General features: G+C 36.9%; 8 protein-coding genes across 16 annotated transcripts in view; 4 read left to right on the top strand and 4 right to left on the bottom strand.

Moving 5' to 3' along the window:
* Positions 1-14,068: 14,068 nt before the first annotated feature.
* On the top strand, positions 14,069-22,887 carry VCAM1 (vascular cell adhesion molecule 1). Of its 2 annotated transcripts, XM_035537233.2 has the most exons (7): positions 14,069-14,237; positions 14,934-15,212; positions 15,928-16,245; positions 17,021-17,293; positions 18,705-18,971; positions 19,629-19,895; positions 20,486-22,887. In XM_035537233.2, the coding sequence occupies exons 1-7, from the start codon at positions 14,174-14,176 to the stop codon at positions 20,644-20,646; spliced, it is 1,629 nt and encodes a 542-aa protein (XP_035393126.1). In that variant the 5' UTR covers positions 14,069-14,173; the 3' UTR covers positions 20,647-22,887. The 2 variants fall into 2 exon arrangements, with proteins under 2 accessions (XP_035393126.1, XP_035393125.1); XM_035537232.2 differs by lacking the exon at positions 14,069-14,237 and having other exon boundaries at positions 14,768-15,212.
* A 20,327-nt stretch (positions 22,888-43,214) lies between these two features.
* Positions 43,215-53,165, bottom strand: RTCA (RNA 3'-terminal phosphate cyclase). Its single transcript, XM_035537230.2, has 11 exons — positions 52,565-53,165; positions 52,355-52,455; positions 50,098-50,241; positions 48,562-48,685; positions 48,026-48,084; positions 47,370-47,511; positions 46,055-46,179; positions 45,873-45,931; positions 45,157-45,251; positions 44,240-44,344; positions 43,215-43,881 (listed from the first exon to the last, which is right to left on the bottom strand). Exons 1-11 carry the CDS (start codon positions 52,607-52,609, stop codon positions 43,783-43,785), a joined length of 1,098 nt encoding a protein of 365 aa, XP_035393123.1. The 5' UTR covers positions 52,610-53,165; the 3' UTR covers positions 43,215-43,782.
* A 67-nt stretch (positions 53,166-53,232) lies between these two features.
* On the top strand, positions 53,233-65,964 carry DBT (dihydrolipoamide branched chain transacylase E2). 4 transcript variants are annotated; one of them, XM_050712170.1, is made up of 12 exons: positions 53,271-53,334; positions 56,230-56,294; positions 57,207-57,330; positions 57,488-57,563; positions 58,449-58,630; positions 59,073-59,200; positions 60,342-60,585; positions 61,034-61,200; positions 62,237-62,314; positions 63,917-64,108; positions 64,289-64,360; positions 65,327-65,964. In XM_050712170.1, the coding sequence occupies exons 6-12, from the start codon at positions 59,111-59,113 to the stop codon at positions 65,492-65,494; spliced, it is 1,011 nt and encodes a 336-aa protein (XP_050568127.1). In that variant the 5' UTR covers positions 53,271-53,334; positions 56,230-56,294; positions 57,207-57,330; positions 57,488-57,563; positions 58,449-58,630; positions 59,073-59,110; the 3' UTR covers positions 65,495-65,964. The 4 variants fall into 4 exon arrangements, with proteins under 4 accessions (XP_035393118.1, XP_050568127.1, XP_050568126.1 ...); XM_050712169.1 differs by lacking the exon at positions 53,271-53,334 and adding an exon at positions 54,991-55,551; XM_035537225.2 differs by lacking the exon at positions 56,230-56,294 and having other exon boundaries at positions 53,233-53,334.
* Positions 65,965-70,660: 4,696 nt separating this feature from the next.
* LRRC39 (leucine rich repeat containing 39) lies at positions 70,661-76,359 on the top strand. Its single transcript, XM_035537231.2, has 7 exons — positions 70,661-70,934; positions 71,852-71,957; positions 73,019-73,175; positions 73,710-73,846; positions 74,279-74,424; positions 74,794-74,946; positions 76,171-76,359. Exons 1-7 carry the CDS (start codon positions 70,822-70,824, stop codon positions 76,346-76,348), a joined length of 990 nt encoding a protein of 329 aa, XP_035393124.1. The 5' UTR covers positions 70,661-70,821; the 3' UTR covers positions 76,349-76,359.
* Positions 76,360-77,172: 813 nt separating this feature from the next.
* On the bottom strand, positions 77,173-84,481 carry TRMT13 (tRNA methyltransferase 13 homolog). 2 transcript variants are annotated; one of them, XM_035537228.2, is made up of 11 exons: positions 84,349-84,481; positions 83,897-83,943; positions 83,621-83,687; positions 82,816-82,878; positions 82,648-82,717; positions 82,160-82,266; positions 81,094-81,261; positions 80,370-80,442; positions 79,419-79,493; positions 78,134-78,530; positions 77,173-77,828 (listed from the first exon to the last, which is right to left on the bottom strand). In XM_035537228.2, the coding sequence occupies exons 1-11, from the start codon at positions 84,466-84,468 to the stop codon at positions 77,654-77,656; spliced, it is 1,362 nt and encodes a 453-aa protein (XP_035393121.1). In that variant the 5' UTR covers positions 84,469-84,481; the 3' UTR covers positions 77,173-77,653. The 2 variants fall into 2 exon arrangements, with proteins under 2 accessions (XP_035393121.1, XP_035393122.1); XM_035537229.2 differs by lacking the exon at positions 82,816-82,878.
* A 34-nt stretch (positions 84,482-84,515) lies between these two features.
* Positions 84,516-98,480, top strand: SASS6 (SAS-6 centriolar assembly protein). 2 transcript variants are annotated; one of them, XM_035537224.2, is made up of 17 exons: positions 84,516-84,626; positions 85,827-85,887; positions 87,721-87,800; positions 88,881-88,985; positions 90,256-90,427; positions 91,356-91,433; positions 92,396-92,515; positions 92,601-92,792; positions 93,016-93,210; positions 93,606-93,695; positions 93,778-93,957; positions 94,581-94,662; positions 95,173-95,282; positions 96,070-96,192; positions 96,477-96,568; positions 97,020-97,111; positions 97,218-98,480. In XM_035537224.2, the coding sequence occupies exons 1-17, from the start codon at positions 84,559-84,561 to the stop codon at positions 97,301-97,303; spliced, it is 1,926 nt and encodes a 641-aa protein (XP_035393117.1). In that variant the 5' UTR covers positions 84,516-84,558; the 3' UTR covers positions 97,304-98,480. The 2 variants fall into 2 exon arrangements, with proteins under 2 accessions (XP_035393117.1, XP_050568124.1); XM_050712167.1 differs by lacking the exon at positions 85,827-85,887 and having other exon boundaries at positions 84,542-84,626; positions 97,218-97,363.
* Positions 98,481-99,175: 695 nt separating this feature from the next.
* On the bottom strand, positions 99,176-113,191 carry MFSD14A (major facilitator superfamily domain containing 14A). Its single transcript, XM_035537226.2, has 12 exons — positions 112,953-113,191; positions 108,264-108,359; positions 106,537-106,599; positions 105,823-105,950; positions 104,694-104,808; positions 104,196-104,414; positions 103,769-103,882; positions 103,223-103,294; positions 102,664-102,776; positions 102,443-102,540; positions 101,694-101,857; positions 99,176-100,543 (listed from the first exon to the last, which is right to left on the bottom strand). Exons 1-12 carry the CDS (start codon positions 113,037-113,039, stop codon positions 100,337-100,339), a joined length of 1,476 nt encoding a protein of 491 aa, XP_035393119.1. The 5' UTR covers positions 113,040-113,191; the 3' UTR covers positions 99,176-100,336.
* A 3,580-nt stretch (positions 113,192-116,771) lies between these two features.
* The window catches only part of SLC35A3 (solute carrier family 35 member A3), a 23,168-nt gene continuing 18,043 nt past the window's right edge, over positions 116,772-121,896 (bottom strand). For 2 of the 3 annotated variants that reach the window (XM_035537223.2, XM_035537222.2), the window contains exon 8: positions 116,772-121,039. In XM_035537223.2, coding sequence (XP_035393116.1) covers positions 120,949-121,039 — 91 coding nt within the window. In that variant the 3' untranslated portion in view covers positions 116,772-120,948. The remainder of the gene's footprint in view (positions 121,040-121,896) is intronic. The other variant, XM_035537221.2, reaches the window with a different exon arrangement.

The following is a 121,896-nucleotide window of genomic DNA, read 5'->3' as shown; positions in this document are numbered from 1 at the left end:
TGAGAAGACAGGTCCTTAATTTGGGTAAGTTCATATCAGGTTCTGATCTGGCATGTACTCAATGGTCAGTTTGCACAGAATTCACAGCTGTATGAAAGCTTAATTTCAGTGATTGAAAAGATTTACAAACAGGGCATAGGGGCTGTAATAAAGTGAACTACATGAAGGTGAGGCCTTTTCAGCATTGGTAGCTGAAGTTTTGAAAAACTAGCAAACTGGTTCAAGGTAGGGACTCCTACAGCATCTGCTGTTCTTTAACAAAATTTTCTAAAACACCTACGTTTCTGTAACTGTCATATGGACGTTTGGAGTTCTTTATTTTTCTCCCCTTTGCTTGCTCAGTATTTTAAGCTTCTGCTGATGTCATCATCAAACTGGCTCTTAACCATTTTTCAAATAGATACCGAAATATAACAAAAACTTGGAAATTACATTTAGCAAACTTTGGAAAAAAGGTTGCATAGCAGAAGGAGGAATTTAGTTGCACTTCTATCACAGAGTCAATTCTTAGTACAGCCAGTACAAGGCAAGACTGACTTAAGAAAGAGATGAAAAATTTTTGGTCCTAAACGCTGTACTGAAACCCAAGTCTAAAATGGCTCTGCATCTGGGAACTGGCTGTATGTTAGCTTTATGTATATCCATACCCCATAATTGCAAAGGAATGCAGAAACAATCTCATTGTGAAAGTAGCTTTACAGTAAGTTGACTTGCCCCTAAATGTAACACTCTTCTCTCCTAACTAAAGAAATTCTTAGAAACTGCTCCATTCCACATGCAATGGCCTAGTATGACATTGAAAACTATAAGGTCTTGCAACTTACATAAATGTTACCTTTTTTTTTTTTTAATGTGTAATACGTGTGCTATATATTTTACTAAAACCTGTCTTTCTTGTTGTGTTTTATATGAAACAGCTCAACATGAATTGCCTAGAATTCATCTAGGGACACAGCATAAGCTACATTGCATGTACTTACAGCTCTCCCAAATATTGCTCTCCATACCAGAGGAAAATGCCATTTTCCACTACTGTTGCTCCAATTGTATTTGGCCTGGAAGATTTTTATTCAATAAGGGATCCACAGTAGGGTTGACTAGAGTAGCATCATTTGTGAACTAGGAGTGCAAACTGTAGCAGCCTAATGCTGCATAGTAGTAGTTAGTTTCTAATGGTCCTAACAAAATTTCTTCTTTTGAAAGACATTTTAAATTTTATTTAGTTGGGTTTTATTGTTTCAAATAAAATGCCTTACCTCCCAGTTCTCCCTAAATGGCTGCATATAAAAAATATTGGAGGGAAAGTTCCAGTGACCTATTGCATTGTTCTAACATTATTTTTCCGAGCAAAGGCTGCTTGTCTTGGCAATCATTCACAATTTTGAAGTCCTTCCAAAGGAAGATAAGGCTTCATCCTCTTTCAATTGGTCCAAAAAAAAAAAATTCAATGACTAGTGCTAATCCTTGCCAATAACTTTCTGAAGTTATTGCAAATAAATAACTTGCACTGCCTGATTAGTGGCAAGATTTACAGGGCCAATGTGAAGAAAAACTCATGAATGTTTGTATAGCCAAATCACTCTGGTCACATATTTCTCTTTAGAGAAGCAAAGACAAAAATGGTAGTATGACTCAGTTCTCATTCAGGCATATAATAAAGGCAATTATCTCCATTTTTTTTTATTACTGATTACTATGTTATTAACTCTGATGCTCTGCTACGTAACTACTTGATGGGTGTTTATAAAAATGTGACGAGAATGTGAACTCACAAAATGTATAATAATAATATAATGAATAGAATGTATTACACAGGAAGTAAAAAAAGGGATGTTGAAGGCAATTGTGTACCTACCTCAGAGAGACAAATTGTGGTCCTGCAGGTGAACACACAACAGTTAAGTCAAAATCAAAACAAGTTATGCATGACTTTTTGTAACTGAAAATGTTTTCCAAATTTTTTAAAGGAAACTGAAATTGAGACAGTTACCTATTTGCTTTTATATGGAGCTTACATACCCTGTAGTGGATACAGTTCTGAAGACTGACATAATTCAACTTGTGCGTATGTTGGTTCAGCATTTTAGATGTCTAGAAGGATTGCAATAATACTTGGAATGTTGTGTTGCTCTTCTTTCCCTTTAATATTTCAGTTATGTCTTTAACTTTCCTGTGTAGTTCATTCACAGTGAGTATTTTCCATCACAGCTTGAATAGAGGCACACATTTCCACCAAGCTCATAAGACAGTCACGTAGGAGTTTCCATTGGAAACAGCAGTGCATGGGCTGCACTTGTAAACAGAGGTACAACCTGGTGATACTGACATTCACCAGTAAAGTGAGAAAAATGTTTATAAATGATCTTACAGTTCAGTAACTCTGAGATAATTTCAAATATAAGTTCCTTGTCTTATGAAGAATTGGACCAAGAAGTTTATTGTCATAGTGAGTTGAGTTTCTCTTTTTCCTGTATAATCTCTAAATACTGAAGAGATAAATGCAGATATAGCACTACTTGTAGCACTAGGAAACAAATTATTTATACTTTATGTAGCTTTACTTAAAGATAATTTATAAGAGGCATTTTTGCTAGAAATTTGCAGTATGCACATAAATCAATGAGTAAAAACTTACTACAAAAGCAATGGTAATACAAGAAGATAAATGTATATTCTTTTGTATATTTTTTTTAGTACGTGTATCAATAATAATTTACTATGTCAGTATATCTGTATATATCTAACAAAATGCAGAACAATTTTAAAATATTAGTACAGGCCATAAAGTTTTGTATTGTAAGGAGTTTTAAACTCTAACTGGGAAAGAATATAATTTAAAAGGAACATAACAGGTGGGATCAAACTGCAGGTATAAACTCCTAAATGTAAGTTGGGGATTTTTTTTGCAGTGTAGGAGTCTATATGGTCTATATGTGAACTCTCATAGTTACTCAAATTTGGTAAAACTGGTCTAAATCCTACAGCTAAATGGAATGTATGTAAACCTTAGGATTTTTTTTCCCTTTCTTTCTGCCTTTCTAGAACTTGATTAAAGGTCAAATATTAATCTCACAACCTAAACACAGGCAAATCCAACATTATAAATATCACAGCATAGGTGAAAAGAGGAAGATTAATTTTCTTATCTGAAGAGTAGCATGCATTGTGCCTTGATAAATGAGCGTTCATCTCATTTCCAGTCAAGTGCTTTGCATTTCCTTGAATTAAATAGGCTTTGATTTCAGGTAATGATACTCTCTGATTATATGATACATTTTAGTTGGGAAACTTTCAGGAAGCTTCTTGTTTTTTCCAAAGATAAAATGCTAGATCCTTTTACAAATTTATATGCTCCAATATTTAACACTTTTCATATGTATTGTTCATTCTGTATGGGTTCTGACTCTTTTTTTCATTTTGTGTTTTTTTAATTGCTGAAGAAACAACATTTGCAATAAAATAAGACAACCCAAAGAAGAAAATCATATCTCTAGTAAGGGGGAATACTATTCTGTTCAAATAAGGAAATTACTTAAAGAACTGCAAGATAAACTTGGCCTGTTATGTGCAGTCCTCATCTTCCACTGAAGTATGCACTGTTGATTATTGCTGTATGATAGACAGTGGACCAATCGTAAATGCTGCTGATGTGGCAAACAGTCTGTTTCTCAGGCAATTTTGCCAGAGTACTGTATAGTCTTGCACTTCTGTCCTGAGAGCTATGGGTCTCTCTGTCCAGGTGGCCAACTTTGTCAGGGCAATAAATTGATGTTCTTCTCTGTCCCAGAGGAAGTGTGGAGGAGGGAAAATGGTCTTCCTTCCAAAGGATATTTGCCTTTGCCATAGTGATAGAAAAAGCTGATGAATAAATCAACCAGGAAAAAAAAAGGGGTCAGAAAACTTATGGCAAAGGAAAAAACAATGAGAATATTGTATATGTCAGGACTCTGGTTGCCATTTCATAAACAAACTTCTTCCTATTTTTGTGTATTTTACTTGGATATCCTGTTTCTTTCTTTATCCACTATGTGACATTTAGATTTCAAAAAGGGCTGAATCCATAGAAAGGTTTTGCATATGATATATTTGGAGAAGGTGGAGTTTCTTCTACTAAAATTCAGAAATGTTTGAAAAGTAATAATAGATGCTACTGAAATGGTACATGCCATTTTTTCTCTCAAGAAAGAATGGAAAGAAACGCATCAGGGAAAAAAAACAGTGGTTCTTACAATGTATTAGGGACTTACTATTTCCTTCTTGTATTTTGAAATCAATTTTAACATGCATTTCCACATTGTGTTGCAAAGCCAGTTTTCACATTTTGGATAATGATGTTCTTTGTGACAGAGTTTGCAAACTTTTGTACCACAGCAAAGACTGCCTTCTGAAGTGCAGCTGTGCTTCATACTTGAGCCTTGGTCTGAGTTGCCTATCATTACAGAAAGTTCCCTGTAAAGTACTTACGAATCTTGTTCCTCTCGACTTCAGTTAAACCTATTGTGGGCAGTGAAATTGCATAGTTTTTTAGACTTTCCAGTTTCTAGTGGTAGTAAATAAGATGCTCTCAATTTTAAGAAATCAGTTAGTAAGACATTATAGAGCTGAAGCGGACAATGCAAAGTCTAGTAGTTTCTCTAGAAAATGCTTTGAGTTCATTGGTTTTTAGATTAGGTCAGAATGAAGACTCAAGTAAGAAGGTGATGAGCTTAACTTTGGGAAAACTTAATTTCAGAGGTGGATGGCAACAGGCAGCTTTATAGCAGCATGTAGTGCAAAGTCAGCAGGTGGTGAAACTGCTACCCAGAAGAAGCAGCAGCTTCTTTGAAGTTGGAAGACAGCAACAATTGTTTTTCAAAGCAAAAGTTTGGCAGTTTGTGTGCAAAATTGAGATGCTCAGAAGAGGTCATTTGATGAAGCTTAGTAGCATCCAAAATTCAGCAATGATTGAGACTGTTTTGTAGTTGCATGGAGAATAAAAGAGACAAATAAAAGAGTCAATGGAGTTCCATTTCCAGATTTCTTAGACATTTATCAAATTTGTTTCTATGTGTTAATAGGATTTTATTATATTGAATTATACTCCCCAAACTGCATACTAGATGCACAGAAACCATCTCTCTGAGTCCTTATGTAATCAAATGTATCACTTGTGATTCCCCTGTTCTTAGGCTTTTGCCTTTTCATCTGCTTTTGACGTGGATCCTGGAAATTTTATGAAGAAGTTAATGACAGTATCTGACATTCATGCTTACATTGAGCAGTAAATTTCTCAGAGAAGAGCCTGTGTAATTTATCTCTATGTAAAGCACTATTCTTCACTGTCAGGGTGGTAGATTGCATTCCTCTTTAACAGCGAGATTTTAAAGCTGCCTTGGGTTCCTGGGCACTTGCTCCATATTTGTTATGGAAGCACAAAGCTGCTCTCACTTTTACTGAACAGTGCTGTGTGTTGTAAACAGAGATGTGACAATGCAGGCTATACTCGCTTTCATTCCAGGCTCTTGAAATGCCATGCACTTGACAGAGCTCTCTGAATAATCTAGGCATTTCTCTTTTGAAAGACAACAAGCAGTTAAAGCCCAGATAAAGCTGGAAGTTCTCTATCATGTTTCAGGTCGGGCTTCCATAGTTTATCAGCTTCAGTGACCTTAAAGAGTAGCTATGAACCTGATATAGATTGGTGATAATGAGATTACCAAGAAATTACAGATGACTTCTTGCTTGGTTTTATGTACTATTTCTTCTAATTAGGTCCTTCCAGGATTTCCAGTTATTCACAATGGTTTGTCTTATAGTTATGTGCCAGAAAGTGCTATTTCCAGTCATATCCAGTAGATAATTACATCAGTGAAAGCACTGAACTTGATTGACTGAGTTTTGGTCACCTGAAAAAGGGTTGGAAGGGTAAAGTGAATCTTAAATGGCTAATTATACAATACAAATCCTGGTAAAAATATGTGAATACCATAGTACGAAATATGTTTATTAAAACATCAATATTTATAAGGAAGAGTAAGAAAATCAAATATCAAGGTAAGTTTATAGGTAATTAGAAAAAAATACATATCTTTAAAAAAAATATTATGCAAAAATGATAATTAATTCGTATCTACCATAACCTGCAGATCTAGTCTAAATTAATAATTTTTATACTGTGTTGTCTACTCCTTTTAATAACTAAGAAAGCAATATTGGCACTTGTATTAAGATATTAATACGATGATCTAGTAGCTACTGGTAAATTGTTCAGATTAATTCAGTAATTGCTCTTTTCCTGGGTAGTTATGTATTTTTAAAGACGCTGCTTAGTTTTCTACCTTGTGATAAATTTATGTTCATTCTTGTAATCATTTGTATATATGTACATATATCTATATACTATCTATCTATCTGTGTATATATACATGTATCTACGTACTTTAGATTCGACCTGAAAAATTGTCCTCCTTTACATTAAATCTGCAAATCTTCTAGTCACCTTGCTTAATAAATTTTATGAATTCCAGTTGGCAGGATAAAAGGAATTTTTTTTTTCTAAAATTGTTAGTAATCCTAAATTACGTGCAAACTGTATTTTCTGAACTCATAAGCTATGGCAAGATCCATGGGCTGACCTTAGAGGTAGAATGAATGTCTCTTCATACCACAAAATTCAATATAGTCATGACACAAGACACCTGAGCAATGCACAAGAAAAAAAAAGTCAGCAGCTGGATCATGGCATGACAGTGGGTAAATCAGTGTAATAAAATGTCAGCTAAAGGGTGATAGTTGTATATCAAATAATTTATTATCAATAATACAGAACTACTAGAGAGTATTTATTTTCAGTGTAAGATAGTTGTGTTGTATTAATTCAAATAGTTTAGGAAACTAAGCATTATATAATTTGCTCAAAATCTTAGTGAATTAACCCTTGAACGTGGCCCTGGAAATTCTTGTGCCCTGATGGTCTTACGAATACCAAGTCACCTTGCTGCTTGATGTCTTGAATACAGGCAGACATTACATAGGTGCCTAATTTCAAGATCATGAGCCTACCAGAAGTTAAAAGGATTTGGTCCTCAATCCAGGAGGGGATTCAACACTGCATATGTAACACTTTGATGTCTTACTTATCTTTTAGTAATTGGGCTGCATAGAAACGTTTTATGTTTCCTATTAGGATATTCCAACTTTCAGTTGAAAGCCCTTGCATTAGCTGCTTGGTCCTCTCTGACCCAGTCAGTAGTGTTTGTTTTTTTTTTTTTTTATCAGTTAGAGAACTTTTTCCAGAAAAACACATAGGTGGAGCATTTATCTGGAGCTCAACTATTGGGAGAGAGGTACTACTGTCTGTTCCTCATGCTGTAGAGTTGGTTATAGTCAGAAATGAAGTCAATGGAGACAAAATATATCCAACTAAAAAGGTTATTTGTTCCTAATGAATCAGTATTCACATGCAATTCTGGGAAATTTCAGGAGGCATCCTTAGTTAAGAAGCATGGGAATGTCAAAAGTCAGACATTTCTCAAGGTAATTCAGCACAGAGCTTTATCCTGCCTGACAGCAGTTTCAAATGTGTGTCACATTTCTTAAGTCGCCTTTCTTATCGCTAAAGAGTAACGTGGTCTGTGATAGGTGACACAACGTTGAAAGTCATTCTTGCTCAATTGTCTATCTCGGACAACAAGGATTTTGGCTTTGATGTTGTGCCAAGTAATTGTTTTGGAAGGGGAAGTAAATCCCAGGAACTCCCATCTTTCTTACCCTTGCTTGTCTGGAAAAAATTAATTGCTGGTGTTTTTTATTACTTTGCTAATCCTACATTAGCATATTCCTTCCATGAAAGTGTTAATAAGGCGAGTAGCTAGGATGATAGTTAACTCTGGGTGGTGGGGAAGAAAACAGTGTAAGTCATAAAACAGCATATTGTTGGTTTAGGATAGAGCACATTCAAGAACAAAAAGAAAAGATGCCAGATCCTTAATGGACATGGCAGCTGGCTTTAAGTGTCACTTTGTTAGTGTATGTACATACAGCCACATATTTTGCTGCTGCAAAATGCTCTCTCTTGGATGTTTGGCATTTTGGCTTGATGGAAGTGAAAATCTGTTTTTTTCTTGTTTCTAATTGGAAGGTTGTTTACTATAGAACTTCCAGCCCACCTACAGAGACGGAGAAGTGGCAATATCTAGATCAAAAAAGACTTCCATATGTGCCAGTTAAAAATAAATAAATTGAGCATTCCCCATAATCCTTTCCCATGTGGAAGGTTTGAAAATGATGATTCTTGAATCATGCAATGTCTTTGTGATATCTATATAATACTTATATCTGTTAGTGAGGTGGTCCACTTTGGGACTACAAAGGTAACATTTATATAACAGTGCAGCAAAAATAACATCTATACAGCTGAATACAGCTCTTCGGAGTAAGAACTATCATAAGAGAATAAAGAATATAGTCTGTGATAGACAAGTTTCAGGATAGATAATCGGTTAGTAGTGGTGCAGCTGTCAGTAGTCTGTCTAGGGAGAGTCAAAGTTCTTCATTTGTTTCTGATGTGTCTATTTGACTTCTGATCCACCTGGAATGATCTGTTACAGAACTTGCTCTCATCATTACCCTTTTTCTTTCTGGCTGTGTAGGGACATACTTGTCCTCATGACTGAAGGACAGAAACGAGACGGGAAGTAGGGAAGTGACTGATCTCCATTTTCCCGTAGTCCAGTATCTACAAGTGCCTTGGAGAGGAGCTGCTGGCAATTAATAATGGAGGTTGGTTGAAAGTGTTCCTCTACCCTCTTCTTGATTGATTTAATATAATGATGTGAAATGCTGGCCTTAATGATGTACACAACAGATTTACTGGTATTGGGATTTCACATGGGGTGTTGGGAGAATTAAGTAACTCAGTTGTATTCATTAAATGTTTTGGTTTACTTTATCTTACCATATCGCAGGTCCTAGCCAGTGTCTGCACTTTTACCCAAATTCCGCTTTATTTCTTTACTCTGACCATTTTGAATTAGTTTTGTCTGAAAAGTTGCAATTCAGTGAGAACAAATGACTTGGATGTATCTCAGTATATTTAGCTCAAAATAGGTCTGAGCTTCAACAGTCACAAAAATATTTTGAAAACTCCAAGGGTGTATTTGAATTTGGTTCTTGATATATACTGGAGTGTATTTCAAAAGGGAAACTTTTTTTTTTTTTTAACATATGTCTTCGTGAAGATGATTGGTGTTCAGTTAACCAAACTGATTAAGTTTTACTTACAGTACTTTGCTTAATATTTTAAGGAATGTGTGGGTTTAGAGGTTAGCCAACAGTTTCACTTCCAGCCCTGCTGGATCTAAAAAAATTTTTTTTTTTTTTTTTTTTCAGAAATAAGATTTGGGATTTCCACAGCTTGTCTTTTTGCCAGCAACAACTGAGTAAGAAAAAAAGTAGGGACTTTTCTTTTTAGTAGCTGCTATTTATTTGATGATGAACTTTTTGTTTCTTCTGTGAAGTGAAACAGACAACGCCTCTGAATAGAATAAGATATTAGCTATTTTGTAGTCTATGCAAATTATAACACACTTGTGTTTTTATGTTATCTGATATTTTTTGTGTATTTTGGGTGACTTTAGTTGCTGTGCAGTTAAACTAACCAAACAGGAAGTGTCATAGCTGGTGAGCTGGTGCCTGAGAAAGATAACGAAGGAAATAGATGCATATGTTTTAGTTGCTGTTGGTGCTTTTTAATATACAGTATTTCAGAAATTCCAGAAAAGGTAAAGAAGCAGATGATAAATCTTTAAGTTGTTTCTTTTTTACCTTTTTTCAATAGATGACAAGTTAGATGTGGAGTACAACTGTAAGGTGTGATGTGGGTTACAGGGTAAGGCGTTGGTGTTCTTTTTGTAACTAGGAACAAAGTTACAATTCCTGAAACAGGCACAATCCTTTAAATAGATCTGCAAGTAGATCCCATCCTTCTCATCCAGAGATGAAAATTATGGGGAGTCAGTGATGTTCTCCTCCCCGTCTTGGGGTTATACTGAAGTTGTACTATTGCCAGGTGACAAGAAAGAAGGTGAAGGGAGTTAAGGAAATCAAAGGGTCAGGAAAGTACTGGGAACCAAAAAGCCAGTAGGCACTGAGGAAGGAAAAACGGTATATAACCAATATAACAGTCTATTGAGGTTACTGAAGACTGAGAGGCTGAGGCTACCATATTATTACCTGCTGTATAGGTCAGCAGTATTCATACGTGTCCTCCAGGTTCATGTTTTTTCAGTTACTTGATCAAGATATTGAAGATGCTTAGTAATAAATATGCTTGCATATGTTTCTGTGTTGGGGCCATATATAGAAGTTATTATTCCAGCAGTATGTATTTTTTAGTAGAAATCCCAAACGGTGGCTCTAGATGCAGATATTGTGCTGAAGCAGTATGTAGTATTTTTATTAACCGGCACGGGAAACAGAAAGTGAAATCAGGCCAGTTTCCTTCTAACTTTTTTTTTTTAAATCCCCTATGCCAAAAGAGAAGGATTAACCCTCTTGACTGTAAATCACAAAATCAGTGGTGAAGGTTTTAGGAGACCAGATTCAGCATTACCCTTAGCCTTTCAGCTTTCCCCTAACAGCCTCCTTCACACAGTTCAGGACATCAGAAATGCAGAAAGAGGGTTTGAAATGTTGGATAACTAGCTTCCTGCATAATGCACATTTTGTTCATTATTATATGTTAATTCATTTAAGGCATCGAGAACTTGTGATCTCTCTTTGTCTAGAGGAAATTAAGTGAAGTTTGTTTCTAGCTATTTAACATGGTTGTAGAAGTATGAATTAAAGCAAATACTTAGAAAAGTTCTGACATGGCTTTCTTATCCTACGTTCCAGAAGAAGTCATAAGTAAGTTTCGGTTTCCTGAAGGACATTTGTTTTTTCTGATGCCAGGCCAAAAATGATGTGTTCAGTATTTCCAAACTGCCTTTTGAGACACACATTTGTTTTATCTTGGTTTGTCCACCAAAGCCTGAGAAAAGTCTCTTTTGATTACTAGATGTATTGGGGAAACATGTATTTACATCCCAGTGCTTAATTCTTTCAATCTTTTGTGTCTTTAGTAATATTATTATTATTATTATTTTAATACTGGTTACATTCCAGTGTTCATTATGCTCTGTGTGTCTGAATTTCTTCCAGTTGATCCTATAATGCTTGTGAATCTAGATGCATCCTCTTTTTTTTATCACCAGCATCCTCCTCTGTGCCATTTGAAATGCTAGATTGTCTGAACTCTTGTCAACCCCTAAAACTTGTCAGCTGCTTTCTGTCTGTTTTCAGACAGAACAGCCAGTTCTGAAAATAAGCAAACTGGATATCCACTTTCCTATTTGCAGGTTGATGTTGAGGATAGCAGAGACAACAATAAAGTACATTTTAAGAAATGTCTGAATTTCTTGGCAGATCTAGAATCTGAATATGTATTGGCTCATCTTGCTCTTACCTATTCTGTCTGATTAAATTTGATCACTCAGTATAGTAGTCCCTCTGGTAAGGATCCAACTCCAGTAAAGCTAATGGCAGCTGTCCAGTTTAATTTAGCGGGAGCCATATCAGAGTTATTTCCTATTCTGAGTTATCTGATGAAGGGTTTGATTACAGTTTTTCCAGCATGCGGATATGGCCTTCTATGTTTATATCTCCTTGTGTCTAGAAACCTATTTCCCAGAAATAGGGAAATTTTGCCTTTTTTCCCTCAGCTTAGACTATGATTATTTAAGCAATCAAAACAAAATTTTCATCTCTTATTTCTCTCTGGCTGTGATTAAAAAGTATTTATTTGCAACTTAAGTTGGAGAATATAGTTCCCACTTTTTTCTCTGTTCAGATTTTTGTTTACAGGATTTGATAAACAGTACTTCCAGAACAGTCCGTTTCTTGCATTTTCTGAGACTTATGAGAATTTTTATTTGTCTTCCTCCTCCTCCTCTAATAAAAATGATAACTATGATAATAAAATAACGCATTATAGGAGAATCCACTGTGACAGTTTTAGCTTTAGTGAGTTTTGTTTGGGCATTCCTAGCTGCTTCATATTTCCCTGTTTATTGTCTTCTAGGTAATTCTTGGGTTCTTTTGTTTATTGTTATTACTGAGTATTGTTATTGCTATTAATTATTACTGGTTTGAAGACATATTTTCTGACATTACAATTTTAACTTCCCACAATCATTACATCCCTTTTATATTTGAGTTCATGAAGAGTGAATAAAGGGGGAAAAAAAGTCCGATGCTTCTTACTTTGCCTCGTGTAAGACCTTCGACAGAGTCATGAATGTAGTTATTACATTGTGCTGTGGTGTTTCTATAGAATCATAGAATGGCTTGGGTTGGAAGGGACCTTAAAGATCATCTAACGCCAACCCCCCTGCCGTAGGCAGGGATGCCACCCACTAGATCAGGTAGGCCAAGGCCCCATCCAGCCTGGCCTTAAACACCTCCAGGGACGGGGCATCCACAACTTCTCTTTGCAACATGTTCCAGAGCCTCACTACCCTTACAGTGAAGAATTTCCTCCTTATATCTAGTCTAAATCTATCTTCTTTAAGTTTAAGACCATTCCCCCTTGTCCTATCATTATATACCCAAGTAGCTTTTCCAGTCTGGCTATACCTTGACAAAGATATAAATGTGGTGGAAACTATAGTCAGAGAAAAATCATTAAAAAAATAATAATCTGAAGAAGACATCATGCCTGTAGGCCAGCAGGAGCCTTACGTCTTCCAGTACTAACCTCACCTGAATATGAGATTTTAGAGCTAGAGTTAGGTTAATGACCATAAAATCTGCATGGCTCAAAAAGTATTAGGTTGATGTAGGGCAAATGTTTTAGCAATTAAATTTCTTTAGCATTGACAGCATTATTTCTTCAGCCTTCATTTTTCCAATTTATCACTCATTTACTAAATAGCTGAATCTATGTCCCTTATAAAATATGCTTCATGATGACAATATTTTATAGACATCAAATAGTCAAATTTTTGCATACTAAATGATTTGTCAGAAACATTTTAAAAACATGTATGTTTTACATAGAATTTCTTGCTGCTTTTGTTTAGTGATTCATGTTTGAAGAATATGAACTACCCAGGTTGTTGAGATTTGGAAACCTTTATCCATTCTTTGCACTCATAGCATTTCCTAATTTAGAATTAAATGCAGAAAATGTAATTTTATTTCTTTCCTAATATTGTCTCTTTATTAGCCAGGAGTAGTAGTCCTCAGAAATAGTCTTTGTTCCCAACTGCATTTGTATATCCATTGGACACCTAACACTGAAGATAATCCTTGAGCTGTATATTTTCAACTTCTGTACTTCAGTTATACATAAATGGGACATGAGAGACCCGAGAGGCATATCAGTAATGTAATACAGACCAGTAGCATCTTGAAAGAGGGACATTTTAGGGACATTGTTAAAGTAGAATTTAGAAAATGAGTTCATTCAGTTTGTCTGAACATGATGATCTTAATTCAAGCTGAGCAAGTTAGATCTGCAGACTTCTGATAGCTGGCTGACTTCATTTTTAGGGATCAAAAATACTTAGTAACATGAGTAGCATCGCCTCTGGGAGTGGTAGTAGTTTTCAAAAGAAATACCGAGCTAAGTAAAATTATTAATCAAACAGTTGTTTTCTCCAGTTGACTCAGCTTTGACTCTCAAGTTTTCTCCAATGACTCAGTCCTATAAAAATGTTTGCTCTGAAAACAAACCTGAATAACTTCTCCATCTCAGATATAGTTCCATTCTTTACATGTAATTACCCACATCCATTCATTTTATCAGTCGTATGCAGGATCAGATCTTGACTTTTTTTTTTTTAAAGTGTTCTAGGAACTTCATTACAAGTGTTAATATTTATTTTCCTGAGCTTTAAGTTTTGCATTTAAAAAAGCAGCAGAGGGCGCTGAGACCGCTGGCAGCCCTGCATGGATCTCTTCCTCCCTACCCTGGATTTCCCCATCATGGGATTTCCCGCTCTGCTTCAAGAAGAGCCTTTATAAAGAGCTCGCTGCAGCTATTATCATAAACAGTTGCAGAGCAGCAGGCTCTCACTGTGCTTCTTCACAGGAAATAAAGCGAGGCTTTTGAACTCTTTTTTTTTTTTTTGCCTAATAACAACAATTACAGATGTTAAAAAAGATGGGAAGAATAAACCAAGCTGTGCTAATTATTTTGTATGTGTTAATAACTGGTAAGTTGGGAAGGTTTGTTTTCTTTATTTGCTTTCAATTTTGTTAATTGTAAACTGACCTACAATTTACTGTTTTATTGTTATTATCTCTTTGTTCGGTTTGCTTTTACATTCCAGTGAATGCAACTGTCAATTAAGTAGGTCTTTCAAAATGTCAGTAAGTTTATTTTTGGCATTTATTTTGAGCTGTTCTTTGCTCTACAATGACTCTTATTGAATTTGGCTAAGAGACAGTCTTGGAGACAACTGCAGTACATCACTGTATGTCTGTTTTTTACTGTCATCCCTGACAGTATCAGTCAAGCTTGCTACTAAATGCCTGTTGAAAGCAATTCTGCAGTTGTCCTTGCTATCTTATTTACCATCCATCCCCACAAATGTTACAAAGGTTTAGAACTAGATCCACCTGGTAGAAAAGTTATATTTTACCAATGCATTTATTTTCATTGACCACATTGGTTTTATGCATTTTTTTATTCATCAGAACTGTCTGTTAGGATCATCTGAATCTGTGTTAACTGTGACGAAAACAGTGATTTTTATGGGGTATTTTGGAAATGTAAACCATTGTATCATCTGTTAGTTTAACCTCAACACAATTGTAAACTTGTAAAATAATGAGCTCATGTCACAGTAGAAGAGGGGAAATAAATGTTGAGAATGCTACTGAGTTTACGTATGTTCTCCCTATTGTAGTTAAAGCTTTTGAAATGGAGATTCTACCTGCTAACAGAGTTGTTGTACAGATTGGAGAAATGCTCGTAGTCACATGCAATACTACTGGCTGTGCATCACCAAGTTTTTCATGGAGAACCCAAATGGACCACCCCCTTGGAGGAACAGTGAACAATTACAGGACGTACTCTACCTTGACTATGAATCCAGTTAGTGTTGAGAATTCTCATGATTATCTGTGTACTGTCTTCTGCAGTGGAAAAGAGAAAAAGGAGAAGAGTATCAAAGTTGAACTTTACTGTAAGTAAAAACTACTTTTACTTAGGTAGTACTCATTCATTTAAAAAAAAAAGATGAATTGTTCTTAGACGTTGCAGTTGGTATTTAACTGATAATGATAGAATAAGGAGTCTGATAAAGCTCAACATATGTTTCCTTGTAAAGATTCCTCTGTCTGTTCAGGATGTTCTCAGCCCCTTTCTGCTTAGCTTTCTATCCCGAAAATTGTATGTATTGGTCTTATTTATTCTTATTGTTGGTAATACTTGAAAGCCAGAGCATAGACTCCCCAACACATTTATAGTGCTGGACCAAAACAAAAACAAAATAAAACAAGAAAAAAAAAACAGCGTGGTTGAGATGGGAAACCTATGGGAAACCTACAAGTGCAGAACACCTAATCAAAATCTTTGCAGTTTGCAGAGGGATGATCCAGATGTCTAAACTTGTCAGATGCCTCTGTTTATCTAGGTAGCAATACCACTGCCTAGGTGTCTTGTTGGATTTTATTAAGTCATCTGTATATTTCAACAACTGTATGAATGTATTACCTGTTAGTGTGTCAACTGCTTATAAAAGACCTGTATGTTTTCAAGGTATGTTTTGTAATAGAGTTGATATAAGGTCGTGTTCTGAACACATCTAAACTCAAGGTGTGTGATGTCTGGATCTTGCTCTTATGTTGACTCTAGTGCCAATCTCAAGTAGACTAAAGAAATGTGTTTTGTTTGTACAGCTTTCCCCAATGATCCTGTCATTGAGATCAGCCCATCATTAGTTGCTGGAGAACCAGCCACTGTCATCTGTAAAATTCCTGAAGTGTATCCTTCTGATCACCTGGAAGTACTCTTAATGAAAGAGGGACATACTCTTCATGAGAAAAATTTCTTTGAAGACGACAGCACAAATACAGAAACAAAAACTGTGACATACTCATTTAACCCCACAACTGAAGATATTGGGAAAGAGATTACTTGTGTGGCCAAATTACCAATTGCTAACATGGACTTTGAGCCCAAAGAAAGAGTAACTTCTCTGAAACTGAATGCAAACTGTAAGTGTTTTTATATTAGGGCTTTCATACCAAATACTGTTTAATGTTATGGCTCATGAAATAGATTTATGAAGTTTGTGCTATAAATCATTAATAATCTGCACTTCTTTGTATTTATATAGTCTATTTTCTAGGATCTATGTTAAACTGTAGCAACTGTATTGCAAAAATATCAAAGCTAGGATATGCCTTTTATTTCTTAAACATTATCTCTGAGCACAGTCTTTTAACATCTTTGTGGAACAGATGATGGTTTCATGTTTAAAGGCCAGGACATAGAAATTTAATGTTTTTATTCAGTAATGGTCATTGAGAAGCTTGTGCATATTGCCTTAAGCACCTGCTGTTGTTCATGACAGAAGTTAATCTGTCCTGTGGTAACTCATCTGTCACTCTCATATCTTGGGCCCTGGTGCTCAGTCAGAAAGTTGAAGACCAGAAGAAAAATGACAGTATGCAGAAAAACAATTATTTTTAAAATTGCCATGGTATGCTTAGCAATTTCAGGTTTATAGCCTTAAACAACAGGGAGACAAATGTAAGAGTAAACAAAAACCAAGCTATTGGTACATATTGTGTTTAGCTTAGCTTTCAAAACTGCAAACTAAATGTCTTATCAAGTCTGGCAAAAGTGCTCCACTACATTAATGCTATCCACATTATTCATTTTTCCTCTGTATTGTATGCAACGCACCTCTAGAGAAGCTGCTGTTAAAGATGTACATATCATTCTTCAATAACATGCTGACCTTGTCTTTCTTCTGTTTTCTTTCAGTTGGTCCACAAAATACTATCATTACTGTATCTCCAAGCAACTTGCCAGTGGAAGGCAACCCTCTAAAACTCACTTGTGTGACTGAGAGTAATCCACCAGCACAAGTAGTTTGGAGAAAACATCTGGCTGATGGAAACATTGAGCATTTTATAGAAAACAATGTCCTTTCTATTCCTCATGCTCGTTTCACTGACTCAGGACTGTACATCTGTGAAGTAATTAATCTTTTAACTAATAAAACAGAAAAAGCAACAGTCGACATTGTTATACAAGGTACAAGTCTACTTGAATTTAATTCAGTAACCAGTCTATGTATTGGGTTGGAGGGTGCTGAAACACTGATATATAGGAAATTAAGAAGCTTTCCTTATTATGTATTCAGGATTTAACTTACAATTTACTAATGTTCTTTATGGCTATGCTTTGCATTTCTATGCTTAATTTTCAACTAATTCTCTAAGGCTGTACATACATACCTCTGTATGTTTACTGCAATGCAACGCTCAAAGTGATAAAAGAATCTGAAGAACTGGTGTTTTGGGGGATACTTATTTCCTTGAAATGCTAGTGTCTGTAGCAATTTCACAGCGACATCTCAGTCTCCTTTGGACAGGTGGTTTTAGTGATTAGTAAATTTAGTGGTCATTTAATAGTAAAACTACTTTGGACTATATTTTGTTGTTGTCGTTGTTCTAATTATTGTGCTGCTACTGTTTGGGTAGAGCCAAATGTTTCAGATGGAATCTGAGACCAAAACCAAAATGAGGAAATACTTGAGTGAGCAGTTCTTGATTTCATAAAAACCTTCTCTATCTTTAGTACTACTTTTGCCTTATGCAGAATTAACATAACTAATGATATTTAAGTGGTTGAGAATAAATTGCAGACACATTCCACATTAAGTGTCACTTCACTTTTTCCATACTTATTTTCTGCTGCACATTGGTAGTCTTTCATTTACAGATGTCACAGATGGAAGAAGGAGAATTCTTGCTGTAAGGCTCCATGCCTACACTGTCAGTGTCTACACTATTCCTTAAAATAATCTTGTGAGGAAGGTTACTCTCAGCAGAACATTGTATGGAAACATTTTTTCCTACTTGAACTGTTGTAGAAGACTCAATGCAGAGTTCTACAATATTTGTAGCACCTGCGTGACAAGAAAAAATGGAGACAAAAGGTGGCCCCAACACCACTGTCATTTAGGTATCTTTAAATAATTAAGGGTGAAATCTGCCTTAGTACAGATAGCTTATATGAAATTCTTCATGTCAGTTGAGTTTTCATCACTCCTTTTAATTGGCAAACATGCATGAGACAAAGAACCTATGCAGAGAAGTGCCTGTGTTTTCCACCAAATAATTCTTGGTATAGGATCCAATTACCTGCATACAAAAGATTCAAAGAGAAAATACAAGCTAAATTTTTTCTGTGGAGGAGACTACAGTGAACCTTTTGGCTTTCCTTTGAGCTACAACTTTGTATACTGTTCTTCCAACTGCCATTTAAGCTATGCCAAATGCTGACTCCTCAACCAATATGCAATGATTGCAGTTTCATTTCAGTAGTAAGTGGATTTCTCTACTTAAGCCCTGCTGCTGCTGTTTATTACATGGCAACGAAGTATTGTATAGGGGTCATTTCTGGCACTAATCCATCTCTTTTCCTTATTCTCTACTTGTAGCGCCACCAAAAAATACAACACTTTCAATTTTCCCTTCAAGTGTGGTGAAGCAAGGAGAAAGTGTTACCATCTCTTGCACATCTGCAGATGTTCCAGCTGTTCAGATTACCCTAAGGAAGAAAATAGGTGATGTGATCACAACCCTTGAAACAGAAGATGGCAAATACACCATAGACAAGGCTCAGCTAAAGGATGCAGGAATATATGAATGCATATCCATTAACAAACTCGGAAAGCAGTCTCAGCACATAGTACTTGATGTCAAAGGTCAGCTAAAATAACTACTGTATAGAGTTAATATTTGGTTTAGATGGATGGAATGACGATGTCTTTAAAAAGCTGAGATGAGTTGCACAGGTTCTTGACATAAGTGGTAGGGTATTAGTGGTGATGAAAACTTCTGTCCAGATTTGCAGAGCACAAAATATTTGCTTATTCAAAATATTTCATATTTCCACTTCCCCCCTGACTTTGAAAACAAGATATAAAATTGTGGAAGCTGGTGAAAAGCTGTTATTTTAGGACTCTTTCCTTTGCCTTTTGTACTTCTTTTTTATTGAAAGAGGACCTCTGGGTCTATTGGTCTGTGTCCTTTCATGAACTCAAATGAATACACAGTGAATTTAAAACAAGAGAAGAAGAAAAGGCTCCATATAATGTAAAGATACACAGAATACCCCCATCAAAATGTTCTTTCTGTCAACTGCTGTTGGATGCAGTATGTGTGGGGTAGCCAGTGACAGAGTAGTGTCTGTCTAATATTATAAAGCTATGTGCTTGAAGATTGTAGTGAATTCATCAGCTGGATTAGTACTTTTCATATACAAGCCGCTGATACTTCATGAGTTTTGGTGGTTTTTTTTTGCTTCTGTTTATTTAATTTAATTTAATTTAATTTAATTTTCACATTGTGTTTCTTTTCAGTTCCTCCTCAAAATATTACCGTGTTAGTATATCCATCAGAAAATGTTAAAGAAGGAGAAAATGTCACTATTACATGTAGCACATACAGTAACCCACCGTCACAGATGGTCCTGAAAAAAGTTCACCAAGAGAGAGAAATTATTCTACCATCAGTGAATGGAACCTTTACGCTCTACAATGTCACCAAAAAAGATACAGGCAAATATTTGCTTGATGTTTTCAATGAGGTTGGAAACAATATCAAAGTGATAGAGATAGCTGTTGTAGGTAGGTCAATGTATTACCTTAAACTTATTTTGTTTGCACCTTCCAATGAATTTTGTGTCCAGGTGAGCAAAACTAGTTCACAGCTAGTTTTCACAGCTGATATTTCACAAAAATACTGCAGTTAACATTAATTAATAAATAAAAAGAAATAACAGAACAGCCTCTTTTCAGCATGGATGTTGTCTCTGCTACCTGAGTTGGCACAGTAGCTTTAAGGATAGGGCCAGAAAAAGGTGGATTCTAGCTCCATTTCTGTCACCTGCATGAACAATACGTGATGTTCTTCTTGTATTCTTTATGAACTCCATGGTAATCTTTATTGTAGATTATATCAGATGGGTTTGAACATGCATAGTATACTGAAGACCAAGATACCCGCCAAGAATTAGAGTAGTACTATGGAGTAAGAAAAAACTAAAGAAAACTAAAGAAAAAAAAAAAAAGGAAAAGGTTTTGAAATGTGCTTTGTGCATGAAAACAGAAAATGTGTTCCGATTAAGGTCATTAATAGCTCTGCTTTTAGTTATACATCTATATCCATTTGAATCAGGTTTTACACAACTTTTTTTTCCTTTTGTCTCCATTTTCAGGAAAATTGGAAAAAAGAGATCAAATGATGCCACTGATTATTGCATTCTCTTGCACAACAGCAATAGCGATACCTGTGGTTGCAATTTTGATCTACGTGTCAAGAAAAGCAAAGATAAATGGATCCTACAGTCTTGTTGAAGCACTGAGGCTGAAAGTGTGATTGTGTGAATATAAGTCTAAGTAGTTCATAATAAGCAATGTTATTTATTGTTGTGACTGGCCCTATTCCTCTACATTTGGTAACAAACAAGTGACTTAAGAACACTATCATGTGATAGTAAATGGAAATTTTTTCAAGTCTTGTTAAGTATTTCAGTATTTAAATGAAAGGGAAGGCTAGCATCCTGTCCTAGGAATAGATAAAACACTTCCGTGTCAAAGCAGGCTGAACAGAGTTCCTTGGAGAACTAGGTTTGTACATAGTGTATAAATTGTGTTATAAATATGCTCAACTGAATATCAGTTTGCAAAATTGCAGTCTCTGCAACTGTACATAGAAGTTGTTAATTCAGAAATACAAATCAGCATTACTTGAGCTGATCAGATGATAATATTTTATTTTGTATTATTCTACAGAGTGAATGTTTTTAGTATAATCTTTCTGCTTGTGGTAATGTCTGGAAAATGTTCTCTTTTCTCTTATTTTACCATAAACTCTGTACCTCCAAAGAAGTTACACAATCACTGGGCCGTGCACTTCTAATTATTTTAAATTAATTTATGATCTGAAGACTCATTTGTGAAATATTCTATTTTAGTTAGTGAATACATTATTATGAATATTATTCAGAAAGTGGCTGAGATTATGTTAGTTTTAGGACAGCTGAGAAGTTTAGGTAGGATTCAGTCATTCACAAATTAATGGTAGTATTCTGTTGTTTCCTGAGGAACCAAATCAGACCCTTTATTTAGAGTATAAACTACCATTAACTATACTTTACAGATTTTTACTACAAGATAATACTATCGCTGGGTTTCTTTTAGATTCCTCTAGTAATTCTTGCTTAATATTATGTCAGAATACCTGCTTACCATATCCCCTTTGCTAATGCTTATTTTTTGGAGAGCAGAATGGTTTATACTTGGAAATCAGCTGCTGTAAATTTATTAGCTGAAAATGTAGCTACTTTCTATCTGTGGACTTCATCTGATATATGCAAATTTAGAGAGTGTAGGTTAGCGTTATTGAGGGAGAACTTGTGCAGTTCTCGGGCATGTTCCTGTGGAAGGAACGAGTGAAAACTGCTGTCATTAGCAATATCAGGTTGTGTCAGGGGAAGCTCTCTCTGTAAAGGCACAAGCAACTCTGAGTGTTACGTAACTGAGGAGAGGCAAAATCTATGCAACTTCAGCCACGGTGGTTGAGTTGGTTACTGGAGCAATACCCTTCCCGGGCTGCTCACTGTGGAAAATCAGATTACTTGCCTGACAGATTTCCTTTCAATAGACAGCCTGTGCCTGTGTGTTTCACCCTGGCTAGTGCCCCTTTTCACCACATGCTCTCTCCAGTGCTAGGAAAATGGATATGAAAATAGTGGGCCCTCTGTGCACAGGCAAAGATGAGAGGGAACGAGAGGTGGAATTTAATGGTATTCTCCCTTACATCTCTTCTCCTGGGCAGCAATGCTGCTTTGACTCATTAGGTCAGTGATGTTCAGCACTGAAGGCAAAGTTGTGGGAGGTACAAAGCGAGGTTAAGCATGCAGGTGCTGAGGTATTGGAGCGCATTTAGTCCCAGCAGCCCTGAGCCAGTGTGTTAGGCACAAGAAGGTGGGCCTGGCTCCTCCAAACACACTCACATATGCCAAATCAGACAGATACGTGAAAGGAATTTCTTTATATTATTTACCATTCTTTACAAATGCTGACAGCTGCCTCCAACAGCAGTACAAATGCAGATGTCTCTTGGGAGCTAGCTGCAGGATGAGGTGGGGTACAGATCTCTCATGTCTTCTTCATAACATGTTCTGCACTGTTTTGTGCACAGTAAATCAGTTCATGCAGGGTCCTATGCTTATTTACAGTTGGAATGGGAGATTTGGAAAGTGGGGGTGTAGCAGAAAAATGGGAGAGCAGTGTGGACTTGGCTTGGAGGAATGTGAGCGTGCAGTAGGAGGGCGAAGAAAAGACTGAAGACAGAGGAGGAGGAGAGCTTTGACAAGCCCATGACATAAATTTCTCGGAGGTGGTGCCAGGCAGATTTATTCAGAATAATGTCAGGCCTGTCTCTGTGCTGGCTTGTGAGCAAACCAGAAAGTATTTTTCAACTGTGTGAAACTTCAGTGCACACACATTTTGTCTACTGAGTACAGTTCTGGCCTCTGTATTGCAATAAGGATGTAGCACATTTAGAAGATAAAAAGTAAAGAAACTAAAGTGATTAAGAGGATGGAGGACCTAGAAAAAAAAAAAAAAGGAAAAATTAAAATGTATGGAACTTTTCAGTTTGGAGAGGGAATTCTGAAGGAGGAAGAGATATGAGTGAAGTTTTCAAAATTGTGAAGGTAGTTGATAACAAACAACAGATGCAGAACTGTTGTTGGCTAAATCATGCAATGCCAGAACTGCAGGGCACTCAAGCAAGGGGTAGACCAGATTAACACAAATAATAGAAGGTACTTCTCACAGCAAGAGGTAAAAAAAAGTAGAAGCTGCTGCTGCAGGAGGAAGAGAGTATCAATTGGCACAAAAGGGGAAAGGAAAAAATAATGGACTAAATGTCCATAAACAAATACTAAAGGGAATAGGCAGAATTTTTTCAGGGAATATACTGCAGAAAGTGGCCAGGTTTGCATACTGTCCCAGAACAGTCTCTCACTGCTGGAGACATACTGCTGTAGTGGTCACACCTGGTAAGGTATTTCTTGCCTTCTTAGGCCTTTTCTGAATGGGCTTGGGTGAGGCTTGCTTGGAGAAGGGGCATAGCAGTTTCTGTGCCGTTTTTCCCTCTTCTGTAGTCCCTTAGAAGGAATAAAAAGAGGTAAGATGAGTGGGAGAGAAATGCAAGTCATCTTGCAACAGCACTTAGGTGCTTGTATATTTTTTCCTGGAAATTCCCTTCAGGTTCCCAGTATATACAAGCACCTAAGTGCTGTTGCAAGATGACTTGCATTTCTCTCCCACTCATCTTACCTCTTTCCTTGTGTACTCTGAGCAAGAATTTATCCAAGAAATACTGTGGGGCAATGCTATATGTCGATGCTAAAATGAGTATAAATTTTAGAAAGTGATTACAAAATCTCACTCGCCACAGCTAGTTTGAAACATGTTCCTCCTTAAAATGTAAAGCTCAAACAGAAGAAGTTTTTAACCTTTTAAAAACTTTTTTGAGAATGCTTTCAAATGATTTTGTAGGTATACTGAAAGGAACAGTTAATAAATCCCATTAGAGAAGTGCTAGTTCAGTTTGTCTGGCCTTTTATGCCTTTCCTCTCACAAGATAATTGTATCCTGTAATCAAGCTGTCTCTCATCTCTTTGATAAACTAGAGCTGTTTGAGCTGTTGTAAGCCTACCTTTGTCTATAAGGCATTTTCTACAGTGCATAAATAAACCATGTGGTCTTTTCTAAATCCCTTCCAGTACTTCAAAATATGATGTAAGGTGTCAACAAAAGAACTGTATATGATGCTCCAGTACTGTTGCTGCTTTTACGAGAGGTGATTTTGTTTCTTTATTCCTAATGTGTGCAGCCCTGATTACATAAACAGTCTTTTTTAAATTAACTTTATATATATATATTTTTTTGTTGTTTTGTTGTTGTTAGAGAATCACTGTGGAAACTTGTTCAATTCCTTATTCCCATTACAGTTTCTCAGTCCTTTATAGGATAGGGTCCCTCAGAAGTGTTCTGAGGCACAAATGCCTCATAAGTTAAATTACATACCTTAAATACAAATTTTCTGTTGTAGCCTACATTCCATAAAACCATCCTGACTGACACTAATTATGTTTCTAATCCTTTAATCCCTGTATCATCTTTTGTATTATTTAAATCTTTGTCATAACAACCAGTCTGAATTTTACCGTGACCATTCAGCTGACCAGTAAAAAAGCTGACACTTTTTGAACCTATATTCAGTTTCAAAGCTGCTTTGCATTTAAAAAAAGAAATGAGAGAAGCAGATGTATGAGGAAACTACCTCTCTTTTTTTGTTGTCTGTGTGCAGCCCAACTGCCTTTAAACATCACAGTCTTTGGGGTCCACATGCTATATATCCTGCCACCAGAATGATGAGGTTTTGCTAACAGATATATCAAAATGTTTGTAAAAAGAGTAATGTGCTTTTCTGTTAGCTACCAGGCATCTTAGTAAAAATTTGTTGTTCTGAGTAACTGGGTAGCTACCAGGTAACAAAGCAGGGAATCCGCTGTAAGTCCCTCTGCCCTTTCCACCTGTGTAGTTCTTTTGATGCTGTTGAAGTGCACAAAATGGTCAAATTGAGATACAGGGGCATGAAGTCTTCTTTGCTAACTCTGTTCTTTGTTCCTCTCAGTGAGTCTGATATGTCTGTGATTTGTTGTGAGTGAAACAAGGGGAACGGTTTTTTTGGTTGGCTGAAAATTTACATGTACAAGGACACCTTTTGCTTTTTGCGAAGTGAAGAAGTTCAAATATTTAAATCCTAAGATTTGTGCCAGGACTAACTGAAGATTTACTAAAAATAAATAAATAGAAGATAGGTCACAAGGTCTGTGAGTCTAGAGGAGTTTGAACTCTGTACTTAACGTGACTTTACAACTTGACTTGGGGGCAACAATGACATCTTTTTTTCCTTGAAATAATGAAATGTATACAAGTATGTCATAATTGAACCAGAAAGGAGCATATGAGGAAACCAGAATGACTTTATTGTTCTTTGCTGCATTTAATTGTAAAAATCAGAATGTTATGACCTAATGGATTTTTCTCTTAAATATTTTCCCTTTTGTTTGAATGAGAGGCAGATATGGGACATATGCTGTCAGCAGCTGAAAAAAACGGTGCCATAGAAGCTGAATGAATCCATGTTCCCAACACAGATGTCATGTCTTGAACACTCCTACACATACAGATAGATGTATTTTATGTTGTTCTTCCATATCTTTTAAGGGCTGAGAGACAGAGTGGTGGAGACTTTATTAATTTTACCTGTGATGTAACTTTGTGACATTGATACCTGTTAAGCCACAGAGCCTTTTCACTGCACCTAGTCGAACCTAGTAGATTAAACTAACTTTTTACATTCCCATGCACTTCAGTATGCATGAAAACAAAACAAATCATAGCACTAGATCATTTAGCACTGCTTCTAACATGCAGCTGAAGGGAGAACTTCAGGAAATGGGCTTGGGGTATTTACTGGCGCCATATCTTAACCTCCAACTAATGGGCTTAACCACAAAATTTTACCACAGATTATGCTTTGGTTTCCCTTCTTCAATATCAGAAATACAAATAAAATAAATAGAGATAAAACATGACTGCCTGCAGTTTTTAAAATTATATTAAAAAAATTAAAATTCAGGAACATTTTGTCCCTCTCTACCTATCCAAGCATCATAGCAGTAGATGATGGCATGATTCTTCCCTGTTGAATAATTCATTTGGACACTCTTATCTGAAAAGCATGTAGAAATAAACATTTTACGGAGATAATTTAGTTTTTGTAGATAAGCTCTGGGAAAAAGGAAAGAAAACCTTCTCAGATACAAACTACAGCTCTGGCGCCACTTTGTTGTTGAGCCTTTTGTTCTAGTCAAGATGGCCTTTGTGCTGATAACAGAGTAGGGATAGAGCAGATAGCAAGACTTTGTTCATATTATTTAAAGAACATTACTTCTTTTGAGAAATTGTGACAATGTTGGCATAAATAACTCTTTCCAAGTTGTCTGAGTTGAAGTAAAAATCAAGAACATGGCAAAATTGTGCTTCACTTGCCTTGTTTACCAGCTCAAAAAGTGGTATAGCTGTAGAAGCAGCTAAAAAAATGTATAGGATACAGGAGAATTTATTTCCACATCTAAATAATAGGCTGAAAATTCTATGTTCAAAATGAAGTTGTACTGAAATATCCTGCTTATTAGATCTATAACATTACTGAGATAACTTAATTCTTCTTTGTTTCATTCCCTGTTTTGTAGCAAGTATCTGCAGCGACAAGAAACTGAAGAACATGCTCTACGAGTAGTATGCATGTATGAATATTCCTTTTTCTTTCCTGTGTCTAGCTCACTGTTAATTCAATAGATGGGGGCTGTATAAATCTCTAAGATTTTAGCTTCTTTAGATGTGGGGAAAAAATAGTAAAAACTGTTGTGGTTCTTATTAGCAAAGCACTCCTGATGCAGAGATGAGAGACGACTGAATTAGATTATCATTGATGCATCTGTTCAGTCTTGGGCATGATTGAATGGCAAAGTGAGATGGGTACTGGCTCACCCCCAAGGTTTCTGCAGTCTTTTAAGTGGGCTCACATAATTTTGGAGCCTGAACTAGGAAAGGAGATAGCAATATAGAAAAGACTTCTCTAGAAAGAGACAGTTAAAGGGAGATGGAGATGCATAAGAATGACTCTGATGGAGAGCATAAGAATGACCATGCTAGTAGGTCAGACCAAATTTTTAACTAGCAGTAGATGAAAGTTAATGCCTGAAAAATGCTGTGGGAAATCAAAGCATATAGTAACACCTTCTCCAAATGCACTTCCAGCCTCCAACCATTCTGAAGCTCGGTGGCTTTCTGAGTCAGAGTTTGCTTCTCTGTGTTTAAGTAACTTGCAATTAATTTGTTTTCAGTTTGTTTTGTCACTTGAAATTATGTAAATTCCTAGCATCCACAACACCCTTGTTTGCAAGGGAGTAAGCACCACTTTGCTGAGTTTGATATCCAGTGGTGGTATTTCAGAGAGGTTTTGGAGTTTCTACTTTATACTATTTTGGTTTGTAATCTTCTCAAAATGGAAGAAAGCAAGAGAAAGTTTGAGCAATCTTTCAACAATGAGCTACCTAGATTTCTAGATAATGTCTTGGACATGAGAGAATGTAGCATGAAGAATGCTACACGTTACTGCTGCAAGCTGTCAACAGCAGGAAGGTGGGATTTGACAGTGATCCCACAAAGTATAGCTGGAGGACTAAATGTGCAAACTCTATTAGGGAGTAATTTTGCATGCGGTCTGTATTGTATTTAATGCAGTACAAGTGAGTAGTGAGCATTACTTTTGCATTTGAAGATATTTAATATCTTCTTAGATATTTATTTCTTTTTTTTATTTATTTTATTTTATTTTTATTTTATTTTATTTTTTTTATTTATTTATTTCTTAGATATTTATAATATCCACTTAGATATTTAACATTCAAATTATTTTTTAAGGCAAATGTGAGCACATTGCATAGTTACTTTTAAAAATTAGGTCAAGTATTTTCTATAAAATTAGGTTGGAGGAAAACCTGAATTTTCTTTTTTTTTTTTTTTGAATAGGGTAGTCAGGCTACTGACATAATAGTATTTTTATTATGAGCTTATATTTGACTCAGAGTAGAATGTTAAAAACTTATTTTAAAAAGTGTTTTCTTACTGTATCTCTGTGAAGTAAAAATTGAAGTTATTTAATTGGAATAGCATTGCAGACTAAACACTAAAAAAATGCTGATCTTTAAGGTCTAGCTTGGCCACTTTTTAGACTGGTTTGAATGGCATGTCCATTCACAAAATCGATTTTCACCTAGCAAAGTTGAAAAGAACTATTTTCCAGAAGGTGTAAATTACTTTAGAATATTGCTCCTTTTTGAGACCTGGGCCTTTCCAAGGAACTGAAATCAAGGTAAAGGAAGATAGTTCTGAGGTGGTGGAAGTTCTCTTTTTGAGTGATTCAAGTACTGAAGATGAGAGTAGATTTTGGGTTTGCTGCAGAAAGATTGTTTGAGTCCAGTTTTGTCTGTTTGAAATGAAATGGGGTAGCTGTGACAATTGTGTTCAGGGCTGGCAGGAGCAAGACTAGCCACCACACCTTCTCTTGTTCATTGCAAACAAGATGAAAGCCTTTACCATGCTTTTTACAACCTTGGGATTTTTTTTTTTTATTGTACGTTATTTGGGTTCTAATGTTTTAAGTACTTAGAAACCTTGACCAGAGATTAAAAAAAAGCCTCCATTGTTAAATGTCCTAGATGGTAAAATAAGAGTTAAAATAAAACAGGCTAGAGGGTAGTAAGGAAACAGATGAGAAAGAAATATTATGGAGCTTACCGAATTGGTAGAACATTTTAAAAATCTCATTTTATAAAAGATTGTTTGCATAGGTATTGTTTCCACCATTAATGACAAAAACTTAATAACGAAAACTTCATTTCAAGGTAGCACTTTGTGAGATTTATCAAAATGAATATGTGAAGCCATAAACCAACAGCATGAAGCAAAGATGAAATAAGAGCTTCTTTTGTTGATGCCTGTGAAGACTGTGTAATCAGAGCTCAAGTCTATGACACTTGAAAAGAAAAGGTGTCAATTTTGAGCTGCAAAATTAATATCCTTGCCTTTAGTTAAAAGATGAATACCTCTTTTTAGTTGTATCTTTCCTGCAGTTGAAATGTCAAGCACAGACATCTGGAAAGCGTGTGGTTTGAATATACATTTTAAGAAGATACATCCTGGGGCTCCTGTTTTTTTATGGGAAGAGAGAGAAGTCTGCAGTCTAGATAAAAGGAATGTATTATAGGGAATCTTCTAGGTCAGCCTGAGATTATATCCCAGTACAAGAGTCATATACAGAAGCACCTTAAATTTCATATAATATGTTTGATCGATATGTTTCTTGATAATTTTATGCAAGTTCTGCAGTAGGATTTCCTAACTTTAAAGAGGTCACGATTAGATTGAATTAAATCATGGACTTTTTGGAGAATATACTGACTACAGGTTTAAAAGCCAAAGTATGAGAAACTTTGTGGCTAGTGTAAGATTACTTTTCCATCCTATTTAATCTATTTTGCGATTTAAAGTTTGTAATCTGCAGGTATGTTTAAACACCATTGTCAGATAGATTAAAAAATCCATCTTAGAAGGGCAAAGTATATTTCTGGTCTGGTTGTAGTCTTTCGGTATCCCCCTACTTACCAGGGGTTAGAGAGAACACAGTCCGTTCTCAGAGGTGTACAGTAATAAGAAAAGAAATTACATACAAAGATGCAACAAGGGAAGTTCTAGTTGTGTGTGAGCAACAAATTGCTTATGGCAAGGGTGGTTCAGCACTCAGAACAAGTTACTCAGTGGCTGTATAAATTCTGTCCTTGAGGATTTTTGCAATTCAACTAGAAAAGACCCTGAGTAACCTAATCTCACTTCAAAGTTAGCCTTGCTTTGAACAGGACAATGGACTTGATGATCTCCTGTGGTCATCCCAGTTTAAATTCTTCTGTAACATGGTGTTACAGAGCCTTCCTTGAGTTACTGTTGCTTGTTTCATAAGGAACAATGTAATTGCCATACAGGATAAAATAAAAAATACTCAAACAGTTCTTTGGTAATAAGCAGCAACCAATGCTTCACAAGAGGATGTAAAAAACACCCCTGAAGACAGATTTAGGAACAGCTGCATCTGCAGTATTGAGTTGTGGTTTTTTTGCTTTTTTTTTTTCCCTCTGATATAAATTGCTTAGATTTAAGTCTGCAGGCATAAGACTTGGTCTCTCTTCCAAATCACTGACATTAGTCATAAGTCTAAATTTCCAGTCATTTTATGACTCTTGCTGAAGTACTGTCCTAAATTGCTTCCTGTGGATAAGAGTAGCATAGTTTAATTACACGCTTTCGAAGAAGTATTTCCTTTGAATTGTTTAAAATGTCTCCTTTGTCCCCTTGTTTTTGAATTACTATACACAGAGACAAAAGTTGGTCATCAGCTGTTTTTCTACTGTTCATTAATGTGTGCAATTCTGTCTTACGTCTTTTCTCAATGGAAAAAAAATCGCCAAAATATCACTCTTAAGTGTTTGTGTCTAGAAATGCTTTTCATATGTCAATAATCTTTGTAACCCTCTCCAAAACTTCTAGAGCAGCATCACCTTTCATACTTGGTGATCAATCTGGTACTTACCATTCCAAATGAAGCCCCATCATTTTGTTACCTTGAGCAAATAATAATGTTTTTGTATTATTCTGCATCTCATTCCTTGCAGATCCTAGTATTTTGGAATACAGTGGTCTGAGGTCAGCAAAGTCCAGCTGATACCAAAAGAGGTTATTTCATACTTAAAATTCCCATTCACCTATGGTAGGTAAAAGGAGAGTTAGCTACTTACTGAATACGAATTTCTCATCCAGTCAATCCTTTTTTTTTTTTTTTTTTTTTCCTGCTGGGCTAACTTCTGACTGGGTCAGGTCCTGCACCCAACTTGCCATAGGGTCTTACTCATATCTAGTCTATAGCAACCAAACTAGTGGTAGTGATGATGATCAACATGATGACAGAGCCATCTCTCCCACGCTTGCATCAGTTCTCAGTCTCTGTGAAACCAATTACCTTGACAGCTGACCTTTTTTTAACCTTATATGCACACTCAGCAGAGATCTTTACTGAGCTTAGAAAAGTGATTGTTAATTGACTACTTATAAAATGGACGGTAGACTTAAAGTGGATTGAATAAACTCATCTAAATAGTCATTGTTCAGCATCTCACCAGCAAAAATTTCCTGTAGGAAATCAAAGGCAGTTAGCTTCTCTCTACGTTTTTGATATTTCTGAAGCATGTCCTGTGTTTTCCAAGTAAGTTGACTGAAAAATATTTTCCATTTCCCTGAACTTTTTAAATGTATTTGATAACCACATTTAGGACTTCCTTTATAGTATCCTTGATTGAAAAGTGTATTTAAGTGAAAAGAGATGAAGGTTGTCTTAATGTTCTCTTAAATGTAAAGACCTGCACTGTAGAAATAAATGAGTCTTGTTGGAGATTATGCAGGACAGAGGATTCAACCTTTACAAAGGAAGATGTGATGATGGGCTATATTTCTCCTACCTTTGCCCTGTAGTGCTCTGCAGCCATATCCCTTTCCTTTTTAGAATGTTGCCAATAGCATTTAGGATCAGCTATCCTTAAATCACTAATATTATCAGAAGTCAATTAAAATATGTGTTTCTCACTATGGAAAATTATAAGAACTTTTGGTATGGGGGAAGGCCAACATATTTTGTTTTTACTGAATAAGCATTGAGTAAAATGTAGAAGTTTTCACTTCTAATACAAATACATTAGTACTGATACAAATACATTAGTACTGATACTAATACATTAGTATTAGATACTAATGGATTAGATTAGTACTAATACATTAGTGTTAGATATACAAAACACCTCTTCTGCTTCTTTTCTGTTTGAAAGTTCTCACATGTATATCTGTTCTGGATTATCTGTTTTATAATCACACCAGTCGCATCCCAGGTTCAGCCCTGAACTCCAGTATGTGCTTCCCTGTACTACCGAGATACCAGTTGTTGAATGTCTTCCACTTCAGTGATGTTGTTAGCCAAGGGATGGATTGGATGGAGTGGTAGGACGTTGGGTGCACAAGACAAACCCAGGACTATGAGTTGCATCAGGATGGTGAGAAACATCAGATGTTTACTGCCCCTGGAGAAACCCTGCAGTCTGGAGCCAGGTGCTTTCCCCAAGGAACTTGGTGAGCAGATCTAAAACTGTAGATGAAGTTGCTCTCTGAGTTCCTTCCAGCAGTTTTGCTGTACAAGTGATACATATCGATATGTCAGCAGCTTCCCAGCATTGTTTTGAAACAGCAAGTTGGTTAAGAACACATGTTATTCCTGTCATCCTGTACTCACCCACTTGCTTAACAACAAAAAAGAAAACAAAAAACTTCTTGTCAAAACCCATGAGTCAAGAACATAAATCTACAAACTGCTGCTGTTTGTCTTCCTACTGTCTTCTTGTAAAGAAATTGCTTAGGAAATATTTTTTCAGAGATATCTAAGGTCAGCTGTTTTTGATATTATTATATATGTGTAATATCAAAATTTATAATTTCAGTCAATGATTATTTTTTTTTGAAAAACATCTTGATAGTTTGAACTGACAGCCATCCTCAGAGCTATTTAATACCCTGACTTAAATTTGGTGAGTTTGTCACCACTGCCAACATTATTATTGTTTGCTTCTAAGATTGAAGGGGGAAGTAATGTCTCTATTTTCATGCAGTAGCAAAGCTGTGCCAGAGTGGTTTTTAAGCTGTTAATTACTAAAATCCATAAAGTGTTTAGGCAAATCCGGTACTGCGAAAAGCCTATTAAAAACATCTTTACTACACTTTTCATTATGCCATTATGATGGCTTTTTGGATAGTAGAAGACATTATTTTAAATACTACTACTATCTGTAATTTATTAAATTTTTTGATGGATCTTTAATTTAACTTTGTTAACAAATTTGTCTCCTTTCTGGATAGTTGAATTGCAGTAGTATAGACAAGATAAGAAGTAACTGGGTAAGTTGATCCCTAATCTTTTTGCAGCAGACATAACTGATCCCAAAGGCTAAGATCTGTTTTGTTAGTCTTGAAAAATTACCATGACACTCACATGAAGTGATGATGTGAGACTGAAAATCATGTTAACAAAACATGAAGCTTTTTAAATGTGTAAGTAATTTAAATGCACTTCAGTAAGACTATTTGCAAACAGAAAACAGTTTTTAAGTGTTTTCAGGACTCTGACCCAACCCTGTTCCATATGCAAGATGTGTGACTATAGCTGTATGGGTACTTGCAGAATGTTGTGGAGAAGAGACAAGGTAGCAGCTTGTGAGGCAGTGGAAAGGGTGGTCATGAAAGTGCCAGGAGTCATGGAGCACAGTGACATAGCTTCTCAGAAGCTTTCCAGAAGGAGCGGTTTCTCTGCAAAGATTTTCCTCTTCATTTGTGGATAGAATCAAAAAACTTCCCACAAGGCTGCAGTTGATACAAACTTCAGACCCCAGGCTCATAAATGAAAATTGTTTCTGAATTACTCTGGTCCTGATTCCTTGCTGCATTCCTATTTGCAAAGAGGCATTAAATGTGTCCTTTGGGCTTGTGATAATGCTATAACAGAACAGCTGTGGTACAGCACACAAGCTGGGTGCTATTTTTTTTTTCCAGAAGAATTTCCAAAATTACACAAACTGTGAAAAATATATGAGGCACTTTGGGACTTTTGAGAGATCTGTTAGTATGAAAACAAGATGTTTATTTAGTTCTATATTACAGTGATTTAAAATATCATTACCATCAGTGATGTGGGGAAGTCTTTCAAATGATTATAAACTTTACAATCATTACTAAATAGTAAGAGCAGTCAAGCAGTACAACTAGGAACTGAGAACCAGGGATCCTGAAACCTACTTTTTGATTGTCTTTTCTAGTACACCTTTTAACAATTCAATTCACTTATCTTTCTTTTCTATATCCTGCCTTGTAACACCACATTATCTTTTGGGCATATAGTGAGGTTTAATTCATGTAAAACACTTTTTAGCCATTGTTAGGAGAAGAATGCTGGGGCAGAAGAGTGCTCTTGCTCATATGCTGATAGTTTGAGTGCAGGGTAGATAAATCATACATAGGAGTAAAATGCTGGGAAAGAGAGTTTTCTGGACGTTCAGAAAGTTTGATTAAGTGTTTTTTTTTGTTGTTTTGTTTTTTTTTGTGGATTATGCATATCATGGTTTAATTGAAAGACAGACTTACATTTATGTGGGAAAAGCCAGTCTTGTCCTTTTCCTGGATCATCCACCTACACATTAACTCTCACTTTGTCTAATTTGGTTGAGCCAAGGGCTCTCCAGGAGAAGTGACAAGCATAGGGATAGCCTGGCTCACGTGAAGATCTTACCCCACTAGGCTTTGTGTGTGCAGCTGCCTTCACGAACTCAAGCACAGCTACAGTGTTATACATGTGAGCATAATTTCCTTCAGTTTTATGTGGTTTAAATAACTTGCTTGATGCAAAACAAAACAAACCAACAAAAAACTCTGTCAGAGGATGTCTTTTTCCTCAGTACCTGGAGAAATAAAATGAAATCCCCTGTTGCAATATTTCTTTAATTTCATAAGATATCTTGAACCAGTATTTGCTGAAGCTCCTTCTGCAAGCATAGGCTAGTGCTGTATTCCTGGGAATATCTCTCAGTAGAAGCGAGCCTCGGTCCCCTTAAACAATAGGAGGGCCTTGCAAAGATGTCCTTGAATGCTTTCTGCAACCCCAATTGTTGTAGTTTGCAGGAAGTAAAATGGTTTTGCAAGAACCAAGGCTAGCTGGAGCCAGACTGTACTTCTAATTCTGTAGTTTAACAATACTGTGATATTGTAATGCTTCTGTAAGATAAAATAGAAAGACAAAAGGATTGGAAGTAAAAAACATGACACTTTTTAAAATTTGATCCTACTTGTCATAAGTGCTTAGTTCTACTGCAACTGAGTCTGCAAGCTGGAGATGCTGTTAGTCTGCAGCGCAGAGCCAGTGATAAAAAGAGAGTGAACAGTGACTAGGAGAGAGAATAAAAGGCAAAAGAAAGGATTACATCAATAGGGTGAGATTGTGTAATTTAAATCTGCTGTGTTTCAGGATTTTTGTAATATGTCACAAGAAAATTGTGCATTTTCTGCTGAGTTTTCCTTATTCTCTTCTGCTGAATTTTGACCTTATTTATCTTATCCACACTACTTACATGTCCAGGGGAGTAGTGACTCCTGGAAACAGCCTGCTAGGATTTACTGGAAATTGAACTTTGTGTAGTCATGTGGTGGGAGAAGGAGCTTTGGAGCAATAGTTGGATTTCATTGCCTGGCTCTGAGGCCCAAATTCCTGGGGAGTGGGAGGTCTGGGTTTGACCCTAAGGCTCACTGTGCAGCCTGTGAGTTGTGGAGCAGGAAACCACCCAAAATGTTGCTAATTGCGGCCAAGACCTAAGTGCCAGGGAGCAATACCTAGGTATGTACAAAAGCCAGTTCCTCCCACAGGTCTGTAGGGATGTCTGTCCACCCATTTGTGAGCTTGTAGTCTGACAGACAGTCAACCTTTTCATCAGAAGGACAGAGGGAGTCACTTAAAAATCAGGACAAGAGGTGGTAGGGTTTCCTTCTTTTCACAATGTGTGAGTTAGTATCATCCAGGAATTAAGAGATTCATGTTTAATTTCTTCCTCTGCCAAAAAGGATTTAAATAGATTTCCCTCCAAATTTCAGTAACTACTATTAACTACTATTTAATAGTCTGTGGGAAAGAGGCTCTCCTCTCTTCCTGCATAATAACAGGAGCAGCATGGTCATTCACATGGAAAAAGGTTTCATGGGTTCTGTTTCAGCATCATTAAATTATCACTGGATAAAACAGCGTATGTTTTATACATCTAAATTCTGTCTAAATGTGGGCTTAAGCTTGGCTGTTGATTGAGTGGCAAAGCATTTGAATTGTGCTTATTTTACAGAGAACATATTAAATAATAAACAGGATACAGAAATCTGGCTTGCAGTCAGAGGACATAAATCTTTTGGTCCTGGAGGTCACCATCTTCTAAGACGGAAGTGAACAAATGTGCCTAAAAGCACAGTTTCAAAATTATTTGTGCTGACTGGCCAAAATGTGTTAAAAGCAAGCTAGTTCAAAATCATATCAACCTTTCTTTCTGACAGTGATTATCAATAATTTGGGTATTTTAATTGATCTCTGAAAATGCAAAAATTTATATATTTCTGATGATATAAAGTATTCTTATTTAGTATATGACTTTTTGAGCTATATTAACCCATTCTTAACATTCTATTTCATTATTGTTTATCGTATCTGTTTTCAGCCATATAGGTTTTACAGCTGTTTAAAAAAAAAAGGCAAAGAAAATTTAAAGATATTGAAGATGTCGGCATAGCCAGAAGTAAAATGGTAGTGTCAGCATTTTCATACTTCGTAGGTTCTAGGCCTGAGCTTGAGAGGAGCTGGTCACACTGCAGCAATTGTAAACTTCAGTGGCAGTGCAAGCAGCTACTTCTGAAAATGAGATTTGGTACAGATAAGTAAGTATGCTTTACTTTTCCTATGCTGCTGAAGGATATACATTTACAAATCAGTTAGTTGCTTTTAAAAATTTTGTTTCAGTAGTACATCAAGTTTGAAAGTTTTGCTCCAGCTGTAATTAATAAGGTGAAGGAAACTGGCACATTTGAATGATTTCATCAATTAGCCTCATAGCTCTTTTCTTAGACTTCCAGCAAAAGCAGCATCTTAGACTGATTTTTTTTAAATTGTTCATTTTTAGAAGTAAAAAAAAAAAAAAGTTCAGAAAAGTACAGAAGTATGAATAATTTTTAGAGATTTTTACATTTTGGAACTGGAAAAGAAGTGATACTAGTAAGAGTGTTTAAGTTGAGAAGACAATTGTGTGTAGCAAAATCATTGGAAAAGTTGAGTAGCTGAAGTTTAAAGTTCAGAGATACGTTGTTGGGGGTAATAAAAAGATGAAAGGTTTGGATAAAAAGATGGAAGGCCACAGATTTGTAGGGCTTTATGGAATGTAATTACTTTTTAGCTCTTATTTTGAGCTGATGTGGTTCAGCTTAACTCAAAGAGGCTTCCTGTACAGTCTTACATCTGATAATTTGATTATGAAAATGAACTCTCCCACTTGGAAGAGAATGCTAGAAATCTTGTTCTGATAAGAGATATTTATACAGCACAACCAAATCACTTAAACATAAAGGGGCCATGTGCTTATCCTCATTTCTAATGACAAGCTCACTGTAGCTATCTAAGTTGTCAGCACACGTTGGTATTCCCTGTTCAGTAGGGGGCCAGTGCTTTCCAGTGCTACTTCAGAGTAACTTCTTTGACTTATTTGGATATTCTGTGAATTTAATAGCTATAAATTGAGAATCTGTCTTTACATTCCGATCTTAAAATGGTACTGACAGAGGACCTAACTTTTGACTTATCCTTAATTGGGGAGAAAGGCAAAATCTAGTGAATCTTTAGAGATGAGTCTGGGGAAGAGAGGATCACCTGTTGTAAAAAGTAAAATAAGTGGTAAATTTGAGTAGCTGAAAGGTAGGTGAGTGGGCATAATTCATTTGCTGTGAAGTGCTCACTGGCAAGCTGTTACAGCAAGGTATAATTCAAAATCAAAGTAGTCTGTGGCTACGTTTTGAGGGGATGATGCTAGAATAAAAGTGAAGGAGATGCTGTGTAAACTCACTGCTCACTCTCCATTCTTTCTGTGCCAAATGCTATAATCTGACAATCTTTTCCATTTAAGTTTATAGACCAAATTCCATCTTCAGTTATATTGACATAAATTCCCTTAGTCATAGTTTTGTTGTATTTATAAGCCTAAGTTTGCTGTTGTGTTACAATAAGAAAGTCTTGATAACTGTTTCTAAAACACACTGAAATTTATTTTAGTCTGCAATACTTTTGTGTATAAGGGTGCAGTCTGATAAAAAGTGAATGCTTTATTCTTCACCTTTTTTTTTTTGATGGAATATAATACTAATGTAGGAAAGAAGACTGGGATCAAAACCTGGCTTTATTCAAGTGCTACAAGCATTACTGGTGAGAAAACATACAATCTACTAGCTCATTCCTATGTTACAGGATTTGTATAAACTTCAGGTCAACTGGAGATGTATAAACTAAAACAGTGCAGTGTGTGTAAAATTCTCTGTTTCTGTGTGGAAAAATCATTAAGCGCTTTCACAAATTTTCACAAATTTTACACAGGAACTATTCTTCAGTAAGTGGAAGTCTTAGGTGACTAAATAAGTGTATTTGGAAGGAGGGAAGGAGAAATAATTCTAGATATTTTCTGGTCTAATAAAATGTGTGTTTTTTCTTTGTTCTATTTGTTTGTTTTTAATGGACTTTGGAACACTTGCATGATATGGCAGAAAATTTGTCTAAAGTTTCACCCTAGAATACTTGTCTGTGAAGAAAAAGGTTCAGTTATTATTTGAAAGTAGGATTTTCAAATCAGAAGTCCTTGTCCTAGTACATATCCTATTGTTGTGGCATTATGGTATTGGATTTGGAAAGCATTGGGCAGAAAGAATCCCGGGCAGAAGAAAGGCTGCAAAACTCCTAAGAGGCAGCTGGGTGGTACAAAAACTTGAAATCACGCAGCTTGTAGTGTGAGCTTCTCCGTATTAGTACTCCAGAAGGGCTTTTAGCTTTTATGTGGGCTTATCAGTAGGTTTCCTAAGCCTTGAACTTTGGTCCTAAATGTACTAATAAATCTAGGATTAAAGAAAAAAATCTGGTTCTGCTTAATTTTACACAGGACTGTGTTCATCATTATTTTACCTCTGCCTTTGCAGACTTTTCTGTAGTCAAATATTAGGGAAGCAGTAACAATGCTTTTCAGTTGATCTATCTTACTTGATTTTTTGATACTAATAGATAGTTCCTATTATCTCTAATAACCAACAGAATGAACTTCTGTGTTTGCATTGGCTTGTTTTTAATTCAAAAACATGTAGCTCTAATTCTGTTTTTTCCTTTGTAAATAATTTCACTTGGCATTTTTTTCTATATGCACCTGTATTTGATATAGTGCTTTATTGAACCTATAACTCCTTTTAGCAATGTCCATTGTAAATAAGCTCTGCTGGAATATTATTTTAGAAAATTCTTCTGTACTGTGTTCAGATGATCATTAGTTTCCAGATAGGGCACTCAAGATCGTAGGACAATTCGGTGGGAAGGGCTGTGGGAAGGCTTTGGTCCAACCTGCTGCTCAGCTCAGGGTCAGCCATGAGCTCAGACCAGGTTGCTCAGGGCTTTATCTCACCTGTGTCTCTCTGGTTTCAGCTTACCCTGCTCTCTCTCACCCACTGCGAAGTGCCTGGCTCTGTCTCCCCTGTAACCAACTTGTAGGATTGCTACCAACCACTGACAGGTTGCTGGTAGGTGTCACCCTTATGCCATCCTTTCTGCAGGCTGAGCAAGTCCCCTCCCCTCATCCTCTCCTCACAGTGCTCCAGCCCCTGACCACCTTAACTGTTGGTGTCTTTCTTGTTTGGAGCGGCCTGAAACTGAATGCAGAATTTTCGACAAGGTCTAGAAAACAGTAAATATTTAACTAATATTTTAGTGAACAGACTGAGATGCATGAGCTCAGAAGAGCAACAGTTACTAGCTGAAGTAGATTTAAGGACGTGAGAGGACAAGGCTAAAAGATGCTCTTTTTGAGAGTAATCAGAACCAGGGTGCAGTATTTTCTGAGGAGCTTTTTGTATCTGGCTACATATAATGCCTGTATTATTAGTCTTGAGACTTCAGTCCCCGCATATCTCAGTGCAGTGGCTTTCTCTGATCATTGCATCCATTTAAACACTATTCACTTTCATGGAAATACACTACAGACACACAGGTTGAGAGGATTAATCCTGTTTCCTTGGCATATAGAACTTGTGAGTCACTGCCACTACTTGTTTGAGCAGTATTAAATGTAAGCATCTTAGTTGTATCTATACACCCACACTGAAGTTTTTATATAAGATTTTAATGTGCCTGATTAACATAAGAAAACCCAGTGCATATTTGTAGAGCAGGTGCAAGCGATGTCTCATCTCTTCCTGAACAAAAGGTTAATACATTCCCACAAGTGACTTAATCCAGCCTTAACACTAAAAATGATATGATTGTAAATTGATATAAATGAGAGTTAAAAGCTTCGAGTAGCGCACTGTAATTATTAGTTAATATTCAAAAGGGCAGGAAGTTTTTTTTAAAAAAAGAATTTACGCCACTAACTAGAAACAACTGATTTACACACAGCATTCATTTTAAGACTTTATGCTGTAAAATTTAAGCTTAAGTATATACAGCATGTACAATGCAGAAGTGTGCAACAAGAACTGCAGCATGTGTTTTGATTTTTAAATTTAAAATGTAGGTGAATTGAATGTAAATGTAAACCTTGTAACCTTGATTTTGTTCATCTTTATCAAATATATTGTCATTTATATGCATTTGTAGTCCTGTCTAGAAGACAGGATTTGCATTTCAGTTTTTTAATGGCAATTTATTTGTCTACATTTTGTTCCATTTTGTTTGTTTTTATTATTATTATTATCCTTAGAAACAAAACCTGCGTATTTTGATTCTTTTTTTCCAAAAGAAAATTTTAGCTAGGTAGATCTAATTTCAGAACTAGAAATTCTAATGTGAGATAGCTGTCTCAAGGTTTTGCAGTTCTTTATTTTGCTGCAATTATTCCAAGACAGTCTTGGGCATTTGTGAATGTGGGAAAAATTCTGGCTGCACTGCAGACATCTCCAATGTGCAAACAGACAGTTTTTCAGAAGCGAAGAAAAGCTGTGAAAAAGTATTCCAGCCAGCCTTTGAGACCAGATATAAAATCATGCTCAAGCTCATCCCACTTTTCATGCATAATGCAATATGTATATGTGCACAAATATATTGAAGCCTGCCTAAATCTGAAAGATTTAGCTGTACTTTTATGCATAAGGTTTTCTTAACATGACAGGAGCTAGGTATGTTGATTTGTTTATTTTTAAGCTATATTGGCATTAACATCTAAGTGTGCTTACAGTCCACAAATAATCAATTAGGCAAGAGAGCAGATCTTCCATATTTGATTGCTAAAGTAAAGTAGTGATTGTAGAGCAAGAAGGCTAAGTGTATAAGGCACTCACTAGAGATTTTAAAAGCTAAAGGCAAAGCATTAATTCCTGGATTGTAATTTATAAAGATGTGCACTGTGTCGGCTTATTTTGAATAATACTACAAAGAATGACAATTCTACTCTCTCTCTAAACATAATTTCTACAAAGGTTTCAATTTCATAATAAATAATTTTAATTGCCTGTAGTCTGCGCAAGTTGTTTGATTGGATATTGGTAAAAAGGTATTACATTATACAGAATCCAGTTATTGAACTTCAAAGGTAATAAAAAGGAATATTTGTAGGTTACGAACAGCTTTTGATATGCTTTTCTGTATTAAGTAACTGTCTGTAATTAATTTTTGGCTTTAACTTCTTAGGTTTTAGGGCTTGATTGAAGTTTCCTCTTTCTCAGCTGCCAGAGTAACCTGAGGATTCCCCACATAACCAGAAATCTTCTAAGGTAGAACTGATTATGTTGTTATTTTCGGCCACATTTTCTTCTGAAAGAATTAGTGAAGAACTAATTGCTGTGCACACCTTCCTAATATGTTTCCTGTAACATAAAGTAACTTCAATTTAAAGAAACATTTCGTCAGCTTAAGAAACAAAACAAAACGAACAATCCTTTGGCATATTCACATTAAATGCCAGCTCTGAGTGCAGTTAAGCTCTGCTGACAAGTTGCCCACAAAGGCTGTAGCACCTCCATCTTTGAAAATTTCCAAAACTTGACTCAACAATCAAACTTTTTGAGACTAATATAATCTAATCTAACTTTTAAAGACTAATCTAATCTAACTTTTAAATTAGTGGTGCTTTGATCAGGATGTTGAATTATGTTACACCCAGCCCTCCCTTCAGTGGGAATCTCTCCAGTAGAAGGATAATTAGTTAAGTACATTACATTTTTGAATTGGGGAAGTAGGCAAACAAAACAAGCACAGAAAACACACACAAGCACAGAAAACAACTCCTTGGGAGCTTTTTTTTCAAGTTTTCTTTTTTAAATACATTCTAAGTTCTTCCAAAAGGAAACACTGAAAATCATGAGCAGCAGCAAATAGTGATCGAGAGGGACGCTTTTATTAAATAAAGAATTTAGAGTATCAGTGTTACAGACATAATTCAGTGGGTATCTGCTGCCCCCTTCAGACTACTCCCAGTATTAAAGAAAAACAAATTTTTAAATCAGAAATTAATAGCATTCCATTCTTTTGCACTAGTTTTTGCTGGGGAGTGGGAACGAACCCTAAGAATAAATACATTTTTAAGTAGATAGCTGGTGAAATTTTTTTTATATCAGCAGTAGATTTTTTTTATTTTAATGAGTAAGACAAACCATACTTCAAGTTACTACTTCAGCTGCTAGGTTCGATACTCACAGTGGAAAAAAAGATCTTGGACTTGGAAAAAATCTGTGGACTAGGATGTGGGAAAACTGGAAATTAATTAAAGCTTCTAGAGTGTGTTTATACATTTTTGGTTAAGTCATTCCAATTCTGTGATTCAGTTCTTCATGTGCAAAACACATGATGCCTCATCTCTTTTTAAATCTTCCTTTTAATTCAGAGTAAGATTTGGTAGCAAGATCAAGACCAGATTGGCAGAAATTCTTTCTTACCTGCTCCCCAGACAGGGGATAACACGACTGGGTTTTCTATGCCTAAATACACTTGTATGTCCACTGCTCAGTGTATGCACGTGTATACATTTGTGTGTATATATATGTATTCAACAGCTCTCTAATCTCAGCTGAAATTAAGTACTCCCAATAAGAAGAAACAACAGCTTTGTGCAAATGTAGACCCATTACTCTTAGCTAAAAAGGACAGATGTAGATAGAAAAACTGATCGTACAATTACTGTTTTCTATTTGGGATGTAACATCATACATTTTCTAAGCTTGTCTGAGAAGATTTTTATAAAACTGATAAAAAGAGAAGATTTAAAATAAGATTATTATATGCATTGAGTGTTCTTACTCTACTGAGGGAAAGAAATTACATTTCTGAACACTTACTTTATATCAATCTCCTATTAACACAACTTGCTGAGGTGATAGCAAAAATAAATACCAGACTTTTGTTTGGTGCTATTGCTTTTTTTATTTCCTCATACATGATTTAAGCAAAATAGTTAAGGAAGAACAGAGATACAGATTTGATGGTACACTTCATTCCACAATCCTCATAACATAAGGATCCCAAAGAATAAAACCTACATGTTTTAAAGTGGAAAGAATGTATCATCTAGGTATTTTTTTCCCAAAACTGAAACAGTTATTTTCTGCTTTGGTGAATCTGAATTCTTAGAGCTTCTAATTGATGCTCTTGGATGCCCAAGTACATACACTGTATTCTGTTTGCTGTTCTGTCTGTACTCATTTTGCTGATAATAGAAAAATAAAAAGTAAAAAAAAAAAAAAAAAGTGAAGTTTCCATTTTTCGTATCACAGATTCTCAGCACACCAAGGGAAAACTTGATATCATCCTTGAAGTTATATCAAATCAATTAGATGTGACAGAAGGTTCCTCCTGTTCACATGCATATTAGACATCTATTGAAATGTAGTGCAATGCATCACTGAGGTATGTTGAGTTTGCTTTGCTTTTGCTAGCTTGCTTTTTTTTTGTTGTTGTTTTTTAACCCTATAAGTTTGAGTTTATCATCCCCATTCCTTGGCACTCAATGATGTAGGTATCTTTACTGGGATCTTCCTCTTCTGATTTTGTCACAGTAAATTTGGCCTAAAACAGGATTAGAAATATACATCACAAATTCATTTATATGCAAGTTTAAATCTTCAATACCTGATGTCCAGTAATTTATACATATTACAAATTTTACCGATTTCATTACAAATATTAAAATAAAGGTGGTAGAAGTATCTAACCATTCTAAAGGCATTAAACTCTAAAGTATGTTTAATTTCTACTGGCAAACTCCCACATAAATATTGTAACAGTTATTTTATCAGTGCTTATCCTCAATGACAAAATTCAGTTCACAGTGCCTGCAAAAAACAGCGTGAATCTACAAAACTGCACCCTTCTTAGTTACTGGAATGCAACTGAGAGGATAAAATTCCTGAAGTTTTGGACTCACCTTTGTTAGCTGTTCTGCAAAGTGTATAGCAGTTTGCGTATGAAGTGTAATTGGTCCACTTTTCACTCTAGACACCCCCTTTGCTAGTGCCATAAAAATGATCAGCTGAAAAGGGGGGAGAAAGGTCATTATTTAATAACTCTTCAGATCCTAGGAACTTACTGATTTAAAAAAAAAAAAAAAAAGAAACAAAAACATCCATGATGTCTGGAAGTGTAAAAACATTGTCTGCCAAATGTCATAAAAGTTCATGCTGCTGAGTGCTAAGAGTGATCCAAAGCTCAAGAATCTTGGAATTTACTAATGTGATGCCTGATTACAGAAGGGCTGCTACTTTTCCCCAGTCAAGTTTGCCACTAGAATTTGTGTTATTACATTTTACTTTGCTCCTCATTCCCCAGGCTTCCCCAAAGTCATGTCAGACTCTAGATTACAAGACTACCTTTGGGTGGAGAGAAAAACTCAGAAAAGGTTTTTAATTATAACACTTCATGATGACATATTCACCAGACAGACAGGAATACATCCTAGATAATCTGTTCTCCAATAACTTTAACCAGGAAGCTACTTTTACGCCTATACATGGAGTACCAAATAGAAGCGAATTACTACTTCATATTTTATACCTACTATTTAACGATGTGTGCAAAGCCAAAAGCATCTGTGGTTCCTAAGAACTGTATGTAATATGCTAATTCTACTGATGTGAACCAGTACTGATGTGTACCACACCTGGAAACTTCTCAAGACTGATTATCAATTCATTATTTAAAGCCATGCCTTCTTCTGGAGATACAATCCAACTTTGAAATCTACTTGCCATTCTTTCACTGTTCAGATTTACATTATTTAAAAGTAATACATACATAAACGTTCTTGCTACATCACTTTCATGTAGACACAAATGGGAGCCTTACTTGGTCTTGTAAAGAATCATCCACAGCTCCACCATGTTTAAGATTCTTCAGCAGTATCTCAGCTGCTTCAATGCCAACCTTGTCAGAATTTTTTCCTAACAGAGAAATGTAAGAAGTTAGGATGCTGCCAATTATTTTTAACACGTAAAAAATAGAGAAAACAAACAAGCAAACAATTAACAACTTTTTAAACCTTATTTCCATGCTCTTGCCCCAAATGTCTTCTTGAAAAAACTCCTGTCTTATGATGACATATTCCATATTCCATAAGCAGTGGGAAGCACATAGCCCCACTTACAGTCAGAAAAACATTTTATTCAAACCATTTAGATCAAAAGCACATCTATTCCTTTTAATCTAGTACACATCTAGATTCAATGCTGAACAAAATCTTCACAGGTAAACCATAGAGCCTGTATGTAAAGTCCAGAAGCATTTTCAACTTAGTGATCCTTAACAATCCATTCTGATAAAAGGTGAATTTAATAATTTTGTAATTTTTGTTGCTATGTAAAAGCAGTTTAGAAATACAAAGTGCAATATTTTATTTACTGAGTTTCAAATCTGTTCATTTCCTCTATCCCTATTAGTAAATAACATCCACTTAAAAATGCAACACTCAAAGCATTAAATCTTTGAACAGATTATACTTTGGATTTCTACTTAAGAGTATATTAAGTTGATTCTGAAAGAGGTATATTCCATACAACTCTTACCTCTCTTGCCAAGTGACGACCCAGCTAACAAACAACCTGTTGATGTCTCTGCAACAATGCTGAGCAGAAAAAGTATTAAGAACAAAATCACTCACATTACACTTTATCAGACAATTAATCAAGATCTAGCTAATTGACCAGCAAGGTTACAGGCATCAATAGAAAGTTTAGGCTTGTCTTACATTATTCCACTTCCGGTCCCAAAGGCTTGATCATCAGGTTCTCGAACAGGCTGAATGTTAATGTAAAGATCTCTGATTTCTTTTCTGATGCATCTCACTGCTGCTGCTGACATGTCTTTTGCCAGCTAACAAGATAAGAGGTAGAAACATTAATTAATTAATGATGTAACTTTAGCAATAGATAAGGCTCATTAGCCTAATTATCAGTGGATTCTTTAATAAGGCTAAGTTATTAACTAGAAAACTAAATGATTGTTATAAAACCCCTACAAGCAAGCACTGAAGATCATCTCTTCTGAGAATGTTCCCATAAACTCTGAACAAATGACAGATTGTAGGGAGATTCCATATATAACATATAATAATAAAGAATATCAAAGCTCCAATAGCAATAGGAATTCCAATAATTCTTCTCCTTACATATGGAGAAAGATTTCACTTCAGTCTTAATCAAGAACTCAAAGACCTTACTGAAACCTTTAGTCTAAAGTGAAAAAACTCAAGACCTTAGACTGTAAAAAATAAAACAAAAACCCAACAATTATTATGTACAGGATATACTCTGTAAGACAGAGTATATAAAATAACAATTTTAAATCAAAGGCATGTGGGGGCAGATGAAGCTTATCCTATCCTCATAGGGTTGGAGATTTTAAGACCAAACTCAGCACTCCACAGCTCTTCAAAAACTAACTCAGTTTCTCCTCTCCCTTCCTCTTCTGCTTCCTAGCCTGTATGTGAGAAGGAGCTGAGGCGATCCCAACACTCATTCTCTGTAAACAGAGGTAGGATAGAAATAACGGAAAGAAGGAGGGATAAAGGGGCAAATTTATCTGTTTTTTTTTTTTTTTAATTTTTGGCTAACTTAACTTGTTCTGTCTAATCCCAGTAACAATGGTTGAAAAGTCCGATTTTGTCTGACTTCTGTCTATTACAGTGCACCATAGTTTAGCCATGAATCTATGAAAAACAGCCATTATTTCAGATTTCACATAACTCACAGAAACATGAACGGTACATAGATATGATACCCCTCAATACATACTAAATATTTTGAATAGTTACATGAAGGATATCACAGACACTGTTCTTATTTCCTATTTTACCTGGTACCATATCCCTGTGCAATAACCACATTTTAGAAATGTCCAAAATTCTGTTTTATGGCCTGAATAATGCAATCCATTTAACACAAGTACTTGGCTTATATGTGACTGCAGAGCACAGGAACAGTAGAGGTGTGCTAGAGAGATTACATGCAATTTTATATAGATTTATGAAGTTGGATACCACCACAGCTATTACTAGCACTCACTTTTATAGGCAGTGCTCCAGCAACAAACGCTCTTCCATATATCTTTGTCACGGTGCCACGTTCTGTTAAGTTTATTGCACTCAACTCTTTGACTGGTGACATCTGGACTACAACTTCACCACCTCCCTGAGGATAGTAGCCCCTATTTACAAACAGGAATCAGATATAATTAAATGTAAAGATCACAGGGAAACCCAGAAAATAACCATAAGGCTCTTAGTATATTCTGTGATACATTCACATGTTCTCTGTTACTATACATATCAATTCTGTCGGTGTACCTAAGAAATCTTTATCATACAAGAATATTCTCCAATAGCATTACCTCAAAATCTTATTAACTGCCTAACACTAACTTAACTGGCACCTCAGAAAAAACTCAGTAATGGACTGACTGTTCAGCATGCACTTCCCTCAGGTGTTAGTTAACTGGAAACATTAAAACAGCAGCTGAAGGCTCAGCAATGAAAAAAAAAAGACAGGGAAGAACTATATAACATTCATCATACAGTGATGGTCCACACAGGGGCAGCTAATACAGTTCAGTTAATGTACGATAAATTCATCCCTTAGATTGATTCAGAGCACCTTGTGTGTGCCTCCATGCTCACAGACTGCTGTAAGGACTGCTTCTGCCACATGACACTGTAACTCACCTCTTTTTTATGTCACAATTAAATGTGAAATTGAACTTTTCAACTATTGGCTTGAAAACCTGAAAACAAGCATATATAAAAACACACAGTGAATCTATTTTGAATTTATCATTTCCCACTATTTTATTCAGTCTTTAAAAAAAAAAAGTTCAAAACAAAAATTTCAATTCCATTATAAAAAGATAGGCAGTCTCATCCATACAGCTTATCTGAGGTTCCCTATATTTTATTCTGAATAACGCTTTGTGTTAAAGGATTCTTTTTTGAGAAGAGAAAGAGAACAAATAACAATTCACAGAGCTTCTAGAATAAAGAATGTATCTTAAGTGAAATTTGCTTTAGTAATTATAAGCAAACAGACAAGTCATTATTTCAGGGACTTCCACGAAGCACTGGTTGCTGTATACATATGGTACACAAGTAGTGTAATATTCCCATGCTTAATTCCGTAATTACAAATAAACTTGCAAAAGAGCAACAGAAGTACAATAGTTATATTACATATATAGGCATGAGTTGAAGGAATTTTTCCCTACCATGACTGTGTAGTCTATCTGAGGAGCCATCTCAGCATTGGTCCCACCTTTAAAATGAAGTTCTGATGGGGAAGCAGCAAAGAGCACACAGGGCATTGCTACCTGCATCAGTAGACATACGCTCCTAAAAGCAATTATAAGATACTCAAATATCATGCGGTCACAATCTGTGTAGAATCACTACACATCAAGGGCAAATGACTTTACAGAGCATAAGTAAGTATTTGATTTTGAACGTTATCTATAAAGCAAACTTATTACTCTTTAAAAAAAATGCTAATTAAAACTTCATGGTCTTGGCAAGCCTAAACATACAAACTTCTGTTTCACAGTAATTGTACCTTTAATATTCCTGTTTGAAATAAAAGTAATGTATGCTTCCTTAGTATACTGATGGTCCTGTGAAAACTGTAGGGTTAGACAGCAGATGGTATAAGCAGGAAAGGTTTATGCAGCAATTTTAGCATTTTAATATTTAATTAATAATAAAATACATAAAAACCTACAAAATTGCTTAGAAGCTGTTCAACATCTCATACAAGAAAATTCAGGGGCATAGAAAATATGCTTTGAGATACACAATTCCCCTATTACTGAATCCCTCCACATTTCATAGATAATAATAAACCTCAGAATAGTTTTCCCAAAAGTTTGCTTAGCAAAGTGAAACAGTTATGTCATGGGTGTTTCATGTTTGTGAACTATACTTTTTTTTTTTTTTGGGGGGGGGATGACACACACTTGTGTTTAATTTTATTAATCCTTCTGCATTGTTGCCTACTCAAGCCTTTCTGTGTTACGTTTAAGTAAAAGACGTAAAAGACATCAGCTTAGTTGTTTATACTATCGCAATTCAGAAACATATTTCTCTTATGGGAAACCTTAACTTATGCCTACCCTAGCTTACGCTTTCAAGTTCACAGCTAAACCCATTCTACTTTTTTGCAACAGATTCCTAGAACAAAGGATTCAACACAGCAAAAAACAAAATGGAAGAAACACAGGGACAAAAAACAGCGGATTGAATATGCCCCACGTTCAAAAAGACTAGTATACTGCACCACCATGTGCATAAGTACAACCTTAAAATTGACTTTATTATATAAAGAGGATTAATTCAATATTTCATTGTATAATCAATAAATTAATACATTAATCAATGTACTAATTCAACATCAGACGTAATACTTTTGCAATTTAATATACTGTACGCATTTGTGAGATACCTATCTAATTTGATGCATTGACCTAATATTTCATGTACTAATGGAAGACAATTTTTTAAGTGCATGGGCAGCTTTTTTTTTAACATTCATCAAATGTTCAACTTATAATTTATATGTAATTATATACTTTATTAATATATATCCTGCTTACATAGCAGGTTCTTTGCTCACACATAGCAGACAGCACAGATTATACCTCATTAGCCATGTATTAATGTTCTTTTCTCACGTCTTTTGTGACAATTTTAAAGTTACCAAAAGCAGTTAAGAGCAGTTGCTTGTCAATCATTATCCATGTACAAAGACATACCCTGCTGTTTTGGTATCTGCTATGTGGGTTCCACCTTTGATCTTCCCAGGAGTGAAGGTTATTTCTGTTGAACCAATTTCTCCACCCTCCAGCTTCCCTTCACATAAATCTCGAACGATCTCCAATCCAGACAGATGCTGAGGTCTTAAAGTCATAATACTAAGTTAAAGATCCATTCAAGTAGACTACATAGTCATGTTACATTAAAAAAAAATACTAAACATCAACTAATACATCAATCAACATCAATTGCAGATTTAAAACAAGGATTAGAAATTCAGTCTGGTTCCTACATTTCTCCTGAGTTCAGAGGAGCTAAAGGAGCTTTCTGATCATTCTGAAATTCGTAGGATCCTGGTGTGTTTTCCAATAGAAAGGGTCAAGACAGACAAATGAGATGCAACAGTCACTTTCCTAATGTGATAAATGACAAAAATGTAATGGGATAATGCTGCCAAGTTGTATAATGATAGCAATACTGAACTGGAGCCAAAGCCGGTTAACTGTTCCCAGAGCCATAAAAGAGCTAACAGTTCAGTGCATCTCTCCTGCTGTGCTTGCATTTCCATTTGTTTGTGTAGTTTACATAGAAGAGAAAATAAATAAATAAATAAATCTATTTTTTGTTTAGTTACATTTTGAAGATGTCACTAAGAACTTGAGCTATGATTTTATTCAGTAGCCTCCAACTTTCTCTGGGCTACAGGCTGTTAAGACAGTAAAGCTCATTATTACAGAATCACAGAATTGAAGGGGTTGGAAGGGACCTCAAAAGATCATCGGGTCCAACCTCCCCTACCAAAGCAGGTTCCTTAGAGCAGGCTGCCAAGGTAGGTGTCCAGATGGGCCTTGAATATCTCCAGAGGAGACTCCACAACCTCCCTGGGCAGCCTGTTCCAGTGCTCCGTCACCCTCACTGTGAAGAAGTTCTTTCACATGTTGGTGCGGAACTTCCTGTGCTCTATCTTGTGGCCATTACCCCTTGTCCTGTCCCCACAAACCACTGAAAAGAGGTTGGCCAAATCCCTCTGTCTCCCACACCTCAGGTATTTTTTATACACATTGATGAGATCCCCTCTCAGTCTTCTTTTCTCCAGGCTGAACAGACCCAGGTCTCTCAGCCTTTCTTCATAGGGAAGATGCTCCAGGCCCCATATCATCTTTGTGGCCCTCCGCTAGACTATTAATTGACTGTCAAGCCCATCTTAATATATGAATTTCCTTCCATGAGAACCATTGGGAAATACAGCAAAACTCACTGTATACCATTCTATAGACTACTTTCAAGGCAGTTATAGAACAGTAGCACAGATAAGCAAGACTGTTTCAGTAAGCCTAAATTAACTACCTCAAAGCTCATCTCTCTCCTGGATATGTTTAAAGCCCAATAATCTTTAAAAAAAAAAAAGGCTGAAAAACTACATATATATAAAAATGCTAAGGGATCAGTTTCCCTTAGTTGTAATTAAAACTCATCCTAAATAAACGATGACTCTGACCTCTGTGTTTGTCTTACAAATGTGATGTCAGTCAAGAAGGGTGTCACAAATTATCTGAGTTCATGAAGGAGCACAATTCTAGGCAGAATACTGCCATTTATTAAATCAAGATGAGAAATGCAAGTAACGCGTCTTTGACGTTTCTGGTAGCTTTCAAAATAAAAATGACTACTCTGGGACATACAGATAGCATACAAACTGTTTTGTATAGAATATACACTATACAAAATGTTTTATATGGTATATATACTATATACTCAGTGATTAATGTCTCACTGAGGCATTATATGATCTTAATTATATTTTGTTTCACACCACGCAGGCTACTTCACCTTTGAAAATATTTTTCAGGCACTTTTAAGGCTGTGCAGCCTGACAGGTGGAGACAGAGGGAGTGTCCTCACCTTTCCTGGCAGCAAGCCAGAGCCAGGGAGAGGAAACTGCCCTGAGGAAGGAGAGGGCAAAAAAGAAAGTGTATCCCAGGTCTGCCTGCTTTGATAGGCCTTCTTGACGTTCTAGCTTTTCTCCGCACTTGGTCCTTCCACGTCAGTGAGCCACAGGCAAGACTTTCTGCTTTAAAAAGGCTGCTTAAAACACCGCTAATATGTGATTTTTGCCCTTGGAAGCGTTTCGGTGTGCCGCCAAGGCTGTGCCCCCGTTCCCGGAAGAGGGCCTCGCCCCCGCCTGAAAGCGCCCAGGGACCGGCGCGGCCCTCCCGGCGCAGTCCCGGGGGTGCTGGCGTGCGGCGAGGCCGTTACCTGAGGCCGGGCTGGCTCCTCCCGGCGCGGATCCGGCGCACCCTCAGCGGCAGGCCCAGCAGGCAGCTCAGAGCCGTGGACACGCGCAGGATCTGCCCGCCCTGCAGGGGGAACGGCGCTCGTCAGCCGCTGCGGCTCCCGGCCCCGCTGCCCGCGGGCGAGGCGAGGCGAGCGGAGCCCAGCACAGCCCAGCCCGGCGCGGATGCTCACCCCCTCCATGATCCCGCCGTCTATCTCCACCCTGTCCCCATCCATGGCTGGCAGCGAGCAGAGGCGCCGAGGGGACCCGGAGTGAGCCCCGAGGACGGCGAGACCCCGGCGAAGCAACGCCCCCAGACCGGTACCGCGCTGTCAGATGCCGGTGCCAGTGTCAGGCAGCGGTGCTGGAGCAGGCGCAGAGAACGCCGGCGGGGGCGGCACCGCGTCGTGAAAAGCCGCCGCCGGGTCCCAGCGCCCGGGTGGCCGCGTAGCGGGCGGGGCAGTGCCCTCCTACCCGCCGCAGCCACCCCGTTCCTTCCCGTCCTGTCCCGGAGCCAGAGCGGCGACGGATCAGGCCGGGGAGCGGCCGGACTTCCCGCCGTGCGGCTTGTCTCAGTGTTGGGATCGTTACAGGCACGCGGACGCGCACACACACACGGGGCCCCTCTCGGAAGTTTATTACAGCGTACCGGCAGCGGCCGGACCCTTGGCGCTGCCCCTCGCCCCGCCAACGGCTGTACCCCGAGAGTTCTGGGGGCGCTGGGTCCGGGTGTCGCCGTGCCGTTCCCTCACGGACCGAGGCCCCGGCCTCTGGCCCCTGGCTCCGGCCCCACCGCCACCGCCCCGCTGCCGGCCCCGCCGCCCGGTTGGCTGCGGCTCGCGTGGCTGCGCGCGGGTTGGCTGCCGGGTGGGAGGTGTGCGGGGCGGCGGCCGGTGCCTCCCGGGCTAAGATGGCGGCCGTGACCGCGCTGCGGAGCAGCTGTAGAAACGCGGGGCGCCTGGTAAGGGAAGGGTTGGGGGGCGCCGCGTAGCCGCCGTAGCGCGCGGGCAGCGTGCGGCGTCTCCGCCTCAGCGCTTCTCCTCAGGCGGCAGCGAGCGAGACCTGCGCGGCTGAGCCTGGGTGCGAAGGCGACGCGCTCGGGGACTGGCGCCTCCCCTTAGCCCCCTCTGCCTCAGGGGCTCCTCGCGCTCCTGCGCCTCAGTGCCTGCTGCGAAAGGGACCCGTGTCCCCCGCGGCAGGCCACTGACAGCCTTCTGGCACTTGTCGGTCGTCTGACTCGCTGCGTTGCATCCCATCTTTCTACCTGTGCATCGATCCCTTTGTATAGCGCGTCTGTGCACCCAGGCGAAGTATAGGTGTGCAGAAGGGAGAAACGTGCATTTCTGTCAGTCACAAGAGCCCTGATATTTGTAAATTAAGTAGTTCGGGCACCACACTTCAAGAACTGCATCCGGTTGGTTTCTTTCTAGGATGCTTACAATCACTTGAGGATATACCATTGTGAAGACATTACTTCTGTAGTTATCTAGTTTTAGGTTACATATAACTTATTTTACTGATCAAATAATTTTGGAAATAGCAGCCTCTTTTCAGTTTTATTCCTAGCCAAACCAAAGTCTTAAATCCAGAAGGAGATTCTGATGAGATGAAAGTGTTCATCTAAGCAATGTGCATGCTGAACCATAGATCTCAGAATTGGCTATTTATAGCGTGTTTCTTGCAAGCATGATTTAATTTTTGCTAGATGTTGATTCTTCTTGTGACAATGTACTGTGAAACAACGCTAACGTCCAAGAAAAAAAAAAAAAGATGCTTATTACAATTTTGAAGTGTTATGTTTGAATTTTTTTTCTTTTTTTTTTTCAGTTGTCAAGGGGAAGAAAGACAGGTTGTGGTGGTTTGTGGAGGCTGTAAGTTGTGAGGAAGAAAAGAAAGGAGCCTGGCATTCTTGGGTTAAATGGTGGAGAAATAACAGTTAGCTAGAGGCTGGGCATGGTGCCAATTGTTAAGGCAAGGAATAATGTCTGTCTGGAATATGCTGGTAAGGGTGTTGGTTTAGTGTGTAGGTAACTTTATACTTGGAAATACAGAAGATGTATGCAAAACAAATCCCAGATAATTAAATGGTCAATAAAAATGACTCAATAGGACAGCAAGTCAAAAGAGTTCCATAGAGGAACTTTAATATGAAATCGTTGCCTTTGAGCACAACATACTCAATATGACTTTGAAATTGAGTGTTACTTCATCAGGTAATCTGTTACCTGCGTGCTGTATTAACAACGTTTTGTTCTGAAGCCAGCAGTAGATTTTTAGGATCTGTGGTGGTTTAGAAAAGCACAGTAGGCTTCTTAAGGAAACAGTGCAAATTGAACTAAACAGGGGCAAGACAGTTCTTCCCCAAATAGCATTGTGTGTTGCCTTGGTTCAAGCCACAAGTCTCAGGTCACCCACAAAACAGTGGCTGATACCTCCTCAATATCAGTGGGAGACTGGAGCAGGCTATTGGTCCCTTCTTCTGACGGTAACTCTGCTCCTTGAAAAGATGCCCAGGAGAGTATTGCCTTTAAGTTGTCATACAGCATGATAGTGGTGACATAAACATAACTGCTAGTACTTTGCTACTTGGGATTTTTTATTATTATTTTATTTTTCCAGATACCAAGATACATGGGTTGTTTAACTTTTTTGACATTTAGTAGTTGCATGAATATGTATGGGTATGTGATGAATGTTAGAACTAATCTTGTCTTTTATATGCTCTTATTATTTCCTTACTTTGCATTATGCAGCAAGTAGTATTATGATGATTAAATACTGAATACAAGCACGGTCTTTTTATTTTATGGTATAAAATTGTTTACCTTGTTAGAAAGGAATACTGTTCTATGAAGAGATTGGATACTGTATTATTGCTTTAACATGCTAGCATGCCAACTTTTTACTAGATAATGTGCAAAACCTGCAAACCAAAATAATTAAGTTCTTTGAAATGCAGCAATTTTGAATTATTCCTACAGATATAATTTGAAACAGCATTGAAACTTTTCTGTTACAAAACCAGTCTGTTTTTTGGCAGTGACATTACTAATTCACTACCTGCTTGGTAGTAACTACCTGGTTACCAAATGCCAAAATCACATTGGAAGCATTATGAAACTTCACACTTAAGAGATAGTTCAGAGATTTGATGTGCTCCTTGTGATCATCTTCACAGGTAAATACTGAATGATTACCATGTAGGTTTATATAAAGAGAAAAGTTTTATAGTAAGTTTGGGACAAAAAGATCTTGTTGGACAAAAAAAAATGTAACCATGGACTCAAGTGGACAGACATACAAGATTAAAAATAGGACCAAATAGGTTCCTGAAGACAGATTATATACCGATTTTTTGAATTGAATTAAAATTTTAAATGTGTTCATGCAATAGGATTTGTCATCATTTACAATTACCATTTGACTTTTTTTTTTTTTTTCAGGGAGAATTATTTGGAGAACTAACAAAAAGGGTTTACTGTTTGTTCATGATAGGAGTTGAAAAAAAAATACTCTAGATCAGTAGATGCAATCTTAGTAGCAGGCAGATGCAAAGTAACTCAATGTGACTTTGTTGTGTCCTTTAATGGAGTTTGTATTTTATAAATATTTGTTCCTAGAAGATGATATTAAATGTAACTTGCAGTGCTAGATCAAATAGTATAGAAAACATACATTGTCAATTCAGAATTGTACAGATTTGGGGGTAATCAATATTGTAAATATGTAATATATACATCAAATAGTTCAATGGTTTGGGGGGTTGGGAGGGCAATTAGGAAGTTTAATATGCTCTATATTATTTGAAAGGATATTTAAAAAAAAAAAAAAAGTTAAAATGAACTTTCCCATACAGGTGTCCTGTTTTCTGGCTCATCTAAGAAGATAATTTCTAAATTTTACAGTTGTGAGCTACTTGAGGTACATTGTAGCACCTGATTTTTTTTAATCTCTAAATTAATTAGAGATAAAATTTATCCATAGATACTATTTTTATAAATTTTGCAGAACCCAAGACAACATAACACCAGAATTAGATTTAAGAAATGTTACTAAATAAGAAAGGGTCTGAACTAACTTCTGTTGAGATTAATGATAAAATGCCTGTTTATGTCAATATAAGTGCTACTGGCTTTGCTTTTGACCAAAATCATGACTGATTACATGGTGCTTTAAAGCAGACAGTTTTCCATAAATAACTTTTCAGAAAATTCTTTTGACCCTTTAAGTTGATTTCTGGATAAATATAATTGCAATTGAGATTTATTTGAAGATGTTTGTCTCCTATACAATAACGGAAAAAAAAAGGGCAACTGTTTGTGCCCTCTGGTGTGAATTTCCTTTCCAATTTGTACTTCTGATCACCTTTTGATTGGAATAAGAACCAACAAAGAATAATATGCTGATTTTTTCCCACAGTCTAGGGGGCCTTTCCAGCATTCGTTCTGCATGAGAATGTTCCAAATGGCTGATGTTTTTGCTATTATGTATGCTTTTTTGTGTGTATCCTGATGAAACTAATTGTTTAGAGAGACTATAGCAACTATGAATCTCTTCAGGTCTTGTCATGATTTTTGTTAACTGATTATGTTACCGTGGCTTTAATCTCTCCATGTGTTGTGTTAGTAAAAGAAGTTAAAGACATTGCAAAGCTTATGCTAATTTAATGGTTATTATACATTCAGTACTTATTTGGTATAATTGTGTTTTCATAAGAATTTCTCTATATAAATTACAGTTAAACTGTTTTGTTACTGCTGGTGCATCAAGATTATTAAATGAGCTCTGCCTCCTCAGTCTAATATTTTAACACTTAAGACTTTTTTCCCTCAGGTTTGTGCTCACCACGTTAGATCGTGCAGCAGCATTCGCTTTGTAAAATCAAAATATGTGTGCGTGTTTGACAAATCTGCCTTCAAGTTTAGTCATCAACAGCGATTATTCAGAACATCTGCTGGTAATCTTTTTCATAATAAAATTATTTTATTTTGCTATTTTATGAATGTTATGTTAGAGACTTGTGTTTACTGGTATATAGACCATTTCTAATGCATTCAGATCATTCTGTCTTATATTTAATATTAAACGTGCTGTTTTTCTTTGTCTGTTTTAAGTTTCGTGTGGCCAAATTGTCCAGTTTAAGCTTTCTGATATTGGAGAAGGGATTACGGAGGTGACTGTGAAAGAATGGTAAGCTAAGCTTTCTTAGAAATAAACTAAGAAATCAGCAAGTAGTTTGAGTATTATTGATAATTATCAAGAATTCAGTTATTTACCTGACAGTGTTTTCTGGGTTGCTAGTGAAGTTTTTCAAGTCTTGTTTTCCTTGCATACAGTAAGCTTTACATTTTGTTTATTTGTAATCTGCTTTATTTGAAAACGGGAAAGGTGGAGGGAGTGGGGTGCCCTAACTGCACCTGTTCATAGGCTTTTCTTTAGTGTTTTCAGGGTGCAGGAGGTCTTGGCTGTACTTTAGAAAAGCTTACAACTCTAGAGAATCCACATAAATTTATCTTCTACCCCTTCTTCATTCAATTTAACAAAATATTTGAACATTTAAATCGTTGCTAGAAAGCCAGTGATGATTGGATTAAGCAAAAACAAAGTGTCCAGCGGAGGGAGCAAGGCAGTGTTAGAATGCCTCCCTCTTTGTACACATAGATGCAATATCTCTGTGTAGGAGACAGTTTCCCACTTCTAGATTCTGTTCTGAAACTGATGATACACTGATCCTGACAACTTGAAACAGACTTCTTTAGCTTCAAACCAAGCTAGGCTTATTCTTATTTTTACATGGTTTATAATCTGCCAAAAAAACTCTACTTAGCTAAAGTAATAGTAAAAATTGTATATGTGGTGATATTCTGAAACATTGTGTCAGTGCTCAAAAACCTTTTTTTGTGTGACATCTGGCAAAAGGTATATAGCAAATGTATCCAGTATGTATGATTTGTCATCTTATCTGGAATGCATTTCATGTTGTGGACAAATACGTAACTGAATTTAGCAAAAGAATACACAAAGTAGATTTTAACAGTTATTATGTTTTATATTAACATGTGTCTTTTCTTTTAGGTATATAAAAGAAGGTGATAGTGTTTCTCAGTTTGATAGCATTTGTGAAGTACAAAGCGATAAAGCTTCTGTTACTATTACTAGTCGTTATGATGGCATCATTAGGAAACTCCATTACAACTTAGATGAAATTGCTTATGTTGGAAAACCATTAGTGGACATTGAAATTGATGCTTCAAAAGGTATTGCAAGCAGTTTTTTCTATTGCATATTTTGTTGTCATAAACCATCAGATTGACAGGGGAGTTTACTTTTTCCTCCTGAAAATGTTAAATGTGAAATTGACTTTTTCTTCTGTAAAGTCAAGAAGATTAAGTGGAAAACATTGTGATATTGTGTTAGAATTTAAAACTTCAAAGGCCAGTTACTTCCTATTGAAAATTTAGCTCAAGCAGCAGTCTTTAGCACTGATGTGTTCCCTTCCCCAGTATCTCATGTGAGGGATAGGTAATACTTCCTTTGTTTTGTTTTGTTTTGTTTTGTTTTTTTTCAGTAAGAAATTTGGGACAGTTATCACTGTCCATTTAACTTTTTCTTAAGTTAGAAAATTTAAATCAAGTTCTCAAATTTATCAAATTCTTATAGAATAGTCTAATAAAGTTATTTTTTTCGTTCTATTTTCAGGTGTTGCCCCAGAAGAAGATGTTGTTGAAACACCTGCTATGTCTCACGAAGAACACACGCACCAAGAGATAAAAGGTCACAAAACATTAGCAACGCCTGCAGTTCGTCGTCTTGCTATGGAAAACAATGTAAGTTTGCTGAATCTCATCTGGCCACATTTTATCCCTCTTTTATAAACAAGTTTGACTGACTGAGAGGATATTGATTAGAGGAAAGTACAGTGAGAAATGACTTATTTGCAAATTTATTTCAAGTGTGTAAAAAATGTTGTAGTGATGGAGAGAATAATGCTTTCTGATGATTATGGTGCATAGGAAAAGAATTACTGGGCTTAAAATGAAGCTAGGGTGCTCTAGGGTAGAGGTTTTAGAAAACCTTTTTAGAGGGAAAAAGAATGAAGTAGCAGAATGGATTTCTGGGACAAAGGAGGGAAGAGAGAAAAATCAGTTCTCAGCTTTAGCTAGTTTGTTCTGTTCTCCAGATTTATGTAAGAGCAGGGGATGGACTAGATGATCCTTTCAGGACTTTTCTAATTCTTTTTATTTTTTTGGTGAATCTATGAATATTCCACTGTTTTTGAAAGCTTGTTTAATTTTTTTCCTAAAAATGCACCACAATAGAGAGAGAAATTTAAGTGACAACTAATTTTCTTCAAACTAATATTTTACCACTGATCATGTAATAAAGAGGTAAGTAGCATTTGTCCCTCCTTAAGTATGAAGTTAGATACCTCATGGGGCCTTTTAGATGATCTGAACAAAGTTGAGTACCTAGTAAATTAATGAAAGTGTCACCTGCCTGCTGCAGAGACAGACATATTCTTAGGGATCGTGGGTAAAATGCTACTAAGTTGTAGTTAGAATTAAGGCTTTATTATTTCACAGAATTTTGTAATTAGCATAGCACAGAATATTATAAGTAGTGTAGTTTATGGTTACTTAGCTTTTGTTCTAATTAGGTGGAGGTGTCCTTGACCACCAGAAAATCGTGTGTTTTGCTGTATAGCGGCATGTCCGGTCCAAATCCTGCCTAGGACTCGTAGCTGCTTGATTTTATAGGCAATGCTTTGTGTCCTGTTTTGCCTCCCTGTTCTGTGATGGGGTCACCATATCCTGTTTGGTCAGGTGCACAGAACCTACAAGATGCTGGAAGGGAGGGAAATTGTAGGTATGTTGGATTAATACTTGGAATAATTAACTGTTTCTCACGATATTGAATATTTTTATATCTCCGTAAAGCAAGTGTCATAGCTTGTTATGTACTTTTCAGATTAAATTGAGTGAAGTTGTTGGAACAGGGAAAGATAACAGAATCCTTAAGGAAGACATACTCAATTATTTGGCCAAACAAACGGGAGCTATTCTACCTCCCTCACCAAAGGCTGAAATTATCCCACCATTGCCAAAATCAGAGACAGTGCCAGCTGCTCCAAAGGACAAAGCACGCAAAATTCCTGTACCTGTTTCCAGACCGATTGTGTTTTCAGGAAAAGATAAAACTGAACCTATAACAGGTAATTCATGAAATATGAAGTCTTGACATAATGTTCACAGTAGACTACCAGTAAAAGTTACTCAATGAACATTTATGAAATAATTGTTCATGTTTTGGTTGGATGGATTTGGGTTGCAAATTAGAGAGAGAAAAAAAAAAAGATTTCTGGTTGCTTTTCAGGCAGTATTGGCTTGTAGAGCAAATATGCAGAAATAGTGCAGATTACTGTACTGCAATACTATGATTTCAAAAATATACAGAGGAGAGAGATGCAGTAATATGATCTGAAATAATAAAGTTGTAAAAATTGAGCTGTATGCGCTGAATAACTGTTGGCCCTAAGGTGGACTTTACTCTGTGCTTTTTTTTAAGTTTAGTAATTTTAGAATAAACAAATAATTGGAATTTCACCATAACTTCCCAGAAGTTAATTTTCTTGGAGTAAGAAGTCAGTGAATATTTTCCAGGTTTTCACAAGGCAATGGTAAAGACTATGAGTGCAGCTTTGAAGATCCCTCACTTTGGTTATTGTGATGAGATTGACTTGACTCAGCTTGTTCAGTTGCGAGAAGAGATGAAACCTTTAGCACAAATTCGTGGAATTAAGCTTTCATTTATGCCCTTCTTCATAAAGGTGAGACAACCGGTAGAGGACTATATGAAGTACTAATGCTGTTTTTTGCCAAAATCTTCTGATCAATTATTGTTGTAGGTTGGAGCACCTCTCTATCACTTTTCTTGTGATCTGTGATTTTTCAGGTATCAGCTTTTCTTGTTTATTGAACTGCTCATCAATTTAGTGTTGGAATTGTAGCCAGGGTTAGATAATACCATGGAAATTATTTGAAACAGTAATGGAGAAAGATAAAGCAGACAAAGCATTACTTAGGAAAGGGGTAAGCATCACTGGGTATTTAAATTAAACAAAACAAATTTAGCAAACTATTGGTATTTTTAGTGAGCTCCATTAAAATTAACCTCACATGTGAAATACAATTTAATTTTGGTTTGGTTTGGTGTCTGTTGTTGGTAATGAATCCCTCAGGTGAATGAGTATGTCTCTTCTGTTGTTCAGGTGAATTGAGTCTGTGTCCTCTCTTGTTCAGGAGACCGGGCACTTGTACTCATTTAGTTGTCATGTTTCATTTCCAACTGTTGTCACCACTGAAGGCTGAATGCATAGTTTAGTCTAAAACTTATGATAATGCTATTTCAACTGGAGTGTTAAATAAGCTCTTAATCTTCTCGCTCTTTTTAGGCAGCATTAATATTCCCTGAAATAATAATCATCTAAGTGGGGAGTTTAGAATGACACTGCTGAGAAATCTTGTAACTTTTTTCTTGGGCTATTTGATTTGAATTCTTGAACAGGAAATAACAAATGCTGATTCAATTTCAATTATGTTTCATAAAGGGATTATTATCTCTTATATGTCTGTCTCATCTATCTTTGTTTTCTGGAAGTTTTTCTTCTGTTTTCCTAGTCATGACGAAACATCAACACACAAAGAGCTTAGGAGAGTTGAAGCCACGTTTTATTGCACTGAGAACCAAATTGTTATCAATCTAAATTGTCAATCTAAATTGTCTTTCACCATTCCTTGCTTTCCATGCACCTCTCTGAGATATAAAGTATAGCAATCTATCTATTTTTTGTTTATATTTAACAGGCAGCTTCTCTAGGACTATTGCAGTATCCCATTCTTAATGCTTCTTTGGATGAAAGCTGTCAAAACGTCACATATAAGGTTTGTAAACTACTGATAAAATTGTGAGCAGAAAATCCAAGCTAACAGCTAATGAGGACTTTTCAAAACATCTGAGCTATGTGTAATAACTTGCACTAAAATTGTAGTGTGTACTGTCTCTGGCTAGGATGGAGTTAACTTTCCCCACAGCTGTGCTCTGTGCTTGTAGCTGGGACAGCACCGTTATCGCACTGATGTTTTGTCCATTGCTGAGCAGTGCTGGCACAGCATTAAGACCGTCTCCCTAGCCTACTGGCTGTGGGTGGGCAAGAGGTGGGGAGAGGACGTGGCCAGGGCAGCAGACCCAAACCAGCCAAGGGGTGATGCCGTGATGTCACGCTCAGCAATAAAATCTGCAAAAGGGGAAGGAGAAGGGGGGACTCCTGTTAAGAGAACATCTGTCCTCCTGACACACCGCTACACGTATTGAGGCCCCGCTTAAGACGTGTCTGAACATCACTTGTTGATGGGAAGTAGAAAATAATTTTTTCTCTTTCTTTGCTTCCATGAACCTTTTGCTTTTTTTTTTTTTTTCTTAAATTATCCTTATCTCAACCTGTGAGTCTTTTTTTCTTTCCATCATACTTTCTTCCTTTCCTCTCCTTTTGAGGAGAGGGAGTGAAAGATTGGTTGTGGTGGAGGTTAACTGTCCATTGGTGTGAAACCACCAATTGGTGTTGTGGTGGAAAATAATTTGAGGATCTAGATTCTGTCTAAGATTGGATTTGATTCAGTATACATCTAATTTCTGTGGTTTGTTTAATGTTACTTTTAAAGTTACTTTTACTTCTTTATTTGGGTTTGTTCTCAAAAATACATATTAGCATAATGATTTCCTAGTTTTTACCTGAAGATGGACCAAGCAATTCCAATGAGAACATCTAAAATCCAGAGACAGTAATTTTTAGTAATGACACAATTGTCCTACTGTTCTGACTCTCAACCCTTACGTATTAAAATCATATTTTAAGATAAATTTAATAAAACATTTAATTTTCATACAAAGCACTGGCGGGATACTTCTGGAAAACAAGTGCCTGTTTTCTAAAGTGCTGTATATAATACACATAATGGTAAAAGCTCCTATTGTGCTGTTTTATCAGACTCTCATAGATGACTCCTTACATATTTCTTCTACAAAATGAAAGACAACTCACTTTACTTTTTTTTTTCTTTTTTACTGTTTTTCATATTATAGAGTTCTATAGTGTTATAGTGTTCTCTTCTAAACTGATAGTCATTTTAGGATGATTGTATGGGTAACAAAACATGAAATATTTTCAGTGCAAAATTGATTCCTGATTTTGTATTTCCTGGAGGTGAAATTCCCATGAAAATCAGTTTGGACTTACTTTGCAGATGTGAAAAGCTAATTCTTCAAAATTTACGTCCACTCCTCCACTCAAAATAGTATAGAGGAGCTGCTTAATGCAGAGAGAGCTTCCTTGGTTAAAAACATGTATATAATATTTTATCGTGTGTGTGTATATATATTATTGCCAATATATATAATTTTGAAAGCATCCTTCAAGTGTTTTTTGTGTACAATACATGTTATGTTGACTGCTTATGTTAATGTCCAGTTAATGAAACTTATTGTAGGCTTCACACAACATTGGAGTTGCTATGGACACAGAACAAGGTTTAATTGTCCCAAATGTGAAAAATGTTCAAGTCTGCAGTGTCTTTGAGATTGCTTCTGAGTTAAATCGCCTCCAAGCCTTGGGTTCTGCTGGCCAACTGGGAACAAATGACCTCACTGGGGGAACATTCACCCTTTCAAATATTGGCACAGTAAGTACCAGAAAAATGAGAACGTAATCTGAAAACTGCTTCTGAAATTAATACTCTAATAAAAGTTTAATATGCAAAGAATAAAATGATTAACAATTCATTCTAGAAACAATCAACCTTTTCAAATAAATTATATAATTATTCTTTAACTGATAATATCTCTAGCATTTTCTTTTTTAGATTGGTGGCACTTATGCCAAACCAGTAATACTACCTCCTGAAGTAGCTATTGGAGCACTTGGAAAGATACAGGTATATTAACTTAGTGATGTGAGTGTTTAATTCTAGTGAACTAAGGTCATATTCAATGATAATGTTCTGATATATATATATATATATATATATATGTATATATATAAACATACATGCGTGCACACATATATATATTGTGTGTGTGTATATATATATATACACACAAAAACATGACCTCTTTCTGTTATATGAATGCATAGCTTGTGATTTGAAAAGTTTTGTGGTAATTTTAGATGGCTGGGCAGAGATGCCAAATGTTTAAATAGAAGTCTTTTATGCCAAAAATTCAGATGTATTTTCTAGAATTCTGTTATATTCACTCACATATGTATTTAATCTCCTAGTTATTAGTAGATATCATACATTATATTTCTTATAAGTTTTGCAACATGGCAATAGCACTCTTGCTATGATCAAGGAGAGAACTTGAGACTAAAAAAGTATTCTAATAATGCTTAGCATAATGATCCAGATGGCTGAATCTATACAGAACTCTGTATGGTTAACGCAACTTCTTATTTTCTGAATTTGGGGATTTAAATTTTTAATGTAGACACTTGAGATCAATACTGACTTAATATTAACTAGATTTACTTTTCATATGTTCTTTCTATGATCCTTTTGTTTAGGGAATGCTTTAGGGACACTGTCATTTTGAATGCTAGCAGTGAAAGAAACTATTCAGGAGGGAGCTTTTGAGTCAAGAAAAGTTTTCACTACTTCATTATTTCCAGGATGGTGGAAAGAGGATACAGCTCTTTCTTATATAGGTTCACAATATATTCTTATCTGCAGCACAAAGAATGATGGAAGCTCTTTCATTTCTGAATGGCACTACTGTTATCTGTCTGCCTAATTTAGTAAAATGTTTGGATTTAGATTAACAAATTAACAATAAAAATACAGATTTGTTAATTAAAATATTTCATATTTCTACTTTATTTTATTCCTTTCTCTGATTTTTAGATTCTTCCTCGGTTTAATGGAAAAGGTGAAGTATTTAAAGCACAGATAATGAATGTGAGCTGGTCAGCTGATCACCGCATTATTGATGGAGCTACAATGGCCCGATTTTCTAACTTGTGGAAATCTTATTTGGAGAACCCTGCTTCAATGCTGCTAGACCTTAAATAAAGGAAACCATGGCTAGAATATGCCTCTAAAATTTTCATATTAGACTGAAGAATTACAAAAGCTGGCTCTACTAGCACATGCCCTTTGCTACTTACATTATATAATAATTTTATGTGGTTAAAAGTTCTCAACAGCTTAAATCAGTCTATCAATTAATTGTTACTTCTTTTAATTAGTAGTGCTGTAATTTCTTCTACAGCCAGCTATCAATAGGTCATGGCGTGACTTCTGAATGTGGTGATGGATTGTCTTTGTTTTGCCTTTTGTAATACATATGGTCATGAGGCTGGTCTAAATGAATCACTGATCTACGTCTGCAGTATTTTTAAACTGATTAACCCGTTTTGAAGGGAAAAGCTCGCAGTTGTTCTTTGTTGGAAACATAAATTTATTTTAAAAGGTAATATCCAAATTCCCAAAAGAAGTTATGCAAAAATCAAACACAAATAAAATGCCTATTATGCTTCTGCTGTAAGATGTCCAGAGAGCTTTTTGTTATTTAACAAAGTTAACCTCTCAAAACTTTTGGTACTCTACTCCTGGCATTATATGCACAGGTACCCTTTATCAAATGATAAAGGGAAGAGGGCACATTTATTCAAATGCTTACTGACAACATTTAATGATAACTATCGGGGCCTTAAAACTGTCTAGAATATACTGTATTTTTGTAGGCTGTAAGTAGTTGCAATCCTTAAATTCCTTCCAGTTATTTTTGTTTCTTATAGAAAGCATGTCTGTTTAAAAAAAAAAAAAAAAAAAGAGGATCTTACTATTTATTCTGTGGTTAGATAAGCCTGACAATAAGCAGACTGCGTTCTAAAAGTTTTCACCATCTTGTGTTATTGATGTTCAGGTACTAGAATCTGACAGATTACTCTAATACAACAAAGAATTAGTATTAAAAAAAATACTATGTGGGATAACGGAGATCCAAGGCAAGTAATTAACGGGTTCAAGTTAATACCTTCAGAACAGACAATAGTAATGTTTCTTTAAGGTAAACTAAACAGATGGTAAGGATTATAGTGGTTATTTAACAGGAAATACAAAGAAAATGGTTGGATATAAATGCCTTCTAGAAATGTAAGCTGAAAACAAACAGGACAGTTACATGGCCTTAAAAATTAATATGCAAATCGGACATTTTCTCCTTTCTTTAGATATATCAAAAACTGTCTCTACAGGAGCATTCTCCAAAATAGTAGACCAAAGTAGTCTAATGTATTTAGCTGTGAAGATGCAAGACACAAGCTACCAGAGGTAGAATCTCTGTTACCCTTGATGCTGAGACTGAGCAAGAGGAAAGCTGGTAATGTAGGTGGAGGGTATACATGTAAGGTGTTATTTATATTTTTATTGTGGTATAAGGGTCTTTTATATAAGTCATTTCTTGAAAAGTTTGACTAATATGTTGTGCTTATCACTTATTTCATTTTTATCAGATTTATTTATTCCTAATAAATTTTTTTAAAGCCACAAAGAATTGTAGTAATACTGTTTTTATTTGTGAATTTCATGCAAGCAATCCTATACAGGTGGCTCATTCTTCTATTTCTTCTTATCTTAGAGAACCTACTGCACTTGAGACTACTAAAAGAACGCAGCGGAATGGCTGTTCTCCTACAAGTATATTGTTGTGGTAAGGGTCTAGTCTGAACAGTGTATTTTTTTAGTGTTATGGTCATGCAAAAAATGAATTGGGACAACAAAAGTGTACAATAGAAAGTGATAAAGTGATTTTGAAATGTTTCGTAGAAGACTTTTGTTCACAGGAGAAATGTGAAATTTCTTAAAACTTCAGTAAAAGGGAAGGGTTTTTTAGTCTAACTCTAATTATCCACCTCTTTCAAGGAAGAAGAAATTAAGTAGTTAGACTTTAAGTTATGATTTTTTGTATTAAAAAAATAAAAATACTCTGAGGATTGAACATATACTAAAACTGAAAGAAGAAATACCTATTACCAAAGAAGCTGTTGAATCATTTTTGCTTTTGCATAACTTCTGCCCCAGCTCCCTCAAAAACAAACACACACAAAATTATGAAAAATACACATTTGAAGACTGAAAGTTAAAACAGCATCTTTTTTACATAGGCATTAGCATTCAGGTAGTTTGTGATGGTCTGGAGAGGGTTTACCCCCGCCTTTTTTTTTTTTTCTTATAAAGTTCTATGTTGTAACAGTAGAATCTAAATACTTTAAGAAAGCCTAATAATGACTGAAAATTCTTTCTACTGAAAGAGGATTACAACCAAATGATTGACATTTGTTAAGTTTCATCTTTGCATTTTATACCCTTATCTGCAATATGGGTTAGAATGATCCAGTTTTCTGACTTCTATCTCAAATAGTGATCTATAATTTTATTAAACAATGTAAGAGTAAAACAAGTAATTGCCATTTTGAATTGAAAACTTGCTTGCTTATTTTTCATGATGGAGCATAACAAGTATGTTGTTCTTTTTGTTCACAATTAGTAATTTTTGTTAATCTCATAAACAATGTATGGGAGTCTAGTAATTTTCAGCAAACTGGGGAGACATGAAGAGTGGTGAATGCTTGGGGGTTTTGCAGAAGTGCCTCATATGATACCTTCTATTCTCAGCATAGGTTAAAATTAGAACTAGACTGACGTTGCATTGGAGCCTGCGTGAGAGTTCCAAATGGTTTTGGTAGTACAGACAAGATTTGTAACTTATCTATTCTCTTGTGCAGAAAGCAATGAGTCATGGAAAATCTTTGAAAGCACCACATCTTTGAGGTAAGTTGTTCTTAAATTTGTTCACATGATTGGAGGTGAAGTTTTGGGGAGATCAGATTACATAGGAGGAACTTGAGGTTGTTTTACAGCCACACTTGTGAATTCCCATCTGAATTGTCAGTGACAATGTGATTATTATGTTTGTGGTCCATTTTTTGGTCAGGAAAATGAAACATAAAAGAACTAAAAGCTTTTGATAATCCTGTTATATAATTAAACATCCTTGAAAACAGAATCGTATACATATACATCGTATACATTTCATGGTTTTAAGGCAATACCTATTGAATTTTCCACTACAAATGAGAGTTGCCAAGTGTAAGATTGCAATAAAAATAAGTATTGATTGTATAGCCTGATACAGGGTTTAGTATGCATGAACAAATACGTCTTTTGAGACTGGAACCCTTATGTCTCTTTTCTGCACAACACACTTAAAAAGATTTCTAGTTTTCTACCTGAAAATGCATATAGTTCAGAAAATCAGATATGATGGATCAGGTAAATTGCTTAATCCCAATAGAAATCTAGCCCTGAAGAATATGGCAATTTAAATTGAAACTACTAATCAGAGCAAAAAGCTTCATACAGTGTTTTAGTCACTAGTGTTGCATATTTGCATGAGGAATGGGAAAGGTAATTTCTATGAGGACCACTGAAAGAGAAGTTAATCTTTCAAAATATAGCACGTAAATGTGATCACGTTTATGCAGAAGAGAGAAAAAGGAAAGAATCCTCTCTTTTAAAGGGAAAAAGGGATTGAATCCCTAAAAAGGGATTGAATTCCTAATTGAGTACCAGGGTGCATTGTGACACATTGTGGGACACTGTTTGCATCACCTGTCAAATTCTGCCAATTTTCCTTAACAGAGAACAGTTAAGAATCCTCAATATGAAAGTGTTGGACTAGATTCTTCTTTATGCAAGCTTTATAATATGATTGTATGCTGTCTTTATAACAGAAAGTAATCCTGACAATTTAAAATTATTATTATTTGCCTGGCTATACCTTGTTGATTAATTGATCTCAGTATAATCAGGCTTTACAAATACCTATGGTAGCAAAAGACACTGTAAACATGAAGCAGAATGATTATGTGTTTGAACACAGAAATGATCACTAAATGACTGTAGTCTATCCATGCAATGTAAAATTACAATAGAGTAAACATGATGGTAAAGAATGTTCTGAAAGACAGACCTGCCGCAATTATTGTTAAGGAAATATTTGCATGAAAAGACTTGACATTCCACTTTCATTATATCCACCTACTTGTTAGGAAGAAAGTTTTCCTCGCCTTTTCAGTTTGAATGGATATGTAAACATTTTTGTTACTTAGCTCCTGCAAATATTATTAAAAAGTTGAAATAGAGCAATCAGATTGCCAGCATTCAGAGTACAGGTATGTACACTGCTACTTGTACAAAGTTTAACCCTCCAAGCTCTCCTTGGTATGATTATCACTGCTTCGGTTACTTCTAAAAACAAACAAACAAAAAACTTTCCCCAAATCATTACAATATTGACAATAAGAATATTTTTCAGAGGGATGCACCTGTTGGGATGATTGAGTATCCTACTTTGCTGCTCTTCAGAAAATTATGTATTAATTATCTCTCTAAGGAAAAGATGACTTCAAAACATTAGCTTTATTTATTTATAAATTGGGATCCTGATACTCAGGAGGGCCACAAGAAGATTAAGAGAGGGGTGTGAAGAACTTAAAAAGCCTTAAAAGGTAATGTATTACTAACTCTAAAATATAATATGAGAGTATATATGAGAATATGAGAGAAACTGTTAAGAAAATTAAGCATGCTAATTTATTTCCAGCAACATTTCAGTTACTCTGAAGTGCAAAACTCCTTTAATTCCAAATATTTATACCTGCCAGGATGCAGCTACCATTAACTGCCTAAAATTGCAGGGAACAGTTTCATTTCTTCCTGGGAAAGGAATGAATATTTATATCTGCATTTAATAATTATGGTTGTTCGTAGTCTACAATTGTAAGATGTAAGAAACTGAAAGAAATAGTTCTTCACTGATGAAGAATGCAGAAGAGATTGCAAAAACATACTTCACAGGGGTACCTTTTGGGAAAAAAAAAGTTCAAAATGGTGCTTTCAACAGTTAGTATTTACCTTGATTCCCAAACTGAAGGTTTAAATTCCTTATGCTTTCTAATTTATTTGTTGTCATTATTTATTGTAGTTATAAACATCTTTGAATGATACTTCTACTATGGTTTAATGATCTCCAGTGGTAAATTCCCCAGGTCATTGTACAATGATTTTGTTGAAAACTGATTTATGAAACTGATCACCTTTTTTTTTTTTTACTATAAAATTTAACTAGGTACAATTATTTTGTAGAGAGAAAGCAATTGGTAAAATCTGTCAACTTAAATACATTAACTATGCCTAATGATGTAATTGAGTAGGTATGGCAATACTTTAGTTTTCATGCCACTCTTCCCATCTGGTAGCTGTTACATACGTTGATGAATTGAGCCTGAAATTACAGTCAGATTCCCGTGGCTGAACCTGAACATGTAAGAATCATGACTGAAACTGCAGTTTGTATTGGATCATTCTCTGCTGTGAAGACACTTTGGGAAGTAAGAATACACAAGATAAATGAAGAATTACAGAAAGAAAAGGAATTCAGACAGAGGTCTGCAGGAAGGTAGGTAAATTGCAGATAGCTTGTGAAAAACTAAACCATAAGGTACGCTGCAGTAGACTGTAACTAGTCTTTTCAAACTCATCCAGTCCAATTCTTTAGCCCTTACTCCAGCAGAATTCCCACTGGTTCAAATCTGGCAATATGTTCGTCAAGCGAAGAATTGTGTTCTAAGATAAAAAATATTAGCATATACTAAATCCACTAAATACAGATATTAAAATTCTCTCCTGTATGGATTACTCTACCCAGTGGAGTAATTTAATTTGCTATGCTTTATCCTCAATGGAGGAATTAACAGGGTCACTTAGTTTTCTGTGTGGCCAGCAATTTAACGAAATTTGAAGAAATTAGCGGTTTTGAAACCCTTCCTTATTTGTCAAATGTGTTTTGAAATGGAATTACAAATTCAAAAGTTACTAATGAAAAATAAAAGCAGAAAGAAAGAATTAGCTTAATTCTCATAATTCTTATTCAAGTCCCCTTCAGAGACCAAGCTAAAAGAATGCTTAGCTGATTGACCTTGTCTGGTTGCACTTAGTTCAGGTTGAATGGAAGGCTTTCTGTCCCAAGAGGTTGTTTCAAAATTGGAACTGTAATTTCACATGCCTTTATATTCTTTTGCCCTGATGCAATATGATGAAACTGAATGCAGTTTTGTTTTCCTTCTGACTGTAAATTTGAAGAACTGTGTTGAGCTGCAAATGAATAAAATTCCTATAAATTACCCCAGACAAACATTACTTCATGTTGTTGTCTTCCCTTAATTGATAGTATAACTAGCATCCAGAGGTAATATTGTTTGTCACCCAAAAATAGTTACTGTTTCTTTGTTGTTCCAGAAAATAGAATGGGTAGTAATTATTGCCAGTATTGAGAAATACTGAAAGAGTTTCTTTCTGTTGTAGGCTACTGCTTGTCTGGGAGGAGAGAGCGGCTTTAGCAAAGCTCAAAGAAAAAATAATTAATGAAGATGGAAGAGCAATTTTAAGGATAGAAGAAGAAGAATGGAAGGTAGTGTTAATAGGTATTAACATTGCTTGGGCTGAATGACTGATGCATTAGAAAACTACTATTTACATCTTTACACTCACAGCTGTACTATTTTTATTCTATGAAGCGCTCATGTGGTGCTTTGCTAACAGTGAATTGAGGTGCACTGTTGTGAGACTGTAAGCTGACTTTTTTAGTCCTGAGTATTAAGCATTACTCTGCAAAAATACAGCCCAAAAGGCTTTCCTCCATTAGAAGAGATTTACATTGCAAATTATGAGTTTAATTAGGCAAATTCTCATTTTGTTAATGTACCAAAACTACTGAAATATATCAAGGAAAAAAACCCCTGTGTTTAGGTGCATGATAAGATTTCTTACTGTTAGTTACTTTTTCTAAAAGAGAAAATGAGTAAGTTAGATTCCCAGAATAGTTTATTGTTTCTAGTGTATGTGGAGAAGTGCTAACTGTAGAATCAACAACTGAATGGAGTCTAACCACCTTCTAAGCTGCAGGGCTGGTAGCTTCACCAACACAGAAATGCAGATGCTGGTCTCTGTGAAGTGAATGAGACCATGCTGGGCCAATGAGAGTAACAGCCCCACCCAGAAATACTCTGGGGGTCCATAGGTTAGTGTAAGGAAGCTCTGTTCTTTAAGAACAAATAACATACAAGCACTGCAGTTTTCCTATCCCTCCGCTCTTCTGCTCTCAGCTGCTCACTGTTTCTCTTGACAGAACAAGAAATATAGTTTAGATCACCACTGAAGTGCAAAAAGCAATTTAGAGCAGTTTCGTCTTCAGTTATAAAGCCTGAAGCTTTTCAAGTAGTGACAGTAGTGCAGATATCTAAATGCTGGGAGCAAACAGTGGGCAGGTTAAAACAACGATTAGAATGACACACATTTTTGGAACTATTTTTCTGGATCCTACAGTATAGCTCAAGAACAAGGAAGACATTTGTTTATTATAATGATAATACAAAGTGTTAATATTTCAAATAACTAACCACCACCTTCTACCTAATCCTGTATTATTGTGTATTAAGCCGAATTTCTTCTGGTCTCTATTTCTTGTCTTAGACATTACCTTCATGTTTATTGAAACTACTCCATCTCCAGGAATGGCAGCTTCACAGAACTAGCTTGCAGAAAATTCCTCAGTTCATTGGAAGATTTCACAATCTTGTTGTTCTGGATCTATCCCGGAATTCGATAGAAAGTATACCTAAAGAAATTGGTGAGCTGTGCTTTCTTTTATTTTAAACTGTTTTTCTAAGAAAATTAATTTTGTTCAAACATGCCGTTTTTGTGCATTTTGCCTCACTAGCATTCTAACTGGGTAGATAGAAAACATGATTTAAATTTGGCAGTGAGACAGAGATCTTAAAGCCATTGAGTCCCTACAAAAAAATAAAAGGCCAGATAAAAAAGATTTATCTTTATGAAAGCTCTCTGTTGGGGGGGGGGGGAGGGGAAGAGCTTGTAAGCACAGCAGTTATTAGACATAAGAGAAAAGTGATACTGAAAAACATGCTATAAGTTCTGAGCTCACAGCATGAGTTGCCCGTGTTTGTAAGTTTTCGGGCTTTTTTGAAGTATTCAACTAGAGTTCTGTACTAGTGTCCTGAAGTTCTTGAATTTCAATGATTTTTTTTCTAGTGAGAACACAAAGCGCTTATATAAAAATATTAGGATAACAAAAAAGTTAATGTTGTATTTCAAATCTGATAAAATGTTGATGTTCATTCTTTCTCATTTGTGCTCTCTGCAGGCCAGCTGACTAGCCTCCAAGAGCTGCTTCTCAGTTACAATAGAATAAAGTCAGTTCCTAAAGAAATAAGTAATTGCATCAGCCTGGAAAGATTGGAACTGGCTGTCAACAGGAATATCTGTGATCTCCCTTCTCAGGTTTTGAGATACTGTTCTATTGTTCTATTTTTTTTTTTTGGTAATGTGTATTTTGAATTTATTCAAAACCTATTCTCATTAGAAGTTGCACTCCATGTTTTCATGTTTTCAGATTTATTTTGATATTCTGATTTCATAAATACTCCACAGAAACACACATGACCAGTATTCTCACAGGACTAGTCAAACTGAAGTCACATGAGAAGGATATATATATATACACACCTGAGTAGTTGCAGGAGCCAATCTGTTTTTGTCCAGAGTACTGTAGTTGTTAAGGCATATCAGCTAATGCAACTCAAAAACCATTATTTGTTTACAAACTCTGAAATATGTTTTAATGTATTTTAAATTTTCTTTTTTCTTAGTCATGATTACATCACTGCTGTAATGGAACATGTATGCTAGCATTAAATCTCTCTTCCTTTTCAGTTAAGTGAATTAAAGAAGCTTTCACACATAGATTTGTGCATGAATCAGTTTACTACCCTCCCTTCAGCTCTTCTCAACATGCCAAATCTAGAGTGGTTAGATATGGGGGGAAATAAACTCCAGGAGCTTCCTGATGCAATTGACAGGTAAGTACAATTCAAAGATCACATCTTAGTCTGAATTCTGCTGCACTGAAATTCTAATGGTTTAATTTGTCAAAAGATTATGTTAATATTAACCTCAAAGCAAACTTAAGATTTATCAGCCCTAATGCATTTTTGATAAATTGGAATAATCAATTCAATAAACAAGTAATAAATTCGCTATCAGTTATCAAGTTAAATGTTTCTTGCCAATGAATTTTTTCTTTGAGATTTTAGTATTCTTTATGTGAGTCCTTCATGTGACTGACTGAATGAATAATTCATTCATGATTCTTAAGATGAATCAATTACTTTGTATTAATGGTTAATTTTCTAAATCTTGACTGATTGTGCAAATACCTACTTTGACAGAATGGAAAATCTCCATACCTTATGGCTCCAAAGGAATGAAATAAACGCTTTGCCAGAAACCATTGGTAATATGAAAAATCTTAGTACTCTTGTTCTTAGCAACAACAAACTTAAGGATATTCCTGCTTGTATGAAGCACATGACAAATCTGAGGTAAGAAAAAGCTGCATAAATATAAATAAAAATGCTAGCAGGTAAGTTTTTAAGGCTTCCCTTAAGTTGTGTATCATTTAAAGAACATAAGCTATGATAGATACAGTCCCAAAGGTGAATGGAGACTGTAATACATTTTCTCATTTCTGAAAGGTCCAGATGCTCACTTCTAATTGGCCTTATATATCGCTCCCTAAATCCAAGAGCCAGGAGGAAAGATAGGTGATGAATGTGAAAAAGACAAAAAGTACAATCTTGGCACTGAAAAGCCAAACACTCAGAATTGGAGAAAAAGTATTAGCTATAAGGATATGGATGAAACTCTTCTGTACTAGATTAGAAAAAAAATAAAATGAAAGAACATAAGTTGTTAATTGGTACAATTAGATTATTTTGTATACGACAAACTTTCCTGTTATTTGTATTTTCATTTAGTTATTTTACAGAAAGAATATTAGTCTAAATAATCCCTAATCCAGTAAGGCAATTCTTCTGTTTTCAGACCATTTAGGAGGAAGCAGCATCTGTTTAAACACACATATACAAGCTCACCTGCCCAATGTAATCTTTAGTTTGTGAAGGGGGAGATGTAGGTTTTATCTGTCTACAATCTGTTTTCCCTGTGTAATTGTAGCTGTTGTAGAATGTAATAGGTTGAGTGTGGAGGGACAGGCTCAGAGTTGTCATTTTCCTCAAGTAGAGAAATGTCTGGCTTATGGTTCTTATTTGGCCCATTTCCTACAGCAGCTAAAATATCCTGAGCATGCTGTAGCAAAAAGCTCCTAAGGTAACAGAAATACAGTCAGGCACAGGTACATGTGGAACAGCTGAAAGGAGTGAACTGAGAACAGAGGAAGACTGGACTGGCTCTTGCCTTGCAAACTTAGGAGAACACTAGCATTTGCACCCTTGTTCTCCACTCATCTGTTTGTGAAAAGTAGATGAGGCTGACAACTGGGAGAAGCCCAGAAGACTGCAACATTTTCTCCCATCACAATCAGCTACAGTTAGTTAATGTAAGACGTCGTCTTCATGTAGTTTACATAATTCTACTAATATTGGTGGTTTCAATTAACTTGTTGTAAGATAGCATCTGGAAAAATACCCTTAAAATTACTTTTCATTTGTTCAAGATGTTGTCTGATGAATCTTAATTCAGTTTCAAAAGCTTTTTTCTCTGGACAAAACCTAGTGCAAGCATAATGTTTTCCAATGAACTGTCAGATTTGTCAACTTCAGAGACAATCCACTGCAGTTAGAGATCACACTCCCTCCATGTGAGAATACAGAAGAGGAGGAGCAACAGGAAATGTACGGCATTGAATTCATGCACTTGTATATTCAGGAGTCACTGAAGAAAACAGGTATGGTTTCTTTTCAAATTCCAATCCCTCTGGAATAGAGTGAGGAAGGATAAGACTAGAGGGATGGATAAACTAGATGAAAGAAAACTAGGATATGTATATGAATGACCCATGAAGAAACTCGAATAAAATTTTCCAGTCTAAAAACATTTTTACTGAAGGCAGGGACACTTCTAACAAGCTGAAACAGTAGGTCTTCCCAGGTAAAGCATATATTCTAGCAGGAACGTACTGGAACCATGGAACATGGTTCATGGAACATTGGAATGCATGTGCTTGAGTTTTCTACAGCCTAGAGAAGTGGAAATTGATGACTGTCTGTTGTAGTTGCAATTTAATCAGAGTTAACTAGTATGGGGCTTCTGGCACTCTGTCGTACAAAGCTCAACTTTCACTATTTTTGGATGTTGTCCAGGTGGGGACTAGCATATAAGTATGTAAAGGAGAGATGCTTATGTTCCCAGCATGCAGCACTTTTTAGCAATGAAGTACCAACACCTGACTTTTTCTCTCAACCACTCTCTACTGCCTCTCCCTGACATATATGTAAACAAAGTTCCATGCTACTTCTAAATTGCTATGACAGAAAAAGAAACCAACAAAAAAGATGCCCATGGGTAGTAATATCTAAAGCAACAGATTCTATTTCTCTGTGTGCTTGAAGGTCACAGTAAAAGACCAAAAAACCACTTTTGAACGGATGTGCAGGTGGCAGCTGTTACTTGCAAAGAACTTAATTCATTGAAGATGTGTTCTTCATGAGGGCTTAAAAAAAACCTGAAATGCTCTTTAGAACCCTAAGCCAGCTTTTTTAAAAGCGGTATTTCCTAAATGAATATTCAAATTATCAAAAATACATCAAGACAGTTTAAAAATGAATTTTATTCCTTAATGAATTCCATTATCAGCATGAGCTGATGAAACAAGTACTTTGGCCTACTTAAAATACAAAGCTATCCTGAACTTCAAACTGAAAATAAACTATGTTCATTTCTCTTATTTTAACCTATTGTCTTTCAGGAAATTTGGAGAGTTGCACTTCTGGTCCTTCTTCTATCGTAACTGCTAATGATTAAAGAATGTAACTGAGTAGAAGAGAATACTGAATATACTTCTTCCTAACAATGAGGCCTACAACCAGTTTCAAGTATTCTTAGGGATTTTTTTTCCAGTAATGAGAACTGGTTTGTGTGCTTGTAATTCCAAGTGAAACTGGGAACTGTAAAACCGTTTCCTGAGTAGAGGAAAGACTAAAACAGGTTTTTTTTTGTAAGCACTAAATCTGCTTTCTAAGTGATCTAGATAGATTTTAGTTTTTCTACCAATTCCAAATGTCTGTCCTGTCATGTAGTTGGCTCTGGGACAGCTGTCAACAGGACGTTCTCCAAGGATATAGCAGACTCTGTGTAATGGTGTAGTGCAGCCCTGTATCCTCGTTGTTGTAAATATCTGATCCGTCCATGATCAATCAGCAGTTTACAGAGGGCACCAATCTCCTTTCGCTCTTCAACTGGTAGCCTAGTTTCACAAACAGAAAAAACAGCATATGTTAGGAGAATAATTTTAATTAACATTAGCAGTTAAGCTTAGAAAAACTACTGAGGTCACTATAAATTCACTTCAACTCAGACAAGCATCTCATTTAAATATTTTAAAACTGTGAAAACAGTCTGAAAATTGAATTTTTGAAGTAGAATGTTTTTGAATAATTAAAGTATTCCTGTAAAACAAGTCCTGTTGAGGACCCAAAACAATTTCATGTTCTACCATATGTAATCTTGCTTTTCTGCTGGAGTCTATATTCTAAAAAAAAAATCACATACCCTTGCAGAGTGTCAAAATCACTCTCTGTTTTGCTGTATGGTTGGTCATGTTCTTCTGTGTTGTTAGTGTGATCTTCACTAGTAGAGGTTATGGTTTCTCGCATGCCACAAGTGGCCCAGCTACTCATTCTCTGAAAATAATGAAATTCTACTGGTCCAAGTCCTACTGATTTGAAGAACTCTCTGCCTACATAGTGTGTCCAGTCACATTTGTGATGGCAACATAGTGCAATAACAATTCCAGCTACAGGCTTAAAGTCATCTTTGTTCCTTTCATTATCAGCTGAACTCTTAACAGCCACTTCCGTCTTATTCTTAGGACGTTTTGCTGCAGGCTCTTCATTTTCTCCTCCACAGCAAGTTGCATAGCTTTCAACCAAACATCTCAAAGCGAGATCTGGAAAAAAACAGATATACTAAAAATAATATCAGTGACCACCCTGCGTTTATTTATATAAGCTGTATCACAGCTGGGAACTTACTTCCCCAAAAGAATAAAAGTATGCATCACAAGCCAAACAACAACAACTTTAAGAATATTGAAAAATTAGAAGCATAGTTTGAAAACATAAAACCTAAAGTGCTAAATTAATATTATATTATGAGACCTCTAGAGCTCCTAAGGGCTTATTCTCTTGAGTTTTCTTCTACCCAAGTCAAGTTGACATATTTTGGTTAATTGAGTGGTATATTGAAGGAGGATCTCTTCCCTGTAAAACATGTCACTATTTGCTCTAAAAGTTTAATACCTAGGATACAGTAATATATATGCTTCTTAATGTTTATGTATACTTTTAAATAATATGTATACTTCTTAAATGTTTACCTGTGTCATCTTTAACAGTACATATAAAAGCATGAGAGTTGAGATGTCTTTCTCAAGTTAGTAGGCATGTAATATTAGAAAAGAGTATTAGTTGAAAATTATGAGGACAAAAAAAGTTCTTATTTGTTTGGGATATGTACTTAGACAGAGCCAATACAACTTTAGAAAGAAAAATGTTTTAGGATAGAGATAACTGTAAAAAAATAAGTTTCAACAGTTGACAAGAACAGGACCCCCCCCACTATTATTTGTTCTACTCTGTCATAAACTGAAGTACAACTTGGGTCTACTATTATCTATTTTCAATTCCACTGCAGTCAACAGATATTTAGAAAAGCATTCATCAATAGCAAGCTAGATGGAAAGAAAAAGCATAAAAACTGTTTGGAAGATCATTCCCTTCAGAATGTAAGACATAATATCCTAACTTCCTGCAGTTAACAAATATGTAATTCATACCTGTGGCAGCCCCACACAAATGTTTCCCAATTCCTACCACAGGTAGTCTTTTCTTCTCTAAACTAGGTACCTTATCTGGAAAACAAAAAACCACAACCCATATTACTATAGGGGGCAGTATTTTTTTTTTGGTTAATACAACTTCAGCACACTTAACACAAGAGCAAATAAATGTTTGACACTACTAGAAATACAGTGGTCTGCACATACAGTTACTAAAAGGATTTTTTTCTAAGATGAAGGGAAGCAGATGTTGTGGTTGAGAAGCATACTATTGTTCTTGAACAACTCAGCTTTGTACAAACAATGTATTTTAATGCTGTTATAAAGCGACACAGTTTTGTTTCTGAGCAACAACACAAACAATGTATCAGTAAAATGATTACCAGAGAACTCTGGAATTATCTGTAGCCTAGAGAAAAGCTTCAGTTAAACAGTAATATAAATACTGTGACTTTTATTAAAATGCAGTATTAGAAATAAAGGATTTTGTATTTATACTAGACTAATTACACTTAACCATTCCAGCCTTTCCATACTATTAAATGTAAGCACGACATTAATGCATCTCCTAAATACAGTTGTTAATACGTAATCTACAGTATGTATTTGCATATAAATGATATACATAACTTGCTTCCTTCTGTACACCCGAAGACGTATAATCTTGCAACTTCTAAAAGTCTTCCAAGTGTTTTTTTGTTGTTTTTCATCCACAACACTGTCCCATAAATGTATAAAAAGCAGAAATTTTAAGTCTGTTTGATAAGTTTAAGATAGTGATTTTTTTTATATATATATATATATATATATATATACACACACACACACACACACACACACCCGTACCATTAACATGTCTAGGTAACCAGTAAGAATCTTCAAAACGAGATACATTTAAATGTACTACAAACAAAGGCTTAATTTTAAGTCAAGAAGGAACCTACTTACTTAAACATAAGTGCTGAATATCAACTTGGAGCCTTTCAAATACAGAATCTCTCTTTTTATGTTTTCCATCCACCTGTGTAAATAAAACAATTACTAAATAGGGCCAGCCACTAATAATTAGTTTTGCTGCAGCTACTAGTGCCAAACGTTTTGCTTTTAAGTCAATGTCTGCACCTTTCCAACATAAAACACCAAGATTTTTTTCTAATAAATACACTGTTGACAAAGTACAGAACACAGGAACACTTCCAAAACTTTTAACATTTCATAGAATGGCTTGTGTTGGAAGGGATCTCAAAGATCATCTAGTTCCAACCCCCTGCCATAGGCAGGGATGTCACCCACTAGATCAGGTTGCTCAGGGCCTCATCTAACCTGGTCTTGAACACCTCCAGGGATGGGGCATCCACAACCTCTCTGGGCAACCTGTTCCAGTGCCTCACCACCCTCTGAGTGAAGAATTTCCTCCTAACTTCTAATCTACATTGCCCCTCTTTTAGTTTAAAACCATTACCCCTTGTCCTGTCATGTGATTGAGCAAGGAGTCACTCTCCATCTTTTTTATGTCCACTTTAACAACTGAAAAGCTGCAATGAGGTCCCCCTCTGGAGCCTTCTCTTCTTCAGGTTTTACGTTATTTTGAAGATAAAAAGCAAATGCTAACAACTTCAATAACAACAGCTTAAAAGTTATACTCTGCTAATGTGACAATATCCTCTTTTACCTTGAATCTTGTAGTTGCCCTTTCCACAAGCAAAAATTGAGTATCTTCAACATCCTGTAAGGCAACATCAACCCAATGAGACAGCTTTCCTCGCCCAGCTCCAAATTCAATAAAGCATCTTCCTGGACCAAGCAAATGTAATTTTTCCATGTTACCTAAAATGGAAGCCTACAAACATAAGAAGATTATTTATGAACCAAGCAAATATACACGTGTATGGCAATGCCTGACAGAAAATTATTATTTCATCAAACTGCAGAAAACTTTTTCAAGGCCTCCCTTCCATGACATATTAGGGAAGGGATCTTGTGTGTACAGAGGAAAAGAGTAACTCCACCTAGAAGCCTTTGGAATGGACTTCTGGGATCAGGTACACATTAAGATAGTGTTCTTTGCTGATTCTCAAAGTAGCCATCCAAAATATGGGTGCTACGCTAGACTGCTATGAAGCATCAGTACCCACAGAGCCCTCTCTGTATCTGTGTCATTATGCATTTTTAATACATAGGAAAGAAAAGTAGAGCACAGGAAGAAAGTACGGAAAACAGATGTTTCTCACTTTTTTTTCCTTCCTCAAAGTTCCTACTTTGCTATAATATGCAATCCATCTTGCTTAAAATTCCTATATATATTCAACATACACTAAAAAGGCAGAAAATAAACTCAGACTAATTCTTTTTATGTTTCTACACAACTGGAAAGTCAGATTTTATTGAAAAAGTAAGAAATTCCCTTTGCACTTAGTACTACAGTAGTTTACCTTTTGTAGCTCGAATTTATTTTTAAGTCAATAGAAAATAAGTATAAATGAAAACTCACGAGAGCCTCACACTGTACTTCATTTTAGGATCCTAATAAACTTTTGTTACTAACACTTAACAAAGCAGCTATTTTTAGGTTTAATATAGATACGCTAGTACTTAAAAGCATAGAACTATATAAAGCGTATCAGATTTCCTCTATATGAAGTAACTAGCATTATGCACATGCAGTCATTGGAATTTACAGCTGGAGAATTCCACATTTTTGAAGACATCTACAGCTATTAGTAAAACAGTGACCATACCTGTTGTTTCAAATGTTTAAAAGCAGATTCCCCATTCTTTGGGTCATTTAAGGCTTCATGTAAAGCCTTGTGAGACAGTATTTGTTCCTTAAGGTCGAGTTCCAGACCTGCATACAAATGCAAAACTTTTCAGTACAGGTGTCAAGAGTTCTCAAAACAGTCTGTTAAGAGCCTAAGTCTATCATCACAGCTTCATAACAGAAACATAGTTATCTGTAGTGATATTTGAGTGGAAAACAACAAAAAGAAAGCACAAAAGGAGGGAAAATTACCTATATGAACAGCAACAAAATTCAATGTTTTATCATTCTCTCAATCAATTTTGCTAATTAAAATTTAGTTATTAGAGGATTGTCTACACCTTAATGATAATTACTTCAGATGTGTTCTAGTGTCAAATACATCTCACCTTTTCATAAATATTTAATGACAAACATAACAAGGAAATAATTCAATTCAAAATGCCTTATAGTGTTAAGTGAGCTCACCATTACTTGCTTTTTTCAACTTGATAATTAAATTCTCTAGCTCTTCTTTGGATAGGGAAGAGAGTGTTACCTTTTTAAGGGAAAAAAAAGACCTTTTTATTTTTGCTAGTTCTTTAGTCATATCACAAATTGCAGCATGTTACGTAGGGAACAAGCAAATGTACTCACTTGTTTTTCTGGTATTTCTGCTACATCTTTAAAACCTGCGTTAATATCTTGAACAAAGTAGACCTTCAAAAAGCAAGAGAAAAGCAATCTGATTCTGTTTATTACCATGACTTTCCTAAAGTCTGATCCTGAATAGCCAGCAGAAGTTACTGTTCTGGCATATTTTGACAAGATCGAATGTATTTATAAGAATTAAGCTGTTAATGCTTACTACACTGGTAACAGTGACAACTTTAGTATTTCTTATGTGCAGAAACGTAGAGGATAAAGAAGCTGTCTTTGTTTTCTTGGAACAGCTGTTGAGACACATCTGATTCCTTCCTTCGGTGCTGACTGCAACTGCCAGCCTTGCTTTCTGTAATTCACTGCTACATTGAGTGAAGCTGGCGGATACTTAAGTTAGCAGACTGCCAGAGGTAAGAAAACATCTACAGCTCTCTGCCAGTTGTGCTTTTCTAGGACAATCTCTCATTAAGCCTCTAAAATAAGTGATTTTGTAGCATTGTGAGAGCTTGTTCTTAGAAAAGATCTGAGAAAATTCCATTTAGCATTTTCCTTCGTAACTAAGAGAACTGAAAAGTTATACTGAACTACAGTGAGATATAGTAGACAAGGAGCATGGAATGTGAATTCCATTTCAGCTGAACAAGTATTCAGTTTCCACACTGTGCTTATGGTAGTGCTTGCTAAGACTGCAGTTTTCTTCTTCACAACTATAGTCACCACAGTAAATTCTGTGCAAAGCTGTAATGTTTAGGGCCTTAAAGGTGAGATGAAGTAATGCTGAATTTTACACTGTACTTACTGGTTTTGGCTTCTCTCTTGAATTGCATTTTTTCAAATGTTTTTGTAGCTGGTCTTCATATACAGTGCTAAAATCCAAGTAGAAATAAATTATATATTTCTCATTTATAATAATATATATAATATAATATATATATAATGTAATATATATAATATAATATATATAATGTAATATATATAATAATATATATAATATATATTATAATATAATATAATAAATAATTTCTCATTTATAATGAGAACTCTGATTTAAAAAAAAGTAATTACATATACTTACTGTTTTGGATCAAGAGGACATGGAATTCTTTTTCTGTCATTTTCTTTCTAGTTATAAAGAAAAGGTTTAAACAACATTTCAGCATGCATTTGAAGTTCCCATTTTAGAGAAGCTGTTGAGCAACGTTTGAGTGTTTTAAGACACCTATTTTGAGGTAGCTAGGTTAACTAGAGTGGAGGAAGCGGGTCAAGAATTGAATATTTAAAAATAAAATATCTCCTAAACCCCTAAACTTTTAACTAAATGGCAGTGTTACCGCTGAGCTGATGGCCGTAGGACGCCAAAGTTCAAAGGACGGCCCTGTCCATGCAGCGGGACCACCACGGACAGAGGCGGCGGCTCCAGGCTCGCCATGGTGCCACGGGGACCCCAGGCGGGCAGCGGCGGCTGCCTCTGCGCCCCGACACCCCCTCCGGGACACCGCAGCCCCCAGGGCCCGCCCTTCCCGGTACCTCCTGGTGCCCGTGCTCCCCGCAAAAGCGCTTCCCGAGAGCCGGGACCATCCTGCAGAAGCGCTTCTTCCTCGCTACGAAGTACGCGCACCGACCCGGTTCCGGCTGCGGCGCCGCCATCTCGCTCCCAGCGCCCCCTGCGCTCGTTGCCCGGGCGCCATTTTGAGGCTCCTCCTCCGCGGGCGCCGAGCGGCAAAGTCAAAGCGCAAAATGGCGGCCGAGGGGCTGTTCAACAGGCCGCTGTGCGTGCAAGTGAGGGGTCCGGGCTGCCAGGAGAGGTGAGCGACGGCGCGGCGGGCTCTAATGTGGTCTCGTCTCCAGCTGTAGGGAAGCTTTGTTGTCTCTTTCAAGGGAAAAGCTCCTGAGCGACGCGTTTTTCTTTATGCTCTTTGCTTCTTGCGCTGTATCTGAGCGGCTGTCGGGTGCGTGGCGGTGCGCCTTTGGGGCTGCGGTGGGGATCCCCGCGTTAAGGGGCCGGAGCGGCTCCTACCGGGGAGAAGGCACAGAGTGGCATTGGTAACAGAGGGAAAACGGTTACAGAAGGGACGGGGGGGACTTGGCTTCCCTGCAGGCTGCATGGGGCTGGAGTTTGTGCCTTGGTGCCGTGGGGCTGAGGCCGGCCGCTGTTTGCATGCGTCTCCTGGGGAGCCGCTGTTGCTGCGGGACCGGCGGGCCCGCCTCTGCCTGGCGGCGCCGCGCTCCGCAGCTATCCTTAGCGCGGCCTCCGGGACCCCTTTAGGGCTTTCGTTACTGTCCCAGCTTCGCTCGGCCCGGCTCAGCTGTGCTGAGGGGTTTCTATCGAGGGCTCAGCTGCTTCGGCCCCTTCCCGTGCGATCGGGCGGGGGCCGCCACGCCGCGCGCCTCAGGCTTCCCTCAGGGAGCGGCGGCGGCGGCCGCGCTCGGCAGTTCGGGATAGCCTACGGATGTTTTGTGTGAAGCGGGTATTTAAATTGTAGTAAGCTTCAGTAATATCGGTTGTGTCTGCATTAGTCTATGTGCGCAAGGATTTAGGCAAGTCCATTTTGTATGTGTTAGTTTGCACAGAACGGTTGGTTTCCATGGGGGTATTTTAATGTGAGTAACCTCTCAGGTCCCTCGACAAGAAGTATATGAAAACTAAGGTAGCAGTGCTTAAATGATTGTTATAATCTTCAGCAGTCGTTAATACATCTCAGCAGACTTTTCCAGAGGTTCTGGTTTCAGACAAAACTTAAAAACTTCTGCCTTGTTATTTAGAGTTTGGTGGATCATAAGCATAAAACAAAAAACTGAGGTAACTGAGGTGACTGAGGAGCTGTAATGATAGCTGAAAGCCCCACAATTTCAGTTATCTTAGTAGTAGTCATCAATGCGAGGTTTCTTGACATTTCTGCCTAAATTTTTGTTGCTGTCATCTGATTCTGGTAAGGTTGCTACAAACACATGTTATTTGAAGAATGTTTTCTTGATTTGTTAATGATGCATCTTTTTATACACAGGAGATTAGATGTTCGAGTGAATATTGAGCTACTGTCAATTTCTAATCCTGTTCACAGAAAGGTTTGTGGATTAGTTATGTTTGTGTCATTCATTGTTTTACCAGTGTTTCATTGCCTAACAGGACAAATAGGCAAAGGAAAAGCAAAATAAGATTTTGGTATGTTTGTCACTTGATCTTATTTTATTTTTGAGTAACTCGGTTCGGTATGATTCTCCCTATAGCCTTTTTAGCTCACCCTTTTTAGCTCTGCTGTTTATGGCAATTCATAAACTTAAAAATGGGAAGAATTTGTAGACGCTTGGAGGAGCTTGAGTTAGCTTAAGAGCAGTCTCATTTTAAACATAGTTAGTTCTTGTTTAAACATGCTATTGCCCTTGCGAAGTCCTCATCTAAACTACTGAAAATGACAACTGTGGATGCAACATTTTGGTTTTTATCAATGTGTGTGTTGCTGTCCTTGAACGTTTGGAATTCATCCAGTAGGGATAGGAAAGAAGTAATGTACTAATTTGCAGTAAAAAAAAAATCCTTAGGAAAGTAGCAATAAGATTTATATTAGGGGTTATAGAATCTATTTTGTTGTATATCTAATTTGTTATTTAAACTTTATTTCCACCTACCATGATGTTATGGTTGGTCATCAGTTGGTGGTAGAATTAATGAAAACAGATGAGTGTGTAAAGGAGCACAACATATATATATATATATATATATATTTAATTCTCTTAACTGTGATGATGATAATGTTATGTGAAGAAGCAGTGTTCAGTTAAGAACTGTGTACTAAGTTTTAGCCTTTATAAGCAGGATTGTTGAAATCCAGTTGTGTACATCACTGAGTGATCATTTCAAAGAGATAACTCCCTGTACTTGGATCAGTTTGTGGGACATGAAACAAAGCAGGCTTTCTTATCCTACCTGACAGCCTACCCTAGTAGTATTGTAGTGTCAGTAGTTTTTAACAGCTAGCTTTATGTGTAAATCCCAAGGTTTGTTTTTACAGCTCTAGCTAAGAGTTTTGTTATTCTTAGTGGTACCTGAATTACTGCAACTTACTTCAGTTTTGTATGTGTACGTGTGCTGTGGTAACACCTCAGTTAGGCTGGAAGAGACAGTTTTCTACTTGCTTTTCTTCTGCTCTTCACATGGGTTTGAGCCTCTCCATTAGACAGCAGGTGCGTGGGTCTAATGTACCTGGTGTTTTTAATAGTCCCAGCCTTGTAATGAAAGACTACCATTTACAGAGAAAGCAATTTTTCCAAAACACTGTGGAGGCTTCCAGTGAACAAATGAGTTTATTTTTTAAAACCTAAGTAGCATAAAACTACAATTTTCCTTATCAGTTTACTAGATTTTAGCAGTATCAATTATATGTTTCCTTTGCTAAGCTCTGTATTCAAATATATAGACTGTTCAGAAGGTGTTTTCTCAAATTGCTTGGAGCAGTAGGACCTGAAAAACCTGCAGATGTGGGAATGGCGTGTTTGTGACCCACTACAGTGGACTGCTCGCTCATAGGTGGGATCTACACACTCTTTAATGATGGGGGATATTCTTCCTTCAGCGGGCAAATAATTTTCTTTAGGTAAAAACAATGAAGAGATGTGGAATTTTGAAAAATTTGCTGCTGAAATTTGAATGTTTTTTACTTCTATTTTTGTGAGAAATAATTTTCCTGTTTTTTTTTTTTCCCTCTGTAGTATTTAAAATTTAAATTGTGTTAAATGTGAACGTTTCCTCCTTTCTAAATTAGTTGCCACAATTCTTATTTTAATTTGGTTAAAAAGTAAAAATATTAAATAAGCTGTTTGCAATATTGTTTTACAATATTTAAACAATCCTACAGTGTGTTTTACAGTATTTTAAAATCATGTAAATACCTTTCTTTTCAGGATTTAGCTGTCCGATTGACTAACGATGCTGATCCTTTTTTCCTTTATAATCTTGTCATATCTGAGGAAGATTTTCAAAGGTGAGTGAAGTTGTAATATTTGTGAACATTCCTCATGGTAATAATAAGTTTTTTAGCTTATAAAGGTTTATCTTAGAATTTTGGTTCTAGCATATCTCACTTGCAGATTTTTGGCAGTAGTGTTCTCTTTCACCCATCTGTGAAACTGCTAAGTCTAGGAAGGTTATTGGCTCGAGGTTATGCAGATGAGTGACAGAATCCTGACATTAAGTTCCCTGTGTAGTTACAGTACCACAATTTATTATACTCCCTGTGTCTTTTTTTATCATAACTGCTTCTTATAGATTATTGTAAGTTTGTGAACTATTTTAAGAGCTAGCTCCAAGAGGAAAGTATGTTTGCATACATAGTTTCCAAACCTGAGGCTTTGTCTTGTAGTTGTTTTTTTTTTCCCATTCTAATTGCACTGTTGCATCTCAGTTTACTTCGCTTGCTCAGAATTTGATCATCAAATTTGAGCCCCAGGCACAAACAGTTCATTTTTTTCTTCTTCAAAAAAGAGATTATCATATATCATACATATACACCTGTGTAATCAACGTGCTTCAAAAGTAAAATAGAATTTTTAAAGCAGATGTGCAGAAATATTTCATTATACAAAGTATGGCTTCTGCATACATGTTTACAAGTCTGTTTCTGTCTTCGAGTTTACCACATCTGTGGTGAAGGTGCACAAATAAATGAACAAGTAGGCAGGTAAAGTCGTTGTAATGGTTGAGTCTTCCCTCATCTGCAAAGCATTGTCCCTTTATACTTCCCTGTGCCCCTGTCCTTACTGTGCTGTGCTTAAGAAGGACTTATACTTGAAGGAATATGCTTGTTCTGCCACAAAAGCTTTTTTTTTTTTTCTTAGTGCAGCAGCCTTGCAAGAATTCTTGAAGTTAAAAATATTCTCTGGTGATTATTATCCAAGACATGATCACATTTCTTCTGTGTTCAGGGTTGAAAATAACGTACTAGCAAACGTTAATGATGTGATCAGAATTGGTTCTTTCTATTCATGTAAACAAAATACTTTTTTAGAAAATAAATTACATTTCTATATCATGTTAATATTTTTTTCCCAATTTGTTTATGTAGCTTGAAATCCCAGCAAGGTCTCTTGGTAGACTTCTCTGCTTTTCCACAAAAATTTATAGATCTACTTCAACAATGCATTCACGAACAGAACAAAGATATCCCGAGGTAGGTGATAAGTGAGTACCATATTACTCTGTGTATCTGCTTTGAGGTTTTAAAATATTTGTCCAACAGACTAAGTCAGTAGAACAAGGATTGTTTAACCTTTCCTTGGACGCATCTCAATATCAATTAGTGGATGTTGCTGACACAGCCTAAATCTTAAGAGGTCTCAGCAGTGACATTGCTGCCTAATAATAGGCTCCCTTATCAGAATTGAAGCTCAGATAACTAATATGTGAGGTGGGTGACCTGAGGTGTAATCTTTCCTGTAGTGGCATTTTCATACGTGGCTTTTGTGTGTGTGCATACTGAGAAAGCCCTGTTCAGTGTACCTCACTCCCCAGTAGTTAGGGTCGTTTCCTAAAGTATGTACTATGGACTTCGAATTTAACTAGGCGATAGGATTGAGGAGTCTGTTTTCTTTTGGAATTAGGTTACCAAGCCCTTACTTGATTTTGGACACTGTTGTGGTTTAGCCCGGCTGGCAGCCAAACACCACACAGCTGTTCGCTCACCCTCCCCCCTCCCTCTCCGGGATGGGGGAGAGAAACGGGAAAGTGAAGCCTGTGAGTTGAGATAAGGACAGTTTATTAAGACAGGAAAAAATAATAACAATAATAATAATAATAATAGTAATAATGTGTACAAAGTGATGCACAATGCAATTGCTCACCACCCGTTGACCGATGCCCAGCCTATCCCCGAGCAGCCGGCCCCCCCCACCCCGGCTAGCCACCCCTATATATTGTCCAGCATGACGTCAGATGGTATGGAATACCCCTTTGGCCAGTTTGGGTCAGCTGTCCTGGGTCTGTCCCCTCCCAGCTCCTGCTGCACCCCCAGCCTGCTCGCTAGCAGGACAGAGCGAGAAGCTGAAAAGTCCTTGGCTTGGTGTAAGCATTGCTCTACAACAATTAAAACATCAGCATGTTATCAGCGCTCTTCTCATCCTAATCCAAAACATAACACCCTGCCAGCTACTAGGAGGAAAATTAACTCTGTCCTACCTGAAACCAGGACAGACACCTAAGTTTAAGATGGGCTTCTGAAAATTTTACAGATACTTAAACTGATAAGTTTTGTACATGTCTTGTTATAATGTGCAAGCATTCCAAATTATATTTATTTGTAGTATCAACTACAACATTGGAATTGAATGGCATAGTTATTTTTTCAAATGAAAAACTGGTCAGCCTTTTATTGCATGTATAAAAATATATTTTATTTGAAAATAGAATTGGTTTTTTTGTTGTTTTGTTTTGTTTTTCCTTAGGTTTTTGCTGCAGTTAGTTTCTTCAACATCTGATCTAGATCACACTCCTGTCTCTTTAAATATAGTGGAGACCAACCCTTTTAAGCATCTTACCCATCTCTCTCTAAAATTCCTACCGGGAAATGATGCAGAAATAAAGAAATTTTTAGCCAACTGCTTGAAGTGCCTTAAGGTAAAACGATGACTGAGTTGTAACTAGGTCTTGATGCTATGTGTACTTAAACTTTTTTTTTTTCAGTCTTAATACTTCAAAAGCGTGCACCAAATGTTGTAGTTTTTTTATTATTATTTTAGTTCATGTATGTCATTGCATGCAGTTATTTTGGCACGTTACAAAACTAAATTGTTACTTTCACTCTAGCAATGAAAACCTTACATATCCACTAAACCAAGTGTTATAATTTGAACTGACAGAAAATCAGGTATTTCTATATGCAGTGCATGCACTATGCAGCTGTTGAATACTTCGGTGTTTCATGCTTCATAGCCTTGTTCTGATTGCCAGAACAACTGCAAAATTAACATACAGTAAGCTTTCTGTCTTTTTTTCTTCAGTTGGGTTTAGGAAACCACGTGTGTGTGTATAATTCTAAGGTTCTAGGGGCTTAAGAGGGCTAGTGGTTATAAATAGCAAATGAGAATTGTAACGGTGCAGTTGGTAGCGTGTTAAATTTTATCTAATGCGAAATTAAGGATTTCATAGTTTGACTGTTGTCTCCTTCGTAGTCTGCGATTTGCCTCTCTTCCATCCTGCTGTCATGTTTAGAGCTGCCTAAGAAGTCATTTTAAGGAAACAAATTTACAATATTTAGTTCATTTGTTCCTAATGCAGCTCCTTTGTATGCATGTCTTTATAATTCTCTTTCTTAAGGACACTTAATAAGTTTAATGCAGGATTTTTACCTTGTGAGCTAATGCATTTATTTATTTTTTAATGTATAGATAATCTTACTCAATATGGATTTTATTTAATAAGGTGATGTTTCCACAAATACAATGTGTATGTGGCTGCCTAGAAAGGATATAATGATGGTAAAATGGAACCTAAATGCTAGCAATTTAGGAGCTAAGGGTTTGTCTTGATACCAATTTGTACATAGGAAGACAAAATGATTTTGGAAGAAAAGCTTAAAAAAACTGAAGAGGATCTTACCAGACAACTGAGCTACACTCAACAGGTAATGTACATTTTTACCTCTCCTGTTCTAAGTTGTTTACTTCCTAGGTTAGGTGATCAATGCTATATGTGAATACAACTTGTAAATAGTGGACTTCAGTATAAGGCTATGCTAACAAATTCATTTTTTTCTTGTTCTACTTTTTTTTTTTTCTGTTTTAGTACTTTTTTTTTTTCCCAGTCTGTGGAGAATGTATGTATAGTGGTCTGGTTGGTAACCGCTACCTAGCCAAAATAATTGATGTGGAAGTGAGAGAAAAGAATAAAAGTAGACAAATATTCTCTAAATATTCTGTGTATGGTTAGTAACCTTTATATTTGCAGAAACTGTGAAACCATGACAAATAAATCAGAAGTATTGGAGGTTATATTACTCTACTTTTTGATTTTTATAGTCAGCCCAGTAGTGACTTTGCATTTGCGCTGTAGGAGAATGGTAGCAATGGGTCAAATTCTGGAACTATCAAGGTGGCTTTTTTGACCACCGTGAAACAGAAAAATTTCCTTAAATCTGTTGTGGAGCTTTTTTGGAGTAGAACACTCGTCTTTGCATTTTTCATGCAATTGGAGCCTAATAGATTATATTTGGTAAATTGGAATGCAGAATTACAAACCAAAAAAACGAAAAGATGCTGCTTAAGAACTCTCCCCCTGGCCCCTCCCACTAGGGCACTTTGTGTTTAAAACTTCCAGAAGAGATGATGATAGGGAACATCAGCAGACTGTTTTTTCACTCTTAAGTTAGAAGAAAATAAAATTTGAAATGAAGATTGTTTTATTCACATCATGTCAGAAAGCTGCTATTGAGCTTCTCAACAACTTTCCTGTTCTTAGAATGACCGAATATTTTGGTGTCTTGTACTGAGATGCACTTTCACAAAGTAACAATAAAGAATCATTCAGTATCAAATTAAATGCTGCGGTTTTTAAAACCTTGTTGTGTGGTTTGTCAAACTTCAACAGAGCTTGTCAGAGAAGAGCCGAGAACTAGACAAACTGAAAAACGAATGGACATCGTACACTGCAGCTCTGACAAACAAACACACGCAGGAGTTGACAAATGAAAAGGAAAGAACTCTCCAGGTATGACAGCAGGAAAGAATTAACAATATTCTTGGCTTTATCTTAAGATTTGTTGGATAACTATTTGCTTTTCTTCTCTTTGTAGGCACAAGCTCAGTACCAACAACAGCATGAACAACAGAAAAAGGAATTGGAAAGTTTGCATCAGAAAAGTATTCAACAGTTGCAGAACAGACTCTCAGAACTTGAGGTTATCAATAAAGATCTAACAGAAAGGAGATACAAAGGAGACTCCACAGTCAGAGAACTGAAAGCAAAGCTTTCTGGAGTAGATGATGTATGGCTAATTAATTCCCATAACCAAACTTACAATTTTTAGAGCATTAAAGCTGCCTGACTATGCTTGTAAGAGAAAATATAGCATATTAAGTTTGACTCTTCTTCATTCCACATTTTACATGCTATAATTTCAATATATATTTTTAAATTAGCATTATAGTGTTTTGTTGTTGTTTGTTGTTTTTTGTTTAAAATAATAAAATTCCTTCCCAACATTCTAGGAATGTCAAAGAGCAAAGCAGGAGGTGCTGTCACTGCGGCGGGAGAACACTACTCTGGATGCTGAATGTCATGAAAAAGAGAAACTCATTAATCAGTTACAGACTCGGGTTGCTGTCCTGGAACAAGAGATCAAAGATAAAGATCAACTAGTTGTTAGAACCAAAGAAGTATTAGATGCAACACAAGAACAAAAGGTTCCTTCAAGTTTCAAAATCATTCTCTCTAAACCTATGTAAACCTTGTTAATTGTAGTGTCTTTAGGTTACTAGATGACCAGATTTTATGAGTGCAGCAAGTAAGCTTTCAAATGTAGATAAAGGTCCTGAATTACAGCATCAAAAGTAAACTGGGTTCATTTCGATGAAGGTAGCCACTGTTTTAATATTTTGTGGCAGTTGAGTGAAGTTAGTGGTAATTTTTGTAAAGGTGGATGAATTGAGAGAACCTTGTGTAATTTGACTGAAAAGCAAGGGCTGATTTTTTTAATTTTTTTTAAGGACTGGTTATAAAAATTAATGAGGTTCTATGTAAAATTAAGATGTCTATTCCATATCTTCATTGTTAAAAAATATTCAAAATTCTTTTAAAGGTGATACTGGAAGAGAGTACAGAAAAAAAACAAAGTCATATTGAAAAACTTGAGACAACAATTAGGTCACTGTCATCTGAACTTCTTAAGGTTTGTTTGAACATACCATTAGCTTTATGTCTGTCTGTCTTTTAGGTGTTTCTTATTTTGAAAATACACATTTTTTTAATAGGCTAATGAAATTATCAAGAAGTTACAAGGAGATTTGAAAACCTTAATGAGTAAATTAAAATTGAAAAATACAGTAACGATTCAACAAGAAAAACTATTAGCAGAAAAAGAAGAGAGACTTCAAAAAGAGCAGAGAGAATTGCAGGAGACTGGACAATCTCTTCGAATGAAGGAGCAGGAGGTATTGTAATAGATTAACCTCTGTCCTGTAAACATTATTGTATGTAGTATGTTTTCTTGTGTGTAGCGTGTTTTTTTTAAAACTTAAAATACTTACAGCAATAATTCTATTCAACATAATAGACTGACTTTAAGTTAGCTAATGCATGGATGTGTGTGATGAATGTTTTCATATTTTCACGTTAAACTGATTTGCAAGAGATGTACATCCACATGAAGGAAAATACTGTTAAAAGTACAAAGCAGTGCAACAAATGAATAGACATGCTTTACAGGGTATCTTCCTGTGAAAGTTGGAGGTAGAGGCAAAAACAGCAAGAGAGTGAACTTGTTCCCTCCTCTTACTTAGGGCCCTTGCATTATTTAATAATGAAGAATTAAGGTCAGAAAGGTCTCAGGCTGCAGTCTGGTCCAAACCCTCGCTAGAAGCAGGACTGACTTTAAAAGTATTGTCATACCGCTTTTGTATAATATTTAGTTTGAACTTCTCTAATTTTAGAATTTTCCTGATCCGTCACTTCTTATGTATATATCCGTTACTTCGTATATATATGATCATATTTCTTGAGTTTTGAATCAGTACTAGTTCCTGATGGAGCTATAATTAGTATGGGAACATTGCAGGTTTGCAAGTTACAAGAACAACTTGAAGCTACAATACAGAAACTGGAAGAAAGTAAGCAGTTACTGAAAACCAATGAAAACGGTACATTTATACCATTTAATTTCTCCCTCTTTAAAATTACAGTGATTGAGCTGCTACTGAAAATGAATGGGAGGCAGCTTTATTGCTTTGTCTGTTTGCCTTTTTTTTTTTTTTTTTAAGAGCTGCAGTTATTGTCATTATAGCAAAAATAAGCTTCTGTCTGGGTGTGCAGTAACCTAGAGCTGCACAACAGAGATGACTTCCTTTGCAGTTGGTGCTTGTGGATGCTCGGGGGGTAGTGTGTGAATGTGTGTGCGCGCGCGCGTGGGGCTAGCTCTAGCTTAGGGTGCAGAGGAAGGAACAGTGGCATGTAGGGGTGTGTGGGGGGGAAGCTTAAGCAAAAAGCCTTTTTGTGAGACCTGGGCTTACAGTGATACTTGAGCTTGAGGAAGTGGGTTGGGGGAAAGCCCACCAAACTGTCACTTTTGTTTGAGGAAGAGTTAATTGGTGTTTTAAACAGCTTGTTTTAGGTAGGAGGTGAGCTTGACCTTTTTTTTCATTCCTCTTCAGTAATCACATGGTTAAACAAACAGCTGAATGAAGTTCAGATGGCAAAGAAGATGGATACTCCTACTGGCACGCATGGTGGTGCTAGGACTGCAATTTCACCTCATGGCATGGTAAGATACAAATATAAATAGCAATAAACTGTTGTTGTTGTTAGGACTTAATACCCAATTTGGTGCTAGTTGATGCCCTGGCCTTGGGGGTATTTTCTAAGCTCTAACTTACTAAAATACATGAAACAATATTAAAACTGTTTTTGAAAAAAGTAAGTGTGGGATGAAAGCAAACACCTCCCCACTCCCCATTTTTGTGTTGTGAAGTTAACTAGTTAACTTATGTTCTAATGATCTTTGTATGAATCAAAACAAAGTTTATTCCTATTTGGATACACTTATTAGTGAGATTTAGAAATGTGAAAATACACGGTAAAAAGTCCTATCAGGCTATCACTAAGAATCATAGCTTAGTGGTTCCTACTCTTTTTTAGTCCCCATGCGTACAGACTTCTATTTTCACCTTGCAGCTGATGAGTGAGTTTCTTACTCAGTGGAAGGGCAAATTCATGTGAAGATGCCTGACTTATGCATTTAATATATTAATCAATTACACAGTATGTAATTTATTATGATTTTATTTTAGTATAAGCTAGAACAGTGCTCATGTCTTTCAAATTTTAACAGGCTACAGATTTTCTTTAGGAATGTGAATCTTGGAAAAGTTTTTTTTTTTTTTTTTTTCTTCCTATTAGAAAGAATTACATGATAGAAATGTTAACTTTGCAATTGTATTTACTTGTTAAGCTTGGAATTTCAAATCTCTACAGCAAATATATTTGAAGAGTAGTTTTCTCCTTTACAGATGTATTCTTCTTTTCTTACAGATGTGTTCTTTCTCTTACAGCTTGACCGACCATCCTTTCCTAGCCTAGGAATCAATCATCCCTTTTCTCCCCTGTATGCCTTCCAGAAGTTTCCAGAACAAGCACGTAACAAAAATACCAATCCGCAATGTCCAGTACCAAAGGTAGGCATTTTGACTTTTCTGTTTGGGTAAAGATATAACAGCATAAAATATCAAAACTTTGTTTTGGATGTTTCTCAAAATGCATAAATATTTGCGGTATAACCTAGTGTACTGCTTAACAAAGATAATATACTACTAACATGCTTTGCTGTACTTAACAGCTATTCAAAGCATAGAAATGTTAATCCCTGAGAAACCCACTCTCTGAATACTTGCGGGTGGACCGTCATATCTGGAATATCTGGAGCATCTTTACTTAACCTGCAACTCCTTTTTTTCTGCAGATTCAATTTAACACACAGCTTTCAAAAATGGATCAACATTCAGATGTTCAGACAGTGACTGCTACAACTAGTCATCCAGCAAATAAGGAGAAGTAAGTATTATCTATTGCACTTTTCTTTTTTTATAAAGCCATTTATCTTCTGTGAGTATCTGCAACTGAGCAAAACATTTCCAATACCAAGCTTGATCTGTGTGATCTGATTTTCTCCACTGACATGTTAATGAATTTTAAGTTATGGCAGACTTACTGCTCAGTAAGCTTGGTTTGCAGATAACAAATGAAGATCTTTGCTTTCAGGAGGAAATACCCTTCTGGTGACATATCCATGGCTACCAGGTGATAGATCAGTCAGAAAATGAGTTGTAGATTGTTCTTATTTGACTGAGTCAGGCATTGTTTATATTTGAATGATTAAGTTCATAGGAACTTAGTAGTTCCACTTAAAGTCTCTCTCTTCCCTCTCCCCCCACCCCCCCGAATGTGTTTCTATCCACAGTCAATGTTAATTGTTTTAAATCTTAATTAGCCTTTTTATTTCTAGTGGTGATAATTTGGGGCTGGAATCAAAGTATTTCAAGAAAAAAGATGACAGCATTCCTTTACGAGGGCTTAGTCAAAATACACTAAACTCAGGTATGCGTGTATGGAAAGAGTTAAACAAGACCTTATTTGAAATGTACTTAAAGGGTAATAATAGTTATGATTCTATGAACACTATCTTGTTTGTGCTATTCTACAGAGTACTTGAAACCCTACTCATCAACAAAAGTCCAACCATCACCAACAGCTGCAGTAACAACAGCCTCAGCTTATTTTCCTGGATAGCAGACAGGACACTTAAGAATTTTCTCTTAACTGTTTGGGGAATTTGGAGATGTCCTGTATTAACATATTTGTAAAGTATCAGTATGAACTGACAAGTTGATTTCTGGACCTGTTTTCTTTGAGAAAGATATCTTGACTCACATGGATGACTTCTCAGGATAGTTAAGCCAATTCAGAAAAGATAAAGCTTTAAGGAGCCTCAGCCTTAATGGTAATGCCACTGTAGGTGAGTCACTGAATTAAGCGCTGAATTTTCTCCTGGTATTAGAAGACTTTGTCTTCATGAAAATGCACATAAGTGCAGTGACATCTTTGTTATAGGAATTGACAGGTGTGGCTCTGTAACAGATGATGTGTATTCTCTGGTATTCCCCGATATGGAACATTTTTTCCATATGAATACTTTCTTTCAGAGAAAGGGTGTTGCACATAATTTCCAGCACTTTCTGGGTTATGCTGTTAACTTTACTAATGGTCAAGCTTGTAAGTTAGCATGACTGTTTTTTTCCCTTACAGGTTTATTTTTGAAAACTTGATCAATTTGGGAACCAGCTTATTTGAATTTCATACAGCTTTAGAAATAATATAACTAATACTAAGATGATTTCACTGAAGGTATAAAACTGTGGTTTAAAAATGTCATTTGGGGTTGCCCTAATGTCTGTTTTCTGTCAGTACTATATCCCCCAGGCCACCACACATAAAATGCTATAAAGCAATTTATCTGAATTATTGAAATTAGCACAACATCTAAAAGCTATTTTGTATTTATTAATTGTATTTTACAACTATAGTACTGCATAGAAAATGAGGATATTCTAACATTCAAATTTAGATTGAGTCTATTCAGCATATTCTATTACCTGTGCTCAAATGCTAGAATCATGTTACAACGTCATTTGCTGCAATTTTTAATTTGGTGTCCCAATAAAGAACTGGCACGCAAGTACTTGTAACATCTAAAATATACTTTTTTTTTTCCAAAGCCAGTCTACATACTTGTTTTTAAAGATAGTTCATACCTGAATATTTAACTGCAGCCAGAGGGTTGTATATTTTAGTGGTTTGTTTTGCAGTGCAAAATGTGTATATTTGTTTATAATCAGCACCATGTTAATGTATATTGACTTTTGATATGTATAAGTTTCAATGGAAATATTAAACATTTATAAAACATTACTTTTCAGAGGCTTTTAAGATTACTAAATTAATATTTCTAGTACGCTGACATGCCAAGATGAGGACAACGCCAGAATGGTTCTGTACTATTGTATTCACTTTTCTCTGGAGTTTCCTTCCCAGCTTATTCACTTCCCCACGCAACGCTGCATTGCTGGACCAGTGCTATGATGCACGTACTATCCCCAGATGACAGCCACCCCGTTCTAAGGTCTGTGCTTGTGCTACTATTTCTAGTTTAGCTTCAGTATGTATAGCTGAACGTGAAGTTGGTCTGTTTCTCTTGGAAGTATGTATAAGCTGCTATCCAACAGCAGGCTGGTAACTAAAAATGTTAACTTCTCCCCGTCCTGTTCAAACGTAAGATAAAATGAAACTTTAGTGGGCTTGAGAAAATTAACAATAAATTTCACAATAGAGGAGGCAGAACTGCAGTGCACTAAAGGTTAACTGTCTTTGTTACTGACACGTTTATGTATAGCATATCTATAATAGTACTGTTCTGTCAGAGCCCTAAGGAAAGAGGCAGACAGCTTATGCTGCTAAACATAAGGGAGAAAACCTACATGCTCAAGGCAGGCTTACCTAACAAGGTATGGTGCTGGACATGTACTCCAGCCTTCTTTAAAACCCTGCTGAATTATGTAGTGTGTATGTTATAACTTTGACTAAAGGTGCAAGAGACATTAACAATTATTTAAAAATTCATTAAAATATTCACCTTTATTAACAGTATATTTACATATTTTTTTCCTGCTCTTGGTCAACCATGGTGAATGTTCAAAGGTAAAAAAAAAGCATTAAGCAGTAACCACAAGATGAAAACATTTTAAACCTATACAATACTTTATACATAAATTTATACAAAGGAACACTTAAATAATACAACTGGACACAAAAATATACACTTTTAGAGAAATTCACATCAGTAATTGTATAAAGCTCTCTTCTGTACTAAGGGGTCCTGAAAATTTAGGACTAAAACATTAGCTCTGTAATGTAAAAGGGTTATTGTGACAGTCCTCAAAGGCCACTATATAGCACACTGACAATATTCAAGGCTATCAGCTTATATTTCAGTCTGTGTATTCAAGTTTTGAGGTCCTTCTATGATTATGCAAACATCAGAAATATAGTGGTATAATAAATGGTACTTATGAAAGCAGAGTTTTAGAGCCAATATTAAAATTTGCAGGCTCAAAACACCCACTTAAAATTTAAACAAGTATTTGATACTATTGTTTGTTCAAAAATAGAAAGAGTAAATGCACTTACATAAAAATAACTTTTACTGTTCAGCAAGCGTGCTCATGTGATTTTTATATTAGTACAAACTTAAAAAACAAACAAATCCACCATATGACTTATTTTAAAATAAATGATACCAATTCATCTTTCCCCTACTCGAGTACATTTACATTAAGGCTTTGAATCATCTGACCCACGATTTTACAACATTAAAATGAATGGGTCTACATGGATGCTAGTATGTCTCATTGAGACTTAGCATGAATAGAATTAAAGCTCACCACCTTAAGGAAACAGAAAGACATGCTCATACCTTAACTATATTCCTTTTTGTCTCCAAACTAGAACATAAAGTTTAATAGTAACAGTATTTCATGGCAAGAGACGAGTACTTAATATTTTTTTTTAAAAAGTATATTATTAATTTAATGGCAACATCTTTGGAGAAACTTCCAGTTTTTGTTGTTTTTGTTTTTAAATTCCTATGAATGTCATGCAAAAAGGTATTTCTTAAGACTACCTTAAGAAGTTGTTTTTGATGGAAGTGGAATGTGTATCCCAAACTGCAGATGAAAAAAAGCTAAAACGTCTTCCTGGATTTTTTTGTCATACGTGTGTATCTTGCAATAATGGTTCTTTAGCTTCACCAGGAGCTTGTGGACTGTGGGGATGGCTGTGGCTGCCGCAGTGTTTCTTCCAGTTGCTGGATCGTACACTTAAGTTGGTGTGTTCAGGAATAAACAAGGCAACAAGTAGTGCCAATAGCACAGAGCACGCTCCAAATAAGAACGGGGGTCCAGGAATTATAGAATTCTGAGGAAAAAAATAGACAATTAACACCAGAAAATATAATTAAGCCTTTAGATGTGTTAACATACTAAGAAGGCTAATTATACATATCTTAAAAGTAGAAAGATTTTTTTTCTTGCTATGCTAGCCAACATAGTATTTGTCTCCACGCAGAGTCTTTAAGAAATCTGTAATGATGAAGTTTGTGATTTAGGAGAGGAAGCACATGCTATTTACTAACATTTGATAACTTCCTTTTCTAGTGCAACTTTTATGAAACAACTAGCTCTTCAGCAGTAGGCTTTCTGCGCTTTTATGTACTTGAAGTCTGGACTTCACTATGTACAGCATGCTCCCTGTGAGATACCTGGGGAGATTCAAATCTAGCATCTTCTCCCTACTAACCTTAAACTTGGTTCTTTTCTCTCCTTCCCTTCAAGGTACCATTTGCTTTTTTAGTTCCAGACAGGTACATGCACACAGCACAACTGTATGAAAGCAGTGCAGAAAAGTTTTGTTTGCAGTCTGAACAATGAGTATGTCCATTATCATTCAATTTCACTGCTGTTTATAGAGTGGACTTCCAAGAAACACATTAACAAAAAAAATACTGAATAGAATTCTGCAAAGAAGGTAAGGGAAAAGCTTTTGCTTGTAGCTTAATCAGTTAGGCACAGCTAGACAGCACTGCAGTGTAACAGCTGAAGAGAAGTATCCCTTATCCTGCTGCAACCAGTACAGTCACCTGCTGAATTTCCTCAACAATTTATCATCTATTAGGAACTAAAAAAAAAAAAGAGGCCTTGGCTAGAAGGCTAAAGGACACCATGACCCAAATGCGTGATACCTGAGAGGTAAATACAGTGTCAGAGACCTGCTCAGTAAGAGAAGAAAACAGTGGGATTGTGTAGTTATTAATTCATCTTTCCTTTCTCTTTGGAAAGACTGTCAGTTGCCTAACTACTAAGAGATCCAGCTAATAGGAACAAAAACTGAACCATAGTATCTAGTCTCAAGCCAAAGCTTGTGAGAGTGATTTAAGAACCTATTTTTACATGCTTAATTTACAGTCAGCCTGACAAAACGTAATGCAGCATCATAGTCAGGAACCACTAGAGACATGGTCCCTTCCCAATTCCTTTTTTTTGGGAATCAGTCAGTAAAAGAAGAGTACCTGTTGTAAATGGTATTGTGTGACAACACTGCTTCCTGGTGGTGATTCAGGCATGGGGAGTTCATTCAGTTCAACGTGAAATATATAGAATATAAAACCATAAAGTGCTGGTCCCAAACCATTACACAAGCCTCGAATTCCTGTTATCATCCCTTGAACCACACCTGAAAAAAGCAAGATGGTCTGTTATCTATCTACATATATATATGTATATATATACAATTTATATATGTAAAAATGATTTTAATAGATTATGAACACATCAGTAAGACTTTTACACTGATGCAAAAAGGAAAACCTCTCACTGCTGTTGGACTGTGAGTAGCAATAAACAAAGGGTGCAGACAACTTGTCTTTATGGTACATATTTTTTTTCCTATTTCCTTATAGGCTTAGAGTAATGCTTCCTATGCCATGCATATTTAGAGATCAGTATATACAACATCCTTGCTCTCACAGTCTCACGCAGCAGCAGAAGCACTGCATACAACCCGTACAACAAAGCCAACTTGCATCAAAAGTAATGAAAACAACCAGCTTTAAATACTGTACTATGTTTGGGGTCTGACTGTTCTTGCCTCTGGGCCAGAAGGACTTGTCATGCACAGATGGCAGCTTTAAAGTAGATTTTAACTTTTTGTGACCTGTGCTCAAGTATATAGGCTATCACGATTAAGGACAACTCATTAGACATGTTTAGCTTCACAGTAATCTTTGACTAGAATTCAAAGGGTTAGGACAACACCTACCTTGTTGGTCAGCATCAGCAGTTCGTGAAACCAGTGCACTTACAGCTGGGAAAGTAATACTGGACATGGCTGCAACAGCTCCAGCTGCCCACATCATCCTGCAGAAAATAAAGATTCAAAGTAACTGTTCAGCTGGGACAGCATTCTGCATAGGGAGCATATATATGTATACGTGCATGTTTGTAAGTATCACATTCAGATATTAAATGGAATTTACGTACCACGGTTCTGATCCAAAGCCATACCACGCAAGTTGTAGTATTTGAAATCCTAGACCCAGTAGGATGGTGTTTTTATTTCCAATGGACCGCATAAGTAAACTCAAAACTATTGTCTGATAGAGCAAGGAACAAGGTACAAGGGAAAAAAAAATTAATCTAAATGTTAAATACATGCAAATACATTAATGCATTAAAAAAGCTAAGTTCAAAAGCAGTATTTGCCAAGTCGTCAGAAGTCCTGCCTCTACCGAAAAAAAAAAAATTTTTAAAAAATCATTTAGCAAGTAATATAAACAAACTATCACCCCTTATTTGATACATAAGAGGATTTAGTTTTCCCAACACAAAACACTTTGGATATTAATGAACCAAACCCTGTTTGGCAAGCTGTTTTATTCATCTAAGTTAGTTAAAGTAGACGTGTTAATAAACTGTTAGAGGTTTAGAAAAACAGCTAAGAGAAGGTGACTCATGTTTCTAGAACCACAATAATATGGAAGTTCTCCACAGTGCTTAGCTCTTCTAGAGTTACTCAGTGAATTATGTAGAATTAACTCACCTGTGCAATAATGGAAAGAATCCCAAGGACTGCTATAAATGCTGCTACACTTTCAGATGAAAATCCCATTATCTGTATAAAAAACAAGAATGGCAATTTGATTATTGACCAAGAACATGTATATCATATCACACGTACCAGTGTGGGAACACACAATGCAGAAAACTGGTATTATTATTCAATTTAAATTGAAAATTTTCTAACTAAATTCCTAACTTAAAATATATATATTTTTTTTCCACTAAATAAAGTGGAAGACACAAAAAGCAATAGCATAAATGGAAAACAAACGATTCCCTCAAAGTAATAAAGCAGTTTAAAATAGTGAACTTCATAATCCAAGAATAATGCAAATAGTTACAAAATAGAAGTTGCTTTAATGTGTTCATCTCTGTCTCTACAAACCAAAAGCAAACATAACAGCAAGAGTACTTAACTGCTGCAAGCTTTTAAATTACACTAGTTACCTCTACTTTTTATTCAGCACTATTGTAAATTTCCTATAAATTTACTTTTGTTCAAATCCATATCAAAATGTTACATTACCTGTCTGAGGTATAGGAAGAAGCTAGAATATTGACCTGCCTCTGGGAGGTAGGAAAGAAACACTGTTATGCAGATTAGCAGCACAACTGAGTCCTGGCCAACTTTCTTCAGGGACTATGGCAAGAAAAAAAAATAATGGAAAACATTTAATTGTCATATTCAGAAAAGCATACCTAATAGGAAACTGAAATTAATGATTCAATTAATGAAATCATTATTCAAATCAATTAATGAAATCATTACGTGGCACCACCAAAACATTTTCTGTGTGTTTAGCAAGATTGTTGGCAAAAGTATTTGGCAGCAATGCAAGATTAAACTTGATAAAAGATGGCTTTGTATTTTTTTTTTAAGCTTGAGATGTAGTAAATTCAATCACTTGTTTTCAAGTTCAGCACAGGCATCACTCCATATTTAACGAGCTTACTGCAAAAGGGTCAGCCTGTTCCCACGAAATGGGCGCTCCCCAGGATGCTGGCCTCATCTTCTCTGGCAGCGATTCTGGTACAGCAACAAGAATAAAACAAATGTCTAACAAGGCGATTGCTGTAGCTAGGACCACAACCAAGCTGTCTCCGTAGACTCGACCAAGGTAGGCACCGATAGCAGGGCTGGTAACTAAACTTGCTGCAAATGTTGCTGAAACCTGAAACAAATAACAGTTGGTAAGATCTTCAAGGACACAATTCAAAAGTATTATTACAATGATAATAACTACAGAAAAGGTTTTACTATGCTTGTATTATATTTAAGTTAGAATATTCAAGAGGAGCTCCAGGAGTGGGTGACAAGAACAAGTAATCAGAAAAACCCTACTCCAAACTGAACCTGACTTGCCAGGGAGGGAACAAAAATAGTGATTTTGAAAAGCTTTACTTACTGAAGTATTAAGCACTGAATACTACAGAGTTAAAAAAATACATACCAAACCATAGGCCATACTTCTTTCATGTTCTTGCGTTATGTCTGCTACATATGCAAAAACCACTGAAAATGTCACTGCAAAAACTCCAGAGACAGATATAACAGCGAAGTACCACCTAAAAAAAATTATATACAAAAATTAGAACACATAAAATGAAACAAAAAGTCTGTACTTAAAATCCAAGTACAATTCAACAGTTACTGTCTTGTCCAAGTTTTCCTGACAAGTATTAAGATAAACATAAAGCCAATATGAATGCACCTAGATACAGTTGTATGATTTCTTCTATGCACTGACCACAAAGATAAACAGCGTAATTTTGTGACATGTACAAAAAGCTGCTGTGATTTAACACTTCTAGGAAGCTAGGTGTTGATATGTCTGTGACTGAAAGCAAGTCGGGAACTTCAGTATTTGCAAACTGGTCATTGAGAGCTCTCAACATAAGCCTTGTCTTTACACTAGACAGTAGCACTGACGTCATTCGAAACCAGCTACACTGGGAAACGAGCTGCTTCCAGGAAAGGGACGAGGAATCCATGTGACCAGAGAGAAAACTGGAAAGGCACGTGGAGCTGCCTGAACAGCTGCCTCCTCCCTGTGTCACTGCAGTCTGCATTATTTCAGCTGCAACGTGAGGTACAGCACACAGGAAGTCCAACACTGAGTTCCGACTCGGGCAGTGAACTTGGGCAGTACCTGAGTAATGTACGTGCCAGTTATGACTTTACTCGACTTGCACAGCCTGTGAAAGCTGATGGATTTTAAAGCTTGAGAAACAAAAGTATAAAATTGAAGCAACATTTTGCAAATAGTTAATTCATGCATAAGGTAAGTTTTCATTTCTTTGCACGTGGTTAGTTTTAGAGTAACATGGACACAAAAAAGCCTTGTTACCCTTTCTTGGGTGGCATTCTGAAACACTTGGCAAATGTGCTGGAAGTAGTAAGTGGGGGCTAAAGCACAGCTACTCCACTTTGACTCCGTTCCCCCAACTTTGCAGTGAAATAATACAAAAGCCTCAATGTTGCATGGAGCAAATAATATTTTATCAGCAATACTACAAGCATAAGGATTAGACAACAACCTAGACAAGAAGCGTGCATCTAGTGTGAAAGACTGCACTAACCATGGGCTGATCTTCATTAGTGGTATTGGTGCACAGGTGAAAAATACTGTTAGCAGCAGGAAGGACTTCCGTCCCCACACATCAGACAGGGCACCTATGAGCGGGGCACTGAGGAACGATAGCAAGCCCTAAGTGAAATAGAAAGAATGCTTCAGTTAGAACCAAGTGGTTAGAACTGTGATAGCCAGCCATGCCACTAGCTGACAGTGGACTGGGCTCTGTTTTTACAAAACTTTATAGTGCAGTGCATCAAAGGCAATATGGTCAAGCATTCCTAATCTTCTACCCCATAGTTGGTTATATAAAATTCAAATTTTAAAACCCCAAAACCCCAGAGCTACACAAAGCTCAAGAATGAGGATCCAGCAATACTAGCAGTTTTATGAACTGTGTTTTGTTTTACATTTGGAATTTGCATGAATATAACTAACTGAAAATACCCTACTAGAGCAACAAGTTTTAACACCACGTACATCGTTTTGGATCAGTTAACTACCTTTTTATTTTGTGAACTCAAACAACAGATATAGACCAAACACTATCCTACAGAAAATAAAATGATTCGTATTACCTTTGTTGGCACTACTTTGATCTTGTATTTTTTTATACCATGAAAACTATACTGAAAGTTTTTCTCATCTGGCAGTCATTTCTAAATCCCACCAACCATTTGCATGAAACTACTTGCAATTACTTGAACATTTGTCACCCTACCTTTACTCCTTGAATTAAACCATTCATTAGAAATGTATGTTTTGGGAAGGTTTCATGCAAAACCTGGAAAAGAGATAAGAACACTGTTATTTACCCAATTTTTACTATAGATAGTACTCATAACGCATCCAACTTCTACAGCGTGGTACATCCGCACCAGCTTCTATTTCCATGGATTATAGACAGATCTTAAAAAGTCCTGAAACTTTAAGACATCCAAAGTTATGCAAGAGTAATACACCCAAATCACTAAGAAAAATCAAAGTCTACACTTCTACTTAGTAACCGTTATTTTCAGGTTCATTATCCAACAATTTAGTTTCAAGCTTATTTCCTGAAATTACACAGAAAGAATGCTCCAAATACACGAAATCCATCACCTCAGCAAAATTCATAGAAAGGGGGGAAGTAACCAAGCAGTCTCCTTCCCCGTTCTCGCTTTGCAAAGAACAATATGAATAAAGTGAATAACAAAAGCACTCTTTAGGATAATCTCTGCAGACGTTTGCTATACTTTACTAATATAATACTAAATAATACATTGGAGTCTCCCCTTCAACAATGGGTAAGGTCTACCTGTATTATTTTCGTTGTAAGATATCAAAATGACTTTTTTTTCAAACAGCACCTGCCACAAAGTTGTTACTCTAGCTGTAAGTACCAACATTTCAAGAAAATACAGTAAAATGTCTTACTGTAGGTAAGGAGACAACCCTGATGCAAGCATGAAGCACAAATCTCAACTGGGGAGGGGCAGAGACACCTTCAGAATTGCCAAGTACATTTATTTATCAACTATGCCATCTAAGTATTTTCTCCCTCAATTTTGGATGTTACCAGAAACACACCACAAATAACCTACAATTTAATTCACGTGAAGTTACTTTGAGGGTGTAGCTTTACTTGATAGAGGCCTCAGTCATTTCAGCACTTCGAGAAGGATTCGTTTCATCCAATTTCAATATTGGAAGTCTAAGTAGAACACAACCTATAAAAGTTATTTCAACCCAGATTCTCCACACTACTGTTGTCTGTAGGAGGTTGGAAGAGAGAGACATCGTCATTCTGAAGCGCCTTTCCCAGCTCAGTGACTGGAGCCTAGATGCGAAGGTTACAACAGGCACCACCCTCCAGTCTGACAGTGTTGCCTGAGACGGTTTCCATTCAGTGCCTGGCTTCAAGTTTGTAACCCAGAGACTGCTCGTGGTTAACATCAGCTTACAGACCTGCACCAAGATGGCATTTTAGGTGGAGTTTGCTTGGAGATCTTTAAGCCTTTGTTCTATCTCATTAGTAAGCATGTGTCACTCTCAAAGACTAAATCCAAATGGAGAGCAACCAACTGGACTAGAACTGTGTACAAACACATCGCTATGGATGTTGCACTGATCATAGGGAGGCTCTAACTGCTGTAACAGGGTCTGCTGTGAAGCTTGGTTCTAAAAGCACAGCTAGGTGAGCAAAGAGCTTGCGCACACACACACACACACACAGAGACAAGTAAGCTTCAGTGTTAGCAGACTGCCACATAAGTATGTCATGCTGCTACACTGCTTAATTAATTTTGAATTTCTGACCCCATATAAAAATAAACCAAAAAAACTTTGTACTTGCACAACAGAGCAGTTCAATGATACCCACTTTTCATTTAATTCAGGTATTTGATGCTTTTGCAGGAATTGCCCCATCTCCCGTGCAACAAGAAAAAGTTTAAGCACGTCACTTACCACCAGAGTGGGTGCTGTTAAGAGTCCCCAAGCAAAGAACTCCAAAAATATCACTATCACAGCGTGGTAGACACTAGGCGAACCTATTCCTTGAGGCTAAAACAAGAGGAAAACCAGGTCATTAAAGCATCTGACAAGCTGTCATAATCACATATCTGAACACTATAAACAGAAGAGTTAAGAAATGAAACAGAACTCAGAACATCTGAATGCAGTTGCCCAAGCTAGCTGGTACTAGGTGAAGTTCCCTTTTTAACCTTTAGCTGCAAATGTGCTGAAGTGTCAGTGCCCTGTGGAGTACAAAGTGCACCCTCATCTCAAATTAAAAAATGAACCGCTCATACTGCCAGGCTGGGAAACAAGGATGCTACTGAAAGCAGAAACAGACTCTACTGAGGACTAGATTTTTTTTTTTCTAATAAAAAAATAATAATAATAAAAAAAAAATATATATATATATATAAAAGATTATAAAATATATATAAATAAAAGATACAAAGTAAGAGACTTCAATTCTTTGGTGATTTGGTACAATCAGAAGCAGCTTTTGAGCACGTAAGAGCATGGGTGGGATAACCTGCTCATCTCCTGTATTCTTCTGAAATGCTACCTGTCCAACAACATGCCACATTTGCAAATTAAAGAACCAGTGCACTAAGTATTTTTATATGAATGCAGTACAAATAACCCATCAGAAATCTCATACGCGGGCTGTAAGCTCAGAGGTGCTGCCTTAGCATCTGTCCCAGCTTCGTGTAACAAGCTGCTAATGGAGAGGCACCGGCTCGGTCAGGCCTGGTGCTTACAGTGAGCGAGCACACCGACCCAAGCGCCAGCAGGCTGAGTGGGATCCTAGCAGCGCGTGGAGATGTCTGCTGGGAGGGAGGGAAGGTGGCGCGGCCAGGCTCTTCTCAGGCGCGTTCAGTGACAAGAACAGAGGCACGAACCGAGATACAGGAAATTCTACTGAAACTTTCAACAAAGCAGAACACAACCCAGGTTGCCTGGTAAGGCTGCGGAATCCCTGCCCCCTAAACTCGCCTGGACATGGCCCTGAGCAAACTGCTCTAGTCGATCCTGTCTGGAGGAAGGGCTGGGTAGCTAAACCAGAGATGTTCAGAGGTGCCTTCCAACCTCAAATGCTATACAATGTTAACTTACAGTTAGGTGACACTAGAGTCTTTCTTTGATTACAAGATGGATTCAAGTCATAGCCAGCTTTTTTTTTTTTCCCCAGATTCAAACTTCTTCCAACAGGGGAAAAAAAAAAAAAAAAAAAAAGCCTTTTGAACAACCGTAGGAAATAAATACAGAAAGCCACATGGACCATTCACCCTACGGCTAGAAGATCACCATTTTCAAAAGTAGTTTTATCAATACATGAAAGGTAAACTACAAAAGTACCTTAATACTATGCTATTTTTCTTTCCCAAGCTCTCTTCAATAACTGTTCATATAGATCTCTGCTATTTGTTTCAGCCTTATTCTCTTAAAGAGGTAAATTAACAGTCTTCACAGGTACAGAAAGTAGCTATAATTATTTTCACTTCCCACAATTCCTTCCTGTTTCCACCCACAATCCCTATTTTGGGTTTGCATTAAAAATTTACGTCGCTCTGCACAAACCAGAAGTAACAGTCTTAGCTGTTTGCCTCAGTCTGCTGCAGAAAATCAGGTTCGTTCTCATATTCCCCCAATTCCTTTCCAGTCATCGCCTCGTGACCCCTCCCAGGTGTTGCAGCCAGCAAGGCAGCAGTGGTGCGATCACAAACCACCCTCTCCCTGAGTGTCGGAGGTCAGAGCCATCTCTGAGCTCGGCAGCTCTGGCTCGGTGCTGCCCTAGTCCAGGACCCTGCAGGTTCCTGGGAATCGCACACAGAAACCAAAACAGCTGAATGAAACCAAGAGCTGTTCAGCACAACCGAAGCGTTTGCCATTTTAGAAGAATACACGAGGTGACTGCTGCCCCCTGCCATGTCATCAGCAAGCAACACTGAGCTGATGTTTCCATTACTATGGCAGAAACAAGCCTGCAGTGGCATCTAGACCACAGGGGTTAAACTTCCTTCCATTTTTATTGCTCAGTTCTCACAGGTACTGTTATTTGTTCTTACCTGCTAAAGCAGAAGTAATTTAGTCACATCTAGATCAGTGTGTAACTCAATGCATTTGATGAGTGCTTCAAAAATGCATAGCCTTATGTAAGGTGAATTCCATCAGGTCATTCAGAAAGGCAGAATTAGTGCTGATACCACTTAACTGGTGTTACTGCCTCTCTTTAGGTCACTCACAGCACACACCTGACAACACGCACACGGGCAATATTAAGCATTGCCTTCTGTGATACGGCCATGCAACTTCGGAGAGTAACACAAAAAACACTGGGAGACAGTTCGATGGGACAGCGCTGGCATAGTCACCCTTTTCAAATTCTACTAGTGAAATACTGAAAGTGCTTGTGTGTAACAGCCTGTAGGCAGCCACAACTTTGCTTCCCCCACAGACTTGTCTATGGTCTTGCTGAGATGGTGGAAGGAAACAGATTTCATTACGGTCACTGCAAGTTTATACTTAAGGCAGGACCATCCCACATACACTGGAAGAGAATTCAAGTACCGGCACGTTAAACGTGTCACTGACTCCTAGCTGAGGCTCAGGACGGGAGCATGGGGCTCACGGATGGCCCTGCTCCAGGTGCCTGCATCGGGTGCGACCGGTGAGGTGCAGGCAGCGGGAGGAGGCTGGGGCTGCTCGACATGGGGTGACATGGACACACCGCGTGCCAAGACTAAGCCAACTCAAGGAGTCTGAGGTGCCTCTGAATCAGGTGAGTTTATAAAGCCTGTGCAAGAACACCAAAGTGGTAAGCACTAAAACCCGGCATACACCCAAAACTGCCAAAGCTGGGGCAGGAGGAGGGAGGGACAGCAGACCTGCTGCGGCAGCAGAGAGGAGAGGAGCCGCCTCTGTGCAGGGGCCGAGAGGTGCCCCTCTATAAAGGGACGCGAGCGGTGGAAGAGCACCGCGCCTTGGCCCAACCTGCACCACTCACTGCAGGGACCCACCGGAACCTGCGGTGGAAGGAGAGGCTTTGCAGAGCCCGTGGGTGTTTTTTCCCCTTTTGCTTGCTTTCTTTTTTCCTTCTTTTTCTTCCTTTCAACATCAGGATCAATAAACAGAAGAGACAGTAAGTTAACTTGATGGAAGTTCCCCATCAGTAAATATTTTTGCCTCTGATGGTGCCTCATTAAGCAGCTGCATACTCTTGCAGGCAAAAGAGTTACAATGTTGTCTTTGATGTGAAATAGTTTCAAAATAAGCCAATCAGACTGGAAACTGTACACTTAGATGCTTGATTAATTACTGGTTTGCTAATTGCAGACATTCAAGACATGGGCCCTTTTCATTTACCTGTCTCCCATGATGTCAAATAGCACGTTGGGCAGGCAAAGAAACCAACCAGACTGAGCACAGGAGACTAATTAAACAGTACGTTGCAGCAGAACAACAACCCAAGCATAAATAAGTTTTTGCTGTCATTATACTCTGCTATAGCAGATTTTATAATTCTAAAAATTAACTTTTAATAAAGTTCTCTGAACAGTTATTTGACGGTAGAAAGCATCACAACCTTGTGTCTGTTATCCAGCAACAGATCTATGTACCTCCATCTAACATTTGTAGCCTGTTTTATTCCACTGTATTAAAAACAACCGAAAACTGCTCACAACTCCCCCCATAAGTTTGTGCTCTGCCTTTGTAATGGTGGGAGACACTGAACACAGCACCAGAAGTACCACTGAAAGCTGCTGTTATAAAATCCTTTCTGGTCTCTTGGCAAATGAAAGTTGAAACATAAAGGACACCTGGAAATATGCTGTGTCTTAATCAATGACCAGTAATCACTCTAGAGAAAAATAATTCTGAAGCACAACGAAACGTAACAACAATCACTCTGCTTCTACTACTCATTCCAAAATATGTGCATCTAACATTTGTATGAGGTGACCTTGTACATTTCTACCTTTACAAAAAACAAGAAACCAGCTCCTGAAAAACATCAACATCTGGCACTGGAGCTAGTTTTCCTCCCTACCACCAAGTCACTGTCAGTTGGTCACCAGTTTGATCAACGGCTGCTGTGACTGTGACACCTCCCTTTTCTCCATTAGGGTTCCAAAAGAGAAACAGAAGGGTGACCCCGGATTTAGTCAACCAAAATCTCTCTTTATTAAAGACTCTCTCGCAATAATAGTGCTGCCCTAGAAGAGTACCATCACATGTACACAATGTTGCACAGCGGGAAGAAATCCCCAGGCACGGATACATTGTAAGTGATGCTGCTCGTCAGTTACGAGCGCACAAAAAGCTCGGGCCCCAATTGCCGACCACTTAGCGGGTACCTCTAAAAACAGAGAAAAAAAAAAGAAGAAGCGGAGGAAGCCAGACGTGCGGGGGGCTGCCAAGCGCCTCCCGCAGGCTCCTAGCCGCCCTCCCCGGGGCTCGCCGGCCCGCTCCGTGCCGGGGGCGCCCACCAGCGGCCCCTCAGGAGGCTCCCGCCCGGCCGCAGGCGCGCCCCGGAGCCGCGCGGTGCCCCCGGCCCGGCCCGGCCCGGCCCTGCCCGGCCCGTCCATTGTGCGGCCGGTCCCGTGCGGCCCCCCCGCCCGCCGCCGCCCCGAGCGGCCTCACCGTGCCGCCGTCCTTAATGATGATCTTCTTGGCCAGCATGACGCTGCGGTTCGCGGCGCGTTTCTTCTTCTTGCCCCCCTGGCTCATCTTACCATCCTACGGCCCGGCGCGGCGCCGGGCGACCAGCGCGGCCTGGCCTCCCCGCCCCAGGCCTTCGCCTCCCGCCGCCGCCGCAGCCACTCAGGCACACGCCGCCATCTTGGCCAGCCGCCCTGGCCGCCTCACGCGATCGCCCCATTGGCCTCCCGCCGGTCACGTGGCCGCGCCGCGCCGCCCGGCCGGCAGTGCCCGCCCGCCTCAGGGGCCGGGACCTGTCCCTGTGCCCGTCCCCGTCCCCTCGGCAGGTGCGGGCGCCTCTCGGCCCCGGCCGGCGGCGCGGGGCTCCCCTCCTCGGGGTCTCCGCTCGGCTCGGGGGAGGCCGAGTGCCCTCGGAGCGGCTGGCCGCCCCGGGCTCCGATTCACCGCTGTCTGCAGGCAGCTGGCCGGCAGGGACCGGCCTCCCCAGGGCATCGCGCCTGCCAGCGGAGAAAGCCGAGGAACGCACTGCTGTTAGGTGTGCGCGGCTTGTAAACCCCTCGGTGCTGATGTCTGTGCGCACCAAGCGCTGCTACATCCACTGTCAGGCACAGCTCTCCATGCCCATACCCACACAATACCAGTCTTTTTTCTGTGCTCCTTTATGACTGTCCTCAGGCCTCCATCTCCGTCCCACTTCCTACATATTCCTGTCACCCCAGCTCCTACAACATCCCTGTTTCTCTCAAAACCATGTTCCCTGTCCATACAAACAGGGGCTGCTATGCTGAACCTACACCCTAACGCACAGACCCGTGCTCAGCTACAGCACAGTGTTAACTAAGGGTGCAAACGACTCCTCACTTAAGCTCATGTGGGCTTAAGATAACCCATTAGCCTTATCCCAAGCACACCCATGTCTCATTATAATGCAGCTTTTAAGGATCTTGGAATTTTGTGAGGCATAGTCCCAGTCAGTGGATTTAGTCTGGTCTCAGAACACGACAAGGGCCAGCAGACTAGCTCATGATACAGAGCCTGGATTTACTGGGCTACCCACAGGGAAAAATGGATGCTTGCTATTACCAGTCATTTGTTACAAGTCTTAATGAAATTATGTCAAACATGTGACAATTCTGTGGAAAAAATCCCATGTTCCATGGTTACTCACTCCTTTATTTGAAAAGGAAGGGGGACCTAAATTTTGGCACGGTTTCAAGTCCACTCCTTGGAGAGAGTGCTGTCACATTTTGGTGGGAAAGTCACACACATATATATGATGGGTAAGGAACTCAGGCTAAAAGGTTACCACAGCTATATATTAGCGATAACATTCTGTGACTAGGCTGATTAAACAGCTGTTTTTCCACCCGTACATTTATGTTAGACCAACCTTTGTTATCAATGTCATTATCCAAAAATAAATGCATCTTAAGAGAAATAACAAGTTTGCTTATGTAGGTGGAACAAATGGCTCAAGTACGAATTCATAAATTTAGAATGAAGTCTAGATAAACATGACTTGCTTTTGCTGTCATGAATTTCAGCCAGCTACATATCTTCAAATTGCAAACTCCACTTACCTACATAAGTCATGACACAATCCACTCTACCATTACTTAAGTGAGACAAATTCCTGACAAACATTTAGTTTCCTGAAGAAGAGAAACAAAAGTTTTGTCTGTTACATCCAAACACCTGTACTGCTCAACCTCCAGTACAAAGCTAATGCATAACGCTAACCATTAGCTGAAGATTTTACATCTTTTTTGACTTGGAATGAAAATGGACAAAGCACTTACATTCCCAAGGGAAAACCTTGATTTTGAAGCACCAGTAATGGTTTTAACAGTTTCAGTAAAGACTCCTTGCTTTTAGGCCAAACCCAAATTACAGCATCCCCCGATGCTCTGTTCTAACTATGCTCTTTTGGTCAGTTGATGAGTAGTTCCTTTCTGTTACCTAATGGCCTAAAAAATGCAGTATAAATCATACTGATTCCACCAAATTCAGAGTGTAATTGATAAAAAGAACTGACAGAATAGGAGTCCTGAAAATTATTGGTGCATAGCTGGTGAAATGATTTTATTATATAGATCTCTGGAAGGCACAGGGAAATACGTTATTCACCTTCCATAGCAATGCCTTTGTGAACTCTGTTCAGGTCTTTGCTCTGTTGTAAATTGTACCTATAAAAAACCCTCAGCTTCTAAATTGTAGCAGTCAATAGACTGTGCTGTATTCTAGACAATGTATTGTATAGTACTTTCCACTGCTATCAAAACTATTAAAAAAAAAAACAACACACCAACAGAACACCACACAAGCTACTGAATCACGGTCCGTCTCCTGCTAACCTGTGGCAAAACTCTTTACTATGGATTACAGTATTTTACACTGCACATCATACAATACCCTACTTCCCAAAAAGCTCTTGTTAAAAAGATGGATCACTACTTTCCTTACATGAAATTAGATACCTAGAGTCTTTGCAAAGCAACTTGTAAAAATCACATAAGGTGCTAAAGAAGATGCAAGCCTAGAGCGCAATAGTGTTTCTCAGATATAAATCAGGAATGTTTCCCTTGAAGTAAAAACAGTGAAGTAATGTTCTCATTTATACCCACGAAGCCAGTTTATGGCACAAACAGCATCCTCCCAAGAATCTGCTCACTACTGGCAGCATAACATTAGGCAAAAAGTTCCAGAGTGAGTTTTCATTCAGAAGCACTTTTACAGAGATCTCCTCACACTGTGCAGCCTGATTAAACATACCAGTAACTCACTCTCACTTACAGACAGGTAAAGACTAAGCCTTGCAAGATCAAGAATAGGAATAGAAAATCTTGCAGCTCCCTGGCCTCACGCCAACGCTGTGAGGAATTGTATCAGATGTTCCCTACAACCTCATGTTCAGGAACTCCAGTTCTGAAGGAGATCAGGATTTGCAGACTAGATGAGAGTGCAGAGACAGACAGCCACCAGAATACTGTTGGAATGCATTCACAAATCAGGATACATTGGTCAAAAAAGTGTGTCTCAGTAAAAATTAAAATTGTGCCAAAAGGAGGAAAAAAAAAATAGTATTTTATCCCATTACAGATTTTCAAAAGACTTCACGTATTCTGCGGTTCAGCAGTGTAATAGCAATAAAATGACTTGTTTCCAAACTGCTGGGAAACACCATATATTAGAATTGTATTCAGTGTAGGTACACATATATCAACATCAACACACAAAAAATCCTAACACTACCCTAAAAATTTTGCCACAATGTTTGAGTATACAATTTATATTTGGGCTCATATATTTAAAACTTCATTTAAAATATATTGAAAAATACAAACGTTAAAAAATCTATAAAAGTGTTACTCAGCAGCAAATATATGCTTAACATATAAGCAATTTTTACTCAGTTATTAATTGCTAATGAAATCAATATGGCTAATTAGGCAGAATGATGATGTAAGGTTTGAGGCAAGAATTAAAACTGTAATGGCAAAATTCTGCTCTTGGATGCAAATGTGTAGAAGACATTCACGAATGAGCACTGAACTGCACCACAGGACAGATTTTTTTTCTTCTACAAAGACCTATAAAATCACCTAGCAGGAAATAATTAGACAAAATTATTAATTCAACTGAATAGGAAATTTGGATTCACAGTAACTGGAGCAGAAATTGTCATCTAATTAATCCCACTTATTTTGTTGCATTTTCCCCTGCATTTTAACCACTAAAAATATCCTCATTCTAGAAATGTATAATGAGCTCACCTGGAAAGAGTAGAACTTTAGTTCTCGAATGACCTCCTGTGGGAGAAAAAAATCAGCATTAAAAATGAACAAAACAATGATAACAAATTAAGGGCACATTTCTTGGACTTTCTTATAAGAATACCATAGGTAATGATACACTACCACGTATATGGTATAACACCACACTACAGATAAACATTGCCTTTCTAATACACACACACAAAACATCGACTTTTAAAAAATCTTACAAAAACATGGATTTAAGAGAAGAAAAACAATAATCTTCCTCACTTACAATATCCAGCAAGAAACACTGTCAACAGGAGGAAAATGAGCAACAGCTTCAAATTTGGCAAATGATGATTGCTTTTGTACAACAGAACATGCATGGCTGATAAGGAAATATAGAAACAGATGAAAGTTACAGACAACAAAAAACATAAGAAATGCAAAGGTTTGTTTATCACTTTTAAAATAATTTGACAAAATCCATTACAGTCTCTTGAATTTACAGCCATAAAATTAAGTTAGGAACACAAAATGGTTAGGTACTCTCAAAAATCTGTTAAAGGACCTTATGAATAAGTGAAATGTAAGCATATGCTCCCAAAATAAAGTAATTTCTTTGAGGAAAAAAAAAGTAAAACTATTTTCTTAAAAAGTTATAGTAAAAACAGGTATTATCTTGTACAAGCAAGAACTAGTACATTAATCTATCCTCTATTATTAAAGCAAACAAAAATGGAAGTTTTGTTACAGTTTGTCTAAAACAAAGAACTTTAATAGAACTATAAAATTATCAGAATTCTTTGAGAAAAAAGATAATTGGGCACTTGCGGTTAACATGAAAATACAATATTTAAAGAAAAGTTCACCTTACTTTATTAGATTTAGGATTTTTCACCACTGAATTGCTGATTTATTTTGCTTTGGAGACAGTTCTAATAGCTTACTGGTATTTGACCATTTATCATGTGTCCCAGAGATTCTCAAATAAAACTACTGAATACCCAAGTATTCAATAAATACTAGTACTCTTATTATGTAAGCCTTCAAAAAATCACATAATTCAAGTTATTGCAAATAAATATCTAGCTATAATTTCATAAATATTTAAATAAAATTCTGCTGAGTATAGATTAGCCTCCTAAATATACAACTAAGCTAACAAATCCATTGTCTTAAAGTCTGAACTATAATTCAGAAAGACAAGTTTATTTTTGGAAAGCTAGACTCCTACAGACCGCTTTTAGGGCACACTCAAAGCATGCTATTCCCTGTGTCCCACTGCTCTGTGTTTGCTATGCTTCCTTGGTTAGTTAATCAGTGATTGAATTAAATTTATTTTTTCCCCCTCAGATCCAGAAGTATCCCAATGGGAAAATGCACATATGCTTTCAGATTGCAGAAGTAACAGAAATCAGTAAATCCTCCTCAAATCCTTTCCCTTCACAAGGGCACATTGCCTTTCCTCTCTCTAGAGTAATGCTTTTCAGCCTGGAGGTCCATCAGATGATGTAAGTGGCTAAGGAAAGGCAGCTAAAAATGCAAATTCATATCTCCTTTACAACGACACGTGTATAAAGAGATCTGTCCCTCTACTAGAAAATTTAATGGGACTGTAAATTGAAAACACAAGAGTCACTGATCCAAAGACAGGAGTTACCGTTCCTTAACACAATAGGTATATTGTTTTCCAAAGCTATGAGATCCTATTCAAAAGCAAAGCACATGTATTCCCATTCTTTCCTATAAACTGAAGCTTAAAGACAAAAATATTAAAACTGGGTTGTATTTAACAGAACTCCAGCAATGCAGTGATCATTGGGCCTGTTTGGTCCCGTCCTGTGCAACTGGTTTTAAAGTGTTCTCAATCTGCTCCTATTTTTTGGAGAAATTCCTCCACAAAGTAACCAATTACATCACCTGAACTACTGTGATTCATGCTTCGTGAAATTAAAACTACTGTTGTGTAGGCCAAATTCCAATTCAGATATTACTACCAACACTCATCAAATCATTTCAGAGTCACGTGTACATCCCATTCAACACTAAGTAATGCTGTGAGCCACTACTTGATACAACATCCTACCTCATGTTGTATTTCAGTGGTGAAGTGATTAAATGTAATTTTTGATTTTGCCAGACTGAGTGTTAGAGGTGAAAGGTTTAATAATAAAAGTAGGATGCCAATTTAGGGTAATATCAGATAACTTTGACTACCAAATGACATAGCTCCTGCAGTTATGGCATGCTAGGGCTTGATTCACAGTTTAGAAAGCTTAGCATGCCCTTGGCATAACACTGACAATACTTTCTTGGTCTGATGTTACAGACAAAAAATTGATAATGCATGTCATTGACAACAAGAGAAAGCAATATTTTTACTTGGCTGACATCTAGTGGAATTCTTCCTTTTCCATTTACAATACTTAATTAAAAATCTCAGAGTGCTCTTATAGAATCCTCTCTTGGCAATGCACCATTTACACTGTTGGGGAAAAGAGGCTGAGGTACTTTGGTAAACATTTTGAAACACCTCTCAATTCACGATATAATCATTAGCACACGAAATAAGTGAATAAGTGCGGAGAGGAAAAAAAACACAAAACCATAACACCTTTAACACTTGCCATTCAGCTAAGGGACTACTGATACACTTTTGCGTAAGACATACATTTACATGTGTTACACACGGGAAGCCACCCTACATTAATATCCACTGTGAACAGGCCTCCTGAAAACATGATTTTTAAGCCTTTTTTTTTTTTTTTTAACTAGTTCTGGCATTGTGTGTGTTTCTGTCTCAGCTGGCTATATGCAAATACTTCAACAAGCAAAGTGTTCATAACAGTCTAACTGTATATGTTTCTTTATGATCTTTTTTGGTTTAAAACAAAAGAACAGCATGCTTTTATATTTACCTATTGCACAATTCGTAAATTTTTCATTCTGTTCCCTATTAAAGTAATTCCACTACTACACTGAAAAGCTCCACAGAACCCATTTTGGCCTGTTAGCTCAAGGACGTCTAGAACAAAATAATAACAATTAAAAAACCCTCTAATTAAACCATTACATACAAATGTACTGAAACAGCCTCGGAGAGTTCATGAGTAAACAACACTTGTTTAAAAAAAAAAAAACACCTCTGTAATAAAATACAGTACAGTATACAGATGATATACCATAATGTCTCCAGATGGAGCTGTTACAGATTACAATAATGAATATAAAATGTTTATTATGGGTTTTAAAATTGCAGGTAAAAAAAATAATCTGCAGGGGATATGTAAAGCAAAACCAAAACAAAACAAAAACAAAAAAAAACCACCTACTTTAAAGGTTCTACCAACAAGCTGATTTATAATCAATAAAAATAACGAACGTTACATCTGAGCAAGCACTCCATTGTAAGCCAACTCATAGTGCCAGATTACTGCACTGTGTGTTACTGTTCTGTGTTCACAGACTTACTGCATCTGTTGGAACACTGCAAGCTATCCTGATGACGGCCGGAGTATCAACACAGATTTTCAGTTTTCATTCTCAATTTCTCCCTTTGTGTACTTAGGTGAGAGTGTTAACATTCTTACAACAGCTTTATAGAAACAACAGAACATATATTTCTGTTATTAAATCAGCCTTCTAAAAATATAAAAATATTTGATATTGTGAAAATGTCTTTCAATCATACTTCAATTTTCATAGTTTTAATAAGGAATACCTAATTAGAATCATCACTTTAGAACTATGATGTGCATTCAGTTGATTTCATGTAAATAGACAGTTAAAAACATTTACTAAGATTAAATATAGTCAAATTGCAAAAACAAATAATCTGACAATGCTGTCATGTGCTATTTCAAAGAGTGCATAGGACATATTTCTGCAGCAGTCAATACAGTAAATTCTTTTGATGCAATCCCAGGTCAAAGCTGTAAACATTCCTAATTGCAGTATCTTGGAAACTTTTTGTTCCTTTCAAGTTTTTATTAGCACATTGCACTGGGCTTTCCCCTGCCATTTTTTTCACCAGTTACAGACAGTATCATGATCCATCTTTAACCCTTCCGGTTCTTCAAAACTACTCAATAAGCATTTCTTCACTAGATTCAGGGTAGTAATCCTCTCCTTGCAGTGCACAATGACACCTTCCATGTGCCATTGCTAGCAAGGCCCCCAGTGCGTGATCTTGAGAAGCAGGCTGATGAGGAAGTCCGCTATGCCTTAATGGGATTTCCTGCAGGTTTTGGATCATAACCGTACAGGAAAGTAGCTGCTATTACAAGGATGGCTCCGAAGAAAAAGACACTGAATAGAATAGGAATAGAAGAAAAAAAAATGTTAGCCAGTTTTAGTTAAGACAATTTTATTCATGTAATACAATCAAGGGACATTTTTCCTTTGGGAACAAAGAAAGCATAAATTTTATTCATTCAATTTATAACAAACAACATTTCCATATATTTCTTAGAGAAAAACGCAGGAAGAAGTTGAAATAAAAAAACTGCATCCACAGACAAGCAAAGTAATAATATATCATTATACTTACAATATTTTGAAAGTTAAAGATAGCTTCATGGAATAATTGTCAAAGGTAATCAGACTGAACTTTGATTTTTTTTTTTTTCATTTTGACTAAGGCTCTATGCAAAATGCAAGAAGAAGCTAAAGAATTGCATCTTCTGTAGCTACCCAGCCATTTTTAGCATCTGACATACATCACGCTGTTGGAGTTATGTTAGCTTTGAAGTCCAAAGCTTGTGTCAAAACTAATTACTGCTGCCCAAGAACCAGTTGCAAATCAGCGTAAAATAAGTTTTGGCAGATGCATAAATATTTATGTAAAGGAAGACATCTTTTGTATTGTGATATATGGGCCTTTCAAGCTGTTTTGATAGCTACAAGTACACATTTTAGAAAAGAACCTTGTAATAACAACATGCTAATGTTGACAATCTGATTTTGCGTGCCGAACACTAAAAAAAAAATTGTGTCACATGACAGGCAAACTGAATTCTCTGAAGGATTATCATATTTCAGGACATGATCCGTTGTGGCAGATTTAAGCACGTAAGCACTTTACATCTACTATCCCAATCAAAAATGTTTGCTGAAGTGAGAAAAACAATTAGGGAGTTTCAGTTCAAATAAATTCTGTTGGCATA

This window comes from Cygnus atratus, chromosome 8, assembly GCF_013377495.2.
Source record: "Cygnus atratus isolate AKBS03 ecotype Queensland, Australia chromosome 8, CAtr_DNAZoo_HiC_assembly, whole genome shotgun sequence".
NCBI classification, from domain to species: Eukaryota; Metazoa; Chordata; class Aves; order Anseriformes; family Anatidae; genus Cygnus; species Cygnus atratus.
The sequence above is the reverse complement of the archived record's forward strand: the minus strand, read 5'-3'. Positions and strand labels throughout refer to the sequence as shown.

Bases quoted from the DNA above. Each gene is read 5' to 3' on its own strand.
- VCAM1 (XM_035537232.2), top strand. From the start codon at position 14,855: ATGAGCTCATGTCACAGTAGAAGAGGGGAAATAAATGTTGAGAATGCT. The intron at 17,294-18,704 runs GTACAAGTCTAC...CTCTACTTGTAG, and splicing joins AGTCGACATTGTTATACAAG to CGCCACCAAAAAATACAACA. The intron at 19,896-20,485 runs GTAGGTCAATGT...CTCCATTTTCAG, and splicing joins GATAGAGATAGCTGTTGTAG to GAAAATTGGAAAAAAGAGAT.
- RTCA (XM_035537230.2), bottom strand. From the start codon at position 52,609: ATGGATGGGGACAGGGTGGAGATAGACGGCGGGATCATGGAGGGG. The intron at 47,512-48,025 runs GTGAGTTACAGT...GTTTGTAAATAG, and splicing joins AATTGTGACATAAAAAAGAG to GGGCTACTATCCTCAGGGAG. The intron at 45,932-46,054 runs GTAAGACAAGCC...TTTTCTGCTCAG, and splicing joins GGGACCGGAAGTGGAATAAT to CATTGTTGCAGAGACATCAA.
- DBT (XM_035537225.2), top strand. From the start codon at position 53,284: ATGGCGGCCGTGACCGCGCTGCGGAGCAGCTGTAGAAACGCGGGGCGC. The intron at 59,201-60,341 runs GTAAGTTTGCTG...TGTACTTTTCAG, and splicing joins GTCTTGCTATGGAAAACAAT to ATTAAATTGAGTGAAGTTGT. The intron at 61,201-62,236 runs GTGAGACAACCG...TATATTTAACAG, and splicing joins TTATGCCCTTCTTCATAAAG to GCAGCTTCTCTAGGACTATT.
- LRRC39 (XM_035537231.2), top strand. From the start codon at position 70,822: ATGACTGAAACTGCAGTTTGTATTGGATCATTCTCTGCTGTGAAGACA. The intron at 73,176-73,709 runs GTGAGCTGTGCT...TGCTCTCTGCAG, and splicing joins AAGTATACCTAAAGAAATTG to GCCAGCTGACTAGCCTCCAA. The intron at 73,847-74,278 runs GTTTTGAGATAC...CTTCCTTTTCAG, and splicing joins TCTGTGATCTCCCTTCTCAG to TTAAGTGAATTAAAGAAGCT.
- TRMT13 (XM_035537228.2), bottom strand. From the start codon at position 84,468: ATGGCGGCGCCGCAGCCGGAACCGGGTCGGTGCGCGTACTTCGTAGCG. The intron at 83,944-84,348 runs GTACCGGGAAGG...CTTTATAACTAG, and splicing joins GGGAGCACGGGCACCAGGAG to AAAGAAAATGACAGAAAAAG. The intron at 83,688-83,896 runs GTAAGTATATGT...CTTGGATTTTAG, and splicing joins TGTCCTCTTGATCCAAAACA to CACTGTATATGAAGACCAGC.
- SASS6 (XM_035537224.2), top strand. From the start codon at position 84,559: ATGGCGGCCGAGGGGCTGTTCAACAGGCCGCTGTGCGTGCAAGTGAGG. The intron at 96,569-97,019 runs GTAAGTATTATC...TTTTATTTCTAG, and splicing joins CATCCAGCAAATAAGGAGAA to TGGTGATAATTTGGGGCTGG. The intron at 97,112-97,217 runs GTATGCGTGTAT...GCTATTCTACAG, and splicing joins TCAAAATACACTAAACTCAG to AGTACTTGAAACCCTACTCA.
- MFSD14A (XM_035537226.2), bottom strand. From the start codon at position 113,039: ATGAGCCAGGGGGGCAAGAAGAAGAAACGCGCCGCGAACCGCAGCGTC. The intron at 105,951-106,536 runs GTAGGGTGACAA...TATTTCACTTAG, and splicing joins GTTTAATTCAAGGAGTAAAG to GGCTTGCTATCGTTCCTCAG. The intron at 100,544-101,693 runs GTACTCTTCTTT...TTTTTTCCTCAG, and splicing joins CACAATACCATTTACAACAG to AATTCTATAATTCCTGGACC.